This window comes from Diabrotica virgifera, chromosome 9, assembly GCF_917563875.1.
Source record: "Diabrotica virgifera virgifera chromosome 9, PGI_DIABVI_V3a".
NCBI classification, from domain to species: domain Eukaryota; kingdom Metazoa; phylum Arthropoda; class Insecta; order Coleoptera; family Chrysomelidae; genus Diabrotica; species Diabrotica virgifera.
The window spans coordinates 225,559,739-225,703,917 of record NC_065451.1 but is presented as its reverse complement, the minus strand read 5'-3'; the positions used below and the strand labels follow the sequence as shown (position 1 = coordinate 225,703,917).

At 32.0% G+C, this 144,179-nt stretch overlaps 3 protein-coding genes and 2 long non-coding RNA genes across 11 annotated transcripts in view; 2 read left to right on the top strand and 3 right to left on the bottom strand.

Moving 5' to 3' along the window:
* Positions 1 to 53,179, bottom strand: part of LOC114335159 (uncharacterized) — a 92,579-nt gene extending 39,400 nt beyond the window's left edge. The window contains exons 1-11 of the mRNA XM_028285339.2: positions 53,053 to 53,179; positions 52,585 to 52,631; positions 48,560 to 48,667; positions 44,318 to 44,520; positions 41,539 to 41,727; positions 29,141 to 29,409; positions 22,034 to 22,318; positions 8,234 to 12,896; positions 2,653 to 3,223; positions 2,250 to 2,572; positions 174 to 418 (exon numbers count right to left, since the gene is read on the bottom strand). Coding sequence (XP_028141140.2) covers positions 174 to 418; positions 2,250 to 2,572; positions 2,653 to 3,223; positions 8,234 to 12,896; positions 22,034 to 22,318; positions 29,141 to 29,409; positions 41,539 to 41,727; positions 44,318 to 44,520; positions 48,560 to 48,625 — 6,814 coding nt within the window. The 5' untranslated portion in view covers positions 48,626 to 48,667; positions 52,585 to 52,631; positions 53,053 to 53,179. The remainder of the gene's footprint in view (positions 1 to 173; positions 419 to 2,249; positions 2,573 to 2,652; positions 3,224 to 8,233; positions 12,897 to 22,033; positions 22,319 to 29,140; positions 29,410 to 41,538; positions 41,728 to 44,317; positions 44,521 to 48,559; positions 48,668 to 52,584; positions 52,632 to 53,052) is intronic.
* A 5,197-nt stretch (positions 53,180 to 58,376) lies between these two features.
* On the top strand, positions 58,377 to 64,950 carry LOC114335158 (NTF2-related export protein). Its single transcript, XM_028285338.1, has 4 exons — positions 58,377 to 58,534; positions 58,593 to 58,676; positions 61,197 to 61,341; positions 64,726 to 64,950. Exons 1-4 carry the CDS (start codon positions 58,526 to 58,528, stop codon positions 64,899 to 64,901), a joined length of 414 nt encoding a protein of 137 aa, XP_028141139.1. The 5' UTR covers positions 58,377 to 58,525; the 3' UTR covers positions 64,902 to 64,950.
* A 6,758-nt stretch (positions 64,951 to 71,708) lies between these two features.
* On the bottom strand, positions 71,709 to 109,779 carry LOC114335157 (BTB/POZ domain-containing protein 10). Of its 5 annotated transcripts, none has more exons than XM_050662642.1 (6): positions 109,467 to 109,774; positions 90,532 to 90,636; positions 90,093 to 90,475; positions 86,242 to 86,550; positions 81,582 to 85,310; positions 71,709 to 76,061 (listed from the first exon to the last, which is right to left on the bottom strand). In XM_050662642.1, the coding sequence occupies exons 1-5, from the start codon at positions 109,649 to 109,651 to the stop codon at positions 84,943 to 84,945; spliced, it is 1,350 nt and encodes a 449-aa protein (XP_050518599.1). In that variant the 5' UTR covers positions 109,652 to 109,774; the 3' UTR covers positions 71,709 to 76,061; positions 81,582 to 84,942. The 5 variants fall into 5 exon arrangements, with proteins under 5 accessions (XP_050518599.1, XP_050518601.1, XP_050518602.1 ...); XM_050662644.1 differs by lacking the exon at positions 109,467 to 109,774 and adding an exon at positions 92,995 to 93,070; XM_050662645.1 differs by lacking the exon at positions 109,467 to 109,774 and adding an exon at positions 92,973 to 92,991.
* A 4,724-nt stretch (positions 109,780 to 114,503) lies between these two features.
* Positions 114,504 to 116,650, bottom strand: LOC126892844 (uncharacterized). The gene is made up of 3 exons (XR_007701019.1): positions 116,418 to 116,650; positions 115,628 to 115,785; positions 114,504 to 114,688 (listed from the first exon to the last, which is right to left on the bottom strand). It is a non-coding gene; the product is annotated as an uncharacterized LOC126892844 (long non-coding RNA).
* A 2,159-nt stretch (positions 116,651 to 118,809) lies between these two features.
* LOC126892845 (uncharacterized) lies at positions 118,810 to 142,497 on the top strand. Of its 3 annotated transcripts, none has more exons than XR_007701021.1 (3): positions 118,810 to 119,239; positions 123,901 to 124,095; positions 142,316 to 142,497. It is a non-coding gene; the product is annotated as an uncharacterized LOC126892845 (long non-coding RNA). The 3 variants fall into 3 exon arrangements; XR_007701020.1 differs by lacking the exon at positions 123,901 to 124,095 and adding an exon at positions 119,298 to 119,492; XR_007701022.1 differs by lacking the exons at positions 123,901 to 124,095; positions 142,316 to 142,497 and adding exons at positions 119,298 to 119,492; positions 121,035 to 121,321.
* The last annotated feature ends 1,682 nt before the right edge of the window (positions 142,498 to 144,179 follow it).

The following is a 144,179-nucleotide window of genomic DNA, read 5'->3' as shown; positions in this document are numbered from 1 at the left end:
TAGTTGTAAACAAACGAGTTTAAAACTTCGTTTTAAAACTTTGTTTCTATTTCGAATTTCTTTTAAAATTTTAGGGTAGTATTTCTATTATACTAAAGAATGTTTTTACATAAAAAAAATCGATTTTTTTTTATTGTAGAAAGTAAAAGTCGCCTTAAGGCCTAGATTTTTACCTTTATGTGATGTTTGTGATGGACTAGAAAATTTCGGCGACCGAGGCGAATCTCTAGTGGACGAAAACGGCTCGAACTTCCTTTCGTGAATGTCCAAGGACTTTCTTCGCTCCCTCATCGACTTCAAATCAGCCATGTTGTCATTGGAAATGTCTTCATCGAAGTCTAGGTCATAAACAGTACCGACTAATTTGTTGTGAATAGTACCCGCACTCACAAAATCGTAGTCACTGTGGTGGATACCCCTAATAAAGAAAAAATAATTACTATAATGCAAAAATTTGCTTTAATTTAATAACCTGGTGGTTTGATAACTAACCTTCAATTCTAAAAACATTCTAAACCTTTTTTGGGCAAACAAATTATTAGCCCGATGGGGTCATTACAGACGGAGAGGCAGCGCTGAAAAATCTCTTTGAATTTACTAAAGCTAAATTTTTCACAGTTGATTACTGTGATTGTGTAGAGAAACATACTGTGGTCGGTCAAGTCAAACGTAGAACAGGGGTTACTGAGAGGGTATCAAAGTTGCTTTCCTACGAAGGTAATTAAATCCATTTATTAAGGCTGAAAATCAGTACACACATTCTAAATTGAATATAAATAAAATTTATTATAGTCGGTCAGCCATATGACGGGACACAGCCGGTCGGTCGGCCCTAATGAATGTACAGGGATATTTACTATATTTTGATCCCCTTGTAAACTGCTTTATTTACAGAATTAGAAAAAAATGTAAAATACAAAAGTTATTCGATTTTTTTAATTATGATTTTTCGACATATATATCGTACTAGTGACGTCATCCATCTGGGGAATTGAATAACCTTTCAAATGAGCTAGCACTCAACCCCTATTCCCATTAAAAAAAATAGTTGATTACGTCATCACGCCCAAATGGATGACGTCACTAGTAGGATATATATATATATATATATATATATATATATATATATATATATATATATACGAATTTCACAAATTTTTTGGGTATTGAAGTCAAATTGGGGCTTTAAAGTATACTATTGTCTAATATTCGAGCTTTCGGAAATGTTTATTTCCTTTTTCAAGAATGTCTACAATGCAATAAGATAAAAAAAAATATTAGAATATTTATCAAAGAACAAATAGTAATGAGTAACTTACCAGAATTTAGATTATAAAAAAATGTTGGTTACTATACATAAGATTAAAAATATCAATGGTATTCAAAATGTACAACAGCCGTTTACCATTGATATTTTTAATCTTATGTATAGTAACCAACATTTTTTTATAATCTAAATTCTGGTAAGTTACTCATTACTATTTGTTCTTTGATAAATATTCTAATATTTTTTTTTATCTTATTGCATTGTAGACATTCTTGAAAAAGGAAATAAACATTTCCGAAAGCTCGAATATTAGACAATAGTATACTTTAAAGCCCCAATTTGACTTCAATACCCAAAAAATTTGTGAAATTCGTATTTCCAATCAAGTCAATCAAAATACTACTTGTATATATATATATATATATATATATATATATATATATATATATATATATATATATATATATATATATATATATATCAAAAAATCATAATTTAAAAATCGAATAACTTTTGTATTTTACATTTTTTTCTAATTCTCTAAATAAAGCAGTTTAGAGGAGGTCAAAATATAGTGAATAACCCTGTACATTCACCGGGGCCGACCGACCGGCTCTGTCCCGTCATACACCTGACCGACTATAATAACTTTTATTTATATTTAATTTAGAACGTGTGTACTTATTTTCAGCCTTAGTAAATGGATTTAATTACCTTCGTAGGAAAGCAACTTTCTCAACCCTCTCAGTAAACCCTGTTCTACGTTTCGCTTGACCGACCGCAGTATGTTTCTCTACACAATCACAATAATCAACTGTGAAAAATCTAGCTTTAATAAATTCAAAGAGAGTTTTCAGCGCTGCCTCTTGGACTATTACTATATTTTTGACAGTTGCATAAAATTTACGTGTTTAAAACATGTTTTTCATTTCAAAGGAGGTTATTTATCAGACGATTTTATTTCCGTCAAAAAGATACCAACCTTCCTCGACCTCTTCCTCGTCCCCGTCCTCTCATGGTTCCTGATCCGCGGTTCAACCCTGACTTTCCTGAACCCCTCTTGGAATCGCCACGCCCCCTACCGGGGCCGCTTTGTTTCAGTGCAGTCTCTTGTCTCGGGCTCTTTCCAGGACTCTTAGCTGGCGACTTGTTCATCAATTGCGAACTCACTCTAGCGCTAACCCTGGTGGGTTTGCTGGGTGATTTCTTACCAGCCGAGCTGTTTGACTTCAGCGAAGTACTAGGGGAAGGAAGGGTGCTGTTGGCCGTTGGCGTCGTATTACTAACAGCGGGCGAAGGAATGATCTGTTGAAATAAAAAATAGATTAAAGACACACTTGCGGCATCATAAAAACTGTATTGTTAATAGATTGTAGATACTTTACCTCTTCAGTAGAAGTAGTTGGAGTCAAGGCCGGAACAGCTACAGGATCAATGGAAGGCGTTCCAAGTAACTGTTCGTCCAATTGTTGTTCCAGGGGCTTCATAGGATCAGCAGCCTGTGGCAAGTTGACCATAGCAGCCGTAAAGGCCATATTGTGCTGTGACGACGTAAAAGCAGCAGTACAAGGCGAGGAATAGTTAACCGAAGACTCTTCCAACGGTTTCGTCGTCGGCATGGAGAGCGGTTGAGCTGGAAAAGGAGCACCAAAAGCAGGAGGCGGATGATACATCGGAGCAGGTCCCGTGGGAGGAAACGGTAACTGAGTATTAAGATTCGGCGGAGGAAACAAGCTAACGGGATAACAAGAACCGTCCGGAGCTGCATAACCGCCAAAGTTATCCATGGGATTCGGTGGGAATGAAGGCGGAACCTGGTTTGGTAAGTAGGATGCTGCCATGTCCAAAGTTGCGTGGTTCACCAATCTTACGTCTGGAATGCGAGGTTCTTCTTCGTCTCGTCGGGAACTAGACGAAGTTGATGAGGAAGAGCTGGACGATGACCTTGAAACAGATCTAGATATGGACACATTGCCATTGATTAAAAAAAATAAACGAAACTAAAAAATCTGAACGAAAAAATTATTCTTTCACCACTTTTATATTAGAACATAAAAAGAACAAAATACAACACTAGTATATACACTTCTCTAAGAAATTAACGCACCACCTTAAAAAATTAGTAATTTTTAATGTCTCGAATTTCCTAAACCAGTTGTCAGATTTAAGTGATTTTTTTAACATGTTATAGCCTTATTCTTTAACAATATCGCTGCCATAGGCGTCAGTCATTTCACGAATTTCATTGGGGTGACAAAACCTAGCGGGGAGTGGAGGGAGGGGTGGGGAATTTTGTAAATTCTGATGGAAAATAGAAGGGTTTAACGCAATTTATTACACTATTTTTTTATAACTATACACATTGGCTGTACACTGATTTTCGATTTGATTTTTTACAATATCTGCCCCAACCTTGTGTATCAACCTAGGATTCTACTGGATACAGGTCTAAATCTTATAAATTCAATACAATAATTCAAATCTTTAATAGGCTTTTATTAAGAGGATGGGTACGTATTTTCGGCTGCAATGCTATTCAAATGGGGATTCATTTTTTTCGAATCCTGAGAAAACTAATAAGTATTTTTGAAAAATTTAAACGCAGAATGAAAGATTACGTTATTAGCGAGGGCCGAAAGTCCCTGAGAACTTCTATAATGTTTATTTTAATAAGTTACAGGGGTGAAAAACTAAGAGAAAATTTAGTGTGATTTTTAATTTCAAATATTTGATTCAAAATAAACTTTTTATTTATTCTAAGGGACTTTCGGCCCTCGGTAATAATTTAGTCTTTCATTCTGCGTTTAAATTTTTCAAAAATATTTACTGCTTTTTTCAGGATTCGAAAAAAATGAACACAATGTCGTGGTATCACAAATCTATCTTTGTCTTACAATGCACTCAGCCGAATAGAATATTGTCAGTCAGACACTGACTATCAGTGACAATTTTAAATATTTGACATGGCATCGGGAATATTTTGAGTTCTTGATTAAATACTATTGATATATAGTGTATTTGATAAATAATTGATTTAAGACGTGAACTTAATAAAAAGTTATTTATTGTGTAATATTTGTGGAAGATCCAAGCAGAGAATACATCAGGATAATATATTCTGTGATCCAAGATCCAAGTATTTTGTTGTTAAAGATGTTCAAATATGTAAGCGTTCCATAGTAACAATATATTATTAAAAAATCACTTTAACACTTTTCCTCTTTTCTCGATTGAGTATTAGTTTTGGTTGTACAAATAAATTATTACAATCACTGAATACATAGTTAGTGAAAAAATTATCACATTTATTAACTGAATTAATAATTTACAATTATACAAATAACAGTTATCCAAGAACATTCAAAAGCCATCTCTTTAAAGTAAATAATGACATTGTCAAGTACTAGTAATGTTTACATATCCATACCAGTGCGAATTTTACTACACGTAATTTGCCGTGTAAAGACAGAAAAAGTAGGGATAGCCGTAAAATATTTGCGAATTATGTACTCATGGCCTTAACAATAGTATTTTAGTAAGATAAGAGAAACAATGTGTGTTTTAGAGGTGATGGATTCAAATCTAACTTAAATGAAGTCTCCTTTTCCGGATATTAAATACATAATGACACTTTCAATATGGACTGGGATTTTCCTTTCAATGGCTAAAATCTCCAATGCAGACATTCTTTCCTGGCCGGTAGCGTTTCTGGTGTAGGTTTTTAATCTTTTCAGGCATGAAAAGGTCCTTTCACACCCAGCTGAGTTTAGTAGCATCGTGAAAAATAGCCTGAATATTTCAAACGTCATGGGCAAGACATTTTTTAGAGCCTTTTCCACAAAAACTGACGATTTTTCTTCAACTGTTTTGTTTCTCATTTTTCTTTCATGTTACGAAAAATTTTCATTTCGCAGAAAAGTAACCCCTTGCCACCCCCGAATTACACCTATGATCACTGTAATAATATTATTGCTAGACAGCTAAATTGTCATTGTATACCGGGTGTACCAATCAAACTGTGATTTTTTCGCAGTCACCCTGTGGAATATTCTAGCATTTATAAAATACTGAAATTAAAACGCAACTATAGCCTCATGTTTTCTTAACATTCTGTTTTTTGATTCATTCGCTTATGTTGGATAATAAAAAAGTTAGGTATGTACTTTAACTACTAGCCTTGTTTTTCATCAATACAGGGGGCTTTTAAATAAGTATGGCAAACTTTTGGGGTAATTCTGCATGAAAAAATAATCACAGTTTGCTTTATAAACGTATGTCCACAAATGCTTCGTTTCCGAGATAGGGGGTGTTGAAATTTTTCTTACAAACTGACGATTTATGTATTGCTCTAAAACCAGTTGAGATATGCAAATGAAATTTGGTGGGTTTTAAGAGGTAGTTATTGTGCATTTTTTGACATAAAATTAAGAATTTTTTGTTCACCATTGAAGCACAGAATGGTCATATTACCCGTATGCGCGCCAACGGTGAATATTAAATTCTTAATTGTATATCTAAAAATGCGCAATAACTACCTCTTAAAACCCACCAAATTTCATTTGCATATCTGAACCGGTTTTAGAGCAATAAATAAATCATCAGTTTGTAAGAAAAATTTCAACAACCCCCATCTCGGAAACGAAGCAGTTGTGGACATACGTTTATAAAGCAAACTGTCATTATTTTTTCATACAGAATTACACCTTAAAGTTTACCATACTTATTTAAAAACACCCTGTATTGATGAAAAACAACGCTAGTTTTTAAAGTATCTAACTTTTTTATTATCCAACATAAGCGAATAAATAAAAAAACAGAATGTCAAGAAAACCTGAGGCTATAGTTGGGTTTTAATTTCAGTATTTTATTAATGCTAGAATATTCCGCAGGATGACGCGAACTTTGAGACAAAAATCAGTTTAATTGATACACCCGGTATACAATGACAATTTACCTGTCTCACGTTTAGAATAGAACGTTACGCTTATGGAGATCAGTGTTTCCAAACCTCTCGGGCACGGGTGGCTACTCGACTACTGATAAATGATTCATTCTAATCAGTACGGCGTGGCATCGGCGCGTTTCTATGGTCCATAAAAAATACATGGGGCTATCTCCGCAATGTTCTATTATTAAACGCTCTATAGTAACAATATTATTATAGCGATATTGCTAAAGAATAAGGCTGTGACATGTTAAAAAATCACTTAAATCAGACAACAGGTTTAGGAAATTCGATACATTAAAAATTACAAATTTTTAAGGTGGTGCGTTAATTTCTTGAAGAAGTGTATATTCACTTATTTGTTTCTTAAAAATGTTGCTGGTTTTGAATCGGTTGTACTGTGTTTTACTCTCTTCTATAAAACTATTTACGTTATTCGGTAAAAATATACATAATTTGGACAAGTTGAAATTTTATAAAAAATATTTCAAAATTATGTAAATGAATAGTAAAAATGGCTAGAAAACAAGCTCCTTTCTTGGTGCCTCTTAAATGGAGAATGTGTAATATTATAATTAACACAAACAACTCAACATAAATAAAGGGTGTTTTTTAAAGGTATAGAAATGTTCAATCTCAAATTAATCCCTTAATTTGTAATCTCACATTATTCTTAACTTCTTAAACTTTTATAGTTTCACCGTGTATAATTGAAACGGGAAAATATATCGAGTAATATTTTAATTATTAGAGTCCAGTTAACCTTTTGCAACCTAAATAAATTGCCAAATCGTGGTATTTCCAATAGTACTTCCTAGTACATGTTGCAATAGTTTCCTCAATAAACTGTAGTTGTAAGCTTTCGAAAGATTACAAAGTTCGTTTATGTTGTCATGCAACTGATCGATGAATTGTATATTTTTACGAGATTATAAATTAGACAAAGGGACTATTTTGGGTCGCAGTCTATCATAGAAAGTTACCTGAACAACATCTATGCTGTAATACTCAGTAGCTGTCAATAAAACCATATTTTTACTCCACACTCAAACATTTATTTACCATCGTCGATCGAGAAGAAGCGGACAAAGGGGCATTACAAAACAATTCAATCCTGATATTTACATCGAATTGTCCAAGAAATGTAAGTTGACAACAGTGGCGGTCATTTTGACAGCTGTCAAGTGATTTATGTTTAGTTTGGTTTGGTATTTCAGTATGGATAGATTGACGCCTAAACAACGCTTCCAAATTGTGCAAATATGTCGTCAACATAATCGTTCATCTACGTTTACTCTAAATGATACTACGCATTTACAGATATGTTGTACAGTGCGTACAGAAAAAGTAGTACAATGCTGCAGTAGCGCGTAGCATAGACGAAGACTCGAATCAGTCTATCCGCCATGCATCGTGCACAGCAGTTTGATAGCGCACAGCAGTGCATCGAAGCTCACTTTTGGTCAATAAACAAAAATGCCTTATTTAGAGTGAAGATAATCCTCAAGTGTACGTTGAAACATCCTTACATCCAGAAAAACTGACTGTTTTTTGTCCTTTATGGGCTGGTGGAATCATTGGTTCGTACGTCTTCAAAAACGATACTGGCCAGAATGTTAGTTAATTGTGATCGCTATAGAACCATGGTTACTGACTTTTTCATTCCTCAATTAAACAACCATGATGTGCAGAAGCTGTAGTTTCAAAAAGTCGACGCAAAATGTCACACAGCTCGTGTAACAATTGATTTATTGCACGAAACGTTTGGTAACTGCATAGTTTCACGTTCCGGATCCTTGAATTTTTCCCGGACGACGGATTGGTAGATTAGGTAGTAATGAATGGCCTCCTTGTTCGCCCGATTTGAATCCCCCAAATTATTTTTATTGGAGATACTTGAAAAGTAGAATTGATAAAACATCGGGTTTTTGTTTGTCCCTACTCAACTATGTCCAAAGTACGTATATATATATTTTTAAATAAACGAACTAAAAAGTAAAATAAAAAAGAAGAATCCTTACCTTCGATTCGGTATGACTTCACAGTCAGCCCACTTGGCTTGCGGGTGAATATTGGCGTACGGCATCGGACTATTCATGCAATCCATGGACGAAGGATCAATGAGAGGCGTCTGCGATATTCTCCTGTCGATTCTCTCTTGCAACGAAGGCGAATGAGTCTTGATCACCTCCTCTTGCAATCGAGCTTCTAATTGGGCAGGTAACGAGTTCAATTGTTTCTTGTGATTCTCTTGGTTGTTATCGGTGGCGTTGTTCGCGTATTGCTCCAAATAATGAGGTACTACCGGTTCCGGGACGATGGACGGTACGCTGGAGTCGGCACTCATCGATGGCACCAATGAGTCTATATAATTGCGCGGGTCCACCGCTTGAACGTTCGGGTAATTGTCGCTAGGTGGCACCCAACGCTCATCACCTTGCACAGGCGCCGTATGATCCGTAAGACTTTCGTTTTGGTGAACGATATCTTTAGGCAGCTCAGAAGGAACGTTCAAGTAGTTGTAGTCCTGCTGTTGGTCTTTGTTGATCTCCGGGAACGGTTTAGAGGGAGCTACTTCCGTCACCTGAACTTTCAATTCTAGTTCTACACTCGATGGCTCTTTGGCGTCTTTGTTCATGTGATCTACAAGTTGTGGTTGTTCTTGAGGGAATTCGACTTCACTCGTAGTCGGCTCATCTATATCACTCACACCAGACTTCTTCGAAAGTCCCATTCTCAATTTCTCTACAAGATTCAAAGTCTCTCTGGCGCTATCTTCTTTTGTATCTTCTCTTATTATAGTATTGCTAGTGTTGAAGTTCCAAGTGAGGGAACTCTTCATCAAATCGTCATCTTTGGTGATTCCCATGTCGTCGAAATTAACCAAGTCTAAGAAATCGTTATCTTTAATATGTGGTTGTGGAGAGAATATAGAACGATTCTGCAAAACTTGATTGGTTATACCTGCTGGTTTCAACGAATTTTTCTTCTCAGCTTCTAGATCATTTAACAACGTTTTCGTTACATCTGGTGTGACACTAAAAGCTTCTTGAACAACTTCCACCTGGCGATTAAAGAGATCTTTTGCCTTGTGCGTTTGTAAATGGTCATCCACTATCTTATCAGCTAAAGTTATTTCATCGGTTGCCTTAAAGATTGGTGCCTTAGGTGTTGGTGGTTTCTTAATTTCTATTTTATTTTCTTTGGTTTCGCTGTTCGATAGTTTATTAGCGATGTCCTCTAGACTTCTACCCTTGCTAACGGGTTTCTTTGCTGATATTTTCTTTTCGTCTTTAATTTCCGATTTCTTTTCGAGCTGTTCTTTCAATTCTTTGTTGGGTGATTTAATTAATGATTCTGTTTTCGGCGGTTTTTCGACTGGTTTGGTAACTTTTTCGGTAAGATCGGGCAACGATAATTCAATTTTAGGTTCTTCCAATTTTGGTTTGACAGCGACGATTTCTTCCGGTGGTTTCTTTTCTTCAATCGGTTTTGGCTTTTCTGTGGCTTTGTTTGGTTTATTACTTTGCTCAATATTATTTTTATCGGGTATAGTTAATTTTTCTGGTGCTATCAGAGGTTTTATTGGTTCTGATGGTTTTGAAAGATTGTCGATCGCTTTATTCAAGTCTTTCTTGCCCTTTTCAGGTTTCTCAACCTTGTTTACTTTCTCCTCTTTTATCTCTGGAGTACCAAACAATCTTTCCATTTTACCCTTTGTGGCAGAACTTTCTTTGTCAACCTTTTTAGTTGTGGTATCTTTCTCTAACGAAGTGTTTTCGGGCGATTTGGCATCTTTTAGTTTCTTGTCTGTTTTCCTGACCGGAGAGAGTAACTTGGCGTTGACGGTGTCTTTTTCGTCCACACTATCTCGTGGAGCTGGCTTGGCCTTTCTTCCTTTAGTAGATTTCGATTCCCCTTCCACACCGACACGTTGGCCATCAGACAAATCTCTACTCCTGACATTAGCATCTCCGAGCCGTTCACCAGAGTTCGATATCCTGGGACGACCTCTAGGAGCTCTTCCTCGTCCTCTAGGTGGTCGTGACGGTGGTTGTTCTTCACGTTTAGAAGTCGCCGAAGGCTGTTTCTTATCGGGACTCCTCTTGGGTTTGGTAAGTTCGTTTGCGGCTCGCGATGGAGAGTCTGTTCGGGTAGGAGGTGGTGAAGGGGATTTAGCTTTCTTGGTGGGTGATGAGGGAGGACTTGAATCGCTAGAGCTTGAGGAACCAGAGGTTGCCGCAGACCTGGCTCCCTTGTCAAGAAAGGGCAAGTCCTTGGCAACTGTCCGCTTGCTACTCTCCGATCGCGGCTGCTGTTGATTGGACTTTTCATCGGGATTCTCTTCATCGCTGTCAGAACTCGAGGAACTGGACGAATCCGACGAACTGCTAGTAGAGGAAGACGAATTGCTGCTGGAATTAGTGGAAGACTTTCTTTTGATTTCAGATACTTTCGCAGGTTTCGACACTTCAACCTCTTTTTTAACTTCTGGTTTCTTTGTTGTATCTACTTTCTTAACATCGGTTTCTTTCTTTACTTTGTCTGCAAGTTCTTGAGTTGGTCCCGTTTCAGCCGCTTGAGGCACAACTGGCTTTCCTAGACCACTCTTAATATGTTCGGCAGCCTTTTTAGCAGCTTGACGCTGTGGTACATAGAGTAGTTCTTGAGGTTCGATCTTTTCAATGTCTTTATCGATGTCAAACACATCCACGGCTTGTTTATTTTCTTCTTTCTTATCTTTCTTCTTTTCTTTAACCTCTTTAGTTGGCGGTTGTTCCTTTTCTTTTTCTTTCTCTTTTTCCTTTTCTTTAGGTGTTTCCTCCTCTTTTACGATGTCTTTTACTTCTTTTTCTTTGACTTCTCTTGATGGTTTTTCCTTCACTTCTGCCTCTTTTTCTTTAACATCTTTATCTTTATTATCTTTTACCTGTTTCGATTTTAATTTCTGCTTTGGTTTTTCTTCCACTTTCGGTGGTGGTTCTTCGACGGTAGTAGGGTGTTCTTTAGCTCTCGAAGTCGTATTTGTCTTCAGGTTTTCTGTAGCTTTCTTAGCCGCCTGCCTTTGAGGAACAATGAGATCAGAAGGTACGTAATCTTTCTTCTTCGAATCCTTCTCTTTTTTAGCCTCTTCCGGTTTAGCTTTCTTTTTAACTTCTGTCGTAGTACTATTACTATTTTTGTTTCCTTTAGAAGGTTTGTGGGAGAAATCTTTAACTGCTGCCTTTGTACGTAGCTTACTTTGGGAATCACTAGTGGCGTTGGACGATTTATCATCGTTTTTACCTGAATCATCGGAGCTATCCGTGTCCGAGTATATTGACGACATGGACTTCGCAGTCGATTTATGACTGTCTTCTTTATTTAGCGATTTGATCGGCATCATCAGTTCGTCGCTATCACTAGCCGAATCACCTAATTCTTTATCCATTTGACTTAACCTCGACCTAGAAAATTGGCTCCAATCCTTCTTGGAATCTTTAATGTCATCTTCGCTGCTAGTATCCAAACCGTGTTTAACCGGAGCATTATGCTTCTTTCGCCTCTTTCTCTCCACAACTTTACTGACATTATTAGACTTTCTCGGTATAGTTCTTTTCTTAGTTGTGCTAGACACAGAAGGTTTTTCTTCTTCGCTATCGGTGTGCAATCTATTTTCTTTGTTATCTTTTGGTTTTTCGTCACTACTGCTTGGTTCCGACATACTGCTGCCATATAAACTGGCACTTCTTCGTTTGGAAGAACCGTTAAAGTACACTTTCTTGTAGGGATTATTTTTAACATCTTTGAATAAGCCATTAACCTCAACTTTGGATTCGTCTCCCGAATGTGCCGGTGACTTGCCAGCTATTCTTGCCAGGATAGCTTCCAAGTCGTTGGTATGATCTTCTGCTTCATTATGTGAGTAAAGTCTGTCATAAATGGAAGGACCATGATTAGCTTCTATGACGGCTTCGATCACAGATGGAGGTAATGACGGAGAAGAATCTAACACTGCGGTTTGTTTATGGAACGTCTGCTCCCTCATTCGGAAGAATGATCTCGACAATTTTTCTCTTCTACTAACCATGTAACATAAGTTTCTAACCCGCTCTAGATCTTGTCTTAATTGTACAAACATTTTCATTTTTTCTACGTCGGCTTGCTCTCTCTTGTGAGAAAGCATGTCGACGTCTTCTGATTTCGGTGGAAGCAGAGGCTTGTTAAAACCAGCTTTCCTCTTCAATTTCCAATAGTTATAGATATATATTAAGGCGTCATTGTCAAGATTAAAATGAATGTCTTTTACTGAAACGTGTTTAAAAAATTCTGCTTCTATCTCTTGCAGACGGATCGCGCGCGCTTGATTCTTCTCCTCTGACGTCATATCTTTACGTTTTTTCCTCTTACAATCATCATCTTCTGATCCGGAACATATACTCTTTTCTTTTTTACTAGATTTGCTATGTTTTTCGCAATAAGATCTAAGTTTGACGCCATCGTCCGCGTTTTCGTCTTCTATGATGGCTCGCATCTCGAGGCCGTGTTTGAACGCGCACGTCACGTGGTATGCGGTTTTACAAGTCTTTACCGAACACTGTATACACGCGCCGACTCGCTCTCGACAAAGGACGCATATCAAAGCCCAACGGCTTTGCGGAATGCTGGATACTTTAGTGATGGGCTCCATTTTTTCAACACATCCTAAAAATTAGAAATTGTAAAAACCTTAGCGAAAAGTATTTATGTTGACAGGAGTGTATTATATACAGAAACTGACAACACAAAAAAATATTTTAAAATAGTATATAGGGCGTTTCTAAAGTAATTTGAAATATTTTGTTGTCGATTTGTTAATTAATTTTAAGACAAACGATTCCTACAAGATGTGTAATACATTTTGACATGTCCAATTAAATACAGGGTGTTAGTAAATAAGTATGAAAAATTTTAATGACTAATTCTACATGAAAAATTAATGCCAGTTTGCTCTATAAACATATGTCCGCAAATGCTTAGTTTCGGAGATACGGGGTGTTGAAATTTTTATTTCAAACTGCCAATTTATTTATTGCTCTAAGACCAGTTGAGCTATGAAAACGAAATTTGGTGAGTTTTAGGAGGTAGTTATTACGAATTTTATGACATACAATTAAGAATTTTGTATTCATCATTGGCGCGCCTACGGGCAATGGTCTGAATTATTTTAAAGAAAAAAATAGTACGCCACTGAGATATTTCGAATTAGAAATTATTTTTAAATTCCACGTCTAATTTATGATAAAAAACCTCTCTTGCCTTTTTTTCATATGATGCACCGTTTTTATGCAGAAAAATAAAACATCTTGGCGCATATTTTTCATTTCTTAATACATCATCAAGAACTATCCAATATAATAATACTAAACTAGAACAATAACAGAAAATATTACTAATACCATTTCAACTAGGTGCAAAACTGCAAGAAATGTTTGAAATGTTCTCCTTTACAGGTAACAGAAGAATTTTATATTCATCATTGGCGCGCGTACGGGTAATGGTCTGAATTTTGTGAAGAAAAAAATAGTACGCCACTGAGATATGTCAAACTAAAAATCATTTTTGAATTCCTCGTTCAATTGATGACAAAAAATCTTTCTTGCCTTTTTTTCATATGCGGCGCCGTTTTTATGCAAAAAAATTAAACATCTTAACGTTTACAAAGTATTTGAACTTAGTTTCTATGCATATGGAAACTACCTCAAATACTTGGTAAGCGTTAAGATGTTATTTTTTTGTATAAAAACGGCGCCTCGTATGAAAAAAGGAAAGAACGATTTTTTATCGTAAATTGAACGAGGAATTCAAAAATGATTTTTAGTTTGACATATCTCAGTGGCGTACTATTTTTTTCTTCAAAAAATTCAGACCATTACCCGTATGCGCGCCGATGATGAATATAAAATTTTTCTGTTATCTGTAAAGGAGATCATTTTAAACATTTCTTGCAGCTTTGCACCTAGTTGAAATCTTATTAGTAATATTTTCTGTTATTGTTCTAGTTTAGTATTATTATATTGGATAGTTCTTGATGATGTATTAAGAAATGAAAAATACGCGCCAGATGTTTTATTTTTCTGCATAAAAACGGTGCATCATATGAAAAAAAGGCAAGAGAGGTTTTTTATCATAAATTAGACAGTGATTCAGTGAAATTTAAAAATAATTTCTAATTCGAAATATCTCAGTGGCGTACTATTTTTTTCTTTAAAATAATTCAGACCATTTCCCGTAGGCGTGCCAATGATGAATACAAAATTCTAAATTGTATGTCAAAAAATTCGTAATAACTACCTCCTAAAACTCACCAAACTTCATTTTCATAGCTCAACTGGTCTTAGAGCAATAAATAAATTGGCAGTTTGAAATAAAAATTTCAACACCCCGTATCTCCGAAACTAAGCATTTGCGGACATATGTTTATGGAGCAAACTGGTATTAATTTTTCATGTAGAATTAGCCCTTAAAATTTTTCATACTTATTTACTAACACCCTGTATATACCTAAAGTTAACCTTCCAATGGACAGCGAAATAAAATTATGCACAATAATACACGGGTGAGGCCTGTAAGGACCAAAATGAAAAATTGCGAAAAAAATAAAAATGAAATAAATTTTCTTTAACTATTTATCCGCTATGTATTTCTATAATTGCTGATTCAATACAATTACAATATTCAAGATTTGTTAGAAATAAACAAGCTTAAAGTTGTTCTGAAGCTATTTTCTTGTGCATTTTTGCAATTAACTAGTTTTGATGGGAAATAAGCGTCAATAGCATTTTTTTAAGTACGCATTTTTTTAGTAAAATTGTGGCTTATTTCAGTCATTTCCCATCAAAACTAGTTGATTTTAAACAAGCTTATAAAAATTTTCATCATTCTGCGTTTATTTTTTGTTTACAAAAATAAAGAAAAGGTAAAACAAAAGTAAATATTTCATTTTAAATAACATTGTAATAATTAACAAACAACAATGTTTAAAAAAAAGAATGTGTGTGTACTTTGTACGCACGTAAGAAGTTATACTTCTAAATATGATTTCAATGAAATAAATATACTTTCGGACAGTTTATTTGTATTTTATTTAAAAATTAAATTAATTTTTACTTACTACTTTCCAAAAATTTTTATTAAAACAATACCAAAAATTAAAAAAGGATTAGAAAACACCAGGATTCGAACCGGAGTCCTCTTGATCTCCAGTCCAACGCTCTACCACTGAGCTATACCCTTTTGTTTATCCGGGCTACAAGATTTCTCGGACATAGTGACAAACAGACGAAGTGAATTATAAAATACTTTAAATATTATTACTTATCTTATTCCCGAGGTAGACAAGTCCAAATACACAAAAATTATAATAATAGTTACCTATTTATGATATAAATGTAAAAAGTACAATTTTAAGACACGTATGTGAAAGTTTCGTGTGAAAGATTCCTATAAATACCTACAAAAACTTTTACTTGAACTTGACTGACATTCCATTTTTATATTTTTCTTGACATTACATCAAAACTGCCTATATTGCCAATACGTAAATCAGAATAACATCTACTTTTATTTTTGTATATTCTAACAAATTTTAATAGTTTTTTTCTACAAACGTGTTAAAAATGCAATAATACAGTTTAAATTAAATTTTAAAAAACCTTTTAAACCACCTTTTCCAAATTGCGCAAGTTGTATTATTAATATTAATGTTAATAAATGAAATATAAATATTTTGACGTTTCACAATTTGACAATTCACTTTTAACTGCAGTGCCTTAAAATTTTTAAAGCACTGCTGCTTTAAAGTAGCATTTTTAACGCTCCTATGGAGTGCTATAAATTGCGTTTTTAACACGTTTGTAGAAAAATATATTTAAAAACACTAATATATTCTTTCCATACGTTTTCTGGACTGATACACACATAAATTAAAACATTTAGTAACTAACTCCATACTGCCTGTGTGCGCATGCGCGCAGATTAATAAAATTTCACCCTCAATGAAATCGAGCCTAAAGAAGTATAACTTCAAAAAGTCTATACAGTTAATGTTGGTAATCAAATTCAGTCAGCGCATTTCTTGCAGCATGCTGTTATACAGTGATGAGTATGCTAATAACCGGAAAATAACGGAAAAGACGGAAAACATAATACGTTGTGAAATAGAAAAAGATGAAACTAATAGAGATGGGAAATTATCAATAGTAACCTATAAATTTACATTATTTTGATAGTTTCCCACCTTTAGACGTACATATTTTGGACATCCGATACATCTAAAGGTGGAAAAATATCAATAAAGTGTAAATTTATTTCTTTGGATAATTTCCCACCTCTACTAGTTTCATCTCTTTTTATTTGTGCATATTAATTTTTCCATCTTTTGCGCTATTTTGCCGGTTATTCTCGCACGCATCACTGTATATTACATATGTACAATGCACAACCAAGACTTAGAAATTTATAAAAATATCTGGGTTTTCTGCAATATTTGCAACACTCTCTTTTGTTTGGGGCAGGTTGTGGGTCCTCTCCCAAAGAATACTAATCACCTAACTCACTCCAGGAATCTCATGTCCCCTGAAGCTAAGATTTACTTTGTTGTATTTGTATGTGCTACTTAATTTAGGGAAATTAGAGGTAATTTTCTATCAAGCGTATGCAGATTGAATCTTGAAATTATTTTAAAAAAATACATGTTTGGTCGGGTGACGCCTGTGAAGACCATTAAGTGATATAGTTCAAGTTCCGTGCATCTTTTTTTTCTTCAAAATTTGCAGAGAAATTATATTTTTATTTATAGTCTAGTAAAATAAAATTTCACTACATGTAAAACAAAATGTAAATTCGTACAGGTTGAAACAAATTTTATATCAAAGTTTAGGTGGGTACAAAAGATATTTTCAAGAAAGTATCCAAATCTCACAAGGGGATCATTCTTTAAATAATTAAAAAGGGGTCATTTTTGCAAAAAAATTACTTTTTTAACTGCTGAGGTCATTCAATTACTAATGAAGGTCTATAGGATTATTTTCTGCAAAGTTGAAGGGTTAATCTTTCACATATAACTTACTAAATTAAATTTGACCCCCTATTTATTTAAATAATTATACATGAAACTTTAAAAACAAATTTGCAAAAAATTATTTTTAGCGTTTTAAATAAGCACTATAAAATATCTTATTTTACAGGAGAAGTTGCACTATGTTATCAGTATTAATAAAAAAAAATTAGTCCAAAAATATTTAATATTTTTTGAGATATTGAATTTGTTTATTAAATGTTACTCTATTTTCAATTGCAAAAACGCGGTTGTTGCCAAAGAAATATTTACCTGTATTAAATCTTATTAGTTTTATTTTTATGTATATTTTCGATAAATGTATTGATAAATTCAAATTTCAATTAGACTTCCCCCTAAAATGACATTTGAAAATTATTCAAATTTGTTTATAATTTGTTTTTTTTTAATAACGTCGCGGGTATTAAATATTTTGAAATGCCGTTTCGATAATTGGGTTTCTGGTAATTTTTCACTAATTTACAAATTTTTTTGTCTTTTTTTCCTCTTCTTTTTTTTCTTGGAGTTATATTACTACGGGCCCTTTTATGGTTAAGTTTCATTAAGAATGTCGAATCTCTAAGTTATAGATTCTAGACCTAAAAATATTAAGATTGGTCTAAAATCACTTAAATAAAATGTGGCTGTTTACTGAGTTACAGGGTGTTTAATTTAAAAATTAAAAATTATTTTATGTACTTTCAAACTATTTGACGCATCCTTATCATACTTGTCAGAAAGTGTGGGTACTATACAGTCTACTAAATTGTGGCAAATAAAAGTTTCTAGCTACTACCAGAGGCGTACGACAGGGGATAGTTAATGGTTGACCCTTTCCAAATTCTACGCCACTGAGGGAATTACTATTTTAGCGAAATTTTTCGATTCTCCAATACTTTATATGTAAATAATATACTCTTTACTGGTAACGATTAAGTCATTAGTTTTCGAGATATTGGACGTTAAAAATGAAACGGCATAGTTATTTTGATTCATTCATTCATTCATTTTAAACTTCCAATATCTCTCAAACTGATGACTTTATCGATACCAATAAAGTTATTTACATACAAAGTATTGGAGAATCGAAAAATTTCGTTAAAATAGCAATTCACTCAGTGGCGTAGAATTTGGGAAGGGTCAATCATTCACTATCCCCTGTCGTACGCCCGTATTACTACGGGCCCTTTTAGGGTTAAGTTTCATTAAGAATGTCGAATCTCTAAGTTATAGATTCTAGACCTAAAAATATTAAGATTGGTCTAAAATCACTTAAATAAAATGTGGCTGTTTACTGAGTTACAGGGTGTTTAATTTAAAAATTAAAAATTATTTTATGTACTTTCAAACTATTTGACGCATCCTTATCATACTTGTCAGAAAGTGTGGGTACTATACAGTCTACTAAATTGTGGCAAATAAAAGTTTCTAGCTACTACCAGAGGCGTACGACAGGGGATAGTTAATGGTTGACCCTTTCCAAATTCTACGCCACTGAGGGAATTACTATTTTAACGAAATTTTTCGATTCTCCAATACTTTATATGTAAATAATATACTCTTTACTGGTAACGATTAAGTCATTAGTTTTCGAGATATTGGACGTTAAAAATGAAACGGCATAGTTATTTTGATTCATTCATTCATTCATTTTAAACTTCCAATATCTCTCAAACTGATGACTTTATCGATACCAATAAAGTTATTTACATACAAAGTATTGGAGAATCGAAAAATTTCGTTAAAATAGCAATTCACTCAGTGGCGTAGAATTTGGGAAGGGTCAATCATTCACTATCCCCTGTCGTACGCCTCTGGCACTAGCTAGAAACGTTTATTAATCACAATTTAGTAGGGTGTATAATAGCCACACTTTCTGCCAAGTATGATAAGGATACGTTAAATAGTTTTAAAGTACTTGGTAACAATAATTTTTAAATTTTTAAATAAAACACCCCGTAACTCAGTAAGTAGCCACATTTTATTTAAGAGATTTTAGTTAAATCTTAATATTTTTAGGTCTACAATCTAGATCTCATACACTCGACATTCTTAATAAAATTTAACCCTAAAAGGGCCTGTAGTAATATAACTCCAAGGAAAAAAAAGAAGAAGAAAAAACGACAAAAAAATTGTGTTAATTAGTAAAAAATTCCCAGGAACCCAATTATCGAAACGACATTTTAAAATACTTAATCCCCGCGACGTTATTAAAAAAACAAATTATAAACAAATTTGTATGATTTTCAAATGCCATTTTAGGGGGAAGTTTAATTGAAATTTGAATGTATCCATACAATTATCGACAATATACATAAAAATAAAAATAATGAGATCTCATCAGGTGAATATTTCTTTGGCAACAACCGCGTTTTTGCAATTGAAAATATAGTAACATTTAATAAACAACTTCAATATCTCAAAAAATATTAAATATTTTTTGACCAATTTTTTTTTTGCTTAATACTGGTAACATAGCGCAACTTAGTCTGTAAAATAAGATATTTTATAGTGCTTATTTAAAACGCTAAAAATAATTATTTGCGAATTTGTTTTTTAAGTTTTATATACAATTATTTAAATAAATAGGGGGTCAAATTTAATTTAGTAAGTCTTATGTGAAAGATTTACCCTTCAGCTTTGTAGAAAAAAATCCCATAGATCTTCATTGATAAGTGAATTACCTCAGCAGTTAAAAAAGTATTTTTTTTGCAAAAATGATCCCTTTTTAATTATTTAAACAATGATCCCCTTGTATGATTTGGATACTTTCTTGAAAATATCTTTTGTACCCACCTTAACTTTGATATAAAATTTGTTTTAACCTGTACGACTTTTTTTTTGACTTTTTTTATTTTATTAGGCTATTATAGAAAAGGTATACACTGATGAGCGCGCTAAAAAAATGAAACTTGTAGAGGTGGGAAATTTAGCGATAAAAACCTATAAATTTACATTATATTTTGTGTTTCCCATCTTTAGACATATCAGAGGAATATGTTAACTAAAACTGTCACTGTCACAGTGGCAGTTGCCAAACTCGTCTGATACGGCTAAAGGTGGGAATGTGGGAAACAATAAATAGAATATAATCTTTTATGAGTTTTTATCGTTAAATTTCCCACCTCTGCAAGTTTCATTTCTTTTTATCTCACAACTTAATACGTTTTTCATGTTTTGCGATATTTTGCCGGTTATTAGCACGCTCACCACTGTATTGGGACCGTGCAAGTTCGGCAAAGCGACACCTATTTCTACGCTCCGCAACTTTATTCGCACTTTTAATTATATTGGCCAATTATATTAGTCCTGGTTACTGGATAATTGTCAAGGCCATAGCCCAAAAAATAATAAGAAGAAAAAATAAGATTCAGGTTATGTTATTAAAACGTAAACAATTGTATGTAGTAAATAAAATTAGTTATTACAATGCAGTACTGCAAGCAAAATACAATTAATTAAATTTACCTTTATATAATAATTGCATATCATATCAATATTGTGGAGCAATATATAATTTTTCTCTCTCAATGACAATATATATGAAATGTATATCAATTTGACAATTTCAATTGACAATATGAATTATTTAAGAAAGTTGCAATATTTCTCCGCTATTCGCGCACGATCGTTTCACGTATCCCTTCCAAGTACTTGCACACCGCGAATAGGTTTCAGTTTTATCAATAATGCCTGATTAACTGGGAACTATTGTCAAGAACTTTAATGTAAAAACAGCATAAAGTATTTCAAATGTCATTTTTTTTCCTAGGCCTACAAGGCCTGTTGTACACTGTAAATAAAGCCACTGCAATCTGAAGATTTTCCCTTTTTTCTGATAACCTCTTAATATGGTTTTCTGAGACTTGTCATTAAAACATATATTTCCTGGCACTAACATTTTGTGTTATATCTATAGATTTCATAATAATCAACACAACTCCTTGTAACTATCCCTACCCTCCACCTTATTTGTCTCTACATGCATGCAGCAAACTATGGCTATACTATTCACATTAAAAATTATTCTTCGTCTGCTCTCCTCCAGTGTTCAGCCGATACTACAATTACATCTACCATATTCAACTACCTATCAATCCTCCAGTTCTAGAATGTTATTCGTTATTGATTGAGCATTTAGGAAAAGTATAAATTCAATAAGGTATATTGAATTTTATCTAACCTAAATTAAATTTGCAATTTACATACATCCATTCTACTTTTCAAAAGGCGCTGATACTCTAAGGGCCGGTTGTTCAAACGCTAATCAACAATGATCACTATCAAATATTTAATTACTGTCACCAAAACTGTCAATGTCAACTTTTATTGGGTTGCTGAAAACATAATTGATTATAATTATGAGATTAGTTAATCAATTAACATAACAATTATTAACATAATTGATTAAGTAATTTCATAATTATAATTAATTATGTTTTCAGCAACCCAAACAAAGTTGACATTGACAGTTGGTGAGAGTAATTAAATATTTCATAATGACCATTGTTGATTAGCGTTCGAACAACCGGCCCTTAGCTTAAGGATTCTATTTCTTCCCTAACAATTTGTAATCGCTGCACGTAGATACCAAAAGAAGAAGATATTAAGAACGACAAAACTTATCACAAATGTCTATAGGAATTTTTAGTCTTAAAACTGTGACAAATCGCCCACAAAAATATTTCAGATTACTTTGTTAACACTTAATAATACTGTACAGCTCATAAAACAAGAGACTTACCAATGCTAACTTCGGGTATCCAGAGCGCACATGAGACGTGAGCCCACTTTTGACCAGTCCTCAAAGATTTCATAGCCCCTCCTCTATTTGGACACAACACGCACTCAGGCTTCTTTCCGATATTACAAGTACAACACAACCACTGCCCATCTGGTATCCTTGTGATACCGTAGCAGGCTTGATGAACGCAGATATTGCAACTATCACAAAACACCATCTCGTTACCCTCTTCAGAATCTGGAGAACGGCACACGTCGCAGATGACGTTCTCATCGTATTCAATACCTGAAATGTCACAATATTAAAAAATCCGAAAGAAAAACATTGTAAAACACAATATTAAAAAAAATTATATTCGTATTGTGTACCATCAAGGTGTCCCAAAGATTATTTAAAAAAAACTAATTAGCTCTCCAAACACAAATAGTATCTCTGTTTACTACCAAAATACACAAGGTTTAAGAACTAACTTAGGGGATCTTTTGCATAATATACCAGCATGTCAACATGACATATAATATGTCTTGACAGAAACTTGGTTACATAACGGCATTAACGATTCTGAACTGAGCTTTACTGATTTTAACATATATCGTTGTGACCGCCCTGCTAACACCAGTGTCTTCAAGAGAGGAGGAGGAGTGCTAATAGCTGTACACAAGTCAATACCAAGTACTCATCTCCAAGTACCAGATAGCATTGAACAGGTCTTCATTAAGGTTGGATCCAGTGTTTTTAGTTTTATATTAGGAGCAGTCTATTTACCTCCCAACTCTCCGGCATAGTCGTATACCACTTTCTCTGAGACACTGAACTCGCTCACTCTATTGATGCCTAGGGTAAGTCTACATATCGTTGGGGATTTTAATTTGCCTCATGCTCTCTGGCAAAATGGTCCCTTTAGTTCTGTTGCTACTGCAGATGAAGCATCATTACAGGAAGGGTCTTGCATCCAGATTATGTCAAATGTTTGCAGTTTCCACAACCTTTTCCAATGTAATCATCATGTTACAATACACAACAGTCTCTTAGATCTTTTCTTGACAAATGACCACCTAGCAGAAACGGAGTTAGCAGACTTTTTTCTGGTTCCTCCAGTCGTTCAACTCCACCACTCTTAATTATCATTAAATGTAATCTGACTTATGATGAACCTGAACTCGAGTTTGATGGTTACTACAGAGATTTCAGGTCTGCAAACTATCAGAATATTTCCTTATTCCTAGACCAGTTTAATTGGAACATTTTGTTTATTAACGCGGATCTCGAGGCTATGCTAAATATATTTTATGAAATTATTTTTATAGCTATAGATAAATTTGTACCATTGAAGAAGTTTTCAGCCAGAAAATTCCCAATAATATGGTTCTCTCAGGATCTAAAAATCTTATCATCTTAAAGAAAAAATTACACAAAAAATATAAGTCAACTGGTTCTGTGAATGACTACTTTGAGTTTTCTAGGGTTAGACAATTGTGCAAGGATCTGACTCGGGAATGCTACTCACAATATGTTCAGTCTACTGAAACAGCTATATCTTCAAATATCAAGAAATTCTGGTCTTTTGTTAATAATTAAAGAAAAAATAGTGCTTTTCCTAATGGACTTAAATAACTCGACAAATATTGTAGCTCAGGCAAAGATATTGCAAATTTGTTTGCTGATTATTTTTCCACAGTTTATTCTCAGAGTAATCTCAATATGCCCAATCATGAACTATCTTCATCCAATACTCATATCACTAATCATAAAATTTTAATATCAGAAATATACACCAAGCTATCTTCTCTTGATATCAATAAGAGCCCAGGCACTGACGGTATACCTCCTTTGTTCCTAAAGAAATGCAGTTTTAACTTTTCCAGGCCATTGTATTACATATTTAATTGTTCCCTTCAAACTGGTGTTTTTTCAGATTACTGGAAAGAAAGTTTTCTTACGCCTATATTTAAAGACGGGGATAAATCTCTAGTTAGTAATTATTATCGTCCTATTAGCGTCCTTGGTGTGATACCCAAAGTGTTTGAGAGTCTGGTTTGTGACTTCTTAACTCATTTACTCGAGCCTAAACTTATCGATCAACAATTTGGGTTTAGACCCCATAGATCTACTGAGCTTACTATTAACTTATGTAGATTTTTTGTTTGACTCCCTTGAGAGGGGGTATCAAGTTGATACAATTTACACTGATTTCTCCAAGGCGTTCGACAGGGTGTCTCATGGTATGTTGGTCCATAAGCTTAGAATAATTGGTGTTGATGAACCAATGATTTCTTGGTTTAGCAGCTATTTGTTTAATCGTAGACAGATAGTAAAAATTGGTAATTTTCTTTCCAAATCAATTCTTGTTCCTTCAGGGGTTCCTCAAGGATCACATCTTGGGCCTCTTCTGTTTAACATTTTTATAAACGATATTCATGAATATTTTTCTTCTTCCCTTTTTTTTGCTGTTTGCCGATGACTTAAAATTGAGCTGTCTGATTAAATCTCCCAATGACTGTGATAAAATTTAATATGAGTTAATCAATTTGTTGGACTCGTGTACAAGAAATGGGATGAGTCCGAATTCATCTAAATGCAAATCCATTACGTTTTCTCGATCTAGATCCCCAATCAATTTTGAATACAAGATTGGTAAGCATTGTCTAGATACTGTACCTTTCATCAAGGATCTTGGTGTTACTTTGGATGCAACTCTACAACTTTCTGATCACTTAAATAACGTAGTCAACAAGGCATTTCAGATGCTTGGCTTTATCAGAAGAAGCACACAGGATTTTACTGGGATTACTGCCTTAAAAACGCTTTATTGCTCTTTAGTTCGTCCCCATCTTGAGTATGCATCCTGTATATGGTCACCTTTTTATGGTGTGCATATTGAGACCTTGTGTCGTGTTGTGCATAAATTCCTTAAACAGATTGCTTTCAAATTAAACATCTTGGACAACTACAATGATACAGATTTACTTGCTACATTAAATATGCCACCCATCTCTATGTGTCATAAGAAGAGAGATCTTATTACTTTTTACAATATTCTGCATGGTAGAGCTGCTGCTTCTTCTTTGCTCAATAAAATTAATATACATGTTCCATCTAGACCTACCAGATTTATAAATAGTTTCCATTACCCTATACATCGCACTAACTATGGATTTAACAACTTCATTTCAAGAACTGCTAGACTAGCCAATGAATATTACAACATAGATTTCTTTGCAACCTTTGATTAATTCTTGCGTCAGGTTTTGTGTACTCTTGGCTTGAGTAATAGATATAGATAACTTTTGTATTGCATTGTATAATAATACAGATTAACTTTTTGTATTGTAACCCTAGATTTAGTCAGTGTTATGAATTTATAGTTTAACATTAATTGTAATTGGGCTTGCCCGTTGATAAATATAAATAAAAAAAAATAAAAAAACACCCTGGGCTACTAGTGCAGTCAATGACGGTAATTGGCTCCAAATTCTGTCCTAATGTATCAATTTACTTGATATTTTCACAGTAAGTAGGGAATAGCTAAGGAAACAAAGTCTACTCTATGCCAAATACGCTTTTATCTTGGTAGTGGCTTTTTCGGACGGTTTTTTCCAATTACAAACTATGCATCTAACAAGAAGAAGTGTAATAAACATTTTTGTAGCTTATAAAAAAACAAAGAGATTTTTTTCATAAATCTTGTAGACAAAGCGAGATATGGGAGCCGAAATGAGACTTTTTGGACATGCTGAAGGATTTTGAGATATACTGAACAGCAGGTATAATATTTAAACATACAATAGATTAACATTTATTACTTTCTACCTGTGCCAGAAACGACACCACTCAAATATAAATTACTCTGTAACAGTGGCGGCTGGTGACTCAAAAATTTGGTAGTTCTGCAGTATTTTTTGGTTTTTTTTTAATTCAATATCTTTTAATCGTTGTATTTTACAACGAGGCTTTTAGTTTGATATTTTATACCATATATTTATTCATTATATATCTATTAAAAAATAATAAAGAACTTAACGATTTTCTTCTTTTCAAATTGAAGATAAATCCAATTATATCAAAAATAGCAATAGTACATTATGGCACACTAGTAATTGTTTTATAGTTTATGTTTTTAGTAGAATTTTATCGATAAATACGCGAAACTAAGGAATGCAAACGAAAAAACACTACAAACAAAATCGCCACAACAATAATTGCATTATAGGGTCTTACGAACTAACTACACACAGAGCCAAATATATTATTTTTTTTATAAATAAGCTCGATTCGTCGATTTTTTTTTAAAGCAAACTTGTCTATAACTTTTTCATTAAAGTTTGGTATTTCTTTTATAAGTGTTTTTTCTACTGACAACATGGTTAATGCTACAAGTCGGTCTTCAGTCATGGAATTTCTCAAGAATGTTTTAATCCGTTTTAAACTCGAAAAGCACCTTTCAGCTTCTGCCGCACTCATGGGCACTGTAATTAGAATTTGAAGCAGTTTTACAGTTTCTTGAAAAGGCTCTGTTAAATTATTTTCAATTAAAAAATTTAAAAAAGGTATTGCCCCATTAATGTCTCTACAGTCTCTTCTAAAATAAATAACAGATAATTCAGTCTTCAAGCGCTCCCTATCTAAATTTGGATATGACGCGCAAGTCAGGCTTAAATTATCATCTGGGAAATTAGCACAATAATTATCAAATTGCTCAGGATAAAGCAATGAAGTTGCAAGTAGGTGATTTTTAAAAGCAAATCTATCATTTGCACAATTTATGATTATATCACAAACTTCGATAGATGCTCTCCGATGATCTACTGGACTGTTATCCTTCCGTAACCTTTTAGTTGGTAATGGTTCAACGCATAAACTAGAACCTTGGTCAATGGTATCATCTATTGAATTTCTAACTGAATTCATGTATCTTTCGAAATCTGTCACCTTTTTATCGATTTCCAAAGGATCCGTTTTAGTCTTTTGAAGGGCATTATACAAAACGTCTACTTGTGGCATTATGCGATGGAAAAATGTTAACCAAAAAACAAAATTTTGATCCACTAGTATTCTTCGAATGGAAGACGCTGAACTACAGACAGCTGCCTTATCAAACGATTCTTCTATTTCTTCCATACATTCGATAAAAGAAGATCGATGTTCAAACACAACATTAACAGTTCGAATATTGAAGTTCCAGCGAGTTGGAGCGCCATGAGGAATTTTCTTTTGGACGATTTTATCTAAAACTGCCACTCGTTGTGGCGAATTTTTAAAAAGGGTATGGATTTCATTTAAATTTCCAAAAAAAAGTCTAACTTGAGAGTTTTCGGAACAAGCCTTAGACATTATTAAATTTAATTGATGCGCGTAATAGTGTACAAAATGAGCAAATGGATATTTTTCTTTGATTCTGGCTTGAACTCCTGCGTGCTGTCCACACATGACCGCTGCCCCATCATAACTCTGAGCAATTGGTTTATTATTTGAGTTTTCCAGGATAGGATCCAAAACACTGAAAATGTTTTTGCTTAAAGTATCTGCATTTAATTTTGAAGGTACCAAATATGTCCAAAATCGTTCTACCGGTGCTCCATTTCGACAATATCTAAATACTACAACCATTTGTGATTTTGCTGAAATGTCTGTAGTCTCGTCGGCCATGACAGCTAGATATGGAGATTCCCGAATTTCCTCCAAAATTTTATCCTGGCATAATTCCAACATGCAGTCCAAAATATCATTTTGAATTTCTTTAGAAATGCCCTTAAAAACCGTCGATTCTTCCAAGTGTTGTGCTAAAGTTCTATCCAATTCAGCAGTAAAATTTATGAGGCCGCGAAAAATTCCAGGATTGTCGGATGTTTGTGTCTCGTCGTGTCCCCGAAGCGCCAATTCGAAAACACTACAAAATTTTATGCAGTCTATAATTTTTGAGAGAACAAACCTATTTTTTGTTACAGCTTCATTGAATTTTTGAATATTTATCCAGTATGCAGAATCTAACTGTTCTTTAATATTCACGGAGCCTAATAAAGCATATTCCATTTGATTGTGCAAATGATGCTTAGAAGTTTCGTGCTTTTTTATTTTATCACTTAAATGTACTAAGTCTGTTACACCAACTTGCGTCCATGACTTATCACCTCCAAAGAGTACACAAGGAAAACAGAAAAGAGCGTTTTTTCTGTTGCAGCCACATATCCAACTATTTCTCGTATAAATATCGCAATTAAATTGTCGTTTGTAATTTTTCCCTCGGCTTGATCCTTCTTTTTCGATTTTAATATCCGGCAAAGGACGTCCTTTGCATTTTAATTCTAGTTTTTCTCATAAGAATATTTAAAGAATCTCTTAACATTAATCAAATTATAAATAACATCCATCCTGAACAGCACTTTTATTCTCATATACTTAATATAAATACCGAATTACGTGCAGGACAACTTATTTTAACAGTCGTCGCGTCGCGATCACCGATTATTTAAAATTACAATAAACGTAGGTTTCTACACACTAGTTCGAACTGCGACAAATGCAGCTCAAATATTGCTTTCAGTCGTCGCCTGAAAAGTGTAGGCGAGGGTTGAGCGGGTGTTATCGGGGATATCTTTAACAGTTCACAGCTCGGAGTAGCACCGGTCCGGTCAAATAAGTGGGACTTGCTATCGCCATGAGATGCGACGGACGACAGATTAAAATAAAGGCGGCCATGCACGAAAACCATCTAAATGAATTTAGATTTTATAAGTAGTGATATTTTTTATTTAATTTTCAAAGTAATTTTGTTTGGATTATTTTGGTGGTTCTGCAGCTCCGCAGCACTTATATACCAACCGCCACTGCTCTGTAATAAGCTTAAGATAAGGTTTTCTGCAATAAATGAAGTAAAAGTCAGACTTACTCTCAATCTTTATTATAACTTCCGACGACCGGTTTCGCTCTTTAAAAGTAGAGTAAAGTCTTGAGAGTAAGTCTGACTTTTACTTCATTTAAAATGAACTCTCACATGCAACCCATTCAAGATTTTCTGCAATAATTTATGGGTAACTATAATATTCTATTTTTGCTCTCGTTGACTGAAGTATACGAAATATACAGCAAAGAAGTTTATAATAAACTTACCCAATCCCTCTTCGTTCTTGAGTATAGATTGAATTTTATCCCAGCAACAAAGTTCCAACCTTTCGATCACCCTTTCTAGTTGTTGCTCGTAAATAGGACCCAAACCGGCGGAAGCTCGTTCAGCGTTTAGAATTTTGAGCCAGGCGACGTCACACTCGTCCAGATCGTAAGAACAGGCGTCCTCCGATTTGGCGGGAGCGTCTGATAGTTTGTGGTCTTCTACATTAAAATGTTCGTCTTTTGTGATGCGCATGTATTTTGTTTTAGGCCTGGAACAATTAAATATACAGTAAGAGTGGTGTAAAATGATTGAAAATAACGTGAAATATGGGAATTGTTCGTCAAAGCCTATGTGGTGCATGTATAATTTGATTGCCCTTACAAAATTACTTATTGGTAGCTTCAATACATAGAATTTAAACGAAATTCCACACAGCAATGACTAACGTATTAACTAGGTTACAAATATTAATAGACTACGCTCCAAATCAGAGTCGATACCAATGAATAACCTGTCGTCAAAGTGAAAAAGGCATAAAGTATTTCAAAGGGCCTAGCCGGGTAAGATGATGAAAACTGCCCCCAACTCACCCGTGTTGAGCTGCCCCCCCCCCACTTGCAAAAATTAAAAAACTAATAGTCCTGATTTATGAGCTATTTATGAGCTCTCATATTCCGCAAACTAAAAATTTTGAGCTCGTTCCACTGAGCAGGAATTTAATACTTTAGTGGGGGGGGGGGGCTGAGTCAGCCCCCCCACTACTTAAAAATAGGAATATTGAATCGGTTTTTGCGACAGAATTACGAGCTATTTATGAGCTCTTGAAATTATATAGTTTCGATTTTTGAGCTCATCCCCTTCACCCCCAAACAACCCTTTAATTGATTTAACTTAAGAGAAAAATGCTGAGAAAACTTAAAATATATCGTATTGCGGATTTAATTCCTATAGCGTATATACTCTAAGAATAAACTATTAAATCACGTGCATTTCGATTATTGAGCTACAACCCCTTCGCAAGAAAACCACCCTATCTTCCCGGCTTAAGAGAAAGTTGTACTTAAAATGCATTAAATTAATTATTTAGCGACTACATTCATTTAATAATTTATAAGCTTTCAAATTACGCGCATTTAAATCAGTAAATTGCAATTTATTTTATATAGTGCAGTCACTGAAAGTAAAAATCAACGATTATCTTCAATTTCGGTGAACCTTCATCGATTTTTACGAAAATTGGTCAGTGGTTAGAGGATACCTCAAGAAACAAAGGTGACATGGTACCACCTTGCGCCTTTACCCTGAGGGTGGATACCCTGGGGGTGAAAAATTATTTTATAAAAAAATAAATGCACAAATCTATAAAAGAACAAATTATAAGCAAAATTTATTATATAAAGTTATTAAAATAAGTCAATACTTATTAAGTTATTAAAGATCAAAAATTTTAATTATTCGTGAAAAAATGCATGTTTTGAAGCGGTTTTTCGTAAATCACTGAAAAAATGTAAGTTTTTACAAAAAAGTTAATAGTAGTTTAATTCGTATAGCTTATATTCTAAGAATAAACTCTTAAATCACGCGCCTTTCGATTATAGAGCTACAACCCCTTCGCAAGAAAACCATCCCATATTCCCGGCTTAAGAGAGAGTTGTACTTAAAATAATTTAAATTAATTATTTGGCGACTACATATCGTTTAATAATTTATGAGCTCGCAAAATATACGCATCTCAATTATTGAATTGCCATTTTTTTCTATAGTGCAGTCACTGAAGGTAAAAATCAACTATGACCTTCGATTTCGGTAAATCTGCATTCATTTTCACGAAAATTTGAATAAAAAAATTGAATGAAATTGCTCATTTTTGATAGGTATTTCTAAGTACTTTGACAAGTATTTAGTACCTAAGTGTTATAAAATGCATATCTTTCCCGTTATTTAATCTTGAATCCTTAGATTTGAAAAGTCGCAGAAAAAATTATACATTTAATTACCAATAACTTACTTTAAATTAACATTAAAGGGTTTTTCAAGTAATCAATTTATTATATTTTTTATTAGCTTCAATTTTAGTGATGAACAGTTTTTTGTAAAAACTTATGAGTTTTTGAGTTATTTATGAAAAATCGCTTTAAAGCATGCATTTTCATTCACAAAAATTAAAATATTTGATCTTTATTAACGCAAAAAGTATTGATTTATTTTAATCACATTATATAACAAATTTTGCTTACAATTTGTCCCTCTCTCGATTTGTGGGGTTATTTTTAATAAAGTAATTTTCACCCCCGAGAAGGGATGACATATACCCCAGGTTAAAACCCCAAGTTGTTATTGTTAATTCGTGAAAATGAATGGAGATTTACCGAAATCGAAGGTCACAGTTGATTTTTACCTTCAGTGACTGCACTATAGAAAGAAAATGGCAATTCAATAATTGAGATGCGTATATTTTGCAAGCTCATAAATTATTAAACGATATGTAGTCGCCAAATAATTAATTTAAATTATTTTAAGTACAACTCTCTCTTAAGCCGGGAATATGGGATGGTTTTCTTGCGAAGGGGTTGTAGCTCTATAATCGAAAGGCGCGTGATTTAAGAGTTTATTCTTAGAATATAAGCTATACGAATTAAACTACTATTAACTTTTTTGTAAAAACTTACAGTTTTTCAGTGATTTACGAAACCGCTTCATAACATGAATTTTTTTCACGGATAATTAAAATCTTTGATCTTCAATAACTTAAAAAGTATTGACTTATTTTATTAAATTTAAATAATAAATTTTGCTTTTAATTTGTTCTTTTATTGATTTGTGCAGTTATTTTTAATAAAATAATTTTCACCCCCGAGAGGGGGCGGTATCCACCCTCAGGGTAAAGGCGCAAGGTGGTACCATGTCACCTTTGTTTCTTGACGTATCCTCTAACCACTGACCAATTTTCGTGAAAATCGATGAAGGTTCACCGAAATTGAAGGTAATCGTTGATTTTTACCTTCAGTGACTGCACTATACAAAATAAAATGAAATTTACTGATCTAAATGCGCGTAATTTGGAAGCTTATAAATAATTCAATGATATGTAGTCGCCAAATAATTAGTTTAATGCATTTTAAGTACAACTTTCTCTTAAGCCGGGAAGATAGGGTGGTTTTCTTGCGAAGGGGCTGTAGCTCAATAATCGAAATGCACGTGATTTAATAGTTTATTCTTAGAGTATACAAGTTATAGGAATTATATCCGCAATACTATATATTTTAGGTTTTCTCAGCATTTTTCTCTTAAGTTAAATCAATTAAAGGGTTGTTTGGGGGTGAAGGGGATGAGCTCAAAAATCGAAACTATATAATTTCAAGAGCTCATAAATAGCTCGTAATTCTGCCGCAAAAACCGATTCAATATTCCTATTTTTAAGTGGTGAGGGGGGGGGCTGAGTCAGCCCTCCACTAAAGTATCAAATTCCTGCTCAGTGGAATGAGCTCAAAATTTTTAGTTTGCGGAATATGAGAGCTCATAAATCAGGGCTATTTGTTTTTTGATTTTTGCAAGTGGGGGGGGGGGGCAGCTCAACACGGGTCCCCAACTCGATTCCAATTCCATATAGGTCACCGTTTAGCATATATAGTGAAACTCACTTTCTGAAATTTTTAGCCCCCTAGTGGTAATGTGACCCACCTAGAGCCTAATTAGGGTTTTTATGTTTTTATTTTTTATCTCAGCTGCATCGAGAACTAGCGAAAAACTTTAAATAAAAAAGTTGTAAGCTTTAAAAAGTTCTGTGCTTTTTTAATAAAATTTTAAATGAGTATGATAAATAAAGACGGTTTATTTGTTTTTAATAATTACTTATATTTCTGCAACTACATTTAGAAACATCTTAGTATCTCATTTTAAACACTTATTGACTTACACCGATTGGCTTCTGAGGCATCGAATTAAGGATTTGATATTCATCATTGGCGCCCATAGGGGTAATGGTCTGAACTGTTCAAAGAAAAAAAGATAGTACGCCAATGACATATTTCAAATTAACAATCAATTGTGAATTCCTCGTTCAATTTGCAATAAAAAAACTATCTTCTCATTTTTTCATACGACGCGCCGTTTTGCTGCAAAAAATAAAATATCTTAACGCCTCCAAAGTATTCGAATTAGTTTTTATAATGGATGTACGAGTTTATGTAGATGTAGAAACTACTAGAAGTTCGAATACTTTGTAAGGGTTAAGATGTTTCAAAAAAATGGCGCGTCATATGAAAAAATAGGAAGATAGATTTTTTGCCACAAATTGAACGAGGAATTCAAAAACGATTGTTAATTTGAAATATGTCAGTGGCGTACTATCTTTTTCTTTAAAAAGTTTAGACCATTACCCCTATGTGCGCCAATGATAAATATAAAATTCTAATTGTATGTCAAAAAATGCACAACAACTACCTCTTAAAATTCGCCAAATTTTATTACAAGGTTGTGAGTAGTTTCGGCAAAATCGTAAAAAATGTGTAAAATTTTGTTTTCTTCCACGCCCTGTGTCTTGAAAATGGATGGCATTACAAAAAATTTTTATTAAGCAAACCCCAATTATTTTTCAGTTTTTTACCTATTCTGGTGACGGTGTTACCTTTTTTGAAAAACATGTATAAAATTGTATCAAAAACAAAAAAAAAAACCGAAAAAATGCGGTTTATTTTTAAAGGTGCGTTTCACCAATTTTAAAAATTTGAAAAAATTCAGGGTGAAATATTATGCAAAAATGCACGTTATATATTTTTTTCGTGAAAACGAATGTATTAGTTATTTTTTTATACTCATTTAAAATTTTAAAATCGTTCTAAAATTTAAATTTCCCGCCAAAAATTAAAAAAAAATCGGATAGAACTTTTTAAAGCTTACAACTTTTTTATTTAAAGTTTTTCGCTAGTTCTCGATGCAGCTGAGATAAAAATAAAAACATAAAGACCCTAATTAGGCTCTAGGGGGCTAAAAATTTCAGAAAGTTAGTTTCACTATACAGGGTGATTGATTAGTAGGGTAAAGCTCAATAGCTCCGCTATAGTAATAGATAGCAATAAAAGTTAATAACAAAAATTTTAGCCACCTTTGAGCTTCACATTACAAAATTAGAATGTTACAGGGTGTTCGGTAACACAGTGGCAGACCTAACATATGTTTTTTTAAATGGAACACCCTATATTTTATTTTATATTCGAAATCCTGTTAACTTCTCCATCACAAAAATATAAAAGGTTTGTAATGTTATACAAAGTTATAACCAATTTTGTATGAAAATCGTAACAAGTTCAACTCCCTGTATAAATAAAAATAAGCACAACAACAATGGTTTATTAATGCCATATTTGTTATTTATTGTAAAAATTTTTAAGAATTATTGATATTGCTAACTTTCTTTACATCAAATACAGGGTGAGTCAAAACGCAAGTACATAATTTTCTCAGTAATGTTAAATGGAACACCCTGTATTTTATATCATTATTGAAAAGTAACATTAACGTACTTTAATTTTTATATAACATTCCCTATGCCCAAATTTATTAGTTTTCGAGATATTTTCATGTGTCAGAGCAAATTATTTTAGGTGTTTAAATTTATCTAAATTTTAAGTAAGCCATGACTGAATTGACAATTGAAGATTACCGATTATCAATCCGGTAATCAATGTAACACTGTAGCAAATAAAGAAATAAAAATAATTTATTATTAATACATTTTACAAACAAAAACACACCCACTACATGCAACATTTTTGAAACAATTAAAAACTATCTTTTTATGTAAATGCAACAAATAAACAAAGAAAATTAGTAATAAATTTTACAAAAAAACATACAAACACAAAATACAATATTTTGTGAAGACAATTAAACACTACTTTTGTATGTAAATGTAACAATGTAACAAATAAAGAACGAAACATAATTTATCAGTAATACATTTTGCAAAATAACATGTTTGAAAAAATTAGAAGCTACTTTTAATAAAATATTTTTAATATTTAATTACATAAGGTGTTCAAAATTATCTCATAACACATTTATGTACGCCTAAAAACGATCATTGAATGAGCTACTTACTCTACGGAGCATTTGTAAATTAACACATCGAAATACACTTTGTATTCTATTTTTCATCTCATCCCTTGTTGTTGGAGGTATTTTATAAACTTAATTATTAACGTAACCCCAAAAAAATCAGTCCAGTTTATTAAATTCTGGTGATTTGGGTGGCCACGCTACTGGTCCATTGAAAAATGAAAATATCTCGAAAACTAATAAATTTAGACATAGGGAATGTTATCTAAAAATTAAAGTACGGTAATGGTACTTTTCAATAGTGATATAAAATACAGGTTGTTCCATTTAAAATTACTGAGAAAATAATGTACCTACTTGCGTTTTGACTCACCCTGTATTTGATATAAAGAAAATTAGCAATATCGACCATTCTTAAAAATTTTGACAATACGTTAAAAAATATGGCATTAATAAACAATTGTTGTTTTGCTTATTTTTATTTATACAGGGAGTTGAACTTGTTACGATTTTCATATAAAATTGGTTATAACTTTGTAAATACCCTGTACAACATAACAAACCTTTATATTTTTGTGATGGAGAAGTTAACAGGATTTCGAATTTAAAATAAAATATAGGGTGTTCCATTTAAAAAAAAAACATAAGTTTGGTCTGCCACTGTGTTATCGAACACCCTGTAACATTCTAACTAATTTTGTAATGTGAAGCTCAAAGGTGGCTAAAATTTTTGTTATTAACTTCTATTGCTATCTATTACTATAGCGGAGCTATTGAGCTTTACCCTACTAATCAATCACCCTGTATATGCTAAACGGTGACCTATATGGAATTCGAATCGAGTTGGGGGCAGTTTTCATCATCTTACCCGGCTAGGTCCCATTGTATTAAATATACAAATATAGTGGATGAATGAATTAAGATTGCATGGTTCAGAAAAATAAAAAACAAAAGATAGATTATTATACCATTATTCAAGAGGAACCAAACTAGAACATCAATCACATACTTCATCCTTCTAAATAAAAGAGTAGCTATATGTTGAAGTTACCAATAACCCATAGAAGCCTAAATATTATTCAGATGTATACTCCAAGTGACAAGTCAAAGGAAGAATACCCTGGCGATTTAGAAAGCAAAAATTAAAGCACTAAAAGAGTAGAAGAAAAGAAGAAGTTTATGTCAATCTTTACGAAAAATCTAAAATATATAATATACAGATTGAACAATGTATATTCCAAAAGGTAAAGAGAGTTAAGTGTCTACGTGTAGCAATATAGAGCTCAAACAGAAGCGCAGAAATAACTGAAAGAGTAAAAGCGGGAAATGAGCAAATTGGAATTATCAAAAACTACTAAAAGACAGACATATCTGTAAAAACACCAAAATGAAAATAAATACATAAAACAATAATCATGCCTGTCATAACCACGCAGAAACAATGTGCCTGACTAATTAGACCAGGGAGCGTCTGTAAAAATATTAGTACATTTGGACGTTGAGAGGTGACTCAAATTTTTTTGCAGAAATTGCTTGAAAATAACTCGAATAATAATATTTGAGTTATACTCCCTCTCAAAAACGTCCGGAACACTGTTTAAATAATCAAAATGTCAAAAAATGAAGGAAAAATTCGATTATTTTCTTCGTTTTTACTTTATCGTACTACATATGTAGTATGAGTGTAATAGATAAAGTTATAGGATCGTGCAAAAAATTTTTTTTCAGGTTTTACTTTTTTTTGACGTTTTGAGTCCCCCTGAGTGTAAAAAGCAAATAAAAAAAACATGTCGGAAGTATGTACATATGTACGTATGTACGTACGTATGTCGCCACCGCCCAGCAAAAACTACCGGACCGATTTCGATGAAATTTGGTATGAGTAAGTTTAAGAGAATTTTGTCAAGAAACTAGGCTTTTGAAAAAAACTTCTCAAAGGGGGGCCGAAATAGGGGGGTTATTTGGGGCCCATTTTTGCAAATTTTGACCGAAACGAATGAAATTTAACATAAAGTTAGCTTATCGATAGGTGAATATAAATACGGAATTTGACATTTCCAAATCCAAAATGGCGGCCAGCATGGCCGACCGCCCACCCGATACATTTCCCTACCAATCTAAAAACTTGTTTAAGATAAATTTAATTTGAAAAAACATTTATATAGCCTAAAGATGGGCCTATAACAAGAATATTATCGTTTTTCAGAAAAAGTTATGGGTTGCCTATATTTAAGGGGTCAAAATTTGACATAACTTTGAACTAGATTTTCTCAAAAATGGCTCCAAGGAATTTGTTTATTTTTTGATATATTTTTGATATATTATCGGTAAATTGAATAACATTAGTCAGATTTCTTATCTCCTCATAGGAGGGGAGTTATAAATTTTTTATAAAAAAATATTCGAGTGTCCGTAACTTCCTCTGTAATAGAAACTAAAATTTGAAATTTGGCAGACATATAGAGTACTTTATTATCTATTAGTTCAATAAATTTTACCCACAATATGGCTTCCGGTTGAACCGGAAATGAAAAAAAAAATCCTAATTTTTTAGATACCTGTATATTTTTACATATTTTGAAAGAATGTAAAATTACCTTTCCAATGACATAAAACTCGTTGTTGTAGCTCAAAAACTCGAAAAGTTACAGAAAATAGAAATTTTGCTAGAATCTTGTGTGTGTCCCCCCTCACGCGATCATAGCAGAGCATTATTATAGGGCAGTCAATGAGGGTATTTGGCTCCGAATTCCATCCTACTACATCGATGTACTTGATATTTTCACAGTAAGTAGGGAATAGCTCAAGAAACAAAATCTACCCTATATAATATGGCGCTTTTATCTTGGGGCAATTCCCACCCCTTCAAGGGGGTGGAAAATTTGTTGGTCAAAATAAGCATGGAGGTGGCTAGAGAACCTATTTTTAAGCAAAAACTGATCTATACTTTTTTTTTGAGAACTCGATACTTTTTGAGTTATGCGTAGTTGAAAATTGGCCATTTTCATTTAAAAATGACACGTTTTCGGACGATTTTTTGTGAATACCTTAAAAACTATGCATCAAACTAAAAACAGTATATAAATTTTTTTAGATTATAAATAATAAAGAGATTCGTTCCTTCGTAAATTTTCTATTTATAATACAAAAAGAGATATGGTAGGTAAAAAGAGTTTGTTTTTTTGGTGCATGCCCAAAGTACTCATGCTTTTGTAGTGTTTGAAAAGGCATTTAAAACGAGCACGGTTAAAATGTCGGTTACATTCAAACTAAGCGAGATATGGTGCAAAAGAATATATGACTAATGTACTTTAAGGAAAAATGAGAAGTACATACATTTAACCCATCATCCACCAGAATTTAAATGAATTGTTTTTCTTTTGCAATACCTCTTAATATAATGTTATTTCTACTTTCAAACAGTTGGACGGATGAAAAAAATAAGATCAAATTATAGAGCGCATTTTTAACTTTTCTTAAAATTCTTCCTTTTGTTCCATGCAGTTCGAAAATAAAAATGTTCTATCCCCGAGAAGTGGTGGGAACCGCCCCCATGATAAAAGCGCCATAGTAGTAGGAGATTGGGCTTTGGGCTACTCCCAAAATGTCATTAAAATCCATGCAGTAAAATGCAAATATTGTAAACTATTAATTTCTCAGAAAAATGAACTAATTTGAAATGAAAGTATGACTAATATTCTATTGATTTAGGTATGCAATAATCTATAGTGTGTCCCCGAACATTCTCTCAAATGCAGGAATTAATGATGCGTAGAACCATAAAATATTTTCAAGTATACAAGGTGTTTCTAAAATATCAAAATAACGAGTAACTTTTATTTTTATAGAATGTCAGTATCTAGTACGATAACGATAATAGATCGGTACGATAAAGTTCTCGGGCGGCCCTTCCTTCCAGAGTTTTTGAATATAACTTTAAAAGTATTCATTTCCGAGAAAAGTTTTACTCACATAAAAGTTGCGTAATTAAATTTCCTACAATACAGAATTGGATATGAATTTAAAAAATAGTCACCCTTGTTGCAAAATAGCAATAACTGCGAAAAAACCATACAAAAACAAGTATTCGCATTTTACGTTTTTCAACCATTTATGCTACACTTAGGACCTTCATATTTCACCCAGAAAAACATTATGATACAGTAAAACAATACTGTAAATTTCATTAAGATCGGTTCAATAGATTTTGCAAAATAAATTTTGCAATCCAGCTTTCGCAAAAAAAAATCATTTGTTCAAAATGTTACAGGACTAAAAATAAAGCAGATAGCAAGTTGAAATTTTTTTGCGTATAGAAGTGTACTGTACCTTTCATTTGCAATTTGTAAAATTAAAATCTATTAACTACCACGGCGTCAAGAAATTTTTTAAATAAACATTAATTATTGCTGCTACGCCCAGGACAGCGGATAGTTTGCTAAGGTTGGGCATTCCAATGACCTTTGATAATGATTGATACATTTTAATTTTTATTACATTTCGATATAAATAAATAAATTTGTTTATTGCAAAATAAAAACACATACTCTATCCTTTGAAATAACACGTTTTTTAGCAAAAAATTTCTTTGTTCATATATTTTAACTTAGAGAATAAAAGTTTATTATTTTTAAATATATGCAATTGTTTAAACATATTTCACAAACAATAATAAAATTAGTTTGATTTTTGTGGAATTAAAATATTAAAATACAACAAAATATAGAGTAAGAAAATAATATATTAGATAAAGATTGGAAGAAATTTTGGTGGAAATCAACTTGTGTGAATCGAACACCGCTGTCCTGCGCGTAGCACCAAAAATTAATGTTTATTTAAAAGATTTCCTGACGCCGTGGTAATTCATCGATTTTAATTTTGCAAATTGCAAATGAAAGGTACAGTACACTTCTATAAGCAAAAAAAAATTCAACTTGCTATCTGCTTTATTTTCAGTCCAACATTTAAAAAAAATAAATTTTTTTGCGAAAGCTGGATTGCAAAATTTATTTTGCAAAATTTATTTTGCAAAATCTATTAAACCGATCCTAATGAAATTTACAGTGTTGTTTTACTATATCATAAAGTTTTTCTGGGTAAAATATGAAGGTCCTAAGGCATAAATGGTTGAAAAACGTAAAATGTGAATACTTGTTTTTGTGTGGTTTTTTTCGCAATTATTCCTATTTTGCAGCAAGGGTGACTATTTTTTAAAATTGTTAACCAATTCTATATTGTACGAAATTTAATTACGCAACTTTTATGTCAGTACAACTTTTCTCAGAAATGAATAGTTTTAAAGTTATAATCAAAAAACTAAAAAAAATATCGAATTTTTCCTTCATATTTTGACATTTTGATTATTTAAACAATGTTCCGGACCATTTTAAGTGGGAGGATAACTCAAATATTATTATTTGAGTTATTTTCAAGCAATTTCTGCAAAAAAATTTGAGTCACCTCTCAACATCCATCTCAAAACAGATGCGCCCTGGACTAAATAGAGACAAAGAGAAGCTAAAAATAATAGAAAGGAATATCCTCAGAACAATTATTGACCAAAAAATCCAAGACGAAAAGTTTTTAGATGATTATTTAACAACGAGATAAATAACCACATAAATGAAACAAATATAGTCAAACATATAAATATTGAAATAGGTCGGACATGTACTAAGAAGAGAAAATTAATAAAGAAAGGATTATATTATTACATACTTTTTATTATAGACTATACCGATTTTACTAGACTTTTTAAGAGATAACCAATATTGTCATTCGGGCAAAAAGTCCTGCCTAACATTCACCTGTTGATGATATTAGTCAATATTGGTTACTGCATTAATCATACTTTAATTTCACTTATAATATAATTGTTTTGTTTACATTTATTTACGAAGTAATGTTTATAAGTGTGTCTACATTCCTTTACCACAGATCATGCATGAACCATTTTATTATTTCTTTGAATTTTTTGTAGCGAAAATTTTATTGACTATTTGTTAAAAAAAAAGGTAAACAAAATCGCGGTACTCCCAAGTAGAAGAATCGATACATACTTATCAACATTCTATCTTCTAGATTCTAGACTAATAAACATTTTGATTAGTTTCTGACTCACAATATTTATGTATTACCAGAATAATGTATTATGTTACTATTATCACCTATGATAGTTTCGGATATGTTTCTTTAGATAAAACCTGTTACATGTTATTAAACAACTCATCATAAGTCACAGTTCAAAATACTATTTTTTTCTGGTTTAATCTATGGAACGTATTTTAAAAAAATTATTATAATATTTCAAAAACAAAGTAGAATAAAGAGCCAAACTTACAGTTTAAAGTCTGTGTTATGTGGTCTAAAGGTAGACGAAAGGCTTGGCTTGATGCTGACCAATGGTTCTGGTAGACTGTCTGGATTGACCGGCACTTGGACACCTCTCTCCCATTCCTGCTTCCACTGGTCTATTATCACCCAATATTCATCAGAGGCCAATGGTTCTGAATCTGGTAGTTTCATAGCACTAGAACGAAAATATAGAATTACAAATTTTATCAATTCATAAAGAAGAATTTTTCTTTAGTATCACACAAGATTTTTTACTTATCTGGTGGTCTAATAAGTAACCTCCTTCATACTAAAAAGTCTAAACTAAAAAATTATATTGCCAATGGGTGCCACGTTTACTGGTCATTGACCAAAACTACTTCTCAACAGTGTTTGGATCTTACAAAGGGCAATCTGTCAGACATTTGGCGTATTGGTAACCATTGATGAAACCAGAATCCACTACAACACATCAGAGAATATAACGAAAACACAGCATTGGACATTGTATTTTGGGATTGCAAAGGCATAATTTAAAAGAAGTATTTCAAACGATTGGCCACGTTATTTTACATTTAATTAATACGTCACTCGATACTGGTAAAGTTCCATCGGAACTTAAAACTAGCACAATTATACCTATTCAAAAAATTCACAGTACAATAAAAGCTAACGAATTTAGACCAATCAATACTTTACCTCCAATTGAAAAACTTTTAGAATTGATTGTATACGAGCAACTACTTGACCACGTTACGAACAATGCTATTCTACTTGGTAGTCAGTCTGGTTTCAGAAAAAAATACTCATGTGAGACAGCTATTCAATTAACAATAAGTAAATTTAAAAATGATATTGATAATAATAAATATGTTGTAAGTGTATTGTTAGATCTTAAAAGAGCTTTCGAAATTATAGACAGGAATATTTTATTACAAAAGCTTCAGCAGTATGGTATTGGCGGTAAGGTATATATTTTATGATTGGTTAAGTGACTATCTTCGAGGTCGTAAACAAAAAGTACGTTACAATAATGAAGTATCATCAGAGATTGAAATTAACACAGGAGTGCCTCAGGGAAGTGTCTTAGGACCTTTACTTTTTATTCTTTATTTAAATGACATAGAACTCTTTGTTGATTGTGAATTTATTAATCTTTTTGCTGATGACACTGTGTTAGCTTTAGCTGACACAGATTTAAATTCAGCAGTTGCAAAAATGAATAGGGTATTGCAAAAAGTGGATATTTTTCTTAAAAGCAATAAACTAAAGTTAAATGTCAATAAAACAAAAGCAATTATTTTTACAACCAAATATAAATTTAATCTGTTGAATTTAAATAACGTCAGTATAGGGATTGATGGTGAGCAAATTGAAGTAGTATCAACTATTAAATATTTGGGTTTTCAATTGGATAACTTTCTCAATTTCGATGAACATTTTAATTACATTAATAAAAAAATAGTACACAATTATACTTTTTTTCAAGAACTGCAAAAAACTTGTCAACTTTCGCTAAACTAACGGTGTACAACACCATCATCCAACCTCACTTCGATTATTGTGCTTCTGTTCTACATTTATTTAATCTAAATAAAATGAACCAACTTCAGAAACTCCAAAATCGTGGTATGCGTATTATATTAAAAACTAATCGTTATACTTCTACAGTAACTATGTTAAAGACGCTTCAGTGGTTTTCAGTAAAGCAGAGACTGTACTATTTTACAATGTTGTTAATTTATAAAATAATTAACTGCTTAGCTCCACCTTATTTTCACCAGTTTATTTGTTTTCATAGTGACATACATGACCATGACACAAGAAATAAAAACAACATTTATGTAAACAGAGTTAATCTAACCAACTCAATGGCATCTTTATTATTTAGGAGTTTTCAAGAATATGATGAACTACCCATACATTTGAAGGATTGTAAGTCATTTTTATTATTTAAAAGTGAATTAAGGAAATATATAAAAGATTTGTGAAAAGATAACTGCAAATTTTAGAGTTATCTTTTTTCAATGTATGTGTCTTTGTTATATGATGTACCTTTTTGTTGGCTTTATGTTTTATATATATTTTTTATTTTATTATTATTATAAATATTACCTATGATTTTATGTCAGATATATTTCAACATTGTGATTACCTGTAACAAATAACTTTTTATGTATAGCATAACTTCACATTGTAATTTTTTTCATAACTTATGTATATTAGGTTTTTTCCTACTTCAAATAAAGATCTATCTATCTATCTATCATAATTTTAATTGACTATCTTGAAAAATGTAAAACTATCAATAGCCAAGCTTACTGTGCATTATTGAACAAACTGAAGCAAGAACTAAGCGAGAAACGGCCCCATTGACTCACAAGAGCTTTATGACAATGGCAAAATTCATGAGCGGGGCTTCGAATTGCTTTCTCATCCAGCTTATTCTCCTGATTTGGCACCCTCCAATTATTATGTGTGCCAAAATCTAAATAGATGGCTTGTAAATAAAAAATTTAGCTCAAATGAAGAGAGAATTGATCAAACAAACACCTATCTTGCAGAGTTTCCAGAGTTATGGCACGACAAAGTTGGAAAATCACTGGAATAGTTGTATTGAGCTAAAAAGAGACTATATCGAATAAAATAAAAGAACTTTTTGGAAAAACATATTTTTTATTTTAGTGGAGGTTACTTAACAAACCATCTAGTATTTATACATAACCTTCCTTACTTCTATAATCTATCATCCAGAGAAAAGTATAATCTATCATCCATATACTAACCTTATCAGATCTTTACGGAACAATTCTGCTGGTGCCTCTGTTGTGGTTCTGTTGTAAATACTCTTCAGCTCATTAGATCGTGGTGCCTGCCAGGCGGCACCACCCGCTCCACCGGCACCACAGGCATTGCCGCCTGGTCCAACGGCGGCAGCTGCTGAGGATGCTGCCAAGGCGGTCGCTTCTTCTTCCTCCGCCGCCGTGCGCTGAAAAAAACGTTTTATTTTAGTTTTTATTTAAAATTTTCTAACACTAACACTAAAAAACACAACTAATTTATAACATTTATTTATTGCTTGACACTAGAAATTTATTTCTTAGATTAACTCTCAACCATTTAATTTAACATTTATAAATTCCATTTGGCTTCCAGATTTCGTAGAAGTTTCTCGATACTGTCGCACCTGCACCTGCGACTCAACAGTTGATTGCATATATTCTATCAGCTTGTAGGCTAGTGTGTTATAGATCATCGAACCTTGGACTGATATTCGATAGGCAAGGGGTTGATGTAACAATATATTACCCCTACAGCATGGTTTTATTTCTTGAATGTTTTTGAGAGAAAATTGCAAGTTGACTATGTCGTATACTGATTTTTCAAAAGCCTTTGATCAAGTGAACCATGATTTGCTGATTGCCAAACTTTTTGCTCTGGAGTTTCATAAGTCTTTGTTGAGGTGGCTGAAGAATTTTATTATAGGAAGAAGCCATATTGTGAAGATTAGCAATCATTCATAATCTATGTGAGCTCAGGGATACCTCAGGGCTCACACTGCCCTTACTTTCTCTTCTTGATGTCACCACAATACTAGATCATGTATGATGCTTATTCTTATCTTTAATATAATGAAAGGCGTATTGTCAAATAATAATAATAGTCCAATTCATCATCATCATTGGCTCAACAATCATTTTTGAATCTTGGTCTTTCAAGAATTTTTCTCCATTCTGATCTATTCCACCGTTTGTTCCTTAGATCTTAACTTATTCAGATCTTCCTTTTTCTACTCATATACAGTGATGAGCGAGCTAATAACCAGCAAAATGACGCAAAAGATGGAAAACATAATACATTGCGAAACAAAAAGAGAAGAAACTAATGGAGGTGGAAATTATCGTTATAAACGTATAAATTAACATTACATTACATAGTTTCCCACCTTTAGACGTATCAGAGGAGTATGACAACTGGCGATGAGATAGTAGAGTTCTCCTGTCACAGTATCTCATCACTGTATATTACTGGCATTCATTTTCTTATTTTAGTCAGTATATTATGTTCATCTATCCTTTTTTTTCAGCTCCTATTAAGCTTTTGGAAGTAACAGTTTATTTGTAATTGAAATTTATAGAAAAGTAATAGGACTTTACAATAGTTTAATTATTTTACTAAACAGTCAAAAACTTTGAAGTTCTATTCTTGAGCAATGCTTATCATTGTGTTTTTATAGATTCAATTTACTAATGCTTAATTCCACCTATTCATTCAGTCCTGGACAGGCCCTAGTGCTGGTTGTTTCATAAGAAAAGATTTCTAGAGATGTTCTTATTGCATCAAATCTACAATCTTTTTTAAACAGTTGTAGTTTAGATCAATTCAGTCATTATATACTTCCTTCTTGGATATGCGCCAGTCAAGAGACAACTGTCAACCATAGCTTGCATGACTGTGAGTCATTAAATGGCAGGCATCACACATTTCAAAGAATATTGAGTGACTTCAAAAACATATAGTATTCATTCTCTAGATCTGTACAAGCTGATACAGTGTTCTAGAATAATGGAATGGGTATCATCAGTATGGAATATGTTAACTAACAGTTAAATTGAGGAAACATAATTTAAGAAAGTTAATAGGTAACCATCTGGACCATATCTTATCCACTATCCAGACGATAGTTAAATCATCATGCAACATTTCTGTATGTACCTAATGTTGTTACATTAAGACTGTTGGTTAAAATTTATAATTATGTAGTTGAAAAGGCAACCACCTGTCTTGAATCTTCCACTGTTGTCTGCAAACTATACCTTTTTTATTGTGTCTTGAATGTATTTTAATGTCATCATCATCATTCTCTTTGCCTTATCCCTATGCGGGGTCGGCTTCCCTAATTGCACTTCTCCACACAATTCTATCTTGGGTCATATCAATGTTAATCCCCTTTACCAACATGTCCTGCCTTATCGCCTCCCCCCAGGTCTTCCTCTCCTACTCCTTCCAGGAATCTGCACTTCAGCTATTCTTCGTATTGGGTAATTAACGTCTCGACGTTGAACATGACCAAACCATCTTAACCTATGCTCTCTCATTTTGGGATCAATTGGTGCCACACCTAGACTTCCCCTAATATACTCATTTCTAATTTTATCCTTCTTTGTCACTCCACTCATCCATCTAAGCATTCTCATTTCCGCCACATGCATTCGTTGTTCCTCTTTCTTTTTCACTGCCCAACATTCAGTTCCGTGCATCATAGCCGGTCTAATGGCTGTTTTATAGAATTTTCCCTTCAGTTTCATTGGAATTTTTCTGTCACACAACACACCACTCGCTTCTTTCCACTTCATCCATCCAGCCCTAATTCTACTGCATGCATCTCCATCTATTTCTCCATTACTCTGTAATACCGATCCTAGGTACTTAAAACTATTGCTTTTCACAATCATTTCAGCATCCAAAGATACCATTTCATTTGTAGTAACTCCATCTTTAAATGAACATTCCAAATACTCTGTTTTTGTCCTACTAAGTTTTAAACCTTTTTCCTCCAGAGCTTGTCTCCACTGTTCCAGTTTTTGTTCTAAGTCTCTTTCACTATTTCCTATTAACACTACATCATCAGCATACATTAGGCACCATGGAATACTACCCTGTAGGTTCGCTTAGGGATACGATATATCGATGAATTAAAAACATCGATATTCTGCTTTCAATAATCGATTTTTACATTGATTTTTTTTTGTTTCGATAATATCGGCGAACATCGATATTTATGTCGATGTTTTTAGCGATGTTTTTGGAAAATTTTTGTACATTTTCACTGATCTTATTTTAATGTTTGATCTTATTTATAGGTAAATAGGTAAAAACATAGAATCATACATTTGTTTTATTTATATTTTACAAATACAAACCCAAACATATTTAATGTTATTTGTCAAAATAGAAGATTCGACATGTCACATGTCATCTGTATTTGTACTTTATTAAAAGATCCTGTAGATGGCTGCTGTGGTAATGGGCGATGTTTCGATATTAAAACATTGATGTTTTCAATCCGATAATTCAGTAAAATCGATGTTAGTCGTTTGATACATCATTCGATGTAAATATCAATGTTTTGAAATTTTTGCGCATCCCTAAGTTTCGCTGTTATCTGGTCCAAAACTAATGAGAATAAATAAGGACTAAGCACCTATCCTTGGTGCAATCCTACTTTCACCTGAAATTTATCAGTCTCTCCCACACCTGTCCTAACACTAGTTGTTACTCCCTCATACATATCTCTCACAATCTTTACATATTCGCCAGGGACTCCTTTCTTATTGAGTGCCCACCACAGAATCTCTCGAAGAACTCTATCATATGCTTTCTCAAGATCAATGAATACCATATGAGCGCTGGTCTCTTTATTCCTGTATTTTTCCATCAGTTGACTTACAATGAAAATTGCATCTCTTGTTGATCTGCCCTGCATAAAGCCAGATTGATTATCGGATATTTCGGTTTCTTCATGTATCCGTCTATCAATTACTCTCTCCCATATTTTCATGGTGTGGCTAAGTAGTTTTATAGCCCTGTAGTTTGTGCATTGTTGTATGTCTCCCTTGTTTTTGTAGACAGGTACTATTATACTGCTTCTCCATTCGTCTGGCATTTTTCAATCTTCCATAATTCTATTAAATAGACCTGCTAGCCAACTTATTCCTGTCTCTCCCAATGCTCTCCATACTTCCCCAGGAATATCATCTGGTCCGACTACTTTTATACAATCTTTAGCTTTATACATATCAATCTTTAGCTTATAACAATATCTTTATACAATCTAGATTTATACAATCTTTAGCAGCCAAGCAATGAGCTAATCTTTATTATATAGAAGACACAGAATACAACATATTAACCCTCCAGGGGAGAGACAAAATAAACTTACATGGTATTTCTATATGAGTGATGTCTGATAGACCTCACCCACTTGCTGGAGGGTTAATAGCTGCATAAACTACAGAAATACTTACTTTACGCCTTTTAACAGGAATTGTGCCATCTTCAATACGATTAGGCCTTTTAACTCTCTGGGACATTGCACTAACTTGGTGCAGATGGGCTTATTCCCCCTGCACAGCCTGAAATCAACAAAATATATGCATTAACCACTAATATTCCAAAAAATAATCAAGATAAATATGAAATTATAAGCAATAAAGCTTTTTAAATTTCAAATTATCAAATGTTTGTGGCTTTAGGTATTGACATTTTAAATTAGTTTTAGTTTTTTACTTTTTAAATTATGTTATGGACAATATCAATACTTGTATTGTTTTGACTATATGTACTTTAGCATGTTTATATTAGGTTATCATATTTCAAATAAAGTATTATTATTATTATTATTATAAAAATAAGAAAGTTACAATATCTGGACCATGTAATGCAGGGTGGCGATATGAAATGCTAAGACTGATATTACATTGAAAAACAAGGGTCCCGGACAATTGCCCGAAAACAATTCCCCGCATGGACAATTGGCAGATAAACAATTGCCCGAAAAGAGAATTGGCCAAAAAATATATTTAAATAGTTATTGCTTTATATAAGTTATTACTGCTTAGATTGTGTTCGACCTAGCTATCTCGTTAATTGATTTATTATTATAATATATTATAGTTTTTATATGCCTTTATTAATCTCCGAATGTTTGCATGATCTGCGGAAATCTGTTGTTTAAATTCTCGATGCCATCCTTCTATGGAATTGTTTGTTTTTGGTAAACTTTCTTGGACCCCATCATAACAATTTGACATATCATGTGAAAATAAGGTCAAACGACATTATCTACCTCTTTGTGGACGCCCGATCCAGGTATCTTCAAAATAATCAATTACTGACTGGGCTTCTGCTGTCAACACATCTTGCTCGCAAATCGTTTCAAATGCCTCCAATAATTGGAGCTTTAAAGCAAAATCTGAATCAGTTTCATATCTTCTTTTTAAACCGTCTGATTGGATTCTTCTAAAGAGACATTGAGTGAAATAGAAAAAGCACCCACAATGTCTTTAGTCGGGGTATTCTTGTCTTATAGCACTTATCATACTTTGGATGTTTATTCCAAGTTCTAAACATGCCAGCAGTACAAGTATGAAGGGAACATGAATAAAAAAATATATATTATAATATATTTCGAGCACAATCTAAGCAGTAATAACTATTTAAATAGCATGTAAGTTACCGTTTTAGTATATAGGAAATACATATAAAGCAATAACTATTTAAATATATTTTTCGGTTAATTCTTTTTTCGGGCAATTGTTTATCTGCCAATTGTCTATTTGGGTAATTATCCATTCGGGGAATTGTACATTCGGGGAGTTGTCCATTCGGGAAATTGCTTTCGGGGATTTGTCTTTCGGGAAACTGTTTTTGAGCAATTGCCGTAGATCTGAAAAATAACAGGAGAAAGGAGTATAGGAAATAGAAGAGTGTCATGGATGAAAAATTTAAGGGACTGGTTTAAATGCAGTTCTATAGAACTCTTCAGAGCAGTAGTAGACATATTTAAGATAGTGATGATCATATCCAACCTCTGTTTGAGAAAGATAGTTAGAAATCCTGATGTTAGTCAAACTAGGAAATGATTAAACAAACAAAAAAAAACATTAATTTGGTGTAAGGAAGCCTATTAAACAGTACTTAGTGTGTGTAACAATATATGAAATAAAAGAAGCAACACTGTGAATATTTCAGATATTATTCAAGCCTTTGAGAACGTTTGGCACTCTTCAATGAAGTACAAATCTGTGGTACTACGGCAAAACCCGATATGGAAAAATTATCGATTTTTCGTTTTTAATGTCAACATGTACATTGAGCGATGAATAATATGATGACAAAACCCTATATGGCTAAACGCATCCATGTAACCAGTAGATGATAACAATTAGTTTCCAATATGTCCACTATTACAACAACACCGTGAACTTATCTGCTGCAAAATCACATTTTTTGACATATTGGGTTTTGCCTTAGCACCACAGAAATTGTCAAAAATAGCAATTTATTATCTATTGCCTGAATTATAAATGATCTAGAAGGCCCTTAATTGAATATCAAGCAGAATTCAACCATTTGTATCCTGTTGAGGCTGATTTAAGCCTACCAAAAACCATAGAAACCACCTAAATGGTTAAACTTATCGCTTAACCCTATTTTCAGGGGAGCAGTGCATTGGGAATAGTATGTAAGTATATTGCCAAACATTGGAAGTTACAATGGTATGTAAGCATAGATAAAATACTAGTCTGTACTCTTTTATAAAATTTTTGTCATTGATGGTTTGAGTTTCAATTTACACTGTTCCGAGCATAAGGAATACAAATATTGAAGGTTCCACTCCTATTTAGAATTTCTATAAAAACTCCAAAACCAAAGTTTGATGAAGCAGCATTGAATAGACAAAGAATATGAAATAATCAACACAATACAAATGAAAAGGTTGCAATATCTGGGACATATAATGAGGCAACAGCAATATGAAATGCTAAGACTGATAATACAGCTGTGTATGAGAGGAGGAAGGAGTATAGAAAGAAGGAGAGTGTTGTGGTTGAAAAATTTAAGGGTCTGGTTTAAATGTAGTTCTATAGAACTTTTCAAAGCAGTGGTAGATCAAGTAAAGATAGTGATGATGATTGGGTTTTGTCATGTTTGATTGAGTTTGATTGAGTTTTGTCCGCTATCCTCTTTTATGCAGTTTGTGCCATTGGTGGTTTGAGTTCAATTTACACTGCTCACGAAACTGTATACAAACATTAAAGATTGCACTCCTATTTAGATATTCTGTAAAAACTGGAAAACAAAAGTTCCATGCAGCATGATGCTGTTGACTAAGTTGATTGAAACAAACAGATTTAACAATTAAGTAGTTTGATATTGTCAGTAACAACAAATATAACAACATATTAAAACATAATACTAACAGCACAACAATGGTCAATTTATCCACAAGATGCTTGAATACAAGAGCCTGATGCTCTCAAAAAGTCTGAATTATGCCATTATCCACACTTCAGTTCCAAAATTGGAGATAATTAGTGCAGTTGAAAAAGTCTGCCAAGTACTACCTGCATATGAAAGGTAGAATATAGGGTGCTGTCAAAAAGTAACTGGAAAAAGCAGCAAATCAAAAGCAAACATCACCAAACAGTAACTCAACGCTATCAAAGCTCTAAAAGAAGACAAGTCCTACGTACAGTAAAGTTTATATCTGTTAAAAATTACATACCAAAGTTGTATAAAAAGGGAATGTTTAAATGTAAAAGTACTGTACATGTTAATATTTACTTATTCTTAACAGGTGCAACAGTGCAACTGTACTTAAATCTAATGTAAAAGGTATCAATCTATGGTTATACCTAGTAAATAAACCAGAAGTAGACAGTTTCATATGAAACAGAATGAAATCTAAGCAATGTTTAATATATTTATGAACATAAACAATCCCAATTTTCACAACTGAAGTAAAAACATAAATCTGTGCTATTGTACTCGAAGCTAAAGTAAAATGTATGAATCTAGGGTTATAGTCAGTAAAAAAGAAGTAAACAGTATGGTACCTGCACTCCTGCACATGAAAAGGAACAATATAAAGTACTGTGGAAACAAAAAAAGACTGGAAAAACTCACTAAGTCAAAAGCAAACATCACTGAAGAGGAACTCAAAGCTATCAAAGCTCTAAAAGATGAGTCCTAGGTATAGTTTATCTTAGTGTTAAAAATTACATACCACAGCTGTATAAATAGGGAATGTTTGAATGGAAAAATTCTGTACATGTTATCCTTTACTTGTTCTCAACAGAAAGCAGTGCAATCATACTTGAAGTTAAGGTAAAATGTATCAATCTAGGCTTATAGTCAGTAAAACAGAAGTAAACAGTATCATATTGAATGAAGCTTAAGCAATGTTTACATATTTATGTACATAAACAATCCCAATTTTCACAACTGAAGTAAAAATACAGTTGAATATTAATACAATTGGACTTACTACATAGCTATCCAATATCTCAATGTGCAGATTGGTCATAATTAGGTCTGTAACAAAAAAATACAGTAAATTTTGATTTCCTTCAACAGCAAATAGCTGTTATCTTAGATTTTACTTATATCTACTGTTAAAGGAATACTGAAGACGTTGATGGACATCTACAGCAATTAAATGCAAAAAAATAAAATTTTCATTATAGCCTTTGGCTATCCTTCAGAGGGATAATTTCGTCATTTCAAAAGTTGGTAATAAAGTCGATCAGCATGCAAAGAAAGTAGATTCCATGCTAACTCAACGTTGGAAGGTAATATTCCATGTGAAATCGTTGAAATTTCTAGTGAGACATATAGCAGAGGTGTCTCCCATGTCTTGATTGTAAACATTTCACTTCGAGACCTTCACTCGCGCGCACAACAATTTCACACTTTCCTAATATAAATTTTATAAAAAATTGATCCATCTGTTTACCATTTCGAAGGAATTTCTCATGCTTTCGATTGATTTTGATTTTTCAGAGGATTTTCATTAAATCGACTCCATTAGACTCCATTTGTAAGCCTAACAACATTGACAATGTAGACGGCGCCACATGTCGTCGTCGACACAGCAGTGAACTATCTCTTCGACGTTGCCATTTTTCTATAGTGACATCTCGAAAAGTGACATACCACGAAAAATACCAAAACATTAGATGAAATTCATCAAAATTTTCAATGGAAATATCATAAAACAGAAAATTTTTAGAAAGAAAAACTTTTATTGCGGATATTTACGTATTTGTAAAGATTTTTAGATACATATTTGATGTTTATACATAATCTCAGCCTCATTCATTCATGTTCTTATTTAGACAGCCAAATAACTTGAATTTAGACTAATTTTGTAATATTTCGTTACGTATTTCTTTAAAAGTATAATTGACATGGTATTAATGAAATTTTGCCTTATTTTTAAACTTTTATAAATTTTGCCACGTATCGCAAGTATTTTCTAAACATTCAGGCAACCCTGTTTCTATCCTTCTTTCTTTATCATTTGGTAATTTTTGCGTTGTTTTAGAAATGTAATCGATAAAATTCATTTTAGATTTAAAACCCTTATACCTGAACCATAAGTATAAGTCTCTAACGCGATATTTAATTTATATCGTCTTTATTAAATGAAAAGTGCCAAATACAGTATAGTACTATCTCTTTTTAAATTTTACCATGTCCCAATTTTCAGCTGTCTTTATTGGGTTAGCAGCATATGCAGGTGAAATTTTTATTGATATTTTTGTTTTTGATACTTGATAATATTTTTAAACAGCTCGTAGTACTCTGAGCTTGATGTCTGAATAATAAAATTGTCTGTTTTCTGTGAAAGTATTTTGGCGCCATCGCATAAATAACTGGTATTTGGCAATTTAGAGGTCACGTGACTTCATGCAAAACATTTGTTTTTGTTAACAAAAAGAATGATTTAATAATTGTCCTTACATACAGAATTAATTCGCTCCACTATGATTAATAAAGTAATCGTTTTGTGGTAGCAGTCATTCCAATCATAAAATTTCTTAAAATTTAGAGAAAAATATAAAATCAATAATGAAAATACTTCAAATGTTACGCCCACTCACCAATTCAAAATATGAATTCTATTCAACAAAGCAGCCCTTACAATAAAATATATAGTTAAATAGTTTTCATAAAAGCGAAACAAATTTTTTAATTATTTTTTACTATTAATTTTTTATTTTGTCATTAAAAAAAGTGAATTAATTTAGGGTTTCACAGAATATTGATAGAAGTAAATAATCCAACTAATATGGTTTTTAGATAACAAAAACTCAGTTTTTTAACATAAAATTCCAAATAAAAAGAATTATTACCATTTTTAATGCTCATCAATAAAATTTAAATAATATTTTTGGCATCTCTTTACGTTCATATAACTTCCGGTGGATGTTGAACCGATTGTATGTAGTCTAACGGGATGGCATTTATAAGAAGACGATTTTTGTGAGCGAGTGGATTCGGTCTAAATCCTGACCCACTACTTTGCGCCGTGTAATTTGGGTTGCCTATACAAACTTGAATCGGCGAAATGGGCCTTCGAGTTATTTAAAAAATATTACATACAAATAGAAATGGGAAAATTATAAATTTATAGATATTACAAAGAAAAAGTATCTAAATGGTTTTCGAGCAAGTCATGCTGTATGAAAGAATTTTATAAATAATAAAATTTTGCTATATTACCTAACCACTTTAAAAATTCACATTGTAAGGCAGGAATAAATTAAATTATGTAGGTAGTACCCAAGGTTAATAGATTAGGGCGATTAACCCCTATCTATGAACCTTGGGTAGTACCCATAGATGAGGGGGTGGGGGTAGTACCTTTTTAGATGTACTTAAAAATGAAACTGAAAAATTATTACTATAAAGATTGATCTGTGGCTATGCTTAACTTAAATAAAACAACGGTTAGATAATGTAAAAAATCAGAAATTTTATTAAATTTGGAAAAATATAGACTCAAAATTCAAAATCAATTGATGTAAAGTCACTTGAAGGTAGGTGAAAAGCTAGGACTGACGAAATTTAATTAATTGTTTAAACTCTAGATTTTAATTGCGAAGCGCATTCAATGAATCATATTATTAAGTGATTTGCTAATTATGTCATGTGTGAATAATCATATTATGTGACCGTTAAAATTGTTTTTAGAAAAACGCTGATAAGACTATTTAGTGATAATAAAAATCGATATTTACTACAGTTACATGATATTTAATATTAAAATAGTATTGGATGTGGTAGAATGTATAGACTCTTTGTATATAATTACCAATTGAACAGTGAATAATAGCTGTTTGATAAATTTTCCGATTCAATCATTTCTACTGTTCACAGTTGTAACGAGGTCGTTGCGTTGTTGTTGCTCCAGGTAACTATCAGTCGAAGAAAAAGAGTTCGCTTTTTAAAACATTTTTATTTGGAATCAAAATAAACAGAAGATAAGATAATTAGCCTTAATTACTCATTAAGTTCGTTAATAAAATATATTTATAATTTCTACGCATCGAGCTTACTGTTCGGGCCGATGTGACGATATTTTTGTACATGAATGAATGATTTTGACGATCGCGCGAAATAGGAATTGCTTTTATTAATACGACATGAATGTATAAGGAAAGGGTAGAAAGGAGATCCCGCTCACCTCGCCGGATTGAAAAGACATATAAAGGATATACGACCACCGCTCATATAAGGATAAGGATAGATAAGAAGAAAACTGTCGGATTCGCTCAGCTCGCCAAAACGACAGCGGAAAATGGTCGGGAAATACTACCTACATAAACTCACCTCTTGTACCTCGCTGTTGTTTATTATTCTTCGATCAACGCTCCAAGAATAATAATCAACTAGGCTTTTCGATCCGATTTTTATATCGTCCGTACAAAAACGTGTTTTACTTAATTCATTGGCGTAATCATCTAGACGATAAAATTATATTATCGTCACACAGTTCTGTGATTGCTTTTTGAGTAGGTATTTCATTTTCTTGACAACGAAAATATTCTGTGTGGAAGTGGAAAGAATTGTGCGTGGAATGCGGCGAAATGTGTATTAGTCTAAGAGCTAGTGAACCCTCCGACTAACGGTCGTCCTGTAAGGCTAAAAATTTTTCTAGTGATAATTCATAGCACACCAAGGCTAAAAACCATGACCTGGCAGGCCTCAGCGGTGCACGTGTATCTACCAGGTGAATCGAAAAGTGCAAATTTAGGGGGTAAAATAAACTTTCTCCTGTAAGGTTTAAATTTAAGTATGTGTTTGAGTAAGTCATTTAGAAGAAATGTCTACAATGACAGGCGATTCTGAAGAGCATAAGACCTTGCCAGGCGAGGGGAAAGATTATGGGTTTTTCCTAAAATTATTCTTTTTGCATCGAACAAATTTTTTTTAGGTTTTTTAAATCATTTCAAACAGAAAACGTCTTTTGTGATTTTTCTCTTAAGTTAATAGTTTTTGTTATATGAGCGATTGAAAATTTTGAAAATTGAGAAATCGGCCATTTTTAACCCTAAATCGGACATTTATCTAAAAATTTCAATGTTGCCAAGGTACGTAGATATTCTTTAAACATTGATTGATGAAATCCCGAAGAGTTTTTTGCAATAAAATATCGAAAACCTCTTTATTTTTTTAATTGCTAATCAAGCGTGTGCGACACTGTAGTAAGTGAGGACGTTTGAGTTTGCATAAATTCATTATCTTGAGAATGGGCAAATTTCAAGAGAAATCCTCAGGCAGGTCGATTTTTATTTTTGAATTAGGACTTTTTGGCATATATATAATACTAGTGACGTCATCCATCTGGGCGTGATGACGTAATCGATTATTTTTTTTAAATAAGAGTAGGGGTTGTGTGATAGCTCATTTGAAAGGTTATTTAATTCTCTTTTCAGTAATATAAACACTAACATAATTATTTATACAGGGTGTACAAAAAAATTTTTTTTCTATTTGTCAAATTTAATCAAGGTTAATTTAATAAAAAAAAATTTTGTACACCCTGTATAAATAATTATGTTAATGTTTATATTAGTGAATAGAAAATTCAATAAGTTTCAAATGAGCTATCACACAACCCCCACTCTCTTTTTAAAAAATCATCGATTACGTCATCACGCTCAGATGGAAGACGTCACTAGTATTATATATATGCCAAAAAGTCCTAATTTAAAAATAAAAATCGACCTATCTGAGGATTTCTCTTGAAAGCCCATTCTCGAGATAATGAATTTATGCAAACTCAAACGTCCTCACTTATACTGTGTCGCACCTGCTTGATTAGCAATTAAAAAAACAAAGGGGTTTTCGATATTTTATTGCAAAAAACTCTTCGGGATTTCATCAATCAATGTTTAAAGAGTATCTACGTATCTTGGCAACATTGAAATTTTTAGATAAATGTCCGATTTAGGGTTAAAAATGGCCGATTTCGCAATTTTCAAAATTTTCAATCGCTTAATATATAACAAAAACTATTAACTTAAGAGAAAAATCACTAAAGACGTTTTCTGTTTGGAATGATTCAAAAAACCTAAAAAAAATTGTTCGATGCAAAAAGAATAATTTTAGGAAAAACCCCTAATCTTTCCCTTCGCCTGGCAAGGTCTTATGCTCTTCAGAATCGCCTGTCATTGTACACATTTCTTCTGAATGACTTACTCAAACACATACTTAAATTTAAACCTTACAGGAGAAAGTTTATTTTACCCACTAAATTTGCACTTTTCGATTCACCTGGTAGATACACGTGCACCACTGAGGCCTGCCAGGTCATGGTTTTTAGCCTTGGCACAGTATAAAGAGGGACAGTAGAACCACTCTCCGACAAATTGGAAGTAAAATCTGTAGTCGCGCATGGCGACCGCGCAATGTTCTTAGTCGCTTTTGCCCCACTCTCGCATTGCTAGTCGCATAGAAACGTACGGATTTTAACAGGGAAAACCCGCATCCACCACTGGTAAATTACCAATTGCGTACTGCCGGTATTACTTCTTGAGATCAAAGCTCCGAGAGAGGAGTGGTTCTACTGTGGAACCGGCCTTGGTGTGCTATGAATTATCACTAGAAAAATTTCTAGCCTTACAGGACGACCGTTAGTCGGAGGGTTCACTAGGTCTTAGACTATATACACGTAAATAAACATGATTTGTTAAGAAGAAGGTTAAGTAAAGGTGGCTATGGAAGAAGACATGTAAAAAGTTCGCAGTAGGCAACCAAAATTACACGGCGCAAAGTAGTGGGTCAGGATCTAGAATCGAGTGTCAGAGTGAGGTTAGATTAAAATTAAAATATCAACAAAACTTGTAATCTTGAACACTTAATTAAAACTTGAAAAACCAAAATACAGTTAAACGTAGACTGAAAAATATTTATGAGAAATGGAAGATGTATGTATGAAATATATTTATTTTAAAACAATTATATCCATAATTACTTTTATTGCAGTTAAGGCTAAAAATTGATCAGGCCTGTAAGGTTGCAGAAGATTTCACAAAACTTTATTATGATACTCTGGATAAACGACGGCATGTAAGTAAAGTATTTTTGCTAAATCGGGATAGTTCCCGTTGCCGGTAGTTGGATGTATACCATTTACTTAAAAACTTACAACAAAGTTAAAAACTTCTGTGGAAGTGTTTAATTAAAAATCCAAATGGATTGCAATAGCTGTTCTGGACTTTGAAGTACTCTTGGCATGCTATTTCAGTCTAATACATATGTACTTGCTGTTAGGGACACATGCAGTTACCGGATAATTCTATCTATTTTCATTGATGTCATGTCATTTAATTTAATACTTTTAAGAGGATGGGTACGTATTTTCGGCTGCAATGCTATTCAAATGGGGATTCATTTTTTTCGAATCCTGAGAAAACTAATAAGTATTTTTGAAAAATTTAAATGCAGAATGAAAGATTACGTTATTAGTGAAGGCCGAAAGTCCCTGGGAACTTCTATGTTTATTTTAATAAGTTACAGCAGCGTTTCCCAAACTTATTTTTCCGTGACCCGGTTAATTTTGTGTTTATCCTTCGTGACCCACTATTTTTTTTTGCATACCCTGGTGTGTATGTACATGAAAACATGTTTAAATATTTATTATAGTTTTATATATTTTAATGAAGAATCATTAGCTCAAACAAAAATGTAATAAAATAAAATAAAAATACTTTAGTAATGAGAAGTGTGCAGTTATTTCTGGTTAACTAAAAACTGCACGTTTAGAGGAAAATATGTTAATTATATCCTCAGGTCTGGTTCGACTTCCTAATGGTTAGTATATTTATTTTTGAGAAAAACCAGTGTTGAATAAGGGAATTTGAAACTTTATCGCTTTTTCTGCTAAAACTGGGTACTCCTGGCGGCAAGACAGCCAAAAATCTATCAGTGGTATTTTGTCAAATATATCTTTGAGTGTCCTATCACACGATATTTCAATTACTGACTCAATATCTAAGTCCGGAAGTCCTGTCTCGGATTCTACGTCCATTGTAAATGGATTCCTTATCCATGCCTTGTTGCTGTGGATGAGGGGGAAATATTCCTTCAGATTTGCCTCCAGTCCTAGCAGGTGTTCCTTGAAAGCTGCTGAAATCTCATCAGCGCTCATCATCATTTGTAATTTCCTGCTTCCGCGCGACGTGTCCAAAATTAAGTTTTTTTGTTGCAGCTTCCACCTTCTCTTGTACTATATTGCTACTTTGTAATGTCATATTTAAATTGTTCAAGAAGTCAAAATTATCACATAGATAGGCTACCTTGATTAACCAATTGACATCATGATAACTGTGTTTAAATTGAAATATTACCTACATCCCTAGCTGTTGGTGGATGTTGTTCTAAGAATATTGAAATTTATTCCTTCAATTCAATTAATTAAATTAAAGTTTTTTTTTTAATATTCCCTCTTGATAGCCAACGCACTTGATAGCCAACAGTGTAAAAGAGGATGTTCATGTGAAACGGCGAGGCGAGGTGACCCAGCATTTTAATTTCGTGGCCCGGTACCGGGTCGCGACCCACCATTTGGGAAACGCTGAGTTGCAGAAGTGAAAAACTAAGAAAATTTAGTGTGATTTTTAATTTCAAATATCTCGTTTAAAATAAACTTTTTATTTATTCTAAGGGACTTTCAGCCCTCGGTAATAATTTAGTCTTTCATTCTGCATTTAAATTTTTTAAAAGTATTTATTAGTTTTTTCAGGATTCGAAAAAAGTGGACACCATGTCTGTGGTAATATTTTCCAAATCTATCTTTGTCTTACAACGCACTGAGTCCAATAGAATATTGTCAGCATATTGTCAGTCAGAAAGTGACAATCAGTGACAATTTTAAATATTTGACATGGCATCAGGAATATTTTGAGTTGTTGATTAAATAATATTGATATATAGTGTATTTGATAAATAATTGATTTAAGACGTGAACTTAATAAAAAGTTATTTATTGTGTATTATTTGTGGAAGATCCAAGCAGAGAATACATCAGGATAATATTTTCTGTGATCCAAGTATTTTGTTGTTAAAGATGTTCAAAATTTTAAGCGTTCCATAGTAACAATATATTATTAAAAAATCACTTTAACACTTTTCCTCTTTTCTCGATTGAGTTTTAGTTTTTGTTGTACAATATCAATTATTACAATCACTGAATACATAGTTAGGGAAAAAATGATCACATTTATTAACTGAATTAATAATTTGTAATTATACAAATAACAGTTATCCAAGAACATTCAAAAGCCATCTCTTTAAGTTAATGATGACATTTTAAAGTAGAATGACATTCTAGTAATGTTTACATATCCATACCAGTGTGAATTTTACTACACGTAATTTGCCGTGTAAAGACCGAAAAATAGTATTTCAAAGTTCACTGAAGATTGACTGATGAAGTCCGAAAACAATTTTTTCTGAACAACTATGTATTGTAATCCATTTAGATTTTTAATTAAACACTTATACCAATTACAACATTTTTTCTTTATGCTAAAGTTTTTAAAGCATACTTTTTAAGATACCTGTTTAATTTTTTTAATACAATTTCAGTTGATAGCAAGACTGTATTTGGAGACGGGATTATTATCATGGAATGGTAATGGTGTAACTGGGAATGAAAATATTTTGAAATTTATGATTGATTTACCACCGTCATCTTTTACTATACAAACTCTAGACGCACAGCCTGTTTTAGGTAAGTACCTAGATATACTTTTTCATCTTTTTATATAATTACAGTGGAACCTCGATAAGTTGGCCCCCTATAACCCGGAAGTCTGGCTAACCCAAACCGATTTTCATCGGACAAACATTTCAACAATAAAAATGTATGTATTATGTTAAAACATTTTATCTGCAGCCGCTTCTGGAATGTCTTAAAAATATCGAATTTCATTGATAAAACTTCCCTTCAATCATAATATAATATTTGAGAGATAATGGGTATCTGTGTAATTTGAACTATATGATAGTAAAAATGACTCATGCACAGGGCGGCGGCAGAGGGACATTCATTATCGCAAACAACAGGCACCTGTTATTCCTTTATTTATTTTCAACTGTCTTTTAAAAAATTGTTTTTTAAACAATGGTCTTTTAAACAATGAAAGAGTCACTGTTCTTAAATTACATAAGCAGACCAGACGAAATTATTGACACAACCAAACTGACTGAGTTTTTTTACCTAGAAATTAATAATACATACTCTATATTTTCTATACTAAACTCTATACAACCATAGGTAACTGTGCATATATATTTCATATTATTTTGCTTATAAGGGACTTTATCTATAAGTATACCGTATTTTATTAATTTTTACCATGCTCTCCGGCTAACCCGGATTTTCGATAACCCGGATCGGCCGCGGTCCCGATTAATCCGAGTTATCGAGGTTCCACTGTACTCTGTTTTTTAATGTGCCTCCAGTAAGTTGTCATTCCATCTTTTTGGTGGTTTTGTTTTCCTACTGGGGAACTGCCTTTCGTCATCTTTACTACCCTTTTTCTTGTCATTCACTTTATATGAGGCGCTCAGAGCAACAGTGGCCCAAGCCACAAATTGAACATTTTAGATTATTATAATATCAATAAAAGTAGCAACATTAAATCTTCGGATTAACAAGGGTCTACACAACCTACCTCTATATTTGGCTAATTGGCCATAAGCCTATTGGAATTACAAATGCAAATATTGCATTTATAGTGTAGTGTATAGTTGTACTTCTAGATCTATCTCATAGTGTCTTACCATCGATTTTTCTCAGTGTTTTTATCTCTACTGTTTCTAGCATTATTTTGTCCTCTTTGTAGTCAAGGAAATGAAGCATTTTGGCTCGCAATTTTTTTGTCCACCATGGATTTACTTGAAATTTTCACAGAAGGTAGGGAATAGTCCAAGGATCATTTTCTATATCATGCCGCTGTACGCTAAAACCTTGGGGGTGGTTGCCACCCCATCTCGGGGGCGGGAATTTTTTATTACTTTTTAACCATGTAAATCGATGTAAAAAGTAATTCTAAGAAAAAAATGTTTTTTACATTTTCTTCGTAAAACTAATACGTTTCGAGTTATTCGCGCTTGAAAGTAACAGTTTTTTGATGAAAAAATCGACTTTTTAGAGGGTTTTTGAGAATACCTCGAAAAATATGCATTTAATAAAAAAAACTAGATATCAAAATCGAATCTTTTAGTAACACAAACCAAATTATTTTCTGTAATATCTTTAAGACCAATACAAACCGAGATACGGCATGTTAAAAGTTAGCTTTTTTCGTCAAATGCATAATTTGAAATATTCAAAGTAAAATAACGGAAACACTTTGCATTTTTCGAGGAAAACTAAATATTATTTTTTTAAGTATACAGTTAGGCCTTTTAAAAAATAATAATTTAAAGTTTCTTACCTGAAAATTAAGCGACTTATGATCAAAAAAAGGTCGGTACCAGCTTTTCTCTATGAAAAAATTAGTGAAAACAACCCCCCTAACTACCCTCCTAATTAAAAATTGGTATTCACTTTTCTGTAATTCATTTTATATTTGTATTATCAATACACCCAAGAAGTTTGACCTATTTAAAAGGGCTAATTTTAGAAAAATTGGAGTTTAAAGAAAAATAAATTTTTTGGAATTTTTCATTTTTTACCTTTTACTTCAAAATATCTCCGAAAATACTGGAGATACGAAAAAATGATAGACTACTAAATTATAGCTTTTTTAATAACTAAAATTCCTTTGTGCATAGGTTCATTCCTTTGTTCATTACAGTGAACAGTTAGCGAGATATAGCTATTTAAAACCTCTATTTACGAGCAAACACCCCCTTATTCGAGCCCTTTAAACCCACCCTAATTAAAAACTAAGGAATCTTCCGGAATTTAGTTTACACAGTGTTATAACTCTTCAAAACCCCTACAAACGCATTTTTGAAAAAACTTTTTATCGCCAAAAATGAAGGAGCTATGTTTATAAAACGATTTTTTTTTTCAAAAAATTCGGATAGTTCGCTTATGGATAATTTTCAATGTATGTATAATACCACAGAAAAGGTTTGTATACTGCAAGATGACTTAAAAACTATTTGTATTTGTACATATTTGTAAATTCGTATTTTTGTGTAAATCAATGTTATTGTAATTCTTTAATTCTACTTTTTTTTCTGTATAATCTAATAAAATATCTACTTGTAAAAAGTGTAATGTTATTAAGGGTGGTTTTTAAGGGTTGAAATATTATGATATATCCTAACTAAAGTATAAAACAATCATTATTTAACCAATCAAAACCAAATTTTACCCATATTAAAGTTTACAAAGTTTTAATATAATTTTTGACAATAAGGGGTAGTTTACACCCCTAAAAATAATCAACGCCCTTAAGCATGATATAGAATATGAAGTACAGGGTGAGATGATCCTAATCCCAAATTTTTATGTAAATCGATGCAAGCCGAAATTATTCTTTTAAGATAAGTAAATTTTTTATATATAGCTCCAACAAGGGTGGTTTTAAGGGTTGAAATATTATGATAGTATATCTTAAAGCATAAAACAATCATTATGTAACTAATAAGAACCAAATGTTGACAATATTAAAGTTTAAAATGGTATTTTAAAATTTTTTACAATTAGGGGTAGTTTTCACCCTTAAAAAACCAAAAGCGTACAACGGCTCAATATAGAAAATGAACTAGACGGTGTAGTGAGCCTTATCCCAAATTTTTGTACAAATCGATGCTGGACGAAAAAATTGCGAGGTTTTGCCATTTTTTCAGCTTCATTTCCTCGACTATTGTATCAGATCATGTTTCTACTACTATAGGTATCATTATTGATCTGATGACTGTTTTGGAAAATCTGTATTTCACTTCTTTTCTAATATTTGTATTTCTTCATATTGTTTCATTCGGGCATCTTGTGGCTCTGTTTGCTCTATCCATTGCTATTGCATTGTATTGATCTTTAACTATATTTAGTATAATAAAAGAAAATATTTACTTGTTACAGTTGATGTGTATTCAGTGTATTGTTGTAATCTCCTAACTTTTTTTATAGTAATAGTTTTTTATTTAATTTTAGATTCTGCAGTAAATGGACAACTGACCTTCATCATTCAAGTGACTGGCAGTGTAAAATACCAAGAGAAAACACCAAAAACCTTTCAGCAAAACTTCATAATTACAGCACAGGGCGATAAATGGAAAATTGTCAGTGATTGTATGAGGCTGCAAGAACCATTAAACGCTAAGAACTAACAACTGTATTTTTAAGTATTTTGATAAATAAAGTAATTGGTAAACGATATAGATTTAGTTTATTCATTTTGTTTTTGTCTAAATTTAGTGCCCACACCACAATTTCTCACACAAGAGCAAGACATGTCATATGTCATCAGTTGTGCACCTTTTCTGGACTATAAAGACATATGAGCTATCCACCATAGTACCCAAGAAGATGAATCCATATTCCATAACAGAATAAAATTTCGCGTAATATATTGACAGTAAACTAGCTCTTATTAGCGTATGTGTAAGATAGCTCACCAATACCCTTAATGAGTAGCAGGCTCTATTCAGTTTTTGTCACATTTTGTATTTGTTCCCCTAATTTAGGTTCTGGTCAATATGAAGACCAAGAAATGTAACTGATCTAGCAAGTTTTGTGACAGAAAAGTGACTGTATCTGGGAACTGTTCTCATGACTAACTGGTTCTAAAGTAAACAAAAATGGTCTTACCAGTATTAAGATGTTAACTTTGTCGAGTGGATTAAGAACTCCTCATCGGGGCGTACTCAACGAGTGAAGATTGGTAGCTATTTATCTGTCATTATTACAGTAAGCTCCGGAGTTGCTCAGGGTGGCCATACTTCTCCGCTTCTATTTATCATCTTTGTTAATGATATAAATAATTGCTTTTTGAATAGTAAATGCTTAATGCTAGCTGATGATCTGAAATTCTGGAGACCAGTGGATGGTTTGTTGGACCAGGCGTTGTTGCAGGAGGATCTTGATAGACTGCAGGAGTGGTGTGTTCGAAACAAACTTTTCTTGAATGCCAGGAAATGCTGTTTTATAAGCTTCTTTCGGAAAGTCAGTAGAATTGAAACAGATTACATCATTAATAATCAGCCACTTGAATATGTATCTTCCGTTAGGGATTTGGGTGTTGTTTTGGATGAGAAGCTTTCTTTTGTGGAGCATATAAATGCTGTATCTGTGAAGGCAGCTAAACTTTTGGGATTTGTTACAAGAAATTGCAAATTCTTCTCTATTGAATCTACTAGGCTTGTTTACTGTAGCTTAGTAAGGTCCCTCTTGGAGTACAGTTCTGTGGTTTGGTCACCCTATTTCCAGACTCATATTGATACTATCGAGAGAATACAACATAGATTCTTGAGATCATGTGCTTACTATACACAAACTATCATTGTCAATCACGATTATTCTTTTCTTGAACAACAGTTGTCCCTACCTCCACTTAAGGTACGCCGTGACATAGCAGGTGCTGTTTTCATTTTTAGGATCATAAATGGACTTATAGATTCTCCCAATCTTTTAAGTCAGATTAATTTTAATGTTCCTTATCAAGCTCTCCGTTACCATAATATGTTTAAAATACCTTTCCATAGAACATTGTATGGCGTTCACAACCCACTTGATAGGTATATGGGATTGTTAAATAATTACGAACTTGATTTATTTAATATAACTCTAAATCAATTAAAAAGATCTCTTGCTCTGTGATGTTATTTTTATACTCTTAAGTGTTATGTTTGTATGTTGTATATTTTTTTGTAGTCAATATTTATGTTATGTATTAATTTTTGTGACATATGAAATTTTTCAGTGTTTTTATACTTTTCTAATTCTCTATTTTTTAGATTAATTAAGTCATATTTAACACATTGAATTTATTATTACCTTTTGGAAATGTATTAATATTTAACTGTAATTTTTCTGTTAATGGGGTTATCCCGTATAATAAATAAATAATAAAAAAAAAGCCAATTTCCACTGAACCACTATTCAGTCTTACATTGAGTTTGCTCTACCATTATGAGGAGTGTTTCTGTTTTTACCTAGATTTGAGTCATCAGCTAAATTAATTTACCAAGATTTGAAGAACCACTAACCACTGCATTTGGCAGATAGTTTATATAGTATAGACCAATAAGAGAAAAGGCCCCAAGACGCTCCCCTGTGGTATGCCTAATTTTAATAATGAACTATTTTAAATGGGAAATAAGCCACAATTTTACCAAAAAAATGAATTTATTAACGTTTCGACGCCCAAGTCGGGTGTCGTCAAAATACGAAATAATATTAAATAAACAAAAATGTTGCTTAGTAAAAAATTCTTCTAATAATTTATTTAATCTGACTCATTTATATCGGCAATTCAGGCATGTATTATACATTTTAAAGTAGAAGACTTTAAAATGATATTGCCAATATTGATGAGTTGCGTTCCAGTGACGACTTTACTAAAAGATATATCATTCGATTACATGAAATCAACCTCAACTCAAGAATATCCGCCACAAAAAATCATAGCATGTGATCTGTCTTTAAAAAGATAACCAAATGCAACGATGGCAGTAAAATTCTCGTGCTAGAGATCATAGTAAATCACGAGGGAAAACCAGGAAAAAACCTTGTGACACTATCCCGACATCGTAAGTATTTGGGCTTACATTTAGTTTACTCTCAAAACCAATACCAAATTCTGACTTTAATGTATATATTATGCTATTTTAAATTATAAATAATATTCATAATACATAGATATTATATAAATAATACTAAAATATGTATTAACTCGATATGTTAATGACTTACTAATCGTGGTATTTTCTTTCTATTGACTTCCTCTTTTAGTATGGGTAACCACATCCTACTTCATTCTACCGAGGAATTTGCGACACAATTGTTTTCATTTAGCATAATTAGAGCCGCTTCTTTGATTTTTCTCTTTTTACTATCTGTTTCTTTCGGGACTATACTTGAATCTCTCCACTGAACTCTATGTTCATTATCCCATGCGTGTTGACATATTTGAGATCTATCAAATTCTCTATTTTTAATATAAGACTGATGTTCACTTATTCTAACGTCTAATGGTCTTGATTTTTACCTAAATAAAATTGTTCGCATTCACAAGGTATTTTATAAATACAATTCTTTGTTCTTTCTTCTTCATTGTTAGGTTTAGCACGAGAATTTTACTGCCATCGTTGCATTTGGTTGTCTTTTTAAAGACACATGCTATAATTTTTTGTGGTGGATATTCTTGAGTTGGGGTTGATTTCATGTAATCGAATGAACTATCTTTTAGTAAAGTCGTCCCAGGAACGCAACTCATCAATATTCGCAATATCATTTTATAGTCTTGTACTTTAAAATGTATAATACATGCCTGAATTGCCGATATAAATGAGTCATTAAATAAATTATTAGAAGAATTTTTTACCAAGCAACAACATTTTTGTTTATTTAATATTATTTTGTATTTTGACAACGACACCCGACTTGGGCGTCGAAACGTTAATAAATTCATTGTTTTGGTAGAATTGTGGCTTATTTCCCATTTAAAATAGTTCATTATAAAAATGCCACAAGGAAATAGCTTCAGCCTAATTTTAAGTTGATCGGTTCTTCAAGAATACTTTTTGTGACCTGTCTGGGATGATTTTATCCATTTCAATGCCAAATGATAGGTAGCTGTCTCAACAGACCTCTCTGCGAAAAAACCATGCTGCAAACTAAAATAAGTTGTTTGAATTAAAAAAGTTTTGTAGTCTGGGATACGCTTTTTCAAATATTTTTGAAAATGATGGAAGAAGGCTTATTTGTGTATAGTTCTCCATCTTAATAACATCGCATTCTTTATGTAGTGGCTTGACAGTGCCCAATTTTAAAGTCATTCCATTTCTTATAGCGCTCTTTACTTAATAATTTCGATTTCATCGAAGGTTATGTTTGGACCAGCCGATATATTTTCCCTTTGAATTTGCTCTGCTACATTGTTTACGAATGGTAACTCCTTGGCAAGCCAGCACATCTGACAAACGCACATTCAATCTTGAAAGACAAAGCAAACATTGTCAATTTCTTTATCAGGAGAAGCATAAAAATACTGACCATCTGGTGGTGGTTACATATTATGGGCTAACATACATACATGCTTCTTACCAAGTGATATCCCAGCAAACAGACTTGAGCCCAATTACGTGATAATTACGTTAAATTTACGGCAAATTTCAACGAATACGTAACTCGGTGATTTATGACGGGAAAAAAACGTATTTCAGTGCCAAATCATTCACCTATATATTTGTGCTTTCTTTATACATATTTGACATTAGAATAATATAAAATCATAATGACGAATATAGTACATGTTTTTTATAATATTTGTGAATTTTGGTTACATCGCAAAGGTACGTTTATTTCACGTAATAATCACGAAACAGAAATAACTTCCTTTGGTTAAATTTTGAGAAATATTTTGGAAACAAAAATTTTACAACGCTTTTGGTTAAATACGTATCGCTTGAATTTTACTCATTGTATTTTATGGACGTCGAAAAATTAGATGTATTTCACGTAAAAGTCATGTAAATAATACCAATATTTAAACAAAAAGTTTATGATTTCGCTTTTAAGATCATTTAGCATAACTATTTCAATCCAACCTTGATTTGAAGCTATTTTTTTCTTTAAAAATATCCCATGAGCTAAAATGATGTTGAGTCTTATTTTCAAATCGCGCGCGGTGATGAAGTACTACCAAACATTTCTCCTCCTTTAAATACCATCACGTGACTAACATAGTTGGTTCGAAAACTAAATTAATCGATTTATCGAATAATAGATACGTTTCGATAGGATTATTTTTTTATATTATTCTGGTATTGAAATAGATTTTTAGTAAGACCAATTAGTTAATAGTAGAAGAAATTTAAAAACAAAAAGAAAATTCGTAATACTAATTTAAGGTAAGTAGAATAGTTTAACTATAATTTAAAAATAATCGATTTTTATAATCGATTATCATTACCTCTAACATCAGCAGCATCAGCTTCTCTGGCTTCTGGCTTCTCACTCTCATCACAACAAAAAGTGAAACGTGAAGAGCTTTATTTCCCTCGTTTTATTTTAGGCGGGTTTATTTATAGTATAATGTCTTTCGTATTAACGTTCACCTCACTGCTCGAGGGTTGAAGTGCCATGATGCAATTAGAAAAAACAAGAAAGTGTCGAAGTGTCCTCCTCGAAATAAAAAGTTACCTGTGTTGTGTTTTGTGTTGGCAAATTTTTTAATGTGTCTTTAGGTCGGTATTTTTTGGTTCATTATCTTATATAATAATTATACAGGACAAATGTTTTAAAGTCTCTAAATTCTACTAAATAAATACATTGTTAATACTTTATATGCTTGTTTTATTTATATTATATGGATAATAATTACGTGATTCATAAGTTAATTAAGGTCGAATTATTTACGTGAACCGAGGACGTATCTTTCACGTGAATACTAATATATACATTTCCTAAAAGATACGTTAATCAACACGTATTTGCAACGTGAATATCCCGAAAGATTTTATTGCTATTTAAGGTAAATAACACGTCTATTGAAGACGAGTTATTCACGTAATTTAAAGACGTATTTTCAATGTGACATTCCAACCAAATTTTCACGTGAAATTCACGTAAACAATTTACGTATATTGGTGACAAATGTACCTAAAATTCACGTAATTAACACGTCGGTCTGTTTGCTGGGATCTTTTCGGGTTTGGCAAATTCTGTATAAGATGAGAAATATTGCTTATCTGTAGTGATATGATTTGTGGCACCACTGTCACAATACCATTTCCCAGCTTCAATACAATAATTGTTAGATGCGGCACTTAAAACAACGGACAAAAAAGCAGCATCATTACTTTTGTTCTCGCCTAAATTCTCAACATATTTTTTCAATGCACACTCTCTCGCCCAATGGCCTAATTTCTTACATTTATGACATGGAAATTTTTCTTTTGCACGATGTACATTTCTCTTTGATTTCGAAGTAGTTGTACTTTGGCTCTATTGGCTTTTTGCTGTCGGGATATAGCGTGCAACAAACACAAAAGATTCTATGGCACTTTGGTCACGTAATTCAATGGTTCACAATTTATCAATCAATAAATTCAAAGTTTGATTCTTTGATGGTATCGTGTCCCACAAATCTTTAAAATTATCAAAATCCTGACCCAAAGTTGATAAGATCCGACCATTTAACATTCTTTCGGATAAAACATTTTCATCATGCTTCTGCAATTCATCATTCAAATCTACAGTTTCTGCAACTTAGCAACATGTGTACTAATATATTCTTTTTCATCACGCTGGACTATAAAAAAGGCTTCAATTAGCATGTTTAACCGTTGCGTGCTGCTACGTTCAAATCGCGCACGTTATTTGTCCCATATTTCACTAGCGTGAGTACATGTCAACACGAGCTCGGCAACAGTTTTTCCTAGCGTACCTGCTAACAAACTTACCGCTTTTGCATCGTCTTTTAATCATTGTTGATGCTTTTCTACTTCCAATGAAGTTGAATTTTCACTAACCTCGGGACACTTACACGTACCGTTCACAATGTCTTCAAGTGCATACGCTCGTAATAACATCGAAACGTGCCATTTCCATTTTGCCCAGTCTTCAGTACTTTCAAGTTTGTCGACTTGAATTTTATAATCGTTACATATTATATTATTAACACGCAGTGGAAGCGTGCTGGGCCCATAACCTGTTATAAATTAAGTTAGGTGAACTGACTAACTGATCATCAACAATTATAATTCACTGAATTACGGGACAATAGGAAAACATTTTATTTGAACATAACTGACGTTTTACTTTCTATATTTTTCTTGACATTATACTTTGAACTGTCGATACTGTCAATACATAGAGTACGTACAACTATAGAATAATATCTACTTTTAACGTTGTATATTCTAACAGTTCTGTCCTTTTATTCTTTAAAATACGCAAAATAAAACCAAATGTACATTGATAATATATATTTGCATTTTATAATAAAACAAGTATAAAATCCTAGGCTATAATGGTACAAAAGCAAATATACACAAAAATTTAAGAGCACTGAGCCCACACAATACGTCCTTCCAAACGCAAAGAGATTCTTACCAATAATTCTATACATTTTTTTAACCAACAGCTGCTTTGGAAATAAGATGTATTATGTGATTTCAGTACACGTTAAATATTATTGTTCTGTCACACATCAGAAAAAGACTACCTTCTCCAAAATGTACCTGAACACTTTAAATATTTCGTCTAGACAAAATTGAAGCAATAAAAATTACTTTTATAGATCACAATCATACATAAATATGGTCAAATAATATTACTTCCTTTGCCGTTGCACGTTATCAAAAACATGTTGCACTTCATTGTTACAGTACAACTAACTTTATTGTTTTTTGAATTATAATAATTCGTTATTTTAGTTTTAAATTTATTATGTAAAATTTATTAATAAATATCACTATAGCTTTAGGAGATCGCAAAAAATTAGTTATTAATCAGTATTTTGTTAAGTAGTTATATCTAATAACACAAATTCTTCAGACTGCATAACAATGTTTCCATTTCATAATTCCCTACATTCCCTACTATCTCGACGATATGGCAACGCTGTGCAAAATATCAATGTCAACATTGTCTAACGTGCAACAGTTTTATAAGAAAATAAGGAATAATAATCTTTAATAAGCAACTTTATTGTACACTACTGCTTTTTGAATTATAATAATCAATTATTTTAGTTTTAAATTTATTACCTAAAATATATACCGCGTGGGCCAAAACAAAAGAGTCCACCTCGATATTTGGCAGTATTTATTAGATTTTAAGGAAATAAAAAAACAGGTCAATTTTTGATCTAAGGGGTACACATTTTTACGGTACATGCATCTGTCATTTGTGAACCCCTTCCACTTCCCCCACCCCTTTTTTTAAATAGGGAATAGGGGTCGTGTGCCAGTTCATTTGAAAGGTTATTCAATTCTCTATTCGGTAATTTAAACATTAACATAATTATTTATATAGGGTGTCCAAGAAAAAAATATTTTTATTAAATTAATTGACACAAAAAGAAGAATGTATGTAATTTATTTTAATTCAAAATACATTCTACTGCTGTCACAAAATAGAAAATTTTTTTTTTTTTTTTTTATAAATAGACATTGCTTTTCGCTTAATTTCAATGTTCAAGCTGCCACCCATCTGCCACTTGGTAGGTTGAATATTGAATTTAAGCAACAAACAATGTTTATATTTATCAAAAAAAAATTTTTTTCTGTGTTCTGTCCGCAGTAGAATGTATTCTGAGTTAAATAAATTACATACATTCTTCTTTTTTTGTCAATTAATTTAATTCAAAATAATTTTTCTTGGACACCCTGTGTAAATGATTATGTAAAGGTTAATATTACTGAATAGAGAATTGAATAACCTTTCAAATGAGCTAGGACACGACCCCTATTCCCTATTTAAAAATAAGGGGTGGGGGAAGTGGAAGGGAGGGGGTTGACAAATGACAGTTATCTGTACCATAAAAATGTGTCCCCCTTAGATAAAAAATTGACCTGTTTTTGTATTTCCTTAAAATCTGATAAATACTGCCAAATATCGAGGTGGACTCTTTTCTTTGACCCACTCTGTATAACTACTGCTTTAGGAGATCGTAAAACATTAGTTATTATCAATGCTTTGAAAAGCACTAATCGGTTTTGTAGTATTTAATAATGCAAATTCTTCAAAATTCATAAGAATATTTTCATTTTATAATTCCCTACATTCTCTACTATCTCGACAATATGGCAACACTGAGAAAATGTCAACGTCAAATTGGATGGCGCGTAAAAACTTGATCTTTAATTTGCATGTCTTAAACCCACCTAAAAGTTATGATTGCAGCTCTTCTACTTATATCTTATTCTTCAACTTAAACAAATTCATTAAATAATTCTGCAATGTTTATATTATTTAAGAAGACAATTAAAAATAATCTAAATTTTAATAAACTACAGTAAAATGCAATAGATGTCAACAATTACATTGTGTTTACTGTTCTAAGCCAAAATATTTATCTGATGTGTAACAGCACATTTTTAACATATTTTCACAACATGAAAAATGTGTAAAAAGGGGAAAAGTCCCCGGCTACGGAAAAATCAATAAATTATACACACGAATGAGCAACAATGGACAAAAATTTTAAAATCTCAGTCTCAAGGGTTTTGATGCTGAATTTCTGGACACAGGAAACTGTGACGATGCGCAAAGGAACAAAGAATACTTCCCAAATGTATATTTTTAAGATTACATATATGTTAGAGGATTTTGGAAAATAAATCTTACTAATCTATAGAAATGTTCTACCTGTTGAAGCGAGTTTTGTTAGTAACACTTGTCAAATATAGCAAAATGTCTGACATGTCTATTTGTAAACGCCTCTATGCGCAGTACTGAGCAGTTTCGACAATAACTGTCAAGTGTCAGTTGGATTTAAGTTCCATACAGCAAACGTGTAGAAATGTGTGTAGAATAGTGTGTAGAAATAAAGTAAAAAATATATAACAATCTATATAACTATACAGGGTGTTTCATTGGGAAACGGAAATACTTTAATTGTGAATAGAGGTCACCGAGGCGGTTCTAGGTATACTACAGTTTTTGCCCTACCGATTTTTATAACCGAGTTACAGGGTGTTTTATCGATTTTGCCAATTTCTTTTCTAAGCCATAAATTTAGAACCACCCTGTATATTTTTTTGTTATTTGGTACACATGTGTCTCATCCAAAATCTAAACGACCGACATACTAATCACAAGAAAAATCCAGGTCCATATTAACAAAAAATTATAAAATAATTGTGACCTTAAAACAACACCCTGTATATTGAAATTCTGAAAATCTGTTTGCATATTTGAAAAGAGCACAAAAAACTAAGTCTAATCGTTAGCTTCAATTTTTCGGTCAGACAATTTTATGACTTTAATTTTGAAATTATATTGAATTTTTTAAGAACTCTGACATTAAAAAGCAGGTATTATTAACTTTTAATTATAAATTATTAAAGCTATTGAATAAATACTCATTTTAAAATTAATCAATACTTATTTACCACATTGGAACGACCCAATTATTAATCACAAGAAAAATTCAGGTCCGGATTAACAAAAAAACATAAAGTAATTGTGATCTTGAAACAACACCCTGTGTATTTAAATTTTCAAAATTTGTTTGCACATTTTAAAAGACCACAAAAATCTGAGTTTATCGGTTTGCTTTAATTTTTTGTGAAGGAAATTTAATGACTTTAATTTTGAAATTAAATATATTGATACTTTTAAGAATACTGAAATTAAAAAAGCAGATTTTTAAAGCACGTCTAACAATAAATTATTAAAGTCATTAAATAAATACCCATTTTAAAAATAATTATTACTTATTTACGACATTCGAACGACCCACCTACAAATCACAACAAAAATCCAGGTCCGGATTAACAAAACAATATAAAGTAATTGTAACCTTGAAACAACACCCTGTATATTAAAATTTTCAAAATCCGTTTGCATATAGGTATGAAAAAAGCACAAAAAACTAAGTTTAATCGTTCGCTTCAATTTTTTGGCCAGACAATTTAATGAATTTAATTTTGAAATTATGTCGAAATTTTTAAGAACTTTGGGAACTCATAATATAATTCGATATAATTTCAAAAGTAATGGCATTAAATTGTCTGCACAAAAAATTAAAGCGGGAGATTAAACTTAGTTTTTCGTGCTCTCTTTCGTGCAAACGTATTTTAAAAATTTCAATATACAGGGTGTTTTTTCAAGGTCAAAATTACTTTGTATTTTGTTGTTAATATGGACCTGAATTTTTCTTGTGATTAGTATGCGAGTCCTTATAACGCAGTAAATAATAACTGATTATTTTTAAAACTAATATTTATTCATTAACTTGAATGATTTATTATTAAAAGTGCTTAAAATCCTGCTTATTAATTTCAGGGTTCTTAAAAATTTCAATATATTTAATTTCAAAATTAAAGTTAATAAATTTTTGCACAAAAAATCAAAGTGAACCGATAAACTCGGATTTTTGTGGTCTTTTCAAATGTGCAAACAAATTTTGAAAATTTCAATATACAGGTTTTTGTTTCAAGGTCACAATTACTTTATGTTTTTTTGTTAATCCGGACCTGGATTTTTCTTGCAATTAATAATTGGGTCTTTCCAATGTGGTAAATAAGTATTGATTCATTTTAAAATGAGTATTTATTCAATAACTTTATTAATTTATAATTATAAGTTAATAATACCTTTTTTTTTTTTTTTTTTTTTTTGGTTTTTATGGCATTGACTTAGGTGTCATTTAGCCAGTCACAACTTTTTTTTTTTTTTTGTTTTCTGTTCATACATAAGGAAGGCAATGAGGTCCTTAGAGTTCCATAGCAAACTCTTCTACAGCTCTCTACTCAGTTCAAAAGCTGGCCGCTATGGACTGTCCAAGTTGCTCACCACATTTTCCATTATGTATCTTCTTCTTCTTCTTCTTTTTTCATATGTACATAATATACCAAATTATCAGGATTAACAAGTTTAGAGATTAATTTTAGTTTCACAGATAAATTTCATTAAACAATCATATATATTCTTGCTGTTCAGAGACAATAGATAGGATACATTGAAAGGTGGAAAAACATTACATTTTATTAAATCTTGGATTAAATTATATGTGCATGGAATATATTTTGCGCACTCAAAGAAAGTATGATTTAAGTCACCAACCTTCTGACATTCTGTACAAAGATTTGAATCAAAAACTTTAATTCTTGCTAGATGTAGAGGGAAACATGCATGTCCAAACTTCATTCTAATTAATGTTGTTATATATCTTCGAGGTACTACGTAATTTTTAAACCAATATATATTTGGAACAGAAGGTTGAATCAGTGAATACTGAGATTTGGATTGTTTACAAAGATCTCGCCATGATTGACTCCACTGATTTTTAACTCGATGCTTAATAGTGTTAACTAAGTCAGATATGCAAAACTTACGATTATGTGAAGTACCATATTCAATGGCTTTTTTAGCCAACTTATCAACATATTCATTATGCGTTAGTCCTATATGAGCCTTAACCCATAAAAAGTTCACTCTTCTTTTATTTTTATGAATTTCAAAAATGATTTTCTTAATTAGTAGGATATAAATATTTGAATTGTTATTGGGAAAATCTATAGTTTGAATAGCAAGAAGAACAGAAAGTGAATCGGAAATAATTGTTGCAGATATATCTTCTGATTCTTTAAAATATTGCAGGGCCTCATAAATTGCTATGGCTTCAGCACTGAAGATAGAAAAATCATGGCCTAACTTAAATATTTTTTCTGTTTTAGTAGCAGGTATGAAAAAGGCACATCCAGTGCCAACTAACGTCTTAGATGCATCTGTATATATATTTATAGAATCTGGCCAATTATCTAAGAATGTTCTTAAGATGTTAGAGCTAATATTACTGTTTTCATGGTAACTTGGTTTTACTAATTTAACTGTATGTAAAAAAGAATGAAAATCTTCGAGTCCAAAACTATCAATCATGTTATAATCACAGTCAAAATTTAACAGATCTCGAAAAGCCTCGCAAAGGGGAGGAGAGTTCTTTAGCTTCCAGTATTTATTAGTTAAATCCGCTACATTCAGCTTGTTAATATTTTGGTAAAGACCGATATTTAGGTAACGAATTTTCATTAAAAATTTCTGGCTGAGATATTTCCTTCTATAATTGAGTGGAATTTCTAAAGCTTCTACATGTAAAGCTTTATTTGGGGTTGATTTCATAGCTCCCAAACAGATACGCAGTCCTAAGTTTTGTACAACGTCTACTTTGTTTAAAATATGTTTAGAAGCTGAGCCATATAGAATACTACCATAATCAATTATAGATCTAATATATGATCGATAGAAAAGCAAGGAAGTTTCAACATCAGCTCCCCACCAGATCCTTGAAACTGATTTAAGAAAATTTAGACCCTTATTACATCGATTTATCATAAAGTTAATATGTAATTTCCAAGTCAATTTACGATCCAAAATCATTCCCAAATACTTAATGGAAGAAGCAAATGCATAGTCGTAGCCATTAAGTTTTAAATTCTCTATTTTTGGGATATTATGTCGAGTGAAAATACAGACAGTAGATTTATTTTGAGCTATTTCGAATCCGTTTTGATTGAACCATAAATTAACACAACATTGAATTTGTCCTAAGGTTTGAACCGAGTTATCATAAGTTTTGGCCTGTGAATACAGGAGAAAATCATCAGCATATTGTATTATTTGAAATTTAAAAATGTCAGTAGGGACTTTATGCAAATCCGCAGTATACATATTAAACAAAAGGGGACTCAATACTGATCCCTGTGGTAGTCCTAAATTATTATATCTAGGGCCTATCAGTTTATTATAATTAGTTCTTAGATATATCTTTCTGCAGGAATAAAAATTATAAAGAGCTTCAGCCAACTGAGGCGGTATATGAAAATGTTTTATCAATTTTTCCCTTAAAATGTCAAGACTGACATTGTCATATGCACTTTCAATGTCTAAGCATATAGTAGGTAAATAGGTGTTGTTGGAAAATGTGTTTTGAATATCTGTTACTAGTGTAGAAAGTGCGTCTAAAGTACCATATCCTTTTTTATAACCAAACTGAAAATCTGGAAGAAGTTTATTTTTTTCTACCCACCATTCCAACCTGTGTTTTATCATTCGTTCTAGAGTTTTCAACATACAGGACATAAGAGAAATCGGTCTATATGACTGAGCCAAATTTGAGTTTTTACCTGGTTTTAATATTGGTAAAACAATTACATCGTGAAATGGATCAATAACTGATTTATTGCTGATTACACAATTAAAAATATCTAACATTAGAAGTTTGGCAATTTTAGGGAGATGTTGAATCATTGGATATTTAATATTATCAAATCCTGGACTCGTGTTTTTTCGATTTTTTAGAACATATTCTAGTTCTGTAATATTAAAAGGTTCTAGTAAAAAATGGCTTTGCTTTTCTGGAATATAATTATGAGTATTAGGTGGTTTAACAGATGGCGGAGCAATTTTATCAAAGATTTCATCCTCTAAGGTGTTATCCAAATTGTATGCATTTGGAATTGATTTTCTATTTAGTTTTCTGGCTTGCTTCCACAACGTTGTAGTTGGAGTATTTTTGTTTAGAGAAGACACAAAATCTTTCCAACTCTTTTTAGCTATCAATTTTAGATTCTTCTTAGTTTTAGCCATGCTAGCTTGACACTTTATATAATTATTAAAATTAGCATTTTTTTTATATTCTGTCAGTGCTTCTTGCCTTTCTTTAATAATTGTATCACATTCTGTATTCCACCAAGGTGGGGAACAACGAATTTTATTTTTAAAAGTTTTATATTGCGGGATTGAAATGTGCGCAGCATGATTCATACTATCTATTAGAAAGCAATATTTATCAGATGTACTGTCCATTTCGTAAACACTATTAAAAAAATTTTCAACTGAGGTTGTGTATAGAGTCCAATTGGCTTTTCTAATGTTCCACTTACTTCTGGGTATAAACTCTTCAGTTGTAGTACTATCTAATATTTCCATATTGATAATAAAATGGTTAGAGCCTAGTGTGTCAGAATGTATGTACCAGTGGATTTTATTAGCTATGTCAGGAGTAACAAAAGTTACATCAATTGCTGAACTATTTTGATCTGGTCGAGTAAGAACAGTAGGCTCGCCATTATTTATTACGATAAGGTTGAGATCATCTGCAGTATTAATAAGCTGTGTTCCAACTGTGTCATTGTAACTAGATCCCCAAATAGTATGGTGAGCATTAAAATCTCCTCCTATAATTGCTGAATTATTAACTTGCGAGAAGATGTTTGTCCAATCATTTATTGAACTTTTACTTTTAGGTGGTCTATATATAGATAAAATATTCAGATCCTTTGTTTTATATTTAATTGTTACACCACAAACTTCTATTTCCGTGTTAAAATTAGAGTTTAAATTTAATTCACTAAAAGTAATTGAATTGTGGATGAGAATAGCTACACCACCGAAGCCATCATTTCTGTCTTTTCTAACCAAATTATAATTTTTAAAATGATAACTAATATCTTTTTTGAACCATGTTTCACTAATTAGGAGGATGTCTATACTTTTATTATTTAAATAATGCATTAAACTACCTTTGTTTGATATAGCAGATCTGGAATTCCACTGACTTATTTTTAAATTATGTTGTATTGACATTATGAATTAATTATGAACTGTTCTACTTCTTTAATAATTATTTTGTTGTCTAAGGTTTTTATGTCTTCTACTGTATGAATATTTTTTAAAAAGTTTATTATAAATGTTGCTACAGATTTAGCTAGTTCAGTTTTATTTTCGATATTATTATTCGGTGTATAAGAATTAGTTGGCAAAGGTTGAGACGGTCCAAAAGTGAAGGGGAACATCGGTTTATGAGATGTTGATTCTAAAATAGGTGAATTTGCTTTTCTTTTCTTTCCTGAGTGTTCATTTGAATTATTTATATTAGAGTTTGATTGAGTCAAAAATTGAGATCTATTAATTTCTACAGTTGGCCGAGTCGGACCAAGATTTTTATGATTATTATTAATTGGTAGGGATGGAAATTCTTTTTCATTATTATTTAAACAAGAGAAAGAGTTGGGACTGATGAGTGCCGAAAAGGAGTTTTCACATATTAATCTAGCTTCCACAAAAGTAGTTTTTTGTTCTATCATAATATTCTTAATTTTCTTTTGTTTTTCATAAAATGGACATTTTTTTGATATTGTCACATGTTCGTTATTTTTGCAATGTATACAAAACACACTTTTTTCGCAATGATGGTCTTTATTTTTAATTTCACCGCACTGTATACATAGTTCCTGTGTACTTCGGCATTGCCCTGAAACATGCCCAAATTTTAAACACTTATAACATTGAACAACTCGGCCAAAAAACTGTTCAACAGAAAAATATACTCTATTAAAGGCAACATAATTCGGTAAAATATTGCCTTCAAAAGTTATAATTATAGTTTTTTTGTCCACATATTCAATTTTATCTTCTTTTTGTACCCTACGCTTAGTCCTATATATACTCAAAACATTAGAAGGAGTTTCGATGTTATCCATGAGATATTTCACATCATATCTAGTGTCAACGTCTTTCACCACACCTTTTATTTCTAGTAAATGACTAGGAATATATGCTTTCAAATTTTGTTCTTTAAGTGAGCTGTTATTGACGAGGTTATTTGCCTCTAACCGAGAAGTAAGCAAAACTTTTACACGGTTCCTACCTATACTTTTAATTTCTCGAACATTCGTTAACTTTAATTTTTTAAAAATAAGGTGCCCAATCGTCATTGCATGTAATTTTCCCAAATTAAGATCATCACCAATCCTTTCAATGTAAACCCAAATATTATCAAGATTATACTTATCTGAAAGCAAATTGAATTGTTTAATCTTCGGTCTCGCATTTTGTCCATCATCTTGCATATTCAATTCCATTTTACTAATAATATCACCATTATCCGCAGTCACTCGCGTCACAAGAGACGTCCCTGACTCACTTTTATCCCCCATTTAGGGGGAAATAAGTTTTAAACCACTATATACTGAAATGTTTTTGTTTATAAACACTAAATTAATTATTAACCACTACTTTATCTTCCAAAAAACACCAAAACTTTTATCTTTTACAGGAGCAGATCAAAATATCAACATCAACTTTGACAGTTATTTTGACAATGTTAATAATACCTGCTTTTTAATGTTGAGTTCTTAAAAATTTCAATATAATTTCAAAATTAAAGTCAAAAAATTGTCTGGCCGAAAAATCGAAGCGAACCATTAGACTTAGTTTTTTGTGCTTTTTTTCAAATTTAAAAACAGATTTTCAAAATTTCAATATACAGGGTGTTGTTTTAAGGTCACAATTACTTTATAATTTTTTGTTAATCCGGACCTGGATTTTTTTTGTGATTTGTATGTCGGTCGTTTGGGTTTTGAATGAGACATATGTGTACCGAATATAAAAAAAATATACAGGGTGATTCTAAAGTTATGGCTTTGGAAAGAAATTAGCAAAATCGATAAAACACCTTCTAACTCAGACATAAAAGTCGGTAGGGCAAAAAATTTAGTATACCTAGAACGGCCTCGGTGACCTCTATTCACCATTAAAGTATTTCCGTTTCCCAATGAAACACCCTGTATAAATAAAATAACACTGTAATGGATTTTAAAAAACTTGATGTAAGAACTACAGTGTTAATTGGCGTCAATTTAAAATATGGATAGAAAATGATTGGGTATATCTGTGTTCAGCAGTAAACATAGGAAGATTGAATGATTTACATTACAACCAAAGAATGACAAATTTTTCGTCAAAATCTCAGACTTATTGCTATATTTGAGAAGTTGTAAATTTTTCAAATTATTAATTCCACAAATAAGTTACATAGGAAAAACTAAAATCAATTTCCAGATAAACAACAGATATCACGGTCTAGAAACACTAGAGTGAAATAAATAAGAAATAACTTGATAACCTGTACATTTTCAAATATATAGGGTCTCCCACAAAGTGGGAAAAAATAAAACTTGGTATTTTGATGAAATTCCCTGTACATTATTTAATTTCCAAATGAGTTAGATAGGAAACACTAAAGGGAAACAATTTCCAGACATATGGCAGATATTACGATGAAGAAACGCTGGAAAAGGGTGGAATGGTCAAAAACAAACAGTTATCAGACACATAGTGACCATCAAGCTCCATTTATAGGGAGGTACTCGAAGGAAGAATATTTTGGGAAGTATTTTACAAAAGTCGAAAACTCCAAAATGCACACTTAACAATTATTTTGTGCCCTTATATACACCATTTTATAAAATGTCGATATAGTTCGTTTACAATAAATATCATTCTTTAAATAGATTTACATACCGAAGAAAAGGATGTCGGAAAGTTTTATATGACGGTCTATACCCAAACAACTAATAACAAAACGTATACACATTATGTTTAATAATCACGATTTGATTTATAAAACTGGTAATTCAAAACCAACATTTTGTAACGAAAAAGGTTATTTCGAATCTACACCGTATAACAGTTCCAGAAAGGACAATTAGCCAGCGCAATGAACTAGAGATGGGTGGAGCATTCCAGAGATGGATGGAGCATTTATGTATATAAAGAGAGATGATGTTACTTTAGGGCAGTTAATAAGATAATCTCGAAGTGTAAACTTCTAAATAGTCTTATATAAATTCGAACCGTTTAAATTTAAAGAACGTTACGATATGGAAATATAAGTGAACAAAATTTGTTAAAATTCGGAGAATAACTATACGTTCGTGAAATATGAGGCTTGAAAGAACAAAACTAACTCAGTTTGAATAAAGATCCAACTGATCAGAAATCCGGGACTTTTAACTGATGTTAATCCTGGTCTTTCAAAAGACCCTTATTTCTGATCGTTGCTCCTAGTATTGTAATCCTTGCAGTGTTGTCAAGTAGTTAAATATTTCTTTGAATTATAACACAATAAACAAAGATGACTAGTTAAGAAACCACCGGTTTTATAAAACATATCTAAAATAATATACAATTCGCTAATTTAAAACAGAAGTCGCAAAATCAGATGTAACTTTTTAATAAATATGTAAATAATGGTTAGCTATTGATAATCCAGGTAGGAGAGAGTCCTAGTCTCACGTCAATGAATATATCGGATACAGAGTGTACAGTATGTTAATCCTAATAATTAGGAGTTAAACAGAGTTCTGACTGAACATTATAATCCAAAGCGGTCAGTTATTGCTGAAAGGTATACATTTTACAACACATATCAAGAGCCTCAGTAGGATATTAGAAGTTTTGTGTCAAAACTAAAAAGAGTTGCTCAATATTGTAAATTTGGAGGATTTTTTTGTTTTGATGGCATAGACTGGGTGTCAATTAGCCAGTCACAACTTTTTTTTATCCATGTTCCTATATAAAGAAGGCAATGAGGTCCTCAGAGTTCCACAGCAAACTCTTCCACAGATTGATATCACATTTTGATGGAGACTATTTAAAGTGGATTGAGTTTAAAGATACTTTTGAGGGGTTAATTCATAATAATAAAATATGGGCAGATATTCAAAAATATCATTATTTACGTGCGAGTTTAAAAGATGATGCATTGAAAATTATACAAAGTGTAAATTTTTCTGCACAAAATTACAATTCTGCATGGTAGACTCTGTGCAACAGATGGATTGATTCTGCTAAAAGTGATGTCAGATCTTATCTCTTATCTTAAGTCTCTAGAGAGACTTGGGCAGTTGTTTTTATATAATGTAGTGAAAGAACACAAGGAAGTTCCAGTATTGATTACTTTAATTGGTGGAGAAGTTTACAGTGTTTTAAACGACTTATTAGCACCGGAACTACCAAGTTCAAAAGCATTTGAGGAATTAAACAGAGTTCTGACCGAACATTATAGTCCAAAGTACACTGTTCCAAACATTATAGTCCAAAGTACATCTAACATTGAGTGACTCTTTACATAGTTTCGCAGTTGCTAACCTCTGAGTGCTGTAAAAGCACTAACCCATATTGCAAACCTATCTGGAGGAGAAATGAAGAAATTTAAAAGTATTCAAAAGGACGTAAGCATTCTTGAATAGAAACAGGCAAGTCAGAACTGACCCTAGTCAAAGAGCTTAGAAAAATCCAACTGATCCTAATCTCAAAATTAAATTTAACGGGTCACGAGTCAGTAACAACCGACTTTTGTTACTGACTGGTTTTGTGGTCTTGTTCCTTTGAAGACAATCTGAGCTATGAAATTACTGATAATTATACCTATAAAATTATAAATTTGGTTTGCATTTTGCATAAATGATCTCTGTTCATCCAACGGGACCCATGATCCGATTATCTTAAGTGAGCCGGAAACGGTGATCCGAATCTCAAAGATTACTCTATATTCTTATCTCTACTCTTGAATTCTAAAATATATTTTTATCGAGTTTTACTAAAAATTTACACCAAACTTTGCGACTTACAGGTAAATAATATAACTCAGCAACTATATAACAATCCTATAAATAAAACCTTTCGACTTTCTTACAAATTCGGCTCGTCAGGCGGCAAATTATTTACGTTATCGATATCGGGTAAACCCCCGACAGCGCCTTCTTCGTTTTCCGGCATCAGGGGCACGTCGCCGTGGTCTGCCGGCAACACAGGGATAGCTGCCATCATCGACGAGACTATGGGATTCCCTCGCGAATCCAGCTCTAAAGCCGGGTCTGCGGTGGCTTCTGCAAGATTCGTGACGCTTTTAGATTTGACGCACTGGAAGTCGACGTGTCGGCTCTTGGCTTCTTCTTTTTCCCAGGACATGTGGATGAAGGGGCGTTGAACGTAGTTGTATATCACTTCGGCCCTTCCGCCTGGGCGCTTTTTTACTTTCTCTTTGTAAGTTGGATATCCTTAAAATATTAATAAACCGATATAAATAAACAATTCAATTGAGAGATTTTAAGTGAATATATTTAGCCCTCATGGTTCTCGCAAGGAAAAATGACATAATTTTAAATAGAAAGGGGGTCCAGTAGCAATTCTTTCAAAATTGTTCAACTCTTTAAATGTAGCTTTCTTGATCTTGATTTCTCTTTCTTGATCTTGATTTCTCTCGTCTTGTTATCTTCTCTTTTACAGCCGATTAGATATTTCGTTTCTCCTTCTTTAACTTCTAGAACTCTTTTTCATATTTCCTTTGCCAGGATTGTTAATGCTTCTTTTAATCTTTCCTTAACTCTTCCCATAAGAGCTGTCATCTGCAATAGCTACTATTTGTGTTGAGGAGTGGGCTATAGTTATTTTAATTCCGCTGGCCTTGAGTCTTTCTTCTATCTTTTTTGACCATAGATGCTGTACTATTTTTCCTAGCTTGTTTTCTCCCTAGTACAATATTGTGTAATTTTTCTTTTTAATGCCTCCTTATTCATTCCATTTTTCTTTTTGTAGTGCTACTATATTGATTCTGTCCTTTGCATTTCTTTTAATACCTCTTCCATTTTCCCTGATCTCCATAATGTTTGAACGTTCCAGGTTTTACTACGAGATTTTACTCTATTTTTCCTTTTTCTACCTCTCTTTCTTATGTTTAGATTACCAGTAAAGAAATGAGTATTGTACTTTTCTACCGCGACTTTTTGGCAACTGCTGAGCAAAAAGTATTCAATTAGGCTACTATCGGAGAGAAAATTAAACGGCCTTTAAAATGATAGGCCACTTGACCCCCTCCTATTTAAAATTGTATAGGCAACTTTCACCCTTGCCAGGGGAACGAACCTTGCGTCACCCAGTATAATAAACGCCAAATAATTATATAAAAAAAGAAACGTTATAAATACATACCTTCTATTCCAAGCCGTATTTTCTTCAATCCTCTATCCTTCAACACCTGCTTAGCCACATCTCTGTTCTCTATATACTTAAAGAACCTATACATCGCGGTGCTATTGACTGTCTGGCTATATTCTTCGCCCATCTGCGGTGGGTATTCCTCGTCCCAGTCTACGGAATCGTCATCCAGCAGTACCACGATGTGGCATTCCCTATCGCCCCTCTGGGCAGAGTTTACCATCAAAGGCAGTATGAGTTTTTCGAGAAAGACTTCGAATTGGCATCTGGCTCCTTCATTGGATAGCTCATGTAACAGTCCACCTAGATTTCGAAAGTATATAAAACATTAAAATAACTTTTTGCTTTACTACTGTTATTAGTATCAATAGTATGCTACGGATCTGATACATAGGGAATGACAGACACAAAAGGGAAGGTATATCAAGGAAATTGGTAAAGTTAGTTCAAGCCACCATGACTCACACAGAAGCGCAAGTACGATTCCAAAACCAATTGATATATGCCTTCCAGATAACGAAGAGGATAAAACAGGGAGATGGGCTGGTCCCGACTCTGCTTAACATGGAATATGTTATAAGAAAAAGTCCTTAAACGCAAAAAAATATTGTTTTGTGAAACTGATGACAGTAAAGTTGATGGGACGAACCGCAAGAGATAGCACAGAACTTTATGGAAACTTTACAGAAAAAATAGGACTAGTCGTCAACGTACATAAAACTAAAGCTCTAATAAAGCAATGCAACAACGAAACTTGCAGAATTTGACAAATCTTCTTGTTATTCAGTCTTAAGTTATCCAACGTTGGACATAGGCCTTCCCCCAATCCAATCCAGTGTTTTCTATTTTGCGCCACTTGTTCCCTGTTGTGTCCTCCAAACTTTTTTATGTCATCAGCCCATCTCATTTGTGGCCTTCCTCTGCTTCTTCTTCCTAACCACGGTCTCCATTGTTGTATTTCGTGATTTCATCTTTTATCTTTCAGTCGGGTATTGTGTCCTGCGAAGTTCCATTTTAATTTGGCAGCCTGTTCACCTGCATCTTTTACTTTGGTTTTGCTTCTAATCCATTTATTTGTTTTTTTGTCTATAAGCCTCACCCCGAGCATTGATCTTTCCATCGCGATTTGTTTATTTTATCCATATTGGCCTTGGTGAGTGTCCATGTATGTGAACCACGTGAGTATAGGGAGAATACACTGAACGTAAACTCTGGTTTTCAAATATTGTTCTATTTTAGGGTTTTTCAAGATCCAACTCAGTTTTCTAAATCCTGTCCACGCTAACCTTATTGTTCTGGTAATTTCGACAGTTTGATCTTCTTTGTTAACTTTAAGTAATAATAGCGGATAGTTTACAAGACCTGCAAAGACTCATGAGTAAAATAGTAAGGTGTAGTAGGGAGTACGGACTCTCTCTTAATATCAAAAAGAGGAAGTTTATGAAAATTAGTAAAAACAACCATAATACTAACGAAATCTTGATAGTAGAGGGCCAGCAGATCGAAAGTGTAAAAAAGTACACTTACCTAGGAACACTTATAACAGAAAATAATGACTACACACAGAAATCAAAGTCAGATACGAAAAAACACGTTCTAATTTTATGAAAATAAAAAAAGGTCTTACGTAGCAAAGATTTAACATTAGCTCTTAAAGTACGCCTAACAAAATGTTACGTATACAGTGTACTATACTATGGAGTCGAATCATGGACGTTAAATGTAGAGACAATGAGACGACTTAACGCCTTTGAAATGTGGGCCTATAGAAGAATTATGAGGGTTTCCTGGGTAGATAGAGTTACGAACAATGAAGTACTCAGAAGAATAGGTAAAGAGAAGGAAGTTGAACTTACAATTAAAGAAAGAAAACTACAGTATCTTGGACATGTGATGGGGGCGAGAAGTATGGCATCCTGCGACTCATAATGCAAGGAAAGATAGATGGCAGAAGAAGCATCGGCAGAAGACGAATTTCATGGCTGAAGAACCTGAGAGAATGGTTTGGATGCAGCTCAAAACAACTATTTAGAGCTACTGCCTCAAAATTAAAATCGCTATGATGATTGCCAACCTCCGTAGCGGAGATGGCACCTGAAGACGAAGTTAACTTTCATTGTCTGTCCCAGGTAGATGTATTCACTTACTGTGTAAATTTATGTCGTTCAACGTTATTTTTCTAATGTTCGGTATATTCGTCACTATTATTGTTTTCTCCAAGTTCATCTTAAAACCGAAGCCTTTTCCGAAGCTTGAAATAGTTGCGTGATCATGGTCTGTAATTCTTCGAAACTTGTAGCGAATATAACAATGCCGTCAGCATATCGCAAATGACTCAGTTTCAAGGGCGGATCCAGGACCGATTTTCGGGAGGGGCCATGAACTTTTTGGGGAGGGGTACCAGGGGGTCTGGCGGTAATTTTTAAAAATTAGGGTTACAAGGGTGAATTTTAAGGTACTTTTCACACACTTTTGAGTGCCATAAAGACATTCAAACCTTATCGTTATTAAGTCAATGCCGATTCCTACACATTTCTTCGGATCAAAGGGCAGTTCTTTCAACAAGTTTAATACTATTTTCCCAATGCTTCTCCTGTCCGGTATTGTTTCCCTCTGTCTTAATTTTCACTAATTATTGTGTGATTAGTGATTATGTTCTCATAAGCGTCACACTCCTTGTGGTGTGATGTTTTTTCATGGGTTTGTATGGCTCCGTCATTGCCCATGAGTTTGGCGAAAAGGTTTCGTAATAAGGCTTTGGGCTGTTATCCCTTTATTGTGACCATATTTTTCATTAGAAAAATAAAATGCAATACTTGCAAAACAATCCCTTTTGAATGTGCGAAAGTACCAACCAACTTTGTTCTAAGTGCTGGTGACCCAAGTATAACTCTTTATTTCATTTTTATTCTTTATATGTACAGAATATGCAAATTCATGCGATTTTGGCTGCCAAGGTCATGCTAACAATTGGCACTTTGTAAAATTATCAACATTTTGATTTACAAAACATCCTATGTCCTTCTAGAAGCTTCCGTTAATGCTTTTGTTCAATTCTAGTTCAGAAGACATATTTATCCCCTGTTTTTTACATATATGTGTTTGAAACTAAAAACATTTGAACTGCAAATACATATTTAAATTTCTATTTTTTATATTCTCGGAGGGGGCCATGGCCCCCTCCCTGGATCCGCCCTTGCTCAGTTTTCTTCCATTAATATTTATTCCTTTATCTACTATTTGACCATAGATGACGCAAATATTAAAGTTTTAAAACAGTTCACATACCCGGGAATACAGATAACTGAGGACTGCAGCGAGGAGGAATGCAGAATGTAGCAGCTTTGGTTAACAATATTAAAAGAAGAAGTCAACCACAAGAATATACCAACTATAGCGAATTAAAAAAGTGGGAAACATATTATCTACAATAATTATACACAACACATAATATGTAACATACAATACACAAACATATAATATACAAGCACATAAAGGCGTAATATACAAAAAATAATGCAGAAACACGCAAAATAATAAGAATTTATGTTCCGAGGGCAGAAACTCCACCCTCAGATTTTTCAAAAGAATGACTGTTGCCTACAAGACCGAGGCCAAGTAAGTGACCAACCGTCAATTTTGCAGGAACATAACCCGCTTAACAACTTGTTAGTTATACTCTTTTCACACAATTCTTAAATAATCTTTTGAAAACGATTTCCAGAGTGGAAATCGAAACGCCAAAAATATTAGTTAAAAAATGTAATTTCACTACAATCAATTGTGGCTTAATTCCATATAAGTTTTAAATTTAACATTTAAATACTAAAATTTTTGATACTTACGTAAGTTTTGGCATTTAACAGTGTTAGCATCGAATGGTACTAGTAAATAATCACAGGCTTCTCGCAGCTCCTGCACAGAAACCGACGGTGGGCACTTAATCAGACCTCCTTTATAATATTCCAAGATAGCCCTAAACACAGAAGCAGGAATACCATCAGCAACTTCGTACTCGCCTCTTTCATTAGTATGGGTGAATTCCAACGAAGAGCTGAACATCCTCCCGAGCATGGTGTTTGGATGGGCTGTAAATATCATTGGATCTACGACGAACCTAGTATTATCCACCACTAAAGTGACCCTGTCTTCGGCAGTCACTATTCCACTGTTCGGTTGGGGAGAACATTGACTCTTCGGGTTCGTTGGTTGTAGGACTGCTCTGGACCTGAAAAGAAGCAGTTCAAAGTATTCTTGTGGTGCTTATGTTATGCGTTTTCTTGCCTAGTGCGCGGTTGCTTGGGAGTAGCTAAAGAATGGCATCGGGATTCCAAGAGGGACATAGAGCGTTGGACAAGGCACGATTTCGGCTTGGACAGTGATCCATAACTACGCAAAGCAATTATTGTGTTAATAGGAGTAGAGTATTATGCACAGAAATAGTATCAAAAACTTAACAAATAGGTCAAGATTTAAACCAAATATGTAGAAACAAATAGATCAAGATTAAAAAAAATATGTAGAAAAGTCAATGAACGGTCCCCAATAAAAAGTAAAATTAAAATGAAAATTTTTTTGAGAAATCGCTGAGCTTGCAATATCAGACAATTGTAATTATTAAGGCTTAGATATCTTGTAGATTGAGCCGTCTTCTTCTACTTATTTTTCATGTTTGTGAGTTTTTCAGCAACTGATACTGTTTGATGAAACATATAAATGTTTAACCTTAGTTTTAATATTTTGCACTAATAAATTAAACCAAACTGACCGATTTAATAAAGATTGAAGACAATAATGCAGTCAAAGGATACCAAGGGAGTTAATGGTGTAGAGATACGTTGCATAAAGGTTATCTTCCCTTACTAACAACCTCTTTTTCCCGTTTTAACTCATGTTTAATACAAACGAAGCTCTATCTACTGATTATAGATGTAACCCTACAACCGAATGTGTGGCAAATGATACATAAACTTGGCACGTCTATTTAGCTATTTAGCCCAAGCTGGCTAAATAGTGGCTAACAATTACTAACCCAAAAGTACCAAATCGATTGGTAAGTTTAACAAAACTAACTCTTGAAAAAATTGAGTGTAAAGTAAGAATCCAGGAGGAACTATCTAAACCTTGCAGAACAATTAACGGGCTGCACCAGGGAGAACCTCTCTCCTGTATAATCTAATGTTCAATCTGGCTGTGGAAAGAGTAATATGTAAACCAAATAAACAAATATTAGACAAGTATATAAGGATCAAAGTAGTAAAGAGTTTAAATATTTGGGAACGGTAATCACAAATGACAAACACACAGAAAAAGAGGTCTCAGGAAGGATAGCTGTGGGGAATAAGCATTATATGTACTACCTTTCATCATTATTAAGATCTAAGCAGCTAAAAAGACAATATAAATTAAGACTGTACATGTCAATTATTCGCCCAGTTGTTACATATGGAAGTGAAAAATGGACTCTACATCAGCGGGAAATAAAATAAGCTGCTGGTATTTGAAAGGAAAGTTCTCAGAATAATATTTGGCCATCAAAAAGATAAATTGACAGGAGAGTGGAAAAGGCGCCACAATGCTGCGTTGGGATACACAATACACAAACACACCTTTATATTACATAAACACACAATACATAAACAAATGATACAAAAACAAAAAAAATCAGAATTTGATATCCTGAGGTATCACCCGCAGATTTTTTCAACTAAAAGCAAGGCTATTTGTTACAAGATCGAGACCAAGTAAGTCACCTGTCAGTTTTGAAAAATATAAGCCACTTAACAACATTTTGCTTAAATTTTTTGCACAATTTTTAAAATAATCTCTTTTGAAAACGATAGCAAATTAATATTTAACTTAGACATGTCTCAATCAGTAGGCCAAAACGATAATGAAGAAGACAACCAGTGTATTTATACATAAGGCTAAACTCGAAGGAAAAGATGATGCAATATAATAGTTATTTATGATATAAGTGTTAAAAGTACACGTTTAAGGCACGCATGTGAAAGTTTCTGCAATTCACATGAGTGCCTTAAATACAATATTTTTTCTACAAACGTCTTGTATATCAACAATTATAATTTATTCATTCTCAAGTACAGGACAATATCTACAAAAACTTTTACTTGAACTTGACTGACATTCCATTTTTATATTTTTCTTGACATTACATCAAAACTGTCAATACGTAAATCATAACAACTATAGAATAACATCTTACTTTTATTGTTCTATATTCTAACAAATTTTAATAGTTTTTTTCTACAAACGTGTTCAAAATGCAATAATGCAGTTTAAAATAAATTTTAAAAAACCTTTTAAACCACCTTTTTCAAATTGCGCAAGTTGTACTATTAATATTAATGTTAATAAATGAAATATAAATATTTTGACGTTTCACAATTTGACAATTCACTTTTAACTGCAGTGCCTTAAAAATTTTAAAGCACTAGTGCTTTAAAGTAGGATTTTTAACGCTCCTATGGAGTGCTAAAAATTGCATTTTTAACACGGTTGTAGAAAAAATATATTAAAATATACATATGAAAGCATGAAGCCACCTATTAAACAACAGAAAAACAATATTCGCAGTCATTATGGAATGCAGATGTCTTTTAAAAACAAAATTAAATAATTAAACTATGCTTAAAATTGGCGAAAATAGCTTAATAATATCTTATATCTTAATAATGTAATAAATTAAATAAACAAGCGCATACTTGTCACTTATCTTAATTATACCATTGTATTAAATTATCGTTCCTAATCATTTCGTTCTCTACACAATTATATGACTGATAGATATGACCACAATTGACTAAATAACAAAAAAAATATAGCTTAGGTACAAAGTTGACGATATTTGGTTGCTTTGTTCTAAAAATATTATTCTATATAAACGTTTGTTTAGTCTAACTGATAACAGTAGGAAAAAATACCCAGATTACATCTGGATATATTGTTGTCATGTATTTAAAAATGCTCTTGTGTCGGCTTAAATATCTACTTTTGATCAAAATAAATGTATACATTTCAATTAATCAAACTTTGACATGGTTTGATAATTAATATCTGATCAAATTTGCAATTCATTGGCAACTGCGCCTTCAACAATGAGCTAAAAAGTTGTTTTTTTAAATAATTGTGCAAATACTCCTCGTCTTTCTTCTGCAAAATATGCAAATTTGCATATCTTAGAGCAAATTTTATTATTAAAACATCTTTACATAAAATTGCATACAAAAGCTGCTTTTACCATCTCTAAAACGCGTTTTGATTTGTGTTAATATGACAAAAGATATCAAATTTTTGCTGTAGAGTTGATACAAATTTTTAGTAAAATATTAATTTCGTCTGCATATCTGACATTCAAAACCAAAGTGTTGTTTCTGAGAGAAAGGTTCATTCTACACAAAAAGTGCTAACACACATTTTTATTCAAAATTATCTCAGCTACACATCTTGTTTGAAACATTTTTTCTACAGCATACAGATTCTAGGAAAAACAATGTTTTCCGTTTTTCCCATCAATGAGAAGGGGTTTTGGGGAAGCCAGTGGTATAAGTGGCAAAGTTCTTTGCATCATTTTTGAAGTCCCAAAATTGACATTCTCAATCTTTAGAGTTTCAGTGGCATTTTCATCTCTGACGACTGGAGAACAGATTTAAAAATTATTTTAAAGCAACCTTTTATTAACCTTTATATCCCGCGCATCAAGTTATAACATAAGTACATGCGTGGCGTACTTTGTACACCACAAGAGAATACAGTTAAAATAGGGGTTTTGTTTATTTTTTTTGAAAAATACATTTAGTTGTTTGTTATAAACCTTATTCGGCATCATCGAATGCTTGGAATTCCTTCTAAGTAAGTAAATTGGGATTTCTAACTGGAATCTGATCTCTTAAAAAATAAAATGATTAAAAAAAATTTTTTTAAATGTGATTTTTTACATTACATTGTTTGTAAAGAAAAATATATTTTGTATCATAATGACTAAAAAAACAATCGAAAGATGTACTTACATGTTGTTCTGAAGCTATTTTCTTGTGGCATTTTTATAATCAAGTATATCAAATGGGAAATAAGCCACAATTTTACCTAAAATGATTTAAGATGGGATTTGGCCCAGTTTTTAATTCAGTCAGGTTTAGAAAATCGAAAATTTCGTGTATATATAGTGTCGCATGTAGGGGTGTTGTGCGCCACTGGTGAGAACTGCCGTTCTCTGTGGATATGAGATATATGTTTTGGTCTCAAAGAAGGATACTGGATATGAGACTCAAGTGTATAGAAAACCAACACACACCAACAGATATCTCAATTACAAATCAAATCATAACATCAACGTTAAAAAGGGAATCATTAAATCCTTATATGATAGAGCCAAAATTACTTGTTCTAACGAAAATTCATTTTTTGAAGAAAAACAATTGTTAACATCTGTTTTATTAAAAAATGATTATCCCATATCGTTTATAAATAAGGAATTGTCAAGATTGGATCGAATGGAACAGAACAACTTAGAACGGGATCCTACAACATTCACAAGAAATAATACGAGGAAAATATCAATACCATATGTAAAAGGACTATCCGAGAAACTTAAAACAATAGGAAATAAATTCAACATATCAACAACATTCAAAACAACAAACACATTGAGATCTATTCTATCTAAAACTAAACCTAACAGTGAACAAGAAAGAACAAAGAATTGTATTTATAAAATACCTTGTGAATGCGAACAATTTTATATAGGTGAAACGTCAAGACCATTAGACGTTAGAGTAAATGAACATCAGTCTTATATAAAAAATAGAGAATTTGATAGATCTCAAATATGTCAACACGCATGGGATAATGAACATAGAGTTCAGTGGAGAGATTCAAGTATAGTCCTAAAAGAAGCAGATAGTAAAAAGAGAAAAATCAAAGAAGCGGCTCTAATTATGCTAAATGAAACCAATTGTGTCGCAAATTCCTCGGTAGAATGCAGTAGGATGTGGTTACCCATATTAAAGGAGGAAGTCAATAGAAAGAAAATACCACAATTAGTAAATCAGTAACATATCGAGTTAGTACATTGAGTATTTTAGTATTATTTAAAATTTAAAATATCAAGTCAGAATTCGGTATTAGTTTTGAGAGTAAACTAAATGTAAACCCAAATACTTACGATGTCGGGATAGTATCACGAGGTTTTTCCTGGTTTTCCCTCGTGATTTACTATGGAATCTCTAACGCGAGAATTTCAGTGCCACCTTTGCATTTGGTTGTCTTTTTAAAGACAGATCACATGCTATGATTTTTTGTGGCGGATATTCTTGAGTTGGGATTGATTTCATGTAATCGAATGAACTATCTTTTAGTAAAGTCGTCCCAGGAACGCAACTCATCAATATTGGCAATATCATTTTAAAGTCGTCTACTTTAAAATGTATAATACGTGTCTGAATTGCCGATATAAATGAGTCAGATTAAATAAATTATTAGAAGAATTTTTAACTAAGCAACAACATTTTTGTTTATTTAGTATTATTTTGTATTTTGACAACGACACCCGACTTGGGCGTCGAAACGTTAATAAAATCATTTTAGGTAAAATTGTGGCTTATTTCCCATTTGATATACTTGATTATGTACTTACATTACTAAAATCGTGGCATATTTTTAGTCCATTGAAATGTTACATTTAGGGTTGCATGTATTAGAAGAGTCAATTTTATTTTTTTAATGTGTAGGGGGGTTCAGTATAAGCTTAAGTTCAAGTTTTTGGGGTCGCCACCCTTGTCCCTCGGCCGCCATATTGGAAAAAGGGGTGCAAAGGGCTTTCGCGCTGTATCTCCTAAACTAGCAATCCTACAGAAAATTTAATAACACATAAAATGTAGCAAATTAAATTTTCTACAATTTTATATCTATTACTTTTTATCTTCAAGTGACCAACAAAAAAGTTATAAACAAAAATATGAGAAAATTTTGTAAGAAGTTTCCTTTTGGAGGTTATAACTTTTTTTCGTTCATTTCACAATAAAATACCATCAATGCGATTTTGTAGAGGATTTTTCAATGAACAATTTTCACTATAAAGTTGTTTAATTTTATTTATTATCTAGGTTTTACAGCGCTCCAATCTTGACCAGATTCTCGAATTCTCATACACTCTGGGCCAAAATTAACGGGCCACCTTAAAAATGGGTCATTTTTGATGTCTTATATCTCCTAAACCTGTTGTCCGATTTAAGTGATTTTTTTAATATGTTATATCCTAATTCCTTGACAATATCGTTATAATAATATTGTTGCTAAACAGGTAAATTTTCATTGTATACAGGGTGTACCAATCAAACAGTGTTTTTTTCTTAAAGTTTGCATCACCCTGTGGAATATTCTAGCATTTATAAAATATTGAAATTAAAACCTAACTATAGTCCCATGTTTTTTCAGCATTCTGTTTTTTGATTCATTCGCTTATGTTGGATAATAAAAAAGTTAGGTAGTTTAACAACTAGCCATGTTTTTCATTAATACAGACGATTTAACTCACCAGCAAAATTAACCCCGCCACCTTTATTATTGTTTTGTTTACATTATCTGTGACAGTTTGTTTCCTAAATTTGTGTCATTGAAAGATTTTTGACACATAGTCGTTGTACGACATTGTTGCAAATCTGTTTCCGTGTTTACAACAATTCTTGAACAATCCCTGTAATTTCATATCATTGTGAGCGAATATTGTTTAAGTTAAAATTTTAGTGCTTATTATTTATTGTTTGTGCCGTGTATTTTAAAAATGCCACTCGCTCCAACAGATGCTGCTAGGGCAGTGGCTTTAGTTGATGCTGGTTACAGTCAACGTCATATCGCCCGTACGCTCGATTTATCCAGAACTACGGTACAAAATGTCATCAGACGATTTCGGGAGACAGGATCGTACAACCGCAGGCCAGATCAAGGCCGACAACGATGCACTTCAGTTCGAGATGACCGCTTCATTGCCACCACAGTATTGAGAAATCGCTTTTGCACCTCTCCTGAAGCTCGTAGGTCTCTTTTTGAGGTGAGAAACGTTAGTGTGAGTAGACAAACGATTAGAAGAAGACTGTCAGAAATAAACTTGAGGGCTTTCCGTCCAGCTCGCGCACCACAACTGCTCCCACAACACCGTAGGGCTAGACTTAATTTTGCGCGAGAGTATGATAACTGGCCTATGGCGGAATGGAAGAATATACTGTTCTCAGATGAGAGCAGAATAGTCATAAAAGGTCCAAATGGAGGCCAACGTGTCTATAGGCGTCAAAATGAAAGGTTTGCTCCATGCGCTATATCCGAAACAGTGGCTTACCGAGGAGGGTCAATAATGATTTGGGGAGGTATTTCTTACGAAGCGCGTACTGATCTTGCTGTGTTCGGTAGAGGCAGTGTGAATGCCCAAGTATACGTGCAAGAAGTTCTCCAAGACCATGTCATGCCTTTTGCACCATTCATTGGTGATAACTTCAGACTAATGCATGACAACGCACGTTGCCATACAGCAAGATCTACCCGTGAGTACCTCACTGAAGTCGGGATTCAAGTTCTACCATGGCCAGTACACAGTCCCGATCTTAACCCAATTGAGCATATCTGTGACAACCTCAAAAGACGGGTAAGAGCAAGAGTACCAGCCCCTGCATCCCTTGAAGAGCTGAAGACAGCTGCTGTAGAGGAGTGGCAAAATATCCCCCAATCTGATATCCAGGATATCATGAATGGATTGCCAAACCGGCTCCAAGAAGTCCTAAGGCCTATAGGCGGCAACACTCATTATTGATACCCATTTTTTTTCAATTAGACTTTTATTTCCAAAATATTGTTAATTTGAATTTTCTTCGAAGATTTTTTTCATTTGATTTTTGCTGTAACAAACGACTTTTTTCAAAAAAATTATTATTTCTCTTCCGCGTAGGTAGTTTTCACCGTATCCTTCATAAAATGTGGTCCAAGGTTAACAATTTCTGCAAATTGAAAGAAATACAAGGTGGGCGGTTAATTTTGTAGGTGAGTTTATTTATTACTTTAAAACCGGTTGAGGCATGCACATGAAATTTGGTGGGTTTTAAGATGTAGTTATTGCACATTTTTTGGCATACAATTAAGCATTTAATATTCACCATTGGCGCTCATACGGGTAATATGAGCCATCAGGGTACGGGTAATATGAGCCATCATATTACCCGTATGGGCGCCAATGGTGAAAATTAAAATCTTAATTGTATGTCAAAAAATATGCAATAACTACGTCATAAAACCCACTATATTGCATTTGCATACCTCAACCGGTTTGAAAGTAATAAATAAATCGTCAGTTTGTCAAAAAAATTTCAACACCCCCTATCTCGGAACGAAGCATTTGGGGACATAAGTTTATAAAGCAAACTGTCATTGTTTTTTCATGCAGAATTACCCCTTAAAATTTTCCAAAATTTTTTAAAAACACCCTGTATTGATAAAAAACATGTCTAGTTGTTAAAGCACCTAACTTTTTTATTATCCAACATAAGCGAATCAATCAAAAAACAAAATGTTGAAAAAGCATGAGGCTATAGTTAGGTTTTAATTTCAGTATTCTACAAATGCTAGAATATTCCACAGGGTGATGCAAACTTTAAGAAAAAAACACAGTTTGATTCGTACACCTGGTATACAATGAAAATCTACCTGTTTAGCAACAGTATTATTATAACGATATTGTCAAGGAATAAGGCTATAACATATTAAAAAATCACTTAAATCGGACAACAGGTTTAGGAGAAATAAGACATCAAAAATGACCTATTTTTAAGGTGGCCCGTTAATTTTGGCCCAGAGTGTAGTAATACAATAAAAAAAATACTTTATATTAGTCGAGCGGCAGCAATCGTTATGCCGACCACGAAAATCAAATTTAAGGTGAATGACCAATTTTGGTCTATTTTTATGTTTTCGAGGTCGCTGAATCCGAATATGAAGTTTATTTTTAACTAGATTTGGTGGAACATGTTCAAAAATCAAATTTTATACAAAAATACCGAAAATCAATTTTGATAATTTTCCAAATTTACCTCGCTGTATCTTTGGTCGCTGTAAATATTTCCTTTTGAAAATTTTACTGTGTCATCTTTGAAGTATGTAGATAACAATGAAATTTGTCCAAAATGTATAAACAGATTAAAAAATGAGTTGTTACTTTTTAAACATTTTTGTCATCATATTTTGTTAGTTTCATGTTTACTTAAAAAAGTTGAGTGACAAACTTTTTAGTTTATAATTTTAACCAACACAACAATAAAACATAATTCACGAAGAAGTTTTTTGGAAAATTTTAAGTCAAAATATACCTACAATAGGAAAAAAGGTATGTTACTTCATAAACAAGCGGCACACCCCAAAAAACGCTTATATCTCGATGAATGGCTAATATTTTGGTCATACTTTATGATTTTGATATCAAAAATTCGTTTTTTGCTCTTCTTAAGAATTTTGCATTTTGCGTCATTCTTTTCTGAACCGGCGAATTTGTCCTCAAACAACTTCTTGGGCCTTTTCTATATATGCTTAGGGTTATAAGTTTTAGAGTGGGGAGAAAGGTCAAAAACAGATTAATAATAGCGTAGGAATGTTAAAATCATAAAAAATTGTATGAATAAAAATATATATACAGGGTGATCAACTTCTGTGACAAAGTCCAATATATCTATTATTATACAATATATAAAAAAAGTTGTTAATAAAAGCTATAGACACCTTTAATGTACACATTTTAAAATTAGCGAGAAATATACAGGGTCCTCCATAACACGGTGCCAAACCAAAGTTTTGTTTTTTTAAATAGAACACCCTGTATTTTATTCAAAATCTGGTTTCTCTACATTTTTCTGATTCTAGAGATATAACACTTGTCTAGGGTTATACTGAGTGTTTAAAAGTTACGAACACTTTTATTAAAAAATCATACTGATTTTATCGTCCTGTATGTTTCTAACGGTGTAATATAAACTTATTTTTTTAATGCTTTTGACTATCAATATTAAAGTAGTTTTGTAACAATGTACAATTTTTTTATAACTACACAAATGGTATACAGGTTAAGTCAAAATATAAATACAATATTTTCTTCATAATTTTAAATGGAACACCCTGTATTTTATGTTATTATCGAAAAGTTCTATCACTATACTTACATATCTTTTAAATATTCCCTATACCTAAAGTTATTAGTTTTCGAGATATTTTAGTTTTATTGTTGATAACAACATGTATTACTTAGTTATTAATAACAATACTATACTTTATTAAAATTTATTAAAAAACTTAAATTAAAAAAAAATGTTCAACGTACTTCTTATGTTAAAAAGTGTGTTCAAAATGACCTCCCATAACGTCTACACAAGCCTAGAGACGAGTTTAGAAAGACCTACTGATGTTTGTAAGCATTTGTTTTGTGACACATTGAGAGGCGTTTTAATCCTTATTTTCATATCGACAACTATTGTTGGAGGTGTCCTATACCCTACGTCTTTAATATAACCCCAAAAAAAGAAGTCAACTTCGTTTAATCCTGGTGATCTGGGTGGCCAGTGATCTGGCCCATCTCTTCCTATCCATCTTTCAGGAAATATTTCATCGAGTTCACCGTTGACAAGTGCTTTGTGGTGAGCAGGGGCTACGTCGTGAAGGTACCACATATGCTGGCGGATGTTTAATGGTACATTTTCAAGTAGAAGAATAGCTATTCACTATAAAATTTAAATAAACCTCACCATTTACCGATTCCTCAAAGCAAAAAAGACCTATAACGTAATTGCCTATGATTCCACCCTAAACATTTAAGGACCATCTCGTTTGACTATGTACTATATGTGTCTGAGCACAGTACGGATTGGTTGTGGAATAATAATGAAAATTGTGCCTTAATGAAAATAATGAAAAGTGTTTACACTACCATTTTTGTGGAATGTTTCCTAGTCTCCAAAAAAAAGGAACAAACTCAAAAAATCTCTCTGTATAACTATTTGTTGTTGTGACCATTGACAAAATTGTACTCTTCGTTCGAAATCATCCCCAACAAGTTCCTGATGTAATCCCCATATGGGTGCATGTTGTTTTTCTTGAGTATGTTTTGGATAGATCCATAACTAATATCTTGCTCTATTGTAATATTTTGAATACTTGCATGAGGATTTTCTGTATCAGGCAGTAAAACATTTAATTCATTTTCATCCGTAATAATGATTTTTGTTTTTTCCTTTGCTTCATAAACAGAACCAGTACGATTAAACCTGTCTAGTAAGCTGTCAAATGCGGTCTAATTGGTTGTTGGCGCAATGGACACTGTTCCTTATAAATTCTTGTGGCAACTAATGCGTTTTTGAAACAGTCTCCTAAAATCCATATCATGTCTGTCAGTTCTTCACGCCTAAAATTGATTGTTAGATAACAATTATAACAATATGGAAAACAATTATAATCAATAACAAAAATAAAAACGTACAGATAATTAAAATCTTACATCTGGCAGGTCTTGTGTCACTTATTTCAAAGCCACCTTAAACAAGAACTTGCAGCAATTTATAGTTCCCATTCCTTAATTTCATTTTGTTAGTAGTTAAAATTAATATCATTTTGTTAGTAAATATAGAATTGTCGTTATCGTATAGAATTTACCATAAACTTGGAGAAATATGAAATGCTGTCTAGTTTTAATTATCATTAACAACTCATTGGAGGTTTCTAATATTAAGGGTAATTAATTTACTGTAATAAACGTATCTATGAGTTATCAACAATTAAACTAAAATATCTCGAAAACTAATAACTTTAGGTATAGGGAATATTTAAAAGATATGCAAGTATAATGAAAGAACTTTTCGATGGTAATATAAAATACAGGGTGTTCCTTTAAAAATATGAAGAAAATCTTTTATTTACATTTTGACTTACTCTGCATACAATTTGTGTAGTGTTAAAAAAATTGTATGTTGTTGCAAAACTGCTTTAATATTGACAGTCAACAGCAGTAAAAAAATAAGTATATATTATACTGTTAGAATCATACAGGGCGATCAAATCAGTATGATTTTTTGATAAAAGTGCTCATAACTTTGAAACACTCAGTATAACCCTAGACAAGTGTTATATCTTTTTAATCAGAAAAATGTAGAGAAACCAGATTTTGAATAAAATATAGGGTGTTCTATTTAAAAAAACATAACTTTGGTTTGGCACCGTGTTATGGAGGACCCTGTATATTTCTCACTAATTTTAAAATGTCTACATTAAAGCTGTCTATAACGTTTATTAAAAACTTTTTTTCGTATATTTCATAATAACAGATATATTGGACTTTGTCACAGAAGTTGATCACCCTGTAGATAGAAAAGTAAGCCTAACTTTTGTTTTTATTGTATCCCTATGAGCATTCGAGAATCTCGTCAAGTTTGAAGCGCTGTAAAACCTATATAAATAAATAGAATTAAACAACTTTATAGTGGAAATTGTTCGCTGAAAAACCCTCTACAAAATTGTTGTAATGTTATTTTATTCTAAAATGAACTGAAAAAAAGTTATAACCTCCAAAAGGAAACGTGTTAAAATTTTTTTACATATTTTTGTTTATATCTTTTTTGTTGGTCACTTGACGATAAAAAGTAATAGAAACAAAATTGTAGAAAATTTAATTTGCTACATTTTATGTTTAATTAGATTTTCCTAGGGTTGGTAGTTTACGAGATATGACGCAAAACCCTTTTGCACCCCATTTCCAAGATGGCGGCCGGGAGACAAATGTGGCGACCCCAAAAACTTGAACTTATGCCAACTTATTTGCAGATCACTTTTCATCAGTTTATAGTGATATTACTCTAAATTGCAATGTTGACCATATTCAGTCTCAACTCAATATCTCATCATATCGTATCCAGATTTCCAAAATTTACGAAAAGCTTTCATCATTAAGTGTCAACAAGGGTCCTGGGCCTGATGGTATACCACCTAAATTTCTTAAGGAATTCAGTTTTGTGCTATCGCGACCTTTGTTTCATATATTTAATAAATCTTTGGATGTAGGTCAGTTTCCAGACTTTTGGAAACTTTCTTATGTCACACCAATATATAAATCTGGTAATAAATCTAATATTAGTAATTATCGCCCTATATCTATTCTTAGTGTTATACCAAAGGTTTTTGAAAGTATTATAACTGATTTCCTCACCTTCGATAGCGCCGGGATCCTAAACTCTCATCAATTTGGTTTTACTACAGGTAAGTCTGCTGAACTGATTTTGTTGACCTATGTTGATTTTCTGTCTGAAGCCTTGGAGGAGGGACTTCAAGTTGATTCAATTTATACTGACTTTTCCAAGGCCTTTGACAGAGTAAATCATGAACTCCTGATTCAAAAGCTTAGCTCCTATGGCATAAGTGGACCTTTGTTGCAGTGGTTACAGAGTTATTTAACCGATCGATTTCAACAAGTTCGAGTAAACCACTTTTACTCACAAACCTTTCCAGTTAAGTCAGGTGTACCACAGGGGTCCCATTTGGGTCCATTACTCTTTAATATATTTATTAATGATATTACCAACTGTTTTCACGATTGTAACGCCTTGCTATTTGCTGATGACTTGAAGTGCTTTAAAGTTATAAAAAATCATTATGATGCTGCCATATTGCAATAAGAACTGAATAACCTCTCTGCATGGTGTTCACTTAACGGTATGAACCTTAATTCAATCAAATGTCATGTAATTAACTTTAACCGTACTCACCACCCAATATTATCAAACTATTACATTGATGGCCAATTGCTCAACACTGTTAATAAAATCAAGGACTTGGGGATTACACTGGAAAACTCTCTTTGTTTCAATACTCACATCATCAATGTCATTCAAACATCTATGAAAATGCTGGGTTTTGTAAAAAGAACAACTCGTGATTTTACAAACATATCCAGTATTAGAGTTCTTTACTTCTCTTTGGTCAGGTCTCACCTCGAGTATTGTTCTTCAGTGTGGTCCCCACACTACTTGGTCTACATTAGGAAACTTGAACAAGTCCAAAATAGTTTCTTCCGTTACATTGCTTTTAAGCTTCATACCTATCAAGATTACGCTGTATGGCAGCATCAACTGCAGGTCCCTTCTCTTGCAAGCAGGAGAAAACAAAGGGACCTTTTGCTATTATTCAAGATCTTAAATGGTATATGCAGTTGTTCTCAACTACTTAATAAGATCGCACTGTTTGTACCACCTCGCACCACTAGACAAGTGCGAACATTTTATGTACCATTCCACAGGTTTAATTATTCACTTTTTTCGTTCGTACCCAGAGTCTTGAATTTAGCAAACTCCCTTTACAATTTACAACCGTTCGACAACTCCATCAGTCGTTTTAAAAGAAATTTACATGGGATCAATATTTGAGTGAAGCGTCTGTAATTTGTTAACTTGGTTTTATGATATTATTTCATAGTACATGTTTACTTCTAATATTATATTTATATTTCTGTATGTCTGTTTTTTATATTATATTATGTTATTGTTTTTTTTCTGTACACTATGTATTTTTGTAGAATTGGGCTTGCCCGTAAAATAAATAAATAAATAAAAACTTAAGCTTCTACTGATCCCCCCTACACATTAAAGAAATAAAATTGACTCCTCTAACAAATGCAAGGTATGGCTTAAAAAATGTAACATTTTAATGGAGTATTTGTACATCACAGGAAACAACAAATAATAAACTGGTAATTACGATCTTCTCAGAACGCCAATTATAACGAAACTAAAGCCAATTGTAAAGCACATTCCAGTAATAGGTTAGATAGATAAACAAGGACAAAAATTAAATTTTTAAATATATTTGCAGTAGAATTCTTATATCTGGCGTAAAAAATATGCCAACGCATGTAGTTAAAGGTTAATCCTGAAAGCTTTTACTGTCACCTGACACATAGAGAAATAAAACCAACAATGACTTATCCTGTATATTCGATAGAAGAAATGATTGAAATTTCCTAATAGATAACATTCGGAGCAGAAATAAATTAATATCAATGCAATTTACACTCCTCTGTGGCTCAGAGGTAAGAGAGCCTACCTTTGGACGCAAAGGTAATGAGTTTGAATCCCAGCTGAGTAGAAAATTTTATTTTATTAAACATTTAATAAATTAAAATAATTTCTATCACTGTGGGATTGGTACTCACCTGAGGCACGGCAGATATTCAGATACAATAAGTATCTCTTTTTAAAAACAATGAAGTCGACTTTAGTAAGTAACAAGACATTTACTCAACATACACAATACATATTACACTATAATCTGATTGCAACTGGATGAATGATTAATACATATGCCATTAAAAAAATACAATTTAGAAAAAGAAACATTCGAAAATACTTCTATAATACAGTCAACTCCTGTTTATCCACGAGTAGATTATCCGCACAGCAGATTATCCACTACATTAAAAAAAATGATTTTAAAGAAAACTAGTTTATTCCCAATAAATACATAGTAATTTATTACTATAAGCAAAAATATAATATTCTATTGTTGCAGTGTACAGTAATCAATAATTAAGAGTGACTTTGGATTTTTATTTTTTGCATTTATGTATTTGACTTCCATTTAACACCCATGGGTACACAGGAGTTGACTGTATATACTTAGTCCTGAATATAAAAAACAGCAGATTATGCTCATTTTCATAATTGATTTTCTTGTGAACAGATTAATGGATTCCGCTAATCTTTTTTTATTAAGGTAAACTGTGGTATGTGTAAATCTGGAGCAAGTGTAACTTAATTTCGATTTTCTCTTTGGCATTTACACTGTTAGGCAAAGATTTACTCAAACTTTTCTTTTGGACTTTTACCGGGAGGCAAAAAAATGTTTTTTTGTGTTTTGAGACACCCTGTAGTAAGGACAAGCTACAGGGGTGGGTATGCATCAAAATTTGTTTTGTGAACATTTTGTTTTTGTGAATTTCACTGATATCTTTAAAAACAAAAAATAAATAGATGGTTTTATTCTTTAACATGTGCTTTAACTGAAACAATACTAAATTAATAATAAAAAATAATAACAGTTAACATGTTGACACAAATGATGTGTCTCATGTTGTTGTTGTTGATAACAGCCAAATGACACACCGTAGTTGTCTCCAAAGCATAGAAACAGGAAACTCGTGGCCCTAGGAACCCAGTTTTTTTAACATTATGTTACAGTATGAAATACATACGAAATAAACATACAATATGAAATATGAAATACAATGTAGCATGTCCTCCATTTAATTCTGATAACAACATCTAGGCATGCTGGATATTAAGCATGATGATTGGTCTATGAAGTTTTAGATAGTAATAACCATAGTTTCTATATCTTGCACTAAGCAGGAAGGGGCGGACAAAGTCTTATCGTCTACTGACAATATCCCACAAGTGATCAATAGGGTTCATTTCGGGACTGTGAGGAGACCAATTCAATATCTGGAATATTTATTTAGCTTAAATATTGAGTAACAAAAAATCCGTTCTTTCTGTCAAGGAAATTCCACCCCAAAACATCACAGAGCTTTAAAACTGTCAATCAGAACGGTTTACATTGAGTGTCTTTCTGTTTTTAAAGTTTTGTTAACTGTTGTTATTTTTTATTGTTAATTTATTATTTTTTCGGTTCAAACACATGTTAAAGAATAAAGCAGTCTATTTTCTTTATCTTTAAAGTTGTCAGGAATATTCAAAAAATAAAATGTTCACAAAAAATAAGACAACAAGATTTTGATAATTAAGTATTTTCTATGGGAAATAAGCCACAATTCTACTAAAAAATGAATTTATTAACGTTTCAAAGCCCAAATCGGGTTTCGTTGTCAAAATACAAAATACTATTAAAATAAACAAAAATGTTGTTGCTAAGTAAAAAAAAATTCTTCTAATAATTTATTTAATCTGACTCATTTATATTGGCAATTCAGACGTATATTATACATTTTAAAGTAGAAGACTTTAAAATGATATCGCCAATATTTATGAGTAAGTCAATAACACTATTAGTAAGTCAATAACATATCGAGTTAGTACAAATTTTATATTTTAGTATTATTTATTGTATATCTATGTATTATTAATATTATTTATAATTTTAACGTATTAAAGTCAGAATTTGGTATTAGTTTTTTTTTTTGAAGGTAAATTAAATGTAAGACCAAATACTTACGATGTCGGGATAGTATCACAAGGTTTTTTCCTGGTTTTCCCTCGTGATTTACTATGGAATCTCTAACGTGAGAATTTTACTGTCATCGTTGCATTTGGTTGTCTTTTTAAAGACGGATCACATGCTATGATTTTTTGCGACGGATATTCTTGAGTTGGGATTGATTTCATGTAATCGAATGAACTATCTTTTAGTAAAGCCGTCCCAGGAACGCAACGCATAAATATTGGCGATATCATTTTAAAGTCTTCTACTTTAAAATGTATAATATACGTCTGAATTGCCAATATAAATGAGTCAGATTAAATAAATTATTAGAAGAATTTTTTTTTACTTAGCAACAACATTTTTGTTTATTTTAATAGTATTTTGTATTTTGATAACGAAACCCGACTTGGGCTTCGAAACGTTAATAAATTCATTTTTTAGTAAAATTGTGGCTTATTTCCCGTAGAAAATACTTATTTATAAAAATGCCACAAGGAAATAGCTTCAGAACAACATTAAGATTTTGATGTATACCTACCCTTGTACAGATAAACAGATTTAACTGAAACCCTCAAGATCACTTGCACCGCATTAACGAATGTCTGTCGTGTCTTCTATTGGCTAATGCAGATAAATCGGTATTACTGTACTTTGTCTCAAACTTAACATAAAAAACATTTTATTTTCTTCCACCAGGTATAAGCCCAAAAAAGAAGTTTGAGTAAACATTTGCCCAACAGTGTAAATACCAAAGAAAAATCTAAACTAATAAAAAACGTTTGTGGAATTCGTTAATCAGTTTATGAGAAAATCAACTTTTAAAATGAGCATAATTTTTGTGGTAAAAAACTTTTGCAGTTAAGTTTAATTCCTTCTATAGTACTGGATATAATTTCTTGTGGCATGTGAGTAAACTGTGGTTTCCTGCCATGTTTTTCATTTTTGCTCAGAATCATAGTACAATGTATGCGATAAATAAGAGTGGATTCATCTGTTTTAGTTAGCGTCCATGCCTCTGATCCATATGTGAGAACGGGGACTATCAATGTTCTATACAGCCTTATACGAGTTTTTTGAGACAGACGTTTGTTAGCTAAGTACTTTGATAGACTATGATAACACCTGTTTGCAATTATTATTCGTCTTTTTATTTCCTCTGATGTGTTATTATTGGGGTTAACTGATGTCCCTAGATATATGAACTCTTTGACCGCTTCGAAGTTTTGGTCATTGATGATTAGATCTGCGTCAATATTTCCAGCTCTTGTGTTTGTGTTAGTCGCCTCCATTGGGAACAAAAGTGATGAAAATATAGTGCATCACGAAAAACTATGACTGACTGACTGTATCATATTCACACCAACTAGGCAAGCTGCTCCAGCCAAGATTAAGTGATAGTCTTGATTGCTGGCAGAGCGACCAGATAGACAGTGATCTTGACTGTAGAGTGACTGTGATGTACTGCACCTGTGCATGGAATTGCCTCATTGGAAAAACACAGAAGCAATCTTGACTATACCGTCTCTGTCTGTGACGTGACTCTTGGTCTGAATCAACCTTTAAGAACGGTATCTCAAATTATAAAAATGTACACTGAAAGAATGGGAAAATGCCTTCACGAAAAAGAATTGATCAGTGAACCACCATCTACTTTACCATTATTCACATTAAATTTTATCTATTAACCAAAAACTTTTTTTTTCAACTTTTTGTGAAAAGTTTCCAACATTTACCATAGAAAAACAATGTTACAATTTTATTTAGGAATATACATTTTTTTTTCTGAAACACCACAACTAAAAAATGAAAGAAATAGCCAATAACCAATGTTAAGTTACTGGCTAAAATACCTAGGAAATGTTTCAACAACTTTCACAATATTGTTTTTCTGGGAAGGCCAATGACTGGCAATGACATATACTTTTCATGAATGACCCAAAATAAAACAAGCTATTAATTAGAGAAATAAAAAGCACCTCATTCTATTCTTGAAAACCCTTCTCCTGCGGTCATCTGTGTAGTCTTCAGTATCGCTGCTTGTATCATTGTTGGGATATGGGTGACGATCACTCGCTCCAGCCATTTTCACTTTTGGCAGTAAACACTTCACAAATATATATAAATAATCGGAACAAATATCTCTGGAATCGATCCAGAACATAAAGAGCCTTTCTTTCTACATTAGAGAAATGGACAAAAATGTGTGTTAAAATTACTTTTCTTGACTCTTGACCTCTCCAATGACCTGTCAATAAACTCCCTGACACTGACTCATGACTGACGGACACTGACAGTTGAAGACATGTGACACTGACACTTAGTAATCATAAAATTGGGATGGTAACAATTATTTCCTAAACCTGTGCATAAACGGAGTCTCTTGATTTTTTGTAGGGACTTAAAATTTAGGTGAAAAAACAGTCGTGAGATAAGATCACTTATATTATAAATATATTATATTTATAGTTCTGAATTATTTTTTCTTCAATCCATTTAAAATGTTTTACCTTCACGCTGTCTATAAATATTGCAAATAGTATTCTCTAGATTCTAAAATAATTAATAATTAAAGGCATATTTAACAATGGACAGAACATGTAGCCCGAGCACTAAAATCAAATATAATATGATAAAAATAATCCAAGCTCACAAATTGGAAGGTACTTGAAAACGGGGTAGACAAAAGTTCAGGTGGAAAGAGGAAATGAAGCAAAATGCTGAGAAGATCGATGCTCAGAACTGGAAAATCCAAACCCAGAACATAGAACATCCTCTATCTAAATTTAAAAGGTGCATTAAGTACTATTGGTACTATATATTTTCGAGTATTTCCTGAAGCATTAAATTACCAAACTTCTATTTATTTATTATCAAAAAACCAAGTTACTTTTATTGCAATAACATGTTTTGGCTTCGGCAATACATATAATAAAATCAATTTTCTTCATGTTATTATGATAAAAGTATTCAAAACGCAGTATTTCTATATAATGTATCATTTCATTGATAAGACATGTCTTCTTCTTATTGACCGGCTTTTCAAATCGGGGTGATTCTTCGCCGCAGCTTATTTATTTCCCGTTGGTGTAGAGTCCATTTTTCACTTCCAAGGGCGAATAATTTTATTGACATGTACAGCTTAGATCTTAATAATGATGACAGGGAGTATAATGCTCTATAGGGCTTTTCATTCACAGTCATTTGTTTCGAGCTTTATACACAGATATTATACGACATATTAAGGCAGGCCAATAATGTAGTTGCATTACTTGACTTATGTTTTTGTAATGATGATGCTCTGGAATCAATTACTGTTGACACAGCGGTGGACACTTTATTGTCAAACAATTACCACCATGTTGCACTTTCATGTGAATTAATTGTTAGTGATATTAATCCTTTGTCTTGCGATATTCTGTATTATGATTTTAAGAATGCTGATTATATAGCTTTAAATGATTATTTTGCTCCAATTAATTGGGAGTATTTCTTAGCTAATGATGATATTAACATTAGCATTGAAATTTTTTATCAGATTCTAAAAATAGCATTAGATTTGTTTGTACCTATTAGAAGATACAAACCATCTATATATCCTCGTTGGTTCAAATACCATCTGAATGGTATTTGAAATGGTATCTGAAATACCATCAAATACCAATAATGGATACAAACCATCTGAACTTAAAAAGTTGATATCTTGTAAGAAGGCAGCTCATGCTAAGTTTAAAAATACTAACTCAGCTGGTGATTATTCAAACTTTTCTAATCTTTGAGCTCAGTGTAAAACTTTGACAAGAACATGTTATGATAATTACATTTCTAGTACTGATCTGAAGGTTAGTGAAAATACAAAATACTTCTGGAATCACATTAACTCATTGAAACAAGATCACGGTATCCCCAATAAAATGCATTATAATGGTACAATTGCTGAAAGTGGTACAGACATTAGTAATTTATTTGCTACTCATTTCTCTAGTGTTTATAAAAATGATAATATACATGTGTCAAATATGCAATACGATATTTTTAGGCAGCCTGACATTCCATTTATACAATTTTCCCTAAGCGAAGTTTATGAAGGAATTAGCTCTTTAAAAGGTAAACTGGTTAGTGGTCCGGATGGTATCCCTGCGTATTTTTTGATAAATTGTAAATGTAGTCTTTCCAAACCACTAAATTATTTATTTAATTCTTCGTTAAAATTACAACAATTTCCTGTTAAATGGCGGGATAGTTTTATTACCCCGGTATTCAAAAATGGTCTGAAAAATGATATTGCTAATTATCGTCCCGTAGTATTACTTTCTGCAATACCTAAAGTATTTGAACTGTTGTTATATAAACCCTTGTCATGGTATTGTAAAAATATTCTGATCGAACAACAGCATGGTTTTACGAGTGGTAAGTCTACCAACACAAACTTACTGCTTTATCAACATTGTATCACTTCTGCTTTTGAAAAGAGGTGCCAAGTTGATTCGATTTACACTGACTTTTCGAAGGCATTTGATACAGTGAACCACGATTTACTCTTACAAAAACTCGTTAAAATCGGATTTCCACACTATTTAGTGAATTGGTTGGAAAGTTACCTACAATGCAGGATTCAGTATGTGAAAATAAAAAATTTTACTTCGATTCCTATAAACGCAAGTTCTGGCGTCCCACAGGGATCACATTTGGGACCCTTACTATACTACATTCGCTCTCGCGAGATTTTTTTTGAGACATTCGGAATAGGAAACGTACAACACAAAAATTCCTACCTCACACTATTAACTGCTAAAATCAACTCAAATCAACTTAATCTTTGATTAAAAAAAGAAGAATTATTAGAAATAGTGGGAGTGTCTACTAATCTCATAAAATTTTGTGAAGTTTATTTCTACAAAATATTTTTATTTTGTACAATAAATAATTTTCTCATTTGCTATCAATACATTATAATGGTTTAAATAATTAAATATTGATTGGCGTAAGGTTTATGTTATTTTTATGTCTGTTTACTATTAATAATATTGGATATGAGCAGGTGCGTTGGTTTTGTAGTAATTTCCAGTCACTTCTGACAACTGAAATTTTCAAAAAAGAAATTACTAACGTCAGTGTCAAAAAAAATCTCGCGAGAGCGAATGTAGTATATTTAATATTTTCATTAACGATGTAGCTTCATGTTTTAAATATTGTAAGTTTTTATTATTTGCTGATGACCTGAAATTATTTATGGAAATTTCTGAATTATCTGACTGTTTCAAGTTACAAGATGATTTAAATTACTTTATTAATTGGGCTACCAATAATGCCATGTCTTTAAATCCACGCAAATGTTTTACAATAACTTTCTCGAGATCAACAAATCCTGTAAATTTTGTTTATAATATTAATTCTGTTCCTTTAGAGAAAATTAGTGACATCAAGGATCTAGGAGTAATTTTTGACAGTTCTTTGACATTTGTCTCACACTTAAGATCTATTACTAGTAGAGCTTTGAAAACTTTAGGATTTATAACTAGAAACTAGAGAATTTTCTGTTTCTACATTCAGGACTTTGTATTTATCTTTAGTACGCAGCATCCTATTGTATGTTTCACCAGTGTGGTCACCTCATTATCGATCACATATTTTATCTTTGGAAGCAGTCCAGAATAGGTTTTTGAGAACTTGTCGGTGGAGATTACATATATGCCTCAATTTTCTTCTTATCAGAGAATGAATAATCATTTAAAATTGTTATCTATTGAAAAAACTTTAATTTTTAATGATCTTTTATTTCTTCATAATATCTTGGAGGGTAATATAACTTGCCCGGATTTGTTGGAGCTAATCAACTTTAAATTAAACACTATAAATATTAGAGATAAACCATTATTCTCAATTAGTTTTCATTATACCAACTACGGATATAATAGTCCTATACCTAGATTTCATAGACTGGGTAATGAAATTAATAAAACTACAGATCTGCTGGGAGTTAGTCAAATCAGGTTTAAGAACCAACTGAGGGAGTATTTAATGTAATTTGTTATTGTGATATATTTATTTGTTAGGAACCAACTGAGGGAGTATTTATGTAATTTATGTAATTTTTGTATTTTATATATTTTAAGTATTTTATGTAGGTAATATGTTATATGATATATTTACTTGTAGTAGGTTAGTGTTAAAAATGTCTATATATCTTTATATTGTAAAAAGGAGATTTTCCGTTAAATAAATAAAATAAAATATATGACAGAAGCTCGAAACAAATGACAATCGATGAAAAGCTCTATTCACCGCAGCTATCCTGGCTGAGACCTCTTTTTCTATGTAGTTGTCATCTGTGATTAACGCCCCCAGATATTTAGGGCCGTTTGCACCGACTATCTTCCCTAATAACACAAAACATTCCATGAATGTTCCTAGAATGTACACACAGGACATTGAAAACATTCCTGGAATGTCCCCAAATGCACACGAATGTCCCTGGAAAGTACCAGGAAAGTGCTGTGTCAGCATTTTAAATATTCTTAGAATGTTCTGTTGGAACATTCCATGAATGTCTACGAATGTTCTTTGGACATTCACAGTCTATTTTTTAGACTGAATGTCTTGTTGGAACATTCCATGAATGTTCTTTGGACATTCACAGTATATTTTTAGACTGAATGTCTTGTTAGAACATTCCATGAATGTCTACGAACGTTCTTTGAACATTCACAGTATATTTTTTAGACATTCACTGAAATATATCGTCAGTAATGTGACAATACCTCCTATATGTTTTTTCATGAGGTTTGCAGGAGACGAAAAACATTTTTTAAGGTCACTTTCTGGTTTCGTACGTATTCTGACTTTTTTTGTAGTAAATAGATAGTTGAATTTACTGCAAAACAAGTCAAAAAATATATGAAAACAGGAGGTGGCCGAAACAAGTTTTTAGTCTATCTTACAAATCTCTTGAAAAAAACAGATAGGAGGTACTGTCACATCACTGACGATATATGGCCATACCAAATAATACATCCTTGATAAATATAAACATTTTTATTGCAAAAAATCTTTACATACATTTTTTAATGTAATTTGCTGACATTCCTAAATATTATAAAAAAATGTGTCACATTTGCTTTGTAAACCTTTCTTTTGCTTTTCGTAGCCACATATTCCGTTTCCTTTCTGGTTTTTTGTAGACCACTTCTCTCAGCTGATTCTAAAAGAAAATAAAATAAAAGGTAATTTTTCTATCCTTTACAATTAACAATCAGAAGAAATATTATTTACAGGTAATAATATGCATAAATAATAATAATAAAAAAATAAATATTAAATATTTAAATAAATAATAAATAATATTTAATAAATAAAATAATAATAATGAACATTTTGTATTTTGACAACGACATCCGATGTGGAAGTAGAAACCTTAATAAAATTATTTTTTCAAGTAAATTGTGGCTTATTTCTCCATTAGAATAATTAATTACAAAAAAGCCACAAAGAAATAGATTTTTCACAAACAAATAAGTATTTAGTATTCATTATATTTATTGTTTTTATTATTTACTTTAATGTCCTACTGGTACATTATTTGACAAATAATGACATTTCGAAGTCTGTTAAGTACGATATAACGCCCTTGGGCATTAAATTTAAATAACGACTTAGATACTGTCAAGTTGACAAATATCAACCTAAGTAAAACTATGGTTACCACAATTACGTTACTACTGTTACTGGTAAATGTACTTATTTAAAAACTAATCAATTCAAAATTCATTCAAATTTTTCGCATATAAAGAATAATTTAGTCGGGCATTAAACGTTGAAGGCACCACAGGTATTATAATAATAACGCTTTCGGTCAACGTATATCCCTATAATACCCTTGGTACCTTAATAACTGTAACATAAGATTATACCTTAATTCTTGTTTTCGATTTCTGATGTTTTTATTTATTTACATTGAATATTAATCTGTTTTGTTGTATAATCTACTTCGCAATAATTATGTGATATATTTGACTTAAAATGAATTCAAAAATTTTTTGTAGTTGGGCAACAATGTCAACTTAGATCTCCGATGTAGATAATGAATTACAACAGTATCTATATTGTACGGACTGTATTATTAATTAGGTTATGCATATACCTGTGTGACATAAGCTATTGGAACAGCACAGTCTCTCAAACGAACAGATGAAAGTGAAGTTCTGTCAATATCTTTTTCTAAAAAGTGTTTTGAACATACTCCTCTATTAACAAATCTGATCTATACTTCATGTCTTCTTCGCAGGATCTTCTGGAAAGCTAAAAATACAAAATATATGCATTACTAAGCATTATTAACAAATTTTAGTTTTAAATAAAAAATATGATTAATGAACTCACAAAATTATTATAAAACAGCTTAGAAATTGTTTATTAGTATAGTCGGTTCCCCAAACTCAGACACAACTGGCTAGTGATTTTAGTAGGTAATTTTTTTTGTTTTTGGCCAATTTTGCCAAAATTACAGTAATTAGTACTGAGACTGAGTTTAGCAAATCGACTATAATATTCTGTGTATTCATTAGTTGGTACTGCATATTATAGTGTGTGGTCTACCATCCTATTTATAAAGGCATACACTAGCAAAAACGCAAAAAGAATTATTTTAGTTTTACAAATCCTTTTGTTATTACCTATCTCTATTTACTATTTTAGTTAGGAATAAGCGAAGTTTGTGGCTTATTCACAATTATTATTAAAATAATAAATGGATATGACCAATTATTAACTTATAAAATAAAATAATAATTCTTCTGATTTATGCCTTTTATTCACTTTGTTATATCTACGTTACTAAGATTTTTTATGAATAGTATTATTAGGGTATTAATAGTATTAATTTATTTTCTGAAATACAGGGCATGCTTTCGTTTACATATTTGCATACTAACCTTTTAATAGGGCTTTTCATTCCATTCACAGTCATTTGTTTTGAGCTTCTGTCATAATTGAAACGTTATTCCTGCAGATTTTTTTATCTACATTTGTTTCTGCTACTCCAACTGCGTTAAAAACAGGACACCATTTTATGCACTATGTTAATAATACTATTAAAGCTATTATAAAAGTATCCGAATTAAAAAAATATTCTTAAAAAGCACAAATAATACAAACAACTAAAAACAACAAGAATCTACAGGTCGAGCAAGTCTCGTAAATTTCACGATTGCGAGCCACGCTTCACGCAACCGTGTTTGCGTACTTGTGTTTCGAGTTGCGTGGTCTTGCGGAGTTAGTTTTATAGTTAGTTTTATATGTAGTTTTATATTTACATAGCCACCTTTACTTTACAAGCCATGAAGTTGAAACTTGGCAACATTTAAGCGTAGACCGGTTAATTCTGACAGTTCTCATTTATTTTTAAATGTTTTTAAATAATATTCACTGTATTTACAGAAAAACTCAAACATTTTACAATATTTCGTGCTCCAAATTATAAAGAATATTAAAAGGTATGTATTAAGATGACTTTAGTTCAATATAATATATTTTTATATAATTTATTTTATAGTATAATATATTTTTATATAAACTTACGTGCATATAGAAATGCGTCCACTTAAAATTTTTGTCATTTTTGATGTCTTATATTTACTAAACCTGTTGGCCGATTCAAGTGATTTTTTTAATATGTTATAGCCTGATTCTTTAACAATACCGCTGTAATAATATTGTTGCTAAGCAGTTAATTTTTTATTGTATAACGGGCATTTATAAAATAGTGAAATTAAAACTCAACTATAGCCTCAGGTTTTCTTAACATTCTGTTTTTTATTCATTCGCTTATGTTGGATAATAAAAAAAAGTTAGCTACTTTAACAACTAGATAATATGTCTTTTATCAATACAGGGTGTTTCTAAATAAGTGCGACAAACTTTAAAGGGAAAGTAACAAAATTCAAAATTTTGACCCCTGTCAAAATTTTCAATGTATTTTAAATGTAATCATTTTTTTCGAATCTTGAAAAATCTAATAAGTATTTTTGAAAAATTTAAACGCAGAATGAAAGATTACTTTATCACCGAGGGCCCAAAGTCCCTTAGAATGAATATTCCATAGGGTGATGCGAACTTTGAAAAAAAAAGACAGTTTAATTCGTACACCCGGTATATATACAATGAAAATTTACTTATTTAGCAACAATATTATTACAGGGGTATTGTTAAAGAATCAGGCTATAACATATTAAAAAATCAATTTAAATCGGCCAACAGGTTCGGGAAATACGAGACATCAAAAATTACCAAATTTTTGAGGGGGCTGATTTCTATGCACGCAAGTTTATATAAATTTCTTTAAGTTTGGTATTTTACATACGGCATACCTACTTATAATTTTTGTTTTTGTAGATGCCAAGCCGTTGCTGTGTGCCAGAGTGCAAAAGCAATTACGATAGCAGTCTTAAAAAGAATGAACAACCAGAAAGCACTTTTTTATTTCCAAAGGATCCAAAGCTGCGAGAACTTTGGTTACAGTGTATCCACAGGAAAAATTTTGTTATTGGAACATCAGCGGTAGTATGTGCCAAACATTTTTATTCTGATGACATCGAGAGAGTTAGAGAATGGGTAGATAAGGAAGGCAACAAACATGTAGAGAAATTAACGAATCCTAAGTTAAAACCTTCTTCAGTTCCTCGCATTTTTCCAATTCAGGATGTTTCTAAATAAGTGCGAAAAACTTTAAAGGGAAAGGAACAAAATGCAAAATTTTGACGCCTGTCAAAATTTTCAGTGTATTTTAAATGCAATCATTTTTTCGAATTCTGAGAAAACTAATAAGTATTTTTGAAAAATTTAAACGATGAATGAAAGATTACTTTATTACCGAGGGCCGAAAGTCCCTTAGAATGAATGAAAGGTTGTTTTTGAATGACATATTTGAAACTAAAAGTCACACTAAATTTTCTTAATTTTTCGCCCCTGTAAGTTATTAAAATAAACATAGAAGTTTTCAGGGACTTTCGGCCCTCGGTCCTAACGTAATCTTTCATTCTGCGTTTAAATTTTTGAAAAATACTCATTAGTTTTCTTAGGATTCGAAAAAAATTAATCCCATGTATATTCTTGTTATTGGTTTTTTTTTGTATAATAAACGTTACTTACAAGGAAGTACTTTTAATTTTATTTTGTACAAACTTCTAATTAATAATATTTTCTTGTTCGACTCAAAAAATACTATAAATTTTACCATAATTTCTACTTTAAAATTGTGTTTTCAAAAGCGGTAGTCCGAAAGTCAGACTACGCACGTCATCAATTGCGATGTTGCCTTTTTCTCTTCATGGCTTGTAAAGTAAAGGTGGCTATGATATTTACCAAATTTAAATCCGTTCCAACAAATCCAACATGCTGTCAAAATTAAATCAATATGTCAATATGGCTACTGGGTGTAAAGTGTAAAAGATAAATCTTATTCTATCTGTTCTTAATGAGTTTTAGATAATTTTAGTTGTATTTCTTTGTAATTTTGTGTTGTACAAAGATTAATTTAACATTTTCTCTGGAAGTATTAATTTAGAAAGATAATTATGCTTCATTGGTGTTGTGTTTTGAAGTGTGAAATGCAAAGTAATTGTGATAAAGTTCACTTTTAAACTGAACTAAATAAGGTATCTGAGAGACAACAATGGTTAAATGCAATACAATGTACAGGTTTTACTAGCGAAATGAAAATTTTCCTGTCCTGTCTGCTGTAATCATTTTATATCTGGTAAGTTACAATTACAACAGTAACGATTTTTGAAGATGTTAACATTTTAATCTTATAGGAAAACCAGCCGACTTAATCGATAATAACAATCTCCAGATTGGGTTCCTTCAATAAATATGGGCTATAAACACAATGAAATAAGTTCCCCAAAATCTAAAATGGAGTGGTATCAAAGGAGAATTAAAGGAAAAAATATTCATATTGAAATTATTTATAAGGCACTGGACTGTCTTAAATTCTACAATAATACTAGGTGGGTAAATGATTTTAGACATTTTTCATTAAGAGTAGATTAAGATTAAGTAGATTTTCATTCAGTAGATTTAAGACTTGTTTACACAGGTAGAGTAATGATGCAAGTACTTGATAGAGTAGAGTAACTCTACCTGTAAAAATGCTCAGCACAGTAGAATAGCTGGTAGAGTGTATAGTTGGAGTTAAAGTAGAGTGACTAGCAACCTATGGCAAAGTAACTACTCTATGACCACCACTACTGCCAAAATGTCTACTCGGCTGCACACTCTACCCATGGAACACGCTCAATTATGGCAGAATAGAGTAGGTAGGAGAGTACATAGGGGCGCTGTCATTCTGGCTGGAATTGTGTTTTGTGTAAATAGTGAAAATGAAGTTCACCGAAGATGAAACTTTAAAACTTGTAGAGCTATAATACGGCGAATACCAGTGTTTATGGAATTTAGGTAGTGTATACTACAGAAATAAAAGTTTGCAGCAAGCTGCGGAGGATGAAATCGTCGAAAGAATGGCAAAGGGGGCTTTGGAGTAAACGAGCTTAAGCAAAAAATTAAGAATTTAAGGTGCACTTATAATCAAGAGTGTTTAAAAATACAAAAATCGGTTTCACTATACTAGCATCAGTACTATACTTGTACTCTCCTCATGTGAATGGTATCAAGCCATTTTTGGTAGAGTACTACCGCTACTCTACTCTCCTCAAAACTCTACCCATGTAAACAAGTCTTTAGAAACAGTGGAAAATGAGGTAGCTAGTAGAGTAGTAGTAGAGTAAAATATACTGGTTTAGCAAATTACAATGTTTTAAGGTAATACAGTAGCGATAAACAGGTAGCCAAAACGTGTTCCAAGATTGTCACTGTAATTTTGAATATTTTTTCGAGGCATTTGGCACACGTATTCGTAAAATAATAAAGAATGGCAGTACAGAGCCCAATTTGAAAAATATATTAATATGTGGAAATTACTCTGTAATTATACAATATTTAAAAAACGAGCCTGTACCGCCATTAAGAAGAACAAAAAAATACACTTTCTTCAAATAAACTTTTTTATCCGATGCCTAGATTTTGTGTAATTTTGGAACTACTAATGAAATAAAAAATTTTAGTAGTTCCAAAATAACACAAAATCGGATAAAAAAGTTGTATTTGAAGAAAGTGTATTTTTTTGTTCTTCTTAATGGCGGTACAAGCTCGTTTTTTTTATATTGTATTTAATTACAGAGTAATTTCCACATAATAATATATTTTTCAAGTTGGGCTCTGTACCGCCATTCTTTATTATATTACGAATATGTGTGCCAAATATCTTGAAAAATATTCAAAATTACAGCCGCAATCTTGGAACACATTTTCGCTACCTGTTGATCGATACTGTTTCCTCTTAAGATAGTTTTAATAGTTATTTATGATATAAGTATTAAAAGTACAATTTTAAGACGCGCATGTGAAAGTTAACTTGAAAAAATTATTTTATTAATGTTTTGACTTCCACATCAGATGTCATTGTCAAAATACAAAATATTTATTATTATTAGGTTTGTTCTAGCAAACAGTCAAACTAGTCAAAAACCATCAGCAAACAGTTGGTCAGTAAAAGAACATAATACAGTCACCAGTGCGATCCCCTCTACTCGCGCTGGTCCACTATTCGCGAAGTGGTCTACAAAAAACCAGGAAGGAAACGGAATATGTGGCTACGAAAGGCAAAAGAAAGGTTTACAAAGCAAATGTGACACATTTTTTTGAAATATTTAGGAATATCAGTAAATTGCATTAAAAGAATGTATGAAAAGATTTTGTTCAATAAAAATGTTTATATTTATCAAGGATGTATTATTTGGTATGGCCACATATCGTCAGTGATGTAATAATACATCCTATCTGTTTTTTCATGAGTTTTGTAAGAGAGACTAAAAACTTGTCTTAGGGTCACCTCCTGTTTTCGTATGATATTTTTTGACTTGTTTTGTAGTAAATTAAACTATCTATGAACTACAAAACAAGTCAAAACTTACATATGAACACAGGAGGTGACCTTAAAACATGTTTTTCCATCTCTCATACAAAACTCATGAAAAAACAGATAGGAGGTATTGTCACATCAGCAAGGATGTACAGTGATAAGTGCCCTAATAACCGGCAAAATATGGGCAACATATTTAGTTGTGAGATAAAAAGAAATGAAACTAGTCGAGCTGGGAAATTTAGCGAAATTAACCTTTAAATTTACGTTATATTGATCCCACCTTTACACATATCGGAGGAGTATGTCAACTAAAACTGTCACTGTGACAGTGGTAGTTTCCAAACTCGTCTGATACGTCTGAAGGTGGTACACAATCAATACAATCTAAATGTATAAGTTAATATCGCTAAATTTCCCAGCTCAACTAGTTTCATGTCTTTTTATCTCACTACTTAATACATCTTTTGTGCTATTTTGCCGGTTATTAGAGCGCTCATCACTGTATTTCTGGTATATCCAGGGAATGTCTACAAAATATATTTTGAATGTCCAGAGAACATTCGTGGACATTCATGGAATGTTCCAATAAGACATTCAGGTAATGTTTAAAATGCTGACATAGGATTTTCCTGGGATGTTCAGGGAACATGTTTTCGGGGATATTCCAGGAATTTTTCAATGTCTGTGTACCTTCTACGGACCTATATGGAATATTTTGGTGTTATTACCGCCGCACTCCACTTGCGATTTGTAATCAGGAAGATTGAACACATTGTTTCAAATACAAGTCAATCCATTTGTGACTAAATAATCATGGATTGACTTCTATTTGAAAGAATGTGTTCAATCTTCACAACTACAAATCGCAAGTGGAGTCCGGCGCTTAGGGCTACTTCCTCTTCGGTATTATGTATTATACTACAGAAATCAGGAACTTTCCTTCTAAATATATGTATGCATCTTGGCCATCAAACATATTCTTCCAAACATTTTTTTAAGGGGTTACATAGGTCTTGTGGGTAAAAAAGTGACTTTTTAAAAAAATTATATCTCGAAAACTAAAATTTATTTTTATTTATAATTGGAACATGTAAAAGTATAGTACTTAAGGTAGTCTCAAAAAAAGTTTCAGCCAAAAATATTCATTTTTGTAGAGTTTAAGTTTTTTTGCGTTGGCAGCATAACTAGTCTCATCTGAAATCAAAAAGTTTCTTGTAGTTTATACCTCTGGCTAGAATATGAACGAAGGAATTAAAAAAAATTAAATTTGAAGATTTTACATAAGTTTAAACACATTTTTGACCCCAATTTTTCTCATTTTTAAAGTAGTTTTTTTTTTATAAAACAAAAATGACCTCATCTAATAAAAAATCCTTTGTTCATTCACTAGCCAGAGGTATAAACTACAAGAAACTTTGATTTCAGATGAGACTGGACTTGTTATGCTGCTCACTGCAAAAAAGGGCTGTTGTCGAAAAATTGCAGTCAACTCTACAAAAATGAATATTTTTGGCTGAAATTTTTTTGAGAGTACTATACTTTTACATGTTTCAATTATAAATAAAAATAATTTTTAGTTTCCAAGATATAATTTTTTTAAAAAGTCACTTTTTTTACCTGCAAGACAACAACTTAACAAATTGTTGATTTCAAATTGTAACAATTGTTTTGCAAAGTATGCTGCCTTCTTGTATTTTCTGTGTTATCTTCATCATACAATTACTTCATCTAAAAACTTTCTGCGATATATTCGCAACAACAAAAACAAACAAAACAAAAAAAAATAAAACAAAAGTTTAACCACCTTCACACCACAGAATCAAGCAATCAAGTTACACAAATTTTCAAACACCTCACCCGACACAGCGTCTCAAGTACGATTGCGCGAATTGGTAAATATAACTCCGCACGACCACGCAACTCGAAACACAAGTACGCAAACACGGTTGCGTGAAACGTGGCTCGCAATCGTGAAATTTACAAGACTTGCTCGACCTGTAGATTCTTGTGTTCCAACATGCTGTCAAAATTAAATCAATATGGCTACTGGGTGTAAAAGATAAATCTTATTCTATCTGTTCTTAATGAGTTTTAGATAATTTTAGTTGTATTTCTTTGTAATTTTGTGTTGTACAAAGATTAATTTAACATTTTCTCTGGAAGTATTAATTTAGGAAGATAATATGCTTCATTGGTGTTGTGTTTTGAAGTGTGAAATGCAAAGTAATTGTGATAAAAGTCGAGATAAAGTTCACTTTTAAACTGAACTAAATAAGGTATCTGAGAGACAACAATGGTTAAATGCAATACAATGTACAGGTTTTACTAGCGAAATGAAAATTTTCCTGTCCTGTCTGCTGTAATCATTTTATATCTGGTAAGTTACAATTACAACAGTAACGATTTTTGAAGATGTTAACATTTTAATCTTATAGGAAAACCAGCCGACTTAATCGATAATAACAATCTCCAGATTGGGTTCCTTCAATAAATATGGGCTATAAACACAATGAAATAAGTTCCCCAAAATCTAAAATGGAGTGGTATCAAAGGAGAATTAAAGGAAAAAATATTCATATTGAAATTATTTATAAGGCACTGGACTGTCTTAAATTCTACAATAATACTAGGTGGGTAAATGATTTTAGACATTTTTCATTAAGAGTAGATTAAAGATTAAGTAGATTTTCATTCAGTAGATTTAAGACTTGTTTACACAGGTAGAGTAATGATGCAAGTACTTGATAGAGTAGAGTAACTCTACCTGTAAAAATGCTCAGCACAGTAGAATAGCTGGTAGAGTGTATAGTTGGAGTTAAAGTAGAGTGACTAGCAACCTATGGCAAAGTAACTACTCTATGACCACCACTACTGCCAAAATGTCTACTCGGCTGCACACTCTACCCATGGAACACGCTCAATTATGGCAGAATAGAGTAGGTAGGAGAGTACATGGGGGCGCTGTCATTCTGGCTGGAATTGTGTTTTGTGTAAATAGTGAAAATGAAGTTCACCGAAGATGAAACTTTAAAACTTGTAGAGCTATAATACGGCGAATACCAGTGTTTATGGAATTTAGGTAGTGTATACTACAGAAATAAAAGTTTGCAGCAAGCTGCGGAGGATGAAATCGTCGAAAGAATGGCAAAGGGGGCTTTGGAGTAAACGAGCTTAAGCAAAAAATTAAGAATTTAAGGTGCACTTATAATCAAGAGTGTTTAAAAATACAAAAATCGGTTTCACTATACTAGCATCAGTACTATACTTGTACTCTCCTCATGTGAATGGTATCAAGCCATTTTTGGTAGAGTACTACCGCTACTCTACTCTCCTCAAAACTCTACCCATGTAAACAAGTCTTTAGAAACAGTGGAAAATGAGGTAGCTAGTAGAGTAGTAGTAGAGTAAAATATACTGGTTTAGCAAATTACAATGTTTTAAGGTAATACAGTAGCCATAAACAGGTAGCCAAAACGTGTTCCAAGATTGTCACTGTAATTTTGAATATTTTTTCGAGGCATTTGGCACACGTATTCGTAAAATAATAAAGAATGGCAGTACAGAGCCCAATTTGAAAAATATATTAAGGCTATAGGTACATAATTCGCAAATATTTTACGTGTATCCGTACTTTTTCTGTCTTTACACGGCAAATTACGTGTAGTAAAATTCACACTGGTATGGATATGTAAACATTACTAGAATGTCATTCTACTTGAAAATGTCATCATTAATTTAAAGAGATGGGTGTTGGATATTCTTGGATAACTGTTATTTTTATAATTGCAAATTATTAATTCAGTTAATAAATGTGATAATTTTTTCACTAACTATGTATTCAGTGATCGTAATAATTTATTTGCACAACAAAGACTAATACTCAATCGAGAAAAGAGGAAAATTGTTAAAGTGATTTTTTAATAATATATTGTTATGGAACGCTTACAATTTTGAACATCTTTAACAACAAAATACTTGGATCACAGAATATATTATCCTGATGTATTCTCTGCTTGGATCTTCCACAAATAATACACAATAAATAACTTTTTATTAAGTTCACGTCTTAAATCAATTATTTATCAAATACACTATATATCAATAATATTTAATCAATAACTCAACATATTCCCGATGCAATGTCAAATATTTAAAATTGTCACTGATAGTTCTTAGGCCCCCATATAAAATTATTATTTATGACCACACCGTTGAAACTTTTTGTACTTGTTATTTGGGTGGAGTCGGACAAATTTCGAGCTTAGCGCATCATGGCAGTGGGGCGTTTGTCTGTCAAGCGGTCACGAAGTTGTCAATTTTATGCAAGAAAAAAATTTATAACCACATTGGTCATTTTATTTTAATCAATGGTTTTTATCGTATAAACAGCGAAAATAATTTTGTCGGACAAAAATATTGGGGCATACGACGCGTCGGACACGCTAAATATGTCAAATTTATGAAAATAAAAAATTTATTACCACATTGCTAATTTTATCAGAATATACCATAAAACATTTTTACAATAATGTGGTAACCTTGTCGGACAATTTTCACGGGGCATATGCACAGTCGGACGCGCCGAAGATGTCAATTTCCTGAAAATTTTTTATTTATTACCACAGATGTCATTTTTATTTTGTGCTGTTCTTTTACATGTGTAATGCATATTGGATCACTTGTCGGACAAAAATAATGGGGCGTTTTGGAGATACAGGGTGTCAAAGTTAAACTTTTTTTTTTATTTATTATCGAATATTTCCTGACAGGTGTGAGATAACAACATGAAATTTGGTATGTGGGGGTTTCTTGGGTCGAGGAAACTAAATTCCCTACCAAAAATTATGCATTGCCCAGAGGGCGCCACATACGCCTTTCAGCACTCATTTATTACGTTCAATTTTTTTATCCCTCACTCTGTATAATTTTGACATTAAAATTTTTATTGTCCTATTAGTTTTACTTAAAAAAGGTATACTTCTTTTATCTCCCTAAACTCAACCGTTTTCGAGATAAACGCATTTTAAATCTGCGATACACCATCATTTTTAGCATAATATCATTGTAGTTACACCCGAAAAATAACTTAAAACCATAAAATTATCCAAAAATGTATCGCAAATTTCTTCAAATGGAATTTGCGATGCAATGACATAAATTTGAGAACTGCTATATATTATGCTAATATTATGCTAAAAATGATGGTGTATCGCAGATTTAAAATGCGTTTATCTCGAAAACCGTTGAGTTTAGGGAGATCAAAGAAGTATACCTTTTTTAAGTAAAAATAATAGGAAAATAAAAATTTTAATGTCAAAATTATACAGAGTGAGGTATAAAAGAAATTGAACGTAATAAATGAGTGCTGAAAGGCGTATGTGGCGCCCTCTGGGCAATACATAATTTTTGGTAGGGAATTTAGTTTTCTCGATCCAAAAACCCCCACATACCAAATTTCATGTTGTTATCTCATACCTGTCAGGAAATATTCAATAATATATAAAAAAAAATTAACTTTGATATCCTGTATCTCGGTTATTATAAAATTTGTACTAAGATAAGTTTAAATCTAAGCTAACTAACTAAGCTTAAATCGGTCTATTTTTACCTCAGGAACCTGACGTTAAGCTATGGCCAATTATTTACGAAATTTTACCTGTATATAAATTAAATGAAATTGAATGTATTGTTTCTCGATTCCACGTTAAGATATATATGGTCGCCTTCTATGATTATCTCTCAAATGATCTAGTGTCCATCGAATGTACACTAGAGTTTTTTTTCTATTCGAAATAGAATAAAAAATTATTTTAATGGCCGGTAAATGAACTCGTATTGCTCTATTTTTATATAAATCTATCTAAATTTAGCGTCGCAACCACTACAACTACATAAACCATTTCGGCGATAATGATCAAATGGATTATACTTTTGGAACTAGATACCTTCTAATCGGTATTACCGAATTTGATCACTAAATATGAGTTTGAAACGTATTGAGAAGTAGTGTCTGATGCATCCAAGGTCAAGTAGGATAACCGAAGGTATTATAGGACTATTGAGCTTGAAAAACCGGTTTTCCTATAGGAAATAGATTTGATCACACTTATGAAGGCTATAACTTAAAAATTCGAATTTTTCCAGATAGAGGTATACACCGATAGACGCATCTGGAGTCCTCCTTATTTGTTGGCGCAATTTGTAGGTTGAAATTTTGAGTAATTGTCTAAAAACCAAAATTTTCAAAGTTTAGTTTTTCGGTTTTTCAGCTGTACTGAGCCGTGTGTATCTCTGATCTTAACCACTTAAGCACTATTTGAAAGCTTAACTCAACGCTATTAATTTGGTGCACTTTTGGTTTTCCTGTCTCTTCTTGAACCTAAGATTTATACACCCAAAAAATATGCCGTTTTGTACCTACCAAGTCCTATAGCTGGCTTATGGGTGGTCGAAAGTCACAAGCTATACCGGTTCTGAATCGGCCCTGACCCCCTCTTAAAACATAGAAAAGAAATTCAGATCGGTATAACTTTTCCACAAACATACACACAAACATACAAAACATTTTCCCCTTTTTAAATAGAAATTGAGTAAAATTTCTGAGATCGGTAACTTTTGAATGATATATACAATTTTCAAAATGGCAATGGGATAAGACAGAGAGATTCCCTGAGTCCTCTGTTGTTCAACCTGATCATGGACGAAATAATAAAAAAAGTATTAAAAAAGTATATTATTAAAAGTATTATAAAATAACAAAAAAAGGATACCAAATGGGAGAAAAACCACTTAAAATAATCTGCTATGCAGACGACGCAATACTAATCTCTCAAAGTGAAGATGATTTACAACGTATGCTGCACGAATTTAATATAACCGCTAGAAAATTTAACATTTTAATTTCCCCAAAAAAGACTAAATGCATGGTTACAACAGTAAATCTAATAAGGTGTAAATTAGAGCTGGAGGGTCAAATAATAGAACAAGTCATGGAGTTTAAATATCTAGGCATCAAACTATGCAACTACGGAAAGCTCGAAACAAAAGTGGAAGATCAGATGAATAAAGCAAACAGAGCCGCAGGTTGCCTGAATGAAACAATATGGAGAAATAAAAACATCAGAAAAGAAGTGAAAGGCAGAATTTACAAAAGAGTCATCAAACCAATAATGACATACGCGGCAGAAACACAACCTGATACAGAAAGGACAAAAAAAGCTATAGAAACAGCAGAGATGAAAACATTGCGAAAAATCAATGGTAAGACGCTGTGGGATATAGCTAGAAGTGTAGATATATGAAGGGGATGCAAGGTGGACAACATTAATAACTGGATGAAAAGCAGAAGGGTAGAATGGAACGACCACATAAGCCGAATGACAACAAATAGAGTAGTAAGAACGGACAGAGACGGTTCCCCAATAGGAAGACGATCAGGGGGAAGACCACGAAAAAGATGGAATGACAACTTACTGGAGGCACATTGAAAAACAGACAGAGTAATGTCTATATAAAAAGAAGAAGAAGAAGAGAAGAATTTTCAAAATTAAACATGCGTTGAAAATCGGACTTAAATTTTCGAAATTTTTGGGAGATTTGGGGACGAGAACGAAAAACAGACCCTAAATGGGAATGGCCGTAACATCCACACCCTTGTACCAAAATGGATGGTTGACATATTTCTCTCTTCCTATATTTTAAGATTGGATTTGGCCCAATTTTTTCAATTCAGTCACATTTAGAAAATCGAAAATTTCTTGTATAATATAGTGTCGCATGTACGGGAACAGCCGTTCTCTGGGATATAAAAAAATAATAAGCATTAAGGAGACCAAAGCGAACTATAAACTATTTTTCTCGGTTAGATCTACATAGATCAAACTAAAAATTTGTAGAAATACTCCTTATAATCTTTATAAGGACGTAACGTAGAGAACATTCCAAAATTTTAGAAAAATTTTCCGAAATTTTCCCTCTTGTCGGAAAATCTTTTTGGAAAATTTTGGGTAAAACTCACCGTCATGCCCTTTTAAGTGTTGTACATAGCGTATGTACCAATTTATAGCTAAATCGATTCAAAAGAAACCGAGAAACACTGTTTTAAATTTTTTTTTGATAATACCTCCTCCTCGATAGCCTAAAAGACTTAAGCTTTCTGTTCGTTTGCCCCAACATTTTTGTCAGACAATTAGATTTTTTGTTCAAGAATATAATTACTTGTAACTTACTGCCTTTGTCGGAAAATTGGTTTTAAAGATAAGGGATGCACGAACCCAGCAGAGTTTAAAAGTATAATTTATTAATAAAAATTAAATTTTTTTGTCCGACTTTGGATTTGACCCAATATTTTTGTCGGACAATTATATTTTTTTATTTAGAATATGTGGGTACAGCTCTACGTCATACCCTTTTAAATGTTTTACTTAGTGTGTTTACCAATTTTCAGCTATATCGATTTAAAAATAACCGAGAAAAACTGTTTTAATTTTTTTTTTTTTTGATAATACCTCCTCGTCGATAGCATAAAAGAATTGAGTTTTCTGTTCGTTTGCCCCAACATTTTTGTCAGACAATTACATTTTTTGTTTAAGAATATAATTAATTGTAACTTACTACCTTTGTTGGAAATATGGTTGTAAAGATAAGGGATACACGAACCCAGCATAGTTTAAAAGTATAGTTTATCAATAAAAATTAAATTTTTTGTCCGACTTTGGATTTGCCCCAATATTTTTGTCGGGCACTTAGATTTTTTGATTTGGAATATAACTACTTATAACCTGATACATGAGTCGGAATTTTTTTTAATTCGAGAAAAAAAACTACAGAACGATGTTTGTCGTTGTTCAAGGAGTATGTAAGCAAATATCAGATCAAAATTTTTCTAAAATTTTCCCTCTTGTCGGAAAATTTTTTAAGAAAATTTTGGGTACTGCTCTACGTCATACCCTTTTAAATATTTTACTTAGTGTGTGTACCAATTTTGAGCTAAATCGATTCAAAAATAACCGAGAAAACTCTTTTAAAATTTTTTGATATAACTTTCTCGTCGATAGCCTAAAACAATTAAGTTTTCTGTTCGTTTGCCCCAAGATTTTTGTCAAACAATTACATTTTTTGTTTAAGAATATAATTACTTGTAACTTACTACCTTTGTCGGAAAAATGGTTGTAAAGATAAGGGATACACGAACCCAGCATAATTTAAAAGTATAGTTTATCAAAAAAAATTAAATTTTTTGTCTGACTTTGGATTTGCCCCAATATTTTTGTCCGACACTTAGATTTTTTGATTCGGAATATAACTACTTATAACCTGATACATGTGCTGAAAATTTTTTTTAATTCGAGAAAAAAATACAGAACGATGTTTGTAGTTGTTCAAGGAGTATGTACACAAATTATCAGATCACAATTTTTCTAAAATTTTCCCTCTTGTCGGAAAATTTTTTAAGAAAATTTTGGGTTCCGATCTACGTCATACCCTTTTAAATGCTTTACTTAGCGTGTGTACCAATTTTCAGCTAAATCGATTCAAAAGTAACCGAGAAACACTGTTTTAAATTTTTTTTTTGATAATACCTCCTCGTCGATAGCCTAAAAGAATTAAGTTTTCTGTTCGTTTGCCCCAACATTTTTGTCAGACAATTACATTTTTTGTTTAAGAATATAATTACTTGTAACCTACTACTTTTGTCGGAAAAATGGTTGTAAAGATAAGGGATGCACGAACCCAGCATAATTTGAAAGTATACTTTACTAATAAAAATTAAATTTTTTGTCCGACTGTCGAGTTGCCCCAATATTTTTGTCCGACACTTTGATTTTTTGATTAAGAATATAATTACTTATAACCTACTAATGTTGTCGGAAAAATGGTTTTAAAGGTAAGGGTTGCACGAACCCAGTATTGTTTAAAAGACAGTTTATTAATAAAAATTAAATTTTTTGTCCGACTTTGGATTTGACCCAATATTTTTGTCGGACACTTAGATTTTTTGATTTAGAATATAATTACTTATAGCCTGATACTTGTGTCGGAAATTTTTTTTAATTGGAAAAAAAAAACTACAGAACGATGTTTGTCGTTGTTCAAGGAGTATGTACGCAAACATCAGATCACAATTTTTCTAAAATTTTCCCTCTGGTCGGAAAATTTTTTGGGACAATTTTGGGTACAGCTCTACGTTATACCCTTTTAAAAGTTTTACTTAGTGTGCGTACCAATTTTCAGCTATATCGATTTAAAAATAACCGAGAAAAACTGTTTTAAAAATTTTTTTTTGGTAATACCTCCTCGTCGATAGCCTAAAAGAGTTAAGATTTCTGTTCGTTTGCCCCAACATTTTTGTCAGACAATTAGATTTTTTGTTTAAGAATATAATTACTTGTAACTCACTACCTTTGTCGGAAAAATGGTTGTAAAAATAAGGGCTGCACGAACCCAGCATAGTTTAAAAGTATAGTTTATCAATAAAAATTAAATTTTTTGTCCGACTTTGGATTTGCCCCAATATTTTTGTCGACCACTTAGATTTTTTGATTTGGAATATAACTAGATACTTATAACCTGATACATGTGCTGGAAATTTTTTTTTAATTCGAGAAAAAAAACTACAGAACGATGTTTGTCGTTGTTCAAGGAGTATGTACACAAATTATCAGATCACAATTTTTCTAAAATTTTCCCTCTTGTCGAAAAATTTTTTAAGAAAATTTTGGGTACAACTCTAAGTCATACCCTTTTAAATTTTTTACTTAAGGTGTGTAACAATTTTCAGCTAAATCGATTTAAAAATAACCGAGAAAAACTGTTTTAAAATTTTTTTTGATAATACCTCCTCGTCGATAGCCTAAAATAATGAAGTTATCTGTTCGTTTGCCCCAACATTTTTGTCAGACAACTGCATGTTTTGTTTAAGAATATAATTAGTTGTAACTTACTACTTTGTCGGAAAAATGGTTGTAAATATAAGGGATGCATGAACCCAGCATGATTTAAAAGTATAGTTTATTAATAAACATTAAATTTTTTATTCGACTTTGGATTTGCCCCAATATTTTTGTCGGACACTTAGATTTTTTGATTTGGAATATAACTACTTATAACCTGATATATGTGTCGGAAATTTTTTTTTCAAGAAAAAAAACTACAGAACGATGTTTGTCGTTGTTCAAGGAGTATGTAAGCAAATATCAGATCACAATTTTTCTAAAATTTTCCCTCTTGTCGGAAAATTTTTTAAGAAAATTTTGGGTACAGCTCTACGTCATACCCTTTTAAATATTTTACTTAATGTGTGTACCAATTTTGAGCTAAATCGACTCAAAAATAACCGAGAAAACTCTTTTAAAATTTTTTGATATTACTTTCTCGTCGATAGCCTAAAAGAATTAAGTTTTCTGTTCGTTTGCTCCAAGATTTTTGTCAAACAATTACATTTTTTGTTTAAGAATATAATTACTTGTAACTTACTACCTTTGTCGGAAAAATGGTTGTAAAGATAAGGGATGCACGAACCCAGAATAGTTTAAAAGTATAGTTTATTAATAAAAATTAAATTTTTTGTCCGACTTTGGATGTGCCCCACTATTTAGGTCGGGCCCTTTCATTTTTTGATTTGGAATATAACTACTTATAACCTGATACATGTGCTGAAATTTTTTTTTTAATTCGAGAAAAAAATACAGAACGATGTTTGTCGTTGTTCAAGGAGTATGTACAAAAATTATCAGATCACAATTTTTCTAAAATTTTCCTTCTTGTCGGAAAATTTTTGAAGAAAATTTTGGGTTCCGATCTACGTCATACTCTTTTAAATGCTTTACTTAGCGTGTGTACCAATTTTCAGCTAAATCGATTCAAAAGTAACTGAGAAACACTGTTTTAAATTTTTTTTTGATAATACCTCCTCGTCGATGGCCTAAAAGAATTAAGTTTTCTGTTCGTTTGCCCCAACATTTTTGTCAGACAATTACATTTTTTGTTTAAGAATATAATTGCTTGTAACCTACTACTTTTGTCGGAAAAATGGTTGTAAAGATAAGGGATGCACGAGCCCAGCATAATTTGAAAGTATACTTTACTAATAAAAATTAAATTTTTTGTCCGACTGTTGAGTTGCCCCAATATTTTTTCCGACACTTTGATTTTTTGATTTAGAATATAACTACTTATAACCTGATACTTGTGTCGGAAATTTTTTTAATTGAAAAAAAAACTACAGAACGATGTTTGTCGTTGTTCAAGGAGTATGTAAGCAAATATCAGATCACAATTTTTCTAAAATTTTCCCTCTTGTCAGAAAATTTTTTAAAAAAGTTTTGGGTACAGCTCTACGTCATACCCTTTTAAATGTTTTACTTACTGTGTGTACCAATTTTGAGCTAAATCGATTCAAAAATAACCGAGAAAACTCTTTTAAAATTTTTTGATATTACTTTCTCGTCGATAGCCTAAAAGAATTAAGTTTTCTGTTCGTTTGCTCCAAGATTTTTGTCAAACAATTACATTTTTTGTTTAAGAATATAATTACTTGTAACTTACTACCTTTGTCGGAAAAATGGTTGTAAAGATAAGGGATACACGAATCCAGCATAATTTAAAAGTATAGTTTATCAATAAAAATTAAATTTTTTGTCCGACTTTGGATGTGCCCCACTATTTATGTCGGGCACTTAGATTTTTTGATTTGGAATATAACTACTTATAACCTGATACATGTGCTGAAAAAATTTTTTTTAATTCAAGAAAAAATACAGAACGACGTTTGTCGTTGTTCAAGGAGTATGTACACAAATTATCAGATCACAATTTTTCTAAAATTTTCCCTCTTGTCCGAAATTTTTTTGGGAAAATTTTGGGTACAGCTCTACGTCATACCCTTTTAAATGTTTTACTTAGTGTGTGTACCAATTTTTAGCTAAATCGATTCAAAAATAACCGAGAAAAACCGTTTTAAAATATTTTTGGATAATACCTCCTCGTCCATAGCCTAAAAGAATTACGTTTCCTGTTCATTTGCCCCAACATTTTTGTCAGACAATTAAATTTTTTGTTTAAGAGTATAATTACTTGTATCCTACTACTTTTGTCGGAAAAGTGGTTGTAAAGATAAGGGATGCACGAACCCAGAATAGTTTAAAAGTATAGTTTATTAATAAAAATTAAATTTTTTGTCCGACTTTGGATGTGCCCCACTATTTATGTCGGGCACTTAGATTTTTTGATTTGGAATATAACTACTTATAACCTGATACATGTGCTGAAATTTTTTTTTAATTCGAGAAAAAATACAGAACGATGTTTGTCGTTGTTCAAGGAGTATGTACACAAATTATCAGATCACAATTTTTCTAAAATTTTCCCTCTTGTCGGAAAATTTTTTAAGAAAATTTTGGGTTCCGATCTACGTCATACCCTTTTAAATGCTTTACTTAGCGTGTGTACTAATTTCCAGCTAAATCGATTCAAAAGTAACCGAGAAACACTCTTATAAATTTTTTTTTGATAATACCTCCTCGTCGATAGCCTAAAATAATTAAGTTTTCTGTTCGTTTGCCCCAACATTTTTGTCAGACAATTACATTTTTTGTTTAAGAATATAATGACTTGTAACCTACTACTTTTGTCGGAAAAATGGTTGTAAAGATAAGGGACGCACGAACCCAGCATAATTTGAAAATATACTTTACTAATAAAAATTAAATTTTTTGTCCGACTGTCGAGTTGCCCCAATATTTTTGTCCGACACTTTGATTTTTTGATTAAAAATATAATTACTTATAACCTACTAATGTTGTCGGAAAAATGGTTTTAAAGGTAAGGGTTGCACGAACCCAGTATTGTTTAAAAGACAGTTTATTAATAAAAATTAAATTTTTTGCCCGACTTTGGATTTGACCCAATATTTTTGTCGGACACTTAGATTTTTTGATTTAGAATATAACTACTTATAACCTGATACTTGTGTCGGAAATTTTTTTTAATTGGAAAAAAAACTACAGAACGATGTTTGTCGTTGTTCAAAGAGTATGTAAGCAAATATCAGATCACAATTTTTCTAAAATTTTCCCTCTTGTCGGAAATTTTTTTTAAAAAGTTTTGGGTACAGCTCTACGTCATACCCTTTTAAATATTTTACTTAGTGTGTGTACCAATTTTGAGCTAAATCGATTCAAAAATAACCGAGAAAACTCTTTTAAAATTTTTTGATATTACTTTTTCGTCGATAGCCTAAAAGAATTAAGTTTTCTGTTCGTTTGCTCCAAGATTTTTGTCAAACAATTACATTTTTTGTTTAAGAATATAATTACTTGTAACTTACTACCTTTGTCGGAAAAATGGTTGTAAAGATAAGGGATACACGAATCCAGCATAATTTAAAAGTATAGTTTATCAATAAAAATTAAATTTTTTGTCCGACTTTGGATGTGCCCCACTATTTATGTCGGGCACTTAGATTTTTTGATTTGGAATATAACTACTTATAACCTGATACATGTGCTGAAAAATTTTTTTTTAATTCAAGAAAAAATACAGAACGACGTTTGTCGTTGTTCAAGGAGTATGTACACAAATTATCAGATCACAATTTTTCTAAAATTTTCCCTCTTGTCCGAAATTTTTTTGGGAAAATTTTGGGTACGGCTCTACGTTATACCCTTTTAAATGTTTTACTTAGTGTGTGTACCAATTTTTAGCTAAATCGATTCAAAAATAACCGAGAAAAACTGTTTTAAAATATTTTTGGATAATACCTCCTCGTCCATAGCCTAAAAGAATTAAGTTTCCTGTTCGTTTGCCCCAACATTTTTGTCAGACAATTAAATTTTTTGTTTAAGAGTATAATTACTTGTATCCTACTACTTTTGTCGGAAAAGTGGTTGTAAAGATAAGGGATGCACGAACCCAGAATAGTTTAAAAGTATAGTTTATTAATAAAAATTAAATTTTTTGTCCGACTTTGGATGTGCCCCACTATTTATGTCGGGCACTTAGATTTTTTGATTTGGAATATAATTACTTATAACCTACTAATGTTGTCGGAAAAATGGTTTTAAAGGTAAGGGTTGCCCGAACCCAGTATTTTTTAAAAGACAGTTTATTAATAAAAATTAAATTTTTTGTCCGACTTTGGATTTGACCCAATATTTTTGTCGGACACTTAGATTTTTTGATTTAGAATATAACTACTTATAACCTGATACTTGTGTCGGAAATTTTTTTTAATTGGAAAAAAAATACAGAACGATGTTTGTCGTTGTTCAAATAGTATGTATGCAAATATCAGATCAAAATTTTTCTAAAATTTTCCCTCTTGTCGGAAAATTTTTTTAAAAAGTTTTGGGTACAGCTCTACGTCATACCCTTTTAAATATTTTACTTAGTGTGTGTACCAATTTTGAGCTAAATCGATTCAAAAATAACCGAGAAAACTCTTTTAAAATTTTTTGATATTACTTTCTCGTCGATAGCCTAAAAGAATTAAGTTTTCTGTTCGTTTGCCCCAAGATTTTTGTCAAACAATTACATTTTTTGTTTAAGAATATAATTACTTGTAACTTACTACCTTTGTCGGAAAAATGGTTGTAAAGATAAGGGATACACGAATCCAGCATAATTTAAAAGTATAGTTTATCAATAAAAATTAAATTTTTTGTCCGACTTTGGATTTGCCCCAATATTTTTGTCGGACACTTAGATTTTTTGATTTGGAACATAACTACTTATAACCTGATACTTGTGTCGAAAATTTTTTTTTATTTCGAGAAAAAAAACTACAGAACGATATTTGTCGTTGTTCAAGGAGTATGTACGCAAATATCAGATCACAATTTTTCTAAAATTTTCCCTCTTGTCCGAAATTTTTTTGGGAAAATTTTGGGTACAGCTCTACGTCATACCCTTTTAAATGTTTTACTTAGTGTGTGTACCAATTTTCAGCTAAATCGATTCAAAAATAACCGAGAAAAACTGTTTTAAAATATTTTTGGATAATACCTCCTCGTCCATAGCCTAAAAAATTAAGTTTCCTGTTCGTTTGCCCCAACATTTTTGTCAGACAATTAAATTTTTTGTTTAAGAGTATAATTACTTGTATCCTACTACTTTTCTCGGAAAAATGGTTGTAAAGATAAGGGATGCACGAACCCAGAATGGTTTAAAAGTATAGTTTATTAATAAAAATTAAATTTTTTGTCCGACTTTGGATGTGCCCCACTATTTATGTCGGGCACTTAGATTTTTTGATTTGGAATATAACTACTTATAACATGATACATGAGCTGAAATTTTTTTTTAATTCGAGAAAAAAATGCAGAACGATGTTTGTCGTTGTTCAAGGAGTATGTACACAAATTATCAGATCACAATTTTTCTAAAATTTTCCCTCTTGTCGGAAAATTTTTTAAGAAAATTTTGGGTTCCGATCTACGTCATACCCTTTTAAATGCTTTACTTAGCGTGTGTACTAATTTTCAGCTAAATCGATTCAAAAGTAACCGAGAAACACTGTTATAAATTTTTTTTTGATAATACCTCCTCGTCGATAGCCTAAAAGAATTAAGTTTTCTGTTCGTTTGCCCCCACATTTTTGTCAGACAATTACATTTTTTGTTTAAGAATATAATGGCTTGTAACCTACTACTTTTGTCGGAAAAATGGTTGTAAAGATAAGGGATGCACGAACCCAGCATAATTTGAAATTATACTTTACTAATGAAAATTACATTTTTTGTCCGACTGTCGAGTTGCCCCAATATTTTTGTCCGACACTTTGATTTTTTGATTAAAAATATAATTACTTATAACCTACTAATATTGTCGGAAAAATGGTTTTAAAGGTAAGGCTTGCACGAACCCAGTATTGTTTAAAAGACAGTTTATTAATAAAAATTAAATTTTTTGTCCGACTTTGGATTTGACCCAATATTTTTGTCGGACACTTAGATTTTTTGATTTAGAATATAACTACTTATAACCTGATACTTGTGTCGGAAATTTTTTTTAATTGGAAAAAAAACTACAGAACGATGTTTGTCGTTGTTCAAGGAGTATGTAAGCAAATATCAGATCACAATTTTTCTAAAATTTTCCCTCTTGTCGGAAAATTTTTTTAAAAAATTTTGGGTTCAGCTCTACGTCATACCCTTTTAAATATTTTACTTAGTGTGTGTACCAATTTTGAGCTAAATCGATTCAAAAATAACCGAGAAAACTCTTTTAAAATTTTTTGATATTACTTTCTCGTCGATAGCCTAAAAGAATTAAGTTTTCTGTTCGTTTGCCCCAAGATTTTTGTCAAACAATTACATTTTTTGTTTAAGAATATAATTACTTGTAACTTACTACCTTTGTCGGAAAAATGGTTGTAAAGATAAGGGATACACGAACCCAGCATACTTTAAAAGTATAGTTTATCAATAAAAATTAAATTTTTTGTCTGACTTTGGATTTGCCCCAATATTTTTGTCGGACACTTAGATTTTTTGATTTGGAATATAACTACTTATAACCTGATACATGTGCTGAAAATTTTTTTATTTCGAGAAAAAAATACAGAACGATGTTTGTCGTTGTTCAAGGAGTATGTACACAAATTATCAGATCACAATTTTTCTAAAATTTTCTCTCTTGTCGGAAAATTTTTTTAAAATAATTTTGGGTTCCGATCTACATCATACCCTTTTAAATGCTTTACTTAGCGTGTGTACCAATTTTCAGCTAAATCGATTCAAAAGTAACCGTGAAACACTGTTTTAAATTTTTTTTTGATAATACCTCCTCGTCGATAGCCTAAAAAATTAAGTTTTCTGTTCGTTTGCCCCAACATTTTTGTCAGACAATTACATTTTTTGTTTAAGAATATAATTACTTGTAACCTACTACTTTTGTGGGAAAAATGGTTGTAAAGATAAGGGATGCACGAACCCAGCATAATTTGAAAGTATACTTTACTAATAAAAATTAAATTTTTTGTCCGACTGTCGAGTTGCCCCAATATTTTTGTCCGACACTTTGATTTTTTGATTAAGAATATAATTACTTATAACCTACTAATGTTGTCGGAAAAATGGTTGTAAATAAAAAAATTTCAGGAAATTGACATCTTCGGCGCGTCCGACTGCGCATATGCCCCGTGAAAATTGTCCGACAAGGTTACCACATTATTGTAAAAATGTTTTATGGTAGATACCGTTAAAATTATCCATGTGGTAATAAATTTATTATTTTCATAAATTTGACATATTTAGCGTGTCCGACGCGTCATATGCCCCAATATTTTTGTCCGACAAAATTGTTTTCGTTGTTTATATGATAAAATCCATTGATTAAAATAGAATGACCAATGTGGTAATAAATTTTTTTCTTGCATAAAATTGACAACTTCGTCACCGCTTGACAGACAAACGCCCCACTACCATAATGCGCCAAGCTCAAAATTTGTCCGACTCCACAAAAATAACAAGTACAAAAAGTTTCAACGGTGTGGTCATAAATAATAATTGTATATGCGGGCCCAAGGCCTATGATTGTCAGTGTCTGACTGAAAATATATCGACGCTGTCAAGCCAAAACGGCATAAACGACATTCACTTGATTTTTCAGGAAACACAAAAAACTGATTATTTTTATTTTTACCAATTCTGCTTATCTGCACAGTGATTCAAAAAAATTGGTGATTTTTTTTCAAATTTTAATTTATTGTGAACATTAATGTGGCTGAAAATGTCTGAAATAAATTAAAAACTATAAAATGGCGCTTATGTCCAATCAAGATATAACATTGGTGAATATGCCAAACTTACCTCTGGCGTTTGTGTCGATCGCATCGTTGTAAGGTTAGTCAATATGGCGGTTAAAAGGGATATATGCCATTAATGAAAAAAGAAAAGAAAATCAAAAATTGTCGTTTATGCCAACAAGAAAAATGATGAAATTACGAAGATTTTTGATAGGGTTTATTTTTCATTAAGGCTATGGGTACATAATTCGCAAATATTTTACGTGTATCCCTACTTTTTCTGTCTTTACACGGCAAATTACGTGTAGTAAAATTCACACTGGTGTGGATATGTAAACATTACTAGAATGTCATTCTACTTGAAAATGTCATAATTAATTTAAAGAGATGGCTTTTGAATGTTCTTGGATAACTGTTATTTTTATAATTGCAAATTATTAATTCAGTTAATAAATGTGATAATTTTTTCACTAACTATGTTTTCAGTGATTGTAATAATTTATTTGTACAACAAAAACTAATAATCAATCGAGAAAAGAGGAAAAGTGTTAAAGTGATTTTTTAATAATATGTTGTTATTTTGGAACGCTTACAATTTTGAACATCTCTAACAACAAAATACTTGGATCACAGGATATATCAATCTGATGTATTCTCTGCTTGGATCTTCCACAAATAATACACAATAAATAACTTTTTATTAAGTTCACGTCTTAAATCAATTATTTATCAAATACACTATATATCAATAATATTTAATCAATTTCTCAAAATATTCCCGATGCAATGTCAAATATTTAAAATTGTCACTGATTGTCAGTGTCTGACTGACAATATATGCTGACAATATTATATTCGGTTGAGTGCGTTGTAAGACAAAGACAGATTTGGAAAATATTACCACGGCATTGTGTTCATTTTTTTCAAATCCTGAAAAAACCAATAAATATTTTTGAAAAATTTAAACGCAGAATGAAAGACTAAATTATTACCGAGGGCCGAAAGTCCCTTAGAATAAATAAAAAGTTTATTTTGAATGAGATATTTGAAATTAAAAATCACACTAAATTTTCTCTTAGTTTTTTCACCCCTGTAACTTATTAAAATAAACATTATAGAAGTTCTCAGGGACTTTCGGCCCTCGCTAATAACGTAATCTTTCATTCTGCGTTTAAATTTTTTAAAAATACTTATTAGTTTTCTCAGGATTTGAAAAAAATGAATCCCCATTTGAATAGCATTGCAGCCGAAAATACGTACCGATCCTCTTAATATGTGGAAATTACTCTGTAATTATACAATATTTAAAAAACGAGCCTGTACCGCCATTAAGAAGAACAAAAAAATACACTTTCTTCAAATAAACTTTTTTATCCGATGCCTAGATTTTGTGTAATTTTGGAACTACTAATGAAATAAAAAATTTTAGTAGTTCCAAAATAACACAAAATCTGATAAAAAAGTTGTATTTGAAGAAAGTGTATTTTTTTGTTCTTCTTAATGGCGGTACAAGCTCGTTTTTTTTATATTGTATTTAATTACAGACTAATTTCCACATAATAATATATTTTTCAAATTGGGCTCTGTACCGCCATTCTTTATTATATTACGAATATGTGTGCCAAATATCTTGAAAAATATTCAAAATTACAGCCGCAATCTTGGAACACATTTTCGCTACCTGTTGATCGATACTGTTTCCTCTTAAGATAGTTTTAATAGTTATTTATGATATAAGTATTAAAAGTACAATTTTAAGACGCGCATGTGAAAGTTAACTTGAAAAAATAATTTTATTAATGTTTTGACTTCCACATCAGATGTCATTGTCAAAATACAAAATATTTATTATTATTAGGTTTGTTCTAGCAAACAGTCAAACTAGTCAAAAACCATCAGCAAACAGTTGGTCAGTAAAAGAACATAATACAGTCACCAGTGCGATCCCCTCTACTCGCTCTGGTCCACTATTCGCTGATGGTTTCAAACTGATGCTAGAACAAACCTATTATTATTATGCATATCATTATCTGTAAATAATATTTCTTCTGATTGTTAATTGTAAAGGATAGAAAAATTACCATTTATTTCATTTTTTTTTTTAGAATCAGCTGAGAGAAGTGGTCTACAAAAAACCAGGAAGGAAACGGAATATGTGGCTACGAAAGGCAAAAGAAAGGTTTACAAAGCAAATGTGACACATTTTTTTGAAATATTTAGGAATATCAGTAAATTGCATTAAAAGAATGTATGAAAAGATTTTGTTCAATAAAAATGTTTATATTTATCAAGGATGTATTATTTGGTATGGCCACATATCGTCAGTGATGTAATAATACATCCTATCTGTTTTTTCATGAGTTTTGTAAGAGAGACTAAAAACTTGTCTTAGGGTCACCTCCTGTTTTCGTATGATATTTTTTGACTTGTTTTGTAGTAAATTAAACTATCTATGAACTACAAAACAAGTCAAAACTTACATATGAACACAGGAGGTGACCTTAAAACATGTTTTTCCATCTCTCATACAAAACTCATGAAAAAACAGATAGGAGGTATTGTCACATCAGCAAGGATGTACAGTGATAAGTGCCCTAATAACCGGCAAAATATGGGCAACATATTTAGTTGTGAGATAAAAAGAAATGAAACTAGTCGAGCTGGGAAATTTAGCGAAATTAACCTTTAAATTTACGTTATATTGATCCCACCTTTACACATATCGGAGGAGTATGTCAACTAAAACTGTCACTGTGACAGTGGTAGTTTCCAAACTCGTCTGATACGTCTGAAGGTGGTACACAATCAATACAATCTAAATGTATAAGTTAATATCGCTAAATTTCCCAGCTCAACTAGTTTCACGTCTTTTTATCTCACTACTTAATACATCTTTTGTGCTATTTTGCCGGTTATTAGAGCGCTCATCACTGTATTTCTGGTATATCCAGGGAATGTCTACAAAATATATTTTGAATGTCCAGAGAACATTCGTGGACATTCATGGAATGTTCCAATAAGACATTCAGGTAATGTTTAAAATGCTGACATAGGATTTTCCTGGGATGTTCAGGGAACATGTTTTCGGGGATATTCCAGGAATTTTTCAATGTCTGTGTACCTTCTATGGACCTATATGGAATATTTTGGTGTTATTACCGCCGCACTCCACTTGCGATTTGTAATCAGGAAGATTGAACACATTGTTTCAAATACAAGTCAATCCATTTGTGACTAAATAATCATGGATTGACTTCTATTTGAAAGAATGTGTTTAATCTCCACAACTACAAATCGCAAGTGGAGTCCGGAGCTTAGGGCTACTTCCTCTTCAGTATTATGTATTATACTACAGAAATCAGGAACTTTCCTTCTAAATATATGTATGCATCTTGGCCATCAAATATATTCTTCCAAACATTTTTTTAAGGGGTTACATAGGTCTTGTGGGTAAAAAAAGTGACTTTTTAAAAAAATTATATCTCGAAAACTAAAATTTATTTTTATTTATAATTGGAACATGTAAAAGTATAGTATTTAAGGTAGTCTCAAAAAAAGTTTCAGCCAAAAATATTCATTTTTGTAGAGTTTAAGTTTTTTTGCGTTGGCAGCATAACTAGTCTCATCTGAAATCAAAAAGTTTCTTGTAGTTTATACCTCTGGCTAGAATATGAACGAAGGAATTAAAAAAAATGAAATTTGAAGATTTTACATAAGTTTAAACACATTTTTGACCCCAATTTTTCTCATTTTTAAAGTAGTTTTTTTTATAAAACAAAAATGACCTCATCTAATAAAAAATCCTTTGTTCATTCACTAGCCAGAGGTATAAACTACAAGAAACTTTGATTTCAGATGAGACTGGACTTGTTATGCTGCTCACTGCAAAAAAGGGCTGTTGTGGAAAAATTGCAGTCAACTCTACAAAAATGAATATTTTTGGCTGAAATTTTTTTGAGAGTACTATAC

What these genes read in the sequence shown, in the direction of transcription:
- LOC114335157 (XM_050662642.1), bottom strand. Translation starts at nt 109,651, where the DNA reads ATGTTCTGGATCGATTCCAGAGATATTTGTTCCGATTATTTATATATA. An exon ending in GTTTTCAAGAATAGAATGAG is followed by an intron (nt 90,637 to 109,466) that starts GTGCTTTTTATT and finishes TGCTTTGCGTAG; the next exon opens with TTATGGATCACTGTCCAAGC. An exon ending in AATACGGCTTGGAATAGAAG is followed by an intron (nt 85,311 to 86,241) that starts GTATGTATTTAT and finishes TAATATTTTAAG; the next exon opens with GATATCCAACTTACAAAGAG.
- LOC114335158 (XM_028285338.1), top strand. An exon ending in CTCTGGATAAACGACGGCAT is followed by an intron (nt 58,677 to 61,196) that starts GTAAGTAAAGTA and finishes ATACAATTTCAG; the next exon opens with TTGATAGCAAGACTGTATTT. An exon ending in AGACGCACAGCCTGTTTTAG is followed by an intron (nt 61,342 to 64,725) that starts GTAAGTACCTAG and finishes ATTTAATTTTAG; the next exon opens with ATTCTGCAGTAAATGGACAA.